Source organism: Mesoplodon mirus, assembly GCF_964341445.2.
Source record: "Mesoplodon mirus genome assembly, chromosome: 18".
NCBI lineage: Eukaryota > Metazoa > Chordata > Mammalia > Artiodactyla > Ziphiidae > Mesoplodon > Mesoplodon mirus.
In genome coordinates this window covers 47,256,485-47,397,897 of record NC_138994.1, presented here as the reverse complement: position 1 = coordinate 47,397,897, position 141,413 = coordinate 47,256,485, and the positions used below count along the sequence as shown (strand labels likewise).

Here is a 141,413-nt window from a genome sequence, read left to right as displayed (position 1 = left end):
CTCACATGGCGAAGTCCTCTCGATTGGATGCTTCAACCATCCCTCCCCCAAAAGAGAAAAACAATGAGGGGCAGAGGGTAGGTCTGAAGGTTACAGGAATCTGTCCAAAGAGAGTCAAAGCTAGGAAGGTAGGGGGTGAGTCTCTTACTTGGTATCAAATTCAATGAGGTTGGTGTCCACAGGGGCATCTGTTTCAGGAGCAGCTGAGGGGAGGAGGAGAGTGGGGGGGTGGGGGGTTGCTGAAAGGACCGGCTTTTTCCTCCACTGGCCTTGCTTCAGGCCTTCCCTTGCGGGGCTTGGGCGGGTGGCAAGCTCACCTGACTGGGGTCTGGGGAGGGTGATGTGGTCATGGGGTTTGGGGTGCATAAGAACAAAAGGCAGCTCCACGGAGACATCCCTGGGGGGAGAGAGGGAGAGAGGGAGAGAGAGAGAGAGAGGCACGGTGAAGAGATGACACTGCAGCGGTGAAGAGATGACACTGCAGCGCCAGAGGAAAGCCCTGTGCCACCGCCCCACCCCCAGGAATCCCCCACCCCAGCACTCACCCGCCTCGAGACACCACCAGCTTCACCTTGACCCTGTAGGACACCAGGATTCCCAGCACCTCCTTGTTGGCGCCCTCCTTAACGCTGCAAGTGGGAGGAGGAGTTGGACCAGAGCCCATTGCCCCGCACCCTAGGCTGGTCTCGTGTAAGGTACCCGGCTGCGTCCTTCCTCTCATCTTGTCAGTTCTCTCCAGTAAAAGCCCAAGTCCTTGTGACCCAGCAGCCCTGCACTGTCTTGCTCTCCATCAGCCCTCTGACCTCACTTCCTGCTCCCACGCTGGCCTCAAGGCCTGCTGTGTGTGGTCGTGTACAGAGGCGCCAGTGTGGGTGAAATCCAGCCCACACTTGGCGGAGCTGTTCCGAGAGGCACAGGGCCCCTAGAGGCCAGCAGTGGCTCTGCGGCGCCTCCAGCCGCCTCGGACACACGGGGCCATCTGCCTCCGCGTCTTTGCGCCTGTCGTACCCTCTGCCCTGAGTGCTCCTCCCTCTGGATTACGCCCCCCCCCGCCCCCGCCGTGGCTTTATATCTCCTTTCTCTGCCTTGCTTTTTCTCCTCAACACCGATGACTAAATATGCTATATATTTTGCCATTTATCTGATCTGTCTGGCCTCCATCTCCGAGAATGTAAGAGATGTTTTGGGTCTGTTCTGTTCACCGATAGAGCCTGGCACACACCTGGCGTGGAACAAGTGTCTGTCTCCTGTGCTGCAGGACTCCCCTCCCCCAGCCCCCCCTCACATGGTGCTGGATGCCAGGTTGGTGTCCTCGTGCTTGAGCTTCCCATCCAGGGCGAGACCACGCTTCTCACGGTTGTTGCTGAGCAGGGGGGTTATGGTGTACACCTTACAGAACGTGGAACTGGGTGACACCTGGTCACTGGGGGGTGGGGACAAGAGAACGAGACTCTGGGGGTGCAGATGGGGTGAGGGGGCAGCTCCCACCCCCAGCAGCTTCTCCCCGGTCACTAGCCCCTGCCCTCTTTGGGCACAGGTCACAGGGAGGAGGTTGTGGCTAGACCTGCTCAATAAAATGAGCAGCTCAGAGCCACTCAGCTGGAGCGAATGCCCTTGTAAGTGGAGACAGTTTGGGAAGAATTGCCCCCCAACCTCACGTTCCCTGGGCCTACCCTTCTCCCCTGAGGTTGGGACCCAGGGCTGTTGTGCTACTCACTCTTGCTCCATCTGAGCCACAGGACACTTGTACTGGGCGGTGCTGAAGAGGCAGATGTCGGCATACTGTCTCACTGTGGGGTGGGGTAGGGCCAAGCAGCTCCACATGGAGTGCCGGCAGCCGCCCCCCGCCGCCAACTCCAGACCCGGGCAGCGGCCCCGGCCCCAGCCCCAGCGCATCACCGCCCCTGCCCCTCTGATGACCTGCACCCTCCCCCTAGCAGTAAACCCCACCCCCATCTCATACTGGGACAGACAGCCTGAGTCCTTTGAGCCCCTCGGGTCTCCCCACTGGGCTATGTCCTGGGGCTGAGCTGATGCCTGAGGCCACATTTGCAGCAACTCCCTCCCCTAAGACACTTTTCCAACCCCCATGTCCTACCAGAGACTTTGATCTTCTTGACAGTCTTGGTGGAGTTGTTGGTGACGTGGACATTGACATTGAGGGGCTCCCCATGGTAGTACAGCTTTTGAGGGGGGTGGTCAGGTTAATCGGATCTTTTTTCACTGGTCCCATTATTAATGTGCCCCCTGACACACATACACACACACACACACACACGTACGTACGTACGTACGTACACACGTGTTGCTGGGCCTCCTCCCTCTAAACCCAAGCCCACCCCCAGCTAAGGCAGCCTCCTTTAAAAACACCATCCTGACATGTGGCTTCACCCCTCCCCCCCGGGTCTGCAGCAGCTGGGTCCCCACCCCACCTCCTTGTCCAGGGAAGCCTCAAGGTGGAGGGACCGGTCAGACATGAGGAAGTGGCGTGTGGTTTCAGCCGAAGGCTGTGGGCCGGGTTTCTCTGGGGCAAATTGCACCTTTCGGATCACCAGACGCACGGAGTTCCTGGGGGCAGAGATGAGGCGTGAGAGGGTCAGTCCTCAGATGCCCAGACACTGGCTCCCGCCTCCCACAGGGGCCTGGGGCTCCTGGGACCCAGAGGGAATGGTCAGACCTGAGGGGAGGTTGCTTCTCTCACCTTTTGTGGCTTTTCTCTTCTAGTGATTTGGCACAGAAGGCTCGAATCTCAAAGTCTACCCCACAGGCCTTGGGAGGGGGAGAAAAGGTCACATCTTACACAAGGCCTCTGCCACTGCCGCCACTCCCTTCCTTCCCACTTCCCTGTCTTGGGCATGGACTCTTGCCCCATCGTGGTCTGAGGAGTGTAGGGCCTGGGCCTTCCGCCTCTGCCTCCCCGAGGCCCGGCCCGGCAGAGGCTCGGTCCTCGCTAAACAAGGTGAGCCCCTCTACTCAGGGCCGTGCAGGTCAAGAGCAGGAGGTGTCGCAACTGAACAGTGACCATTCCATACACCCTCTGCCATCGGGGACATTTCCCTATCCTTAGTCCCACCCTGATGTCTCCTCCCGTACGCCCCCCCCCCCGGGTGGGTCCCCTGGCTCTTGCTGGACCCTGTTCCTCCCATACCTTCCCTGTGTCCTCTGGGCCTGGCTGCAGGGTGACGGAGCAGGGCAGGTTCTGGGGTATCTGTGGCAGAAGAAAAGAGTTCAGTTCTTCCAGAAAGCCCCGGAATCTTCCTCCCAATCTCAAGAGGTTGGAGGACTCCTGGAGAAGAGAAAGGAAAAAGGAAGGGGCCCCAGGGGGGAGGCAGAGAGGCAAGGGCTTCCTGAGTGCAGGGTGACCCTGAAGGGGGGTGGGTCTAGGGTCCCTCCTCACTGTTTCTCCCAGACCTGCCTGTAACAGGTGCCTCACCACCACCCCCAACACAGTCCCAGACGCCTTGGTCTGCAGAGGGTGGGGGTGTCCTCACTGTGAAAAAAAAGGGGTGGGCATGCTTGCCCAGTTTCCTCAGCAGCCGGTCCTGCAGGCGGGTGGGGGGCCGGGGCGGGTTGGGCGTTGGGGGGAAGGCCTGGTAGTTGGCGATGAACAGGTCCTTGCGGAAGGACAGGCCCAGCACATCCAGGTCTTCGCGGCCATAGCGGAAGGCACAGGTGAGGGTCACAAACACTGGCAAAGGTGGGCAAGGTAGGGTGGTCAGGAGCCCCCCTCCCGCAGTCCCCCCACTTCCTAGCAGCAGCTGCTCCTTCCTCAGCAGCATAAAACCTGCCTGAATCCTACTCCTGGCTTCCGCCTCGGCCCTCCGTCCCCCCAGGGCCCCTCTCAATGCCGGCCCATTTCATTTCCCCACCTCCCTCTTGCCCTCCCTCCCCTGGGGCCCCTGCACTCGGGGGCCAGTACCTTTGCGGTCCTTCAAGTAGTCAGGGTCCACTAGTACCACGCCATCTGGGAAGGGGACACACGAGCTCAGTCCCTGTCAGGGCCTCTCCTCCATTCCTGGTCCCAGGAACTTCCTCCCCTCTTGGGGCACATGACGCCACTTTCTGGGTACACTTACCCACGGGATCCACTTTGTCCAGGTGATCTACAAAGTCCCGCTTGCCCAGGTACACGGTGAGCTGAGGATGCAGAGGGGTCACAGGGAAGACTGGGTAGGCGGCTGGCAGGGCTTCAGAGCCCTCAGAGGCGGCTGCCCTGACCCTGGTCTTCCCAGGCTGGGGTATCTGATGGAGTTTCTCCTGGTTTCCTCCCAGTAGGGTTGGAAGAGGAGAGTGGAGGCCTTGCCGGACTAGCCAATCTCGAGGCGTTTTAACGGCTCCCTGATATCTTTTCGCACTTCTGAACACCAGTCGGGTGTGTATATGTGTGTGTGTGGGTCCAGAACCTGGCACTAGGCAGGCAGTTAGAGAGCTTCACCGCACGTCCTCAAGGACCTCTGGGATAAACAGGCCATAGCCTGGGGGGATGTTATCTGTTCCCAGCCCCAGGTACCGTGGGTTGGCTCCCAAGAGGGCTCCAGGCATGAGCTTCTGGCCCCTCCCCCTTGGTCTCAACTTAGGGACCCAAACTGAACTGAGCCTGTCCCCACCCAGCCCTGTTGCTGGCTCAGGCCTTTGCGGCAAAAGGGGCTTCAGGAGGGAAGGAAGTCAGCTCTTAGCTGTCACAGGAAGTGGGGAGCTTGGGGTTGGGGATCGTCTAGGGGCAGGCTGGGCCTTGTGAGGGCCCAGGGAGGGTTGGGAGAAGCACTGTGGGAGACTCACCTTGCAGTTGGGACTCGACTTCTTGAAGACCCTAACAAAACAGAAAGGGAAACCCCACTGCCTCCCTCAGCCTCAGCAGGGACCCCGGTGCCAGGACCTTGTCCCTCCCAGCCTGAGAAGCAGAGCTCACCCGAGATTCCTGCCTGGAGGCTTTGGGGCCTTACCTAGCCCTACCTGTTCCCACTTCTTCCCAGAAGGAAAGGTAACCAGAGGTCCTTAATACTCCCAGCATGGCAGCCCCTCAAAGCTTGTTGCCATGGCAATGCCCCCCCCCCGTAGTTCCCCTCCTCCCATGGCAATGGCCACTGGTTGCCAGAGGAACCACTCAGGCTCTTCCCAGAGGACCTCCCCCAGGGGAACCTGAATGGGCAGGTTGCAGTAGTGTCTGTGTAAGGCCTAACTCTCTTTCCATCTCTGGTCTCCACCTCCCACAAGAGCTGGAGTACTTGAAAGAGCAATGGCTGTAAAATGGTTTCTATTATGGGCAGCACCTAAGTGTGACCCTACTCTCCATTAACCTCCAACTGTCCCCATCTCTGATCTCAGCAGCTTAAAAGCTTATTTGTCTTTCAAGGCCCAGCTCAGATATCACCTCCTTTAGAAAGCAGATCCAGCCCAGACTCTGGTCACTCCCTTTTTTGGGATTCCTGTCACACATTGTTTATGCTTTACCTATGGTGTGATAGCGTGCAAGGGCAGTTAGCTGCGTATCATCTATCTCACCAGATAGACTGTGAACAGCAGAGGCCTTATTAATTTGGGTGTCCCCAGCACAGCACCAGCCGTGAGACAAACGTGATGATGCTGGCCAACATTTACTGGATGAATGGTCTATGCTCAGCACTGTTGCAAGTATTTCATGTGTGTTATCTCATTTAACACTCTTAGCAACCTAATGATGGAGGTCCTAATGTTCCTATTTTACAGGTGAGGAAACTGAGGCACAGGAGAGGTCAGTTATTTTACCTAAGGTCACAGAGAGTGTAAATGGTGGAATTTGGGTGTAAACAGGTATTCTGGCTCTTCATCACTAAACTATTGTACTATCCTGCCTCTGTTATTGGCATTAGGTTTGTTGGAGAGAAGGAGGTTCACTTTCCAGTTGCTGAAACAATCTAAGCCTCGACTCCACCCATTGCTGGGAGGGTAGGGAGGTGTCTGGCAACCCCTGTGTCCTGGCCACTGTGGGCCTATTCTTTGCTGCACCATCTTACTCCTCCCAATCCACTCTGCCTCTGTAGTGATATCTGTGAAGGGTCCCCAGGTAGTAGAAATTGAAATCGTGCCAACTGGCCCATCCCTCCTCCAACTCCACCACCCCAGTTTTTGCTATAACAACTTCACATGCCCCTTCTTCCCAGAAGGCCAAGCTGTCCAAAGACTATAAGGCATAGGGTATGGAGGCCCCCAGGTATCCCCATCTAATAAAGAAGAGCAAACATTGGTAAGGTGGCAGCTAGGATAAGCACCCTATCTCCTGTCCCCACTTGGGCGCTGACTGCTGTGGCATCCTCCAGCTCTCCCTCCCCTTTGCTTCTAGTTTTCCTCTTTGTCCTAGTGTTTCTTCCTATTAGGAGTACTGGCAGAGGGTTGGGACAGCCACAATCCGTTGGACAACTGGAGTGTGGCTCTGGGGTAATTGCCCTGAAGCAGCTGCAGGGCACCTGCCCTTTGGATCCTAACCCAGCCAGCCTCCTGCGAGCTAGGGAGGAGCAGTGTGTATACTGAGGTTGGTGTGACCAGAGAGGTACCCAGTGAGGGGGCGGGGGGCAGCAGAAGCAGATGCCCCTTCACACTTCCTGCTATTCTCTCCATTTCCTGTGGCCCAGAATTTGATGGGGGTGGGAGGAATTGTGCCAAGTCAGCAGTCCCCCTTTGGTCCATCCGTCCCCCTCCCTGAACCACATAACGGAAATCTGGGGCCTCCCTCAAGTCAGCAACTTCCCCTTTCTCTGTGTTTAACCCCTAATCCAGGACACCAATCCTCCCTCCGATCATCTCTCCAATATCAGTTGACTTGGTGCTCAGAAACCTATGCTTTCCTACTCTACGGGTGGGGAGTGGTAGGGCTGGTAAAATTTTTTTGCAGAACAAGTGACAGATCAGAACCAGGCCCCCATTCCTGATCCTCTCCAGAGAGAAGCAAATAGCCCCAATCTCTTTCCTCTTTTGCTCTTGCTCTCCAGGGACTCAGGCGTTCACCCACTGCCCCCTTGGCGGTGTTGGGTCACAACAGGAAGTGGATTTTGCTAGAGACCAAAAAAGAGAACTCGGGGTGTCAGTGGAAGGAAGGAGCCTCGATTGCACAGAAAACATCCGGGGAGTGGATGGCGTGCCCAGGGCAGATACAGCTTCCCCTCACCCCCGGGAAGAGGGGTAAGGCCCAGAATCGGGGAGGGTCGCCAAGCACTCTGCTCCACCAAGATGAAGCTGTTGCTCCTAGCAACCCGGGGAAAGGCAGAAGTTTGGAAGCGGAGCCACCCGGCCCTTGGGACAGGTTGGGGCAGCCCGACTGCCTGTGGGTTACTGGACAGGAAGCTTTCCAGTGGCTCGGAACGAGTCTAGGGGGGATCCCCTCCTGGCATCCAGCCTGCCCATCCCCGTCCCCTCGGGGCCGGCTACCTGCTCCGCCCTCCTCCGCCCCTGCATCGCAGCCTGTACCGGAGTCGTCCGGCCCCCACATCTCTGCGAGAACCCAGATGCAGGTTTACTGATCCCCTTCAGCCCTCGCTTTCTGCAGAGGCTGTGGCATGCGTTCCCCTCATCATCCCCGAGGACCTAGGCGTGCGGCCCCGGATGGCTGTCCCCTAGGGACCCAGGAGTCCGACCCCCGGATTCTCTCCCCCGGGTCCCTGTCTGGGGACCGTCCCGGCACCCTCCCCGAGCCACCGCCCACGTCCCGCCGCGTGGCCCCACCTCTCTTACCTGGTCCCGGGTTTCTCCCCCATGGTGCGCGCGCCCGCCGCCCGGTTCGCGGCTAGCTCGCAGCCTCCTAGCCCGCTGCCAGGTCCCTGCTCCTCCCCGCGCCACTGCGCACGCGCGCCCCCGCTCTTTCTCCACTCCCCCCTCCCCTCCTGTTCCCCCCCAGCCTCGGATCCTGGGGAACCGAGGCCAGATGCGTCAGCCCGGATCGCGCGCGCCACGGCGCTGCCCGCCCTCTCTTCACAGACACGCGCGGTGATTGGCTCCACCCGCTCCCCTCCGCGCTCCAGTCCCACCCTTCCCGAAGGATCCCTCGCTGGCGCGCGCTGTCCCTACACCCTGCTCTTCCCGCCCATCTCTCCGCCCCTGCGCACCCGCTTAGGAACTGATTGGGCCTCCTCAAGCGAAGGCGCCCGCCTTCCAAGAGATTAGAGCCCTCTGATTGGCTCCCTGCATCCAGAACCCTGCAGGCGTCCCCTCCCTTTTGTTTGCTTTCTCAGTGGCGGTGGAGGCGAAGGCGGTGGTGGGGGCGGTGCATGAGCTCAAGCACAATCTAGGAAGGAGGATGAGGGGAGACACACGTGGGTGAACGGTTCCAGTTGCGTGATGCTCGCCTATTGCGCGCCTCTCACCCGCTCGCCCCGGAGCTTGTAGACGTCTTTGGCCCGCCCTCCTGCTTCTTTATTGTGGTGTGTCAGCTCCCCCTGGTGTCTGTCTTTGATCTTTTCAGGGTTACTTTTCCTAATTTCTCTTAACCACCCTTCTCCATCCGTTCATCAAAGCTAACATCCATTCCTGCACGCCTGCATCCATCCATGCCTATTTTGTGCTAATCACTATGCTAGGCGTTGGGGACCCAGACATGAATTAACATGGCCCCTGCCTTCCTCGTATGGTTGAGGAGACATATAAAGAGGTATTATGATTCTAGGAATGCTATAATAGAGGTTATGACTCAGAAGACAAAGTGACTCTCAGCGCTTGACTGGGGGAGGGATGGAGGCAGTGCAGGCTGTCCAGAGGAGGGGACTTTGAGGACAATCTTTCTGAAGGGTGGGCAGAAGTTGAGAAAGGGTTTTCCAAAGAGAGAGAAAGGCAAGGGGCACATCCTGTTCTGAGGTGTTTGTGGGGTCAGAGGGCAGGAGAGAGAAGGCTGAGGAGGATGGCTGGAACAGGAGTGTGAAGGATATTGTATAGCAGGTAAAGGAGTGAGACAGGGGCCTCCCGTGGAGGAGGACACATGGATCCAGTAGTGGTTTTTTTAAGCCAAGAGGTGGCTTAAAATCTTCCTAAAGGATGAGATTTCTCCTTTAGGAAGATAATTCTGGGCAGTGTGGAGGGTGGAGGGAGTGGGGCATGGCTGTTGTAGATGAAAACTAGTCAAGGAGAGATGATGAACAATAGAGTGGAAGGGAGAAAGGGGGCCAGGCTGAAGAGTCATTTTTAGGGCAAAATTGAGCGGACTGGGGGAGGATGATGGATGATGGACATTTCTGGACTTAAGGAGCTAACGTATTCTCCTTCTTCCATCTCTTTCCCCATACTCCCCTGTCTCCCCCAAATGAACTAACTTCACCCTTCTCCCTCCGCTTTTCTGTGCAACAAAAAGTAATGTGCACAACAAGTTTCTGAAATCATCTCTAAGGTTCAAATACAGGCCTTACTAACCAGCTGCCACTTCCCCGCCCCCAGTTCTCCCACCACCTTCTAAGCTCACTCTTCACACCTTTCGAGCTTTAGCTCATGCATTTCTTTTAAACTCATGACTCACTTTTGTCAAAGGGTCATGACCAGAAGGTAATGAGATCTATATTGCTACATATCTAAAGTGATTTTGGAGCTGAAAGGTAGTGGTCTGCATGGCATTAAAGCTACTGTATTTAAAAAAATACTAATATAAAGACAACTTTAGAATATTAAAGAAGGCTGGAAAGAATGAAAGAGATACACCATATAATCATAGTGGGAAAAACCATCATTATAAAGACATCATTTCTCATATTGCCTATAAATTTAATGCTGTATCAAAATAACAGTGAGACTTTATTGGGGGGGGGAACCGGATTCTAAACATTATCAAAAGAATCAACTTTCACATATAGTCAGGAAAATTCTGAAAAATTGGAGTGAAGCAGGCATTTGTCTTACCAGATAATTTGTTATGTTTATGATCATTAAAATAGTGTTATTGGTGCAACCGTGCTAAACGTGGCAATGAAACAGAACAGACTGTCCAGATACACACCCACATGGTAGTATTTCAAGTCCATGGAGAAATAATGGCAGATTCACTAGATAGGGTTGGGACAATTGGCTATCCATTTGGGAAAAAAGTTATATGTCTCACACCTTAAACAAAATGAATTCTAAATGGTTTAAGATGTTAATGCACAGAATAAAACCATAAAAGTATTAGGAGAAAATACATGAGAATATTTTTATAACCTTGGAGGTTAGGGAAAGCCTCGCAAGATATCAGACCCCAGGGCTTGAAATAATAACAGCTTACACTTTATGTACAGTATCTACCATGTGCCAAACATTGTTCCAAGTATTTTACAAATATCAACTCATTCAATCCTCACAAGCCTATGAGTGAATGTTCTACAATATCCCCACTACATACATAAAGAAGGGGAGGCACAGTTAAGTAACTTGCAGAGTCACACAACTTGCAAGAAGCAAAGCTGGTGTTTAAACCCTGCAGTCTAGCTCCAGAGTCTGTGCCCTTAATCACAACACCTTACTTGAAAAAAGCTAAGAAATTTAAAAATAACAAAATAAAAAGGCAAATTGGAAAAAATCCCTTGCAACACAGATAACAGTCAAGAATACATTCCCTCATCTACAAAGAGTTCCTACAAATTAATAAGATGAACAACCCAATAGAAAAAGGGGTAAAAGTTATGGAAAGATAATTAATAAAGAAGGAACACAAATGTCTACTAAACATATGAAGTTACTCCATTTCGCTAACGATCAGGGAAAACAAATTGAAAGAAGGAGATATTCTTCTTCATTATTCAGTTGACAAAATTAAAAAATAAACCTAGTTTTGGGATGATGTATAACTATAGAACACTGTTCTACATGGTTGGCAGGGGTGTTAATCGATGTAAACTTTCTAGAGGGCATTTTGCTTAGTTCTTGTCAAAATTAAAAAAGGCATTTTCTTTCATCCAAAACTCATTCATTTATTCACTCAACAAATATTTATTGAGCACTTTTTATGTGCCAGGTACTACTGTTCTAGGGGATGAGGATAAAATAGTGAAGATGACAAGACCCTTCTCATGGGGTCTGTATTTTAGACAGAAGAAACAGTCAGTGAGGACACTGTGCCTGGAGGCACAGTGGTTAAGAATCCTCCTGCTAATGCAGGGGACATGGGTTCGAGCCCTGGTCCGGGAAGATCCCACAGGCCGCGGAGCAACTAGGCCCGTGCGCCACAACTACTGAGCCTGCTCTCTAGAGCCCGCGAGCCAAAACTACTGAAGCCTGTGGGCCTAGAGCCCGTGCTCTGCAACAAGAGAAGCCACCGTAGTGAGAAGCACACACACCGCAACGAAGAGTAGCCCCCGCTCACCGCAATTAGAGAAAGCCCACGCGCAGCGATGAAGACCCAACGCAGCCAAAAAAACAAAAACACAACAGTCGGTGAATAAGTAAGAAAATAAATTTTGGATAATGCGATGAGCTGTAAAAAAATTAAATAGGGTAATGTGATAGAGGGTGATGGGGGTGAGAGTGGGAACTTCTTAAAAAGGAGCCCTTTCTGAGGATGGCCAGATGGCGTCAGTCATACAGAGTCAAAGGAACGTTTCTCCAGGCAGAAGCAGCAGCATGTGCCAAGGCACTGAGGTGGGAATGGGCTTGCCAGAGGATAGAAAGCAGGCTAGTGTGGCTCAAGGATAGGGAAAGAGAGGGAGAGTGACTTATGTGGTATGCGTTGAGGTCACAGGTGGGTATGGGTCGGATCGTGGGGATTCTAGTAGGCCAAGGTGAAAAGATGGGATTTCATTCACATGATATTTGGAAGCCACTGAAGGGCTTTAAGCAGGGAGTGACAAGAACTGACTTCCATCTGAAAAGACCACCCTGGTTGCTGCGTGGAGAAGGGAGTACAAAGGGCCAAAAGGGAAGCAGGGAGAGCAATGAAAAGGCCACTGCAGGAGGCTAGCATAAGAGGCCAGGTGAGAGAGAATGGTTACGTGGCCCAGAGTGTCACTGGAGATGGAGAAACAGAGAAAAATGAACCCTACTGGGTAGTATATTTTGGAGGCAGAATGTCAGGACTTGAAGAAGGATTAGATAAAGTGCAATAAAAGAGGAAAAAAGATGACCCTTGCATTTGAATCTGGGATTTGAATTTTATTAGATTCAAATTATGAAGATTTTGTGTACAAAAAAATGCACAAAAGGATTAGGGTGTTCACTAAAGTGTTTGTATTAAAAAAAGTGTTTGTATTAGTGAAAAACTGGAGCAGCTGGAAGTAATCAGCAATGGAATTGCGAACTCGTGGTGCGCCCATTTCATTGTACCGCGCCGCTTAAAAAACGGCGTAAAGTTGCCACAATATATATCGAGTGACAAAAGCCAAGTGCAGACCCCGCTCTTGTAAAATATACTCTGTATTTATGTGTTTGTGCATAGACTAATATTAGGAAGGTATACACATTACTGGGGGAAGGGCTTGGGGGGAGGGAGTTTCTCTTTTTACTTTATGCCCCCTTTATTGTTTGAATTTGTATTTGCAAGGCACGTGTATTGTATCATTTCTGTCGTTGTAAATGCAGTTAACAATATCTATGATTTCAGACAACGAGGCCAGCTCCTTAGGTATCAGTGATGCCTAGATCGAAAGTGTCCTGAGATTACGCTACGTTGAAGGTTAGCTTTTGGACTCCGGCGCCTGTAGTCCTGACCACGTGTTCTTTAACCGCCACTGGTCCGCCCTCCCGCCCTCGACCCAGCCCACCGACCAAGCCTTGACACGCCGGGAACTAAACACCCACAGCTGGGGGGCCCCGGCCCTTCCACGCCGCGCATGCTCCCTTCCAGCCGGCGAGCGGACTGCAAAGCGCAGGACCAAGGCCCCCTCCTCACGCCCCCTCCCCTCGAGGCGTCCGTCGCGGGGTATTTACGTCATCGCGCCACGCCACTGCTAGAGCCCGGGTGAAGATGGCGGCAGCTGTTCTTAGCGGGCCGTCTGCGGGCTCCGCGGCTGGGGTTCCCGGCGGGACCGGGGGTCTCTCGGCGGTGAACTCGGGCCCGCGTCTCCGCCTGCTTCTGCTGGAGAGCGTGTCGGGGTTGCTACAGCCGCGAGCTGGGTCCACCGTTTCTCCTGTGCACCCCCCAGTCCGCTCGGTCCCACATTTGCCGGGGCTCATGTGCCTATTGCGGCTACATGGGACGGTGGGCGGGGCCCAGGTGAGTCTGTAGCCCGCAGGCCCGCGGCCCTGTTGGAAGGTTGGCGCAGCTTTTGTGCACCGGGGTCTTGGTGCACTGCAGTTGCAGTGGAGAGGTGGAGGGAAGGAAAGCTGGGGGCAGAAAGCTGATCCAGGTATCACTCTGGACGAGATTCACGCATTTCTCCTTTATCAGCCGTGAATCGAAGAAACTCGGAAGAGGAAGGGCCTCGTTTTCTCTGCTGCTAGGCTATCGGTAGACACGCATGAATGGGTTCGATCCCAGGCCCCGTCATTCACTAGATGTATGATCTTTAGCTTCTTTTTCATCTGGAAGTATCTGTTTTGGGGATTGTTTGGACTGAGTGAATGGATGTATTCAACAAATATTTACTGAGCTCTTACTGAGGGCTAAATCCTGGGCGCTCCAGTTATAGATGCGATAGCGATGAACAAAATGTTACAAAACACCATGAGAATTGTGTAGTAGGGATCTCTAACCTAATCTGGAAACTTGCAGAGATTTTCTTGAGGTACTGGAGTTTAAGTTGAGATCCCCAAAGATAATCATAGGACTTGGGTAGGGGAAGAAAATAGGAGCGGCGATTCAGTCAGCGGAAAGCTCATGTGGGAAGTTCCTCTGGTAGGAACTGAAAAGAAGGGCATTGTGCTTGAGGTTCAGAGATGGAGGGGAAGAGAGTGGGCGCTTTGAGGTGAGTAGGCAGTGAACAGATCATGCAGCGCTTTGTAGACTGGTTTAGAAGAGTCCTTTGGATTATACACAGAATAGAATCTAACTTCCATTCAGTCCTACAAGCTAGAAACCCAGATGTCATTCTGAACATTTTTGCTCACACACCTCCGTATACAGTCTGTTAAGTCCTTTTGATTTTATTCTCTAAGTAGCTTTCAGATCTGTCCACTTCTTTCCATGTCTTTCCCATTGCCCCCATCCTGGCTTTGACCCCCATTATCTTACTCAGATTCTAAGAAGACATAACTGTCTAACCTACGGTAGGTTCACCTTTAATATTATCTCCCGTGCTCCATCTTCTCCCGCTAACCCTCCCCCAATTCTATTCATCCTTCAAGACCCGTGTACATGAGTTCTTCCTTGTCCAACACTTGTTACCAGGATCTTCCCAGCTCTATGCTTCCTTCCAGGAAGAGGGTTATCACAACCTGCTGGGTGGTTCAATAATCTTAGCCCCAAATTTATTAGAGATGACCTCATTTATTTATTAGTCCTCATTGAGGGTGACAAAACTGTGCCTCTGGTATCTCAGCCCAGTTCCCCTCCTGTGATTCATGTGGTTCCTAAGTATTTCTGAAATATCTATTCTGTTTATAAATGTGTGATTTCCGTCATCATCTCTTTCAAGTCTTCCCCTCCCTCAGGGTGAGCTACATGAACTTAATGTCTTGCTTAATTTCTTTTGTGTCTAAAAGCATTTTTTTAAATTGAAGTATAAGTGATTTACAGTGTTGTGTTAATTTCTGCTGTACAGCAAAGCGACTGACTCAGTTATACACATATATACATTCTTTTTTATATTCTTTTCCATTATAGTTTATCCCAGGATATTCAATACAGTTCCCTGTGCTATACAGTAGGACCTTGTTTATCCATTCTATATGTTTTGATATAGTTTATATCTACTAACGCCAGACTCCCAGTTCATCCCTTGTGTTGTCCACCCTCCCTTCCCCTAGAAGAATTTTGAGTAAAGAATCTAAGGGTGATGTGGGAAACACCTTTAAATTGTCTGTACTATATTTTTGGGTATATCTTGCCTTGAATTTTTTTCTACTTGTCTGTGTTGTATTGAGTTCTCAGAACATGGAACTGTGTGGTGGGTTTCCTTCACTTCCTTGTAGATTTTCATTCAACAAAAGATTTTTTGAGTATCTCTTATGTGTTACCTACTATTCCTCATCTCTAGGTAGATAAGTAAGACATCATCCTTTTCCTCGGAGAATTTCTAGCTTAGCTGAGATGAGAAATGAAGGTAAGTAAATAGTCCTGGAGCTTGAGAGAAAAAGAGATCCATTGATGGGCCCATCCATCTACGCTTAATCACCAACTTTGTTTTCCCACAGGTACTGCAAACTCAGTAGTTCCAAAGTGGAACTACCTGAGCACAGTTCACAATTTCTGGCTTGCATTATGGTAGCTGGTCTCCTTGCTGTCAGTCTTGCTCTTCTTAATTCATTTCCCACACAACAGCTGATCCTGTTTGTAAAATCCTCAACCTGTTTGCTGCCTTTTAAAATCCTTAAGCACCTGAACTTTCCTGCCTCAGGGCCTTTGCACTTGTGCTTGGAATCTCTCCCTATGCTGCCTCTCCATACCCCCCCCCCACTCCCCCACCGCAATCCCCCAAATCTTTTCAACTCAGTGTTTGTTTGTCACTGCCTTTGGGAAACCTTTCCAAACCACATATGATTAGCTGTTCTTTATTACACCATATGGAAATGATTTATTCATTGTACATATACACTCAACCTCACTCCCGCATACCCACACAACTGGGCTTTGATTTGTTTTGTTTTTGTGTGTAGTTAAAAAAAAAAAACTTCTGGAAAATTTCAGATGACACAAAAGTAGAGAAAATAGTATTTTGAACCACCCCCACCCTGGCCCGTGCTGTCTCTATCACCCAGATTTAGCAGTGAACATTTTGCCAGTCTTGTTTCATTCCCACTTTCCCAACTTTGCCTCCAACCTCCCCTGCCCCCGGAGCACTTTATTTTTATTTATTTATTTACGGCTGCATCGGGTCATAGTTGCAGTGCAGGGGATCTTTCGTTGTGGTACGCAGGCTTCTCTCTAGTTGTGGCATGTGGGCTCAGTAGTTGCGGCACGTGGGCTCTCTGTTTGTGGTACGCGGGTTCCAGAGCGCATGGGCTCTGTAGTTGTGGCACGTGGGCTTAGTTGCCCCACGGCGTGTGGGATCTTAGTTCCCCTACCAGGGATCGAATCTGCGTCCCCTGCATTGGAAGGTGGATTCTTAACCACTCGACCCAGGGAAGTCCCCCCGCCCCCGGAGCATTTTAAAAGAAATCCTGTATCTCATTTCCCTTATAATTGCACATACTTTGAAGGACAGAGTGTCTTGTTCTGCCTTGTGTCCCTAGGGCTTTGTACTGTCCCATTCTCTAGCCAGTACCCAGTGATCTTAAAAATATCAGTAAGATCAGAGCATTGTCCTGCTTAAAACCGTACCCTAACTTATTGCACCAGGCCTTACATAGTGCGGCCTCTGCTGGCCTCTTGACCTCCCCTCACACGACTCCTGGCCTGTCTTCAGTGTGCTCCAGCCACCCAGGCTGATCTCATTTCTGCAGCAGCTGAGGCCACTGCTCATCAGTTCCTTCACTCTTTGCTGGGAAACTCCTGGGGAGGTGAGCTGCTTGTTTAGACCCCAGCTTCCATGCCACCATTTCAGAGGAGCCTTTCCTGAGCACGCTGTTTTAAAATACAGTGGTCCTTCCCATTTCATTCATTTTCTGTCAGATTATTCTGCTTTGGTTCTTTGCTAGCGTTTATCACTATTTGAAATAAATTAACTTATTTATTATCTGTCATGTTTTCTCTTCTCTTCTTACCTTGTTTAAACTCCATTATAATCACTTCCTCACCCTTCTGCCTTCATTGTACTTGCCTGGCAACACCCCGTGTGTGTTAAATCCAACTCTGTTTATTTGGTGCCTGTACCTGTACAGCTCAGTATGGCTGGAGATACATGTATCCTGGCTGGCTGGTCTCACTTTAAATTCATGGCTATCATCTTCTCAAGTGGACTCTTAGTGTTGCCTAGCAATCCTGTTACATTTCCACTTTCCTAGACAACCTCTGATTACTTCTCTCCATCCTCACTCTTAGCTGATGACGTCACTTCCCATTTCAGTGAGAAAATAGAAACAGGGGGATGGGAATTCCCATAGGCTGCCGCCACCACATCTGCCAGCTTACCTGTGTCTGTGCTCGTATGCTCTGCCTTCCCTCCCATTACTAGGGGTGAGCTGGTCCATGCCCCTCCTAAGGCCAGCCCTCTGCTTGTACATGACATCTGTCCCCTCTGCGTGTACACAAGTCCATTGCTTCTCCACCTGTTCATCATCAGCTTTTCCCGCTTTGTTAGGTCATTTTCATCAGCATTAGCTCAAAACTGCTTTAAAAAAAGTCCCCCTTCCAGCTCCTGCCCCATTTCTCTGCTTCTCTTTATGGCAAAACTCCTCAAAAGAGTTGTTTGCACTTGTACTTTCTCCCATTCTTCTTTTTAAAAAAATAATATTACTTTGAAATGATTTACAATTTATAGAAAATTTGAAAGAATATACCCTTCACCCAGATTCCCTGAATGTCAACATTTTAAATGCATATTTGTTCTATCATTCTCTGTGCATATTTTTTCTGGGTCCATGAAGGAGGAAGTTGCAGACATGATGCCCTTTTGCCTGTAAATTCTTCAGCATGCATTTCCTTAAAATTGACATTCTCTTACATAACTGCATTCCATCATCAAACTCAAAATCAATATCAGTACCATAAGTGATTTAACCTATAGATCTTATTCCAGTTTTGTCAGTTGTGCTAAAAGTGTCCTTGATAGCAAAAGAAAAATTTCTTACGATCTTGACATGTTTGAAGAGTACAGGATACTTATTTTATAGGATGTCCCTTAGCTTGGTTTGTCTGCTCTTTTCTGATGATTAGCTTCAGGTTGTGCAGTTTTGGCAGAATACTGCAGAAATGATGTGTGATGTTCTTGTCGCATCGTATCAGGAGGCACATAATGTTTCTTTGTCCCATTACTGGTGATGTTAACTTTGATCATGGGTTAAAGTGATGTCTGCCAGGTTTCTTCATTATAAAGTTATGTTTTTTTCCCGTGGGGAGATTATGTAATTTTGTGTCTTGTTACCCTTTCACCCGTTTTTTTTTAATGTCCATTAAAGATTCTTCCCTGAACGAATCATTACCCTGATGGTTGTCCATTAGAACTCATCCCATTTAGGCTTTTAGCCTAACTACTTCACCAAAATACTGCTTTACCAGGTAACTTGGTAAGTCTTGAGGGTCAACAATGACCACTGAAGATATCGAGTTCAAAGGTCAAATTTTGGCCCTCCTATTACTTGACTTGTCTGTAGTATTTGTTACAGCTGATGACTCCTTTCTTGCAAAATTTTCTTCACTTGGCTTCTGGGATACCACTGTCTCTTGATTCTCCTCTTACTGAACTGGTCACTCCTTTGTAGCCTTCTTTACTGGCTCCTCCTCTTCCTCTCTAACCACTCAGTGTTTGAGTGCCCAAGAACCCAGTCCTTCTACTGCTTTCTTCCTCTGTTTACACTCACTCCCACAGTGAGCTGATCCAGTCTGATGGCTGACAACTTCCCAAATCCATACTCTGACCAGGATTTCTCCTAACTCCGGACTTAGCTACCCAGTGCCTATTTGGCATTAAACAGACATCCCAGACTTAACACCTGAACCTGAACTCCTGATTCTCACCCCCAAACCTGCTCCTCCTGCGGTATTCTGCTGCCTAGTAAGTGACAACTCCATCTTTCTAGTTGCTCAGGCAAGAAACTTTGGAATTAGCTTTGCCTCTTTTCTTTATCTCCCACCCATATCCAGTGTGTTGTCACATCCTGTGGGCTCTACCTTCAGAGTATAACCACAGCTCGAGGCTTGAATCCCCACTGTTACCATGCTCTTACACTGCCTCATCTCTCTCCTGGATCCTTAAAATAGCCTCCTACTTCTGTCTGCTCCTGCCTTCTTGACAAGGCAACTCAGGTGTTGTGGATGTGTTTAAAAAAAAAAATTATGTCAAGTAATATCCCTTCTCTGCCTAATTCTCCTCTACCCCGTGGCTTTTATTCAGAGTGAAAGTCAACGGTTGCCTATATGACTCCAAAAGGTCCCACCCTGCTCCCGGGGCCTCATCTCTCCTGCTCAGTCTCCTCTAGTGACAGTTCACCTCCTTGCTGTTCCTCAGATACGCCTAGCGTGCTGTCATCGCACAACCTTTGCTCTTTTTCTCTGCTTTGCCTGGAACAACAAAAAGTTACCAGCATGCCTTTTTTTTTTTTTAAACAGTTTTATTGAGATGTAATTCACATACTTACAGTTCACCCATTTAAAGTGTACAGTTCCATGGTTTTTAGTATTTGCAGAGTTGTGCAACCATCACCATGATCAATTTTAGAACATTTTCATCATTCCCAAAGGAAACCCTATACCCATTGGTAGTCACTCCCCATTTCCCCCCAACCCCTCTCTGCTCTTCAGCCCGAGGCAACCACTAATCTACTTTTTGTCTCCATAGGTTTGCCTGCTCTGACGATTTCATAGAAGTGAATCATACAATATGTGGCTTTTGGGGTCTGGCTTCTTTCTCTTAGCATAATGTTTTTAAGGTTCATCCGTGTCTCAGAACTTCATTCCTTTTTATGGCCAAATAATACTCCATTGTGTAGCTATAGTACATTTTGTTTATCCATTCATGGTTGATGGACATCTGGGTTGTTTCCAGTTTCTGGCTGTTATGAGTAATGCTGCTATGAATGTTCGTATACGATTTCTTATGAGAACACGTGTTTTCATTTTTCTTGGACATATACTTAGGAGTGGGGTTGCTAGGTCATATGGTTAACTCTCACCTTTTGAGGAACTGCTGGGCTGTTTTCCAAAGCGGCTGCACCATTTTATATTCCTGTCAGTGCGTGTGAGCGCATCAGTACGCCTTGCTCTCACTTTCCTCTGCTCAACTAGCTTCTTAGAGGGGGCCCTGTGTCCACTCCACAGAAAGTGCTGTCTCCCTTCCCTACTCCAGCCTCTCCTTTCCTTCCTCAGTTTATTTTTCCCCTTAGCACCTAGCACCCTCCAACGTGCTATTTCTTATTTGGTCATTTGTTTATTTTCTGTCTCCTCTAACTAGAACATAAGCTCCCTAGCACCTCAATGTCTCACATAAAGTAGGTAAATAAGTGTTTATTAAGTGAATCAACATTTCCCTTCATGAGAACAGGGACCTTATTTATTTTATTCAGCTCTGTATTCCTTCATCTGATTCAGTGCATAAGATGTGTTTGTTGAACGAATGAATGATGAGTACAGTTAGGGAGATACAGGGGCCACCAGAGGAGTCTGGCCATTTAAGCATGTAGAGTTTACTTGTGGGAGGGCTGAGGAGGAGACCTCTTTCAGGGCTGCCAGAATGTGCAGGAAGGAAGCTCTGGTTGATTTGGTTTATGTTGGCATTAGCAGCTCGAAGGGAGCCAGGAACAGGAGGAGGGGGATTTGGGGTGAAGGAAGAAGGGATCAGATGAGTTTAGTGTCCAGTCAGCAAGCATTTAGGGATGTCCCTCCGCGCTAGGTGCTGTCTAGGGAAACGGGAAGGAGCCTGTCTTTGAAGTCTGGTAGCTGGGATGAGTCGGGCGGTCTAGCCTTCCGGGTAACACTAGTTCGTTGGGTGGGAAGTGGGGGAGGGACAGGTGAGATGTAACTTGAGGAAAGCCCACGGGACAGGACAGGCTGCTGTGTGTGTCACCTATTGAAAATAGGGAAAAGGTTGTCAGCCTCTAGAGGAATGGTCTTTTGGCCTCAAAGGAGGTGTTACTTCAGAAGAGGCTTCGGAAACACCGGGGCAGGGAAGCGCTTGGAGAAATCCTGTGTCTTTAGCATCCTATTCCCGACTCACTTCCTTGTCTTCTTTCCTCCAGAACCTTTCAGCTGTTGGCGCATTGGTGGGTCTCAGTAATGCACGTCTTGGTTCTATCAAAACTCGGTAAGTCTTTAACCCTGTTTTTTCTCCAGGGGGATGTTTCTTTAGGAAGAGGGCTGTATATCTGTCCATCCACTGTCACCACCCCACGGATTCCTGAGATTTCTCCATTCCCAAGAAGGTGGAGAGTTTGATTCTTTTCATGAGTTCACTTGGCTTTGAACCCCACCTATTCCATCTTCCAGGTTTCCTCTGTCCCACCTTCTGTTCCCTTCTTTCCTTGCTGCCCGCACCTCACTCCAAGTCCTCCAAGTATTTCAGGTGTTAGAAGTCGCCGTGGATCTGGAGGTGATGTGTTTCTCTAGCCAGTGAGCGTTAAAGGGCGATGAATTGCTTTCTCTGCAGTCTAGCCACCACCCACTTGTCACTCACCTTTCTTACAAGGTTTGAGGGCCTGTGTCTGCTGTCCCTGCTGGTGGGGGAGAGCCCCACAGAGATGTTCCAGCAGCACTGTGTGTCCTGGCTTCGGAGCATTCAGCAGGTCTTGCAGGTAAGGATTTAGCCGCCGCCCTGCCTCCCTCCATCCCCCAGCCATGCCGTATTCTCCATTCTGGATGTGGTACATCTTTGTGGCTTAGACATCTAGTTCTGAGGACAGAATAATTAGAAGCAGTTTTTTTCTAGCAGGGAGGATGAGCTTCAAATAGAAACATCCTTTTAAACGTTTTGATTTTTTTTTTTACATCTTTATTGGAGTATAATTGCTTTATAATGGTGTGTTCGTTTCTGCTTTATAACAAAGTGAATCAGTTATACATATACATATGTTTCCATATCTCTTCCCTCTTGCGTCTCCCTCCCTCCCACCCTCCCTATCCTACCCCACGTTTTGATATTTTTATCTACTGGGTTATTTTAATTCATCTGACCTTTCATACTCTGTAACTGCTGTTTCATATCCTTGTTAGCTTTTCTAATGAGTGACATCTCTAAAGCTGCTTTTCCCAGATGTTTGATTTTTTAAAATAATTAGCTTACTATTTTTTTTTTTTTTTTTTTTTGCTGCATTGGGTCTTGGTTGCTGTGCGTGGGCTTTTCTCTAGTTGCGGCGAGCGTGGGCTACTCTTAGTTGCGGTTCGCGTGCCTCTCACTGTGGTGGCTTCTCTTGTTGCGGAGCATGGGCTCCAGGGGCGTGGGTATCAGTAGTTGCAGCATGCAGGCTCAGTAGTTGTGGCTCTCAGGCTCAGTAGTTGTGGTGCACGGGCCTAGTCGCTTCATGGCATGTGGGATCTTTCCAGACCAGGGCTTGAACCTGTGTCCCCTGCATTGGCAGGCGGATTCTTAACCACTGCGTCACCAGGGAAGTCCCCCACAATTTTTTTTTTTTTTTTTGGCCACGCCGTTTGGCTTGTGGGATCTTAGTTCCCCAACGGGGGATTGAACCCGTGCCTTCAGCAGTGAAAGTGCAGGATACTAACCACTGGACTGCCAGGGAGTTCCCCAGGTTTTTTTTCCTGCTCCTCTCTTCCTCTTTTAACATTTAAATTTTTTTCTGCTTTTACATCCTTTGATGACATCCCCACTTAGTTCTTCCACAAGCATGTTCTGGGCACACATGGCAAGTTGTGTGCTAAGCTCTGGTGGAGAGATGTACTTGGACCCTGCTTTCAGGTGTTTAGAGTCTCTTGCAGGGGTTGGGAAACTTTCTAGGTGTCTATAGATAGTAAAATGTTTTAGGTTTTATGAACCACATATGGTTTCTGTTTTTTTTTGGCTGTGCCTCACACACATGGGATCTTAGTTCCCCCAGGGAAAAACTTGTGCCCCCTGCAGTGGAAGTGTGGAGTCCTAACCACTGGACCACAAGGGAATTCCCATGGTTTCTGTTGCGTAGTGTTTCTTTGTTGGTTTGTTTTCCCACCCTTTAAAAATTTAAAAACCATTCTTAGCTTGTGGGCTGTGCAAAAACAGGCACCAACAGACCATGGTTTGCTGATCTGTGTTCTAGTGGAAGAGAATAATATTTTTTTAAGTGCTTTTTATTTTATTTTAAAAATCTATTCATTTATTTTAAGTATTTGTTTATTTATTTATTTGGTTGCACCTGGTCTTAGTTGCAGCTTGCCAGCTCCTTCGTTGTGGCACATGGGCTCCTTAGTTGTGGCATGTGAACTCTTCATTGCGGCATGCACGTGGGATCTAGTTCCCTGACCAGGGATCGAACCCGGGCCCCCTGCATTGGGAGCGCAGAGTCTTAACCAAGGAAGTCCTGAAAGAGAATAATTATACAATGAGTGTGAAAAGATAAACTTCGGTAGGTGCTCTGGAGGTGATAAAGAATGTAGTTCCCTGAGAGCATGTAACGAGAGAATCTGACCCAGACTGGTGATCAGGGTCAGTGGTTCAGGGAGGGCTGTTCTGATGAGTAGGAGTGAACTGGACTGAGAGTTTTCTAAGTGTTCTAAGCCTGCAAAAGTCCTGAGAGAAAAGGAGTTTGACTCATTTGAAGAATTACAAGCAGGCTGGTGTGGCTGAGGTTAATGAGATGCGACCGGGGAGGTAGGTGCATGGGGACCAGGCTGTGTGTGGCGTTGTAGGCATATTAGGGAGTTTGGTTTTTATTCTCAGAACAGTGGGAATTCATGGAAGGTTTTTTTTTTTTTTTTTTTTTTTTTTTTTTTTTTTTTTTGCGGTATGTGGGCCTCTCACTGTTGTGGCCTCTCCCGTCGCGGAGCACAGGCTCCGGACGCGCAGGCCCAGCGGCCATGGCTCACGGGCCCAGCCGCTCCGCGGCATATGGGATCCTCCCAGACCGGGGCACGAACCCGTATCCCCTGCATCGGCAGGCGGACTCTCAACCACTGCGCCACCAGGGAGGCCCCTCATGGAAGGTTTTGAGTAGGGGGAAGGAGGTGGTGCTAGTGGTGACGTGATCAAACTTTCATTTGGAAATACCACTCTGGCTGCTGTGTGGAGACAGGATTAGAAAGGAGCCAGAATGGCAGCAGAAAGACCACGAGGAACGTACTAAGGAAACCTAGGAGAGCATTCACGGTAGCCTGGACTAGGGCGGCAGCTGTAGACATGATGAGAAGTAGGTGAGAGATTTAGAGGCAAAGAGGGATTTCAAGAGAGATTTAGAGGCAAAATAGACAACAGGCCCTGATGATGGAATAGCGTCAGGGAAAGGATGTGTCCAGGATGACTCCCGGGTATCAGAACATTGGAAGACAGCCAGGTTCCAAGGGGAGTGGTGAAAATAACATGAGTATGGTCTTGGGCATTCAGTAGAGGCCCCCAGGAAGCATACCCTTGACCTAGTGTGCGTGGAAGTGACCAGATATCTCAGAGGGTAACCCTGAGGGTTCAGTGGGTGGGGGCTTCAGTCAATATGTTTTACAAAGAGGAAGAGTCCTCAGCATTTAGATGGCAGCTGAAGCTGAGGACGAGGCTCAGATGATCAAGTTGAATACTTATACAGACTGGATCTTGAGGCGCTCCACAGTCAATGGTCAGGTAGAGGAGGATGAGCTTACAAAGCAGACAAGGCAGAGCAGCAGAAAGGAGATAACCAGGATGGTGGGTTGGATGGACTCCAAATACTTCAGGGAAGACGGAGGAGTCATTTCTCTTTATGCCCTTCTGAGCTGGAATAAGACGAGGACTGAAAATTTTTTATCAGATTTAGCAACTCAAGGGTAATGAGACTGTGAAAGTGTTTTTGGTGGAGCGGTGGTCACGGAAGCCAGGTTGCCCTGGGATGAGCAGTGAGTGGGAGAAGGAGTGGGAATGGAGAAGGTAGGCAGTCCTGTCAAGACGTCTGGCTCTGCTGGTAAGAGAGAGAAACTGGGCAACAGCTGAGATTGGGCAAGTGGAGTATGGGCTCAGGAGAAGGACTTGTAGGATGGCAGAGACTGGAGCATGCACAAATGTCAGTAGGAAGAATCCTTTTGAGAGGGATTGGAGAGAGGGGGCCAGTTAACAGTGTTAGGTTCTGAGAAGAAGGGAGGGGGGACTATCTAAAGCACCGAGGAGGGATTGTCCTTGGATGGGAGGAGCATCTCCTCTAGTGGGACAGGAGGAAGGAGAGCGGGGATGAGGATGAAGATGGAGTTTTCAGTTTGGTGGTGGGAAGCTGAGGGAGTGCCCATCTTTGGGCTTCAGCTTTCTCTGAAGTTGCAGGTTAGGTTATACAGAAGTGACGGTGGTGGGAGAGGGGCTGAGTAGCAGAGAGAGTTAACCAGCGAGAGGTGCAGGAGGATTGCTGGACAGTGTTGAGGCCTGCTTGCGGTTGGTAGGCCCACTGAGTCGGACTTTCTAACAAGCATTCTTGTTTGTTTCATTGACACGTGGCGTCTGGTCTAGCAGGGGGTAATGTGCTGAAGGCTTTTCCCTTAGATACATGTTAATTTTCTAGAGAAGTCCTTCTAAATTCAAGCCATTTTTCCTCCGTGAATTCCACAGTAGGTCTGAGACAGCCAGAAGCAAGCTTGGCGAGATGGGGCGGTTTTGTTTGGGCTGAGACTTGTTTTGTGGTCTGAGAAGTGCTCCTTTCCATTCCCAGCAGGGAAATGTAGCACAGGAGCAGCAAGGAACTCTTAGAGATGGTCTAGTCAGGAGATCTTTAAAGTATGGCTTTGTTACCTTTTTTCCCCCAAACTCCTCGGACCCCCAGACACGCATAGTACTAAAACGTGAACACATGTCCTGTCTGAATGTGTTACTTCGGATGCTCCATATCTCTAATACACTCTGTCCCTAGTGGATTTTTTTTTTAATAAATCTATTTATTTTTGGCTGCGTTGGATCTTTGTTGCTGAGTGTGGGCTTTCTCTTGTTGCGGAGCACGGGCTCTAGGCGCATGGGCTTCAGTAGTTGTGGTGCGCGGGCTCTAGAGCTCAGGCTCAGTAGTTGTGGCGCACGGGCTTAGTTGCTCCGCGGCATGTGGGATCTTCCCGGGCCAGGGCTCAAGCCTGTGTCCCCTGCATTGACAGGCGGATTCTTAACCACTGCGCCACGAGGGAGCCCCTGTCCCTAGTAGATTTGATGGTAATGTTGACGTTAACTGTGGTGTTTGTCGAAAGCCCCATGTTGTCATACCTCTCGTTCCTCCTTTCGGTGACTGTGAAGGTGAGGTTGGGAGCATGGGGTGTTGTTGCTCTTTAGTCCCAGGACCCGCCCCCCACAATGGAGCTGGCCGTGGCTGTGCTGGGGGACCTGCTCCGCTACGCGGCCCAGCTCCCCACACTCTTCCGGGACATCTCCATGAACCACCTCCCTGGCCTTCTCACCTCCCTGCTGGGCCTCAGACCGGAGGTGAGACGCCTGCCCGGGTCCCCCTCCCCTGGGCCCCTTGCATTGCTTGCCCTCACTGACACCCATTGGGTTAAAGAATGTGATGGGAAGTGATTGGGGAATAGGACTAAAGAAGTGAGAAGAGGTTGGGGCCAAGAAAAAGTATAAGGAGAAGGGACCCTGAGGGGCGCGTGGTGGGGTGGAGATGGGGTCTGGGGCATTGGGCCCTCGGCCTCTTCCTTACTTTCTGTTTCCCCACAGAGTGAGCTCTCAGCACTGGAAGGAATGAAGGCTTGTATGACCTATTTCCCTCGGGCGTGTGGGTCTCTCAAAGTAAGTGTTCATGGGAACTCCTCTTCCCACCAACATAAACCTTGATAGCCGTCTTACCTCAGAGTTCGGGGCTGAGATTTCTAAGCTCCTGTCTCCACAGCTAATTGTGCCACCTCGTAGCTTTAAATGTGTTCTCATTTAATCCTCACAGATAAAGAAATCGAAATTAAGTAACTTGCCTAAGAACTGATGCCAAAGCTCAGGCTCTTACCCCTGGACTCTCTCCTCTCTCTGCCTTTCCTCTCTTTTCCTTTCTCTGTACCTCTAGAATGCCCTGCCCATTTTTCTACCATCTTGTTTTACCTTGTTCCTAAAGCTCTTATGATTTCCTCTGGGAAGCCTTCCTGACTTATTACTTCCCTATATCAACGTCCCCAGTGCTTTTCTCTCCTTATTTTCCTGACTAATCTCCCACCCTGTCCCACGAACTGTCATGGCTGCACAGCAGAGCCTTATTAGGGCAAACAGGCAGGGTGGATGTGGGTCAGGTGAGGGAGGAAGGAGGTCAGTGAAAGAATTAGAGTTTTATTTTCAAGGAGATAAAATAACAAATATGAATGGTTATCAAATTCTGCCAAAGCAGTAACAGTTAAAGGGCCTTTGGAATTGGTACATTTATTGTTTGCAGAATAATTCGATGCCAAGAAGTACCTAAGAACAAATAGGTATTCTCCTGTCGATTAGATGTTCTCTCTTGTTTTGATACACTCATCATTGCTTGACAAACCATTGGGCACCCCCTTTCTCAGATGGAAGCACAAACCTATGGAGAGCTGGAATTAGCAGCAAATTAATAATTTTTTTTTGTATAACTCATGTGGTTAATCACAGTAATTGGTAATATTATACTCAGTATTACCAATTAAGGGGGAGTTTGCCATTCAAGTTATCTTGAAAGTAAGCTCACATGGTTCTATGACCAAGTTAAGAAAGTAAAAGGGAAAGGGAACTGGTACTTAGTAGAACTGCTACTCACCATGTGCCAGGCACTCTGCTGCATGTCTTCTCATTTTACAGTAATTCTGTAGAGCTGGTGTCACCGAATTAAACAGAAGGAAACGGGCCCAGAAGGGTTTGACTAACACCAGCCTGTGTATCGGTAGTTGTAGAACCAGGGTGCGAGGGAGAGCTATTTGTCCTTCATGCCCATGTTCTTTCCACCAAGCCAAACTCCCCAGGCACTTTTTTTTTTTTTTTGCGGTACGCGGGCCTCTCACTGTTGTGGCCTCTCCCGTTGTGGAGCACAGGCTCCGGACGCGCAGGCTCAGCGGCCATGGCTCACGGGCCCAGCCGCTCCGCGGCATGTGGGATCTTCCCGGACCGGGGCACGAACCCGTGTCCCCTGCATCGGCAGGCGGACTCTCAACCACTGCGCCACCAGGGAAGCCCCCCAGGCACTTTTAAGAACATAGACAGGATTGACAGACAGGCTTCCACACTGATGCCGGCTCTGATCAGTTGTTAGTGGCTTGGGAAGGATCGTGAGCCTGACGCGGAGCTCTGCGGGCACGTGCACTGTGGTCTGGGAGTGGTACTTACGGAGACTTTGGTAACTGGTTACTTGCAGTATTTGAAAAGCCCTGGAGCAGATGATATTTCTCAGTGAACGTGGGTCACGTCCTTGCTGATGCTTTGTTTTCATATGACTGCCACTAACGGCAGGTAGTAGAATCTTTGGGTGGCAGGGCAGGACTTTGTCAAGAAGGCATTTGGAGTAACTTGGGGATTTCATTGAAGTTTTTTTTTTTTCTTTTTAACTAAAGTTTTACTAAGTTTAGTTTACTAAATTAACTTTCTTCTAGAATGCTCTGTAAATTAACTTCTCAGATTACACAGGCTAGATCTTTGTCTCTGACCCCTCATTGGTAAAAGTATGTGAGGTTTCACTGCATATGCCTGCTTTGATTCAGCTTGGTTTGGGGTTATCTATACCTACCTGCATCCCCCCAGGAAAGTGCAGGGAGAATTGAGTGTTACCTGTGGGGTCAAGATGTGAGTAGTCAGACTAGCCTGCCCGTGAGTCCTCTGCTAGCGCCCCTTAATTTTCATTGTGAGTGGTTAGGAGAATTCATCTATAACTCACAGCCTTTTGTCAGACGTGTAGTTTTTGAAGTTATGGCCTGCATTTTAAGTACCCTCTCCAAACCAAACAACAAAACTTTCATATGTTGTTACGGGGTGCATATGCCTTTATTTCTCTAAGAATACAGTGTCATCTGGAGAACTTCCCTCTGTTGAGGAGTTTGGCTTTGTCTATTGCCAACATGGCAGATAAGAATCTGTCTTGTGTGGAGGCCCCAGGGGCAGTTTGTACTTGAAATGTCTTGCAGACCAGTACTTAGGAAACTGATAATTGGAGTGTTTATCTGTTCTCTATTCCATCCCCCAGAAGCTCCCAGGGCAATTGCAGGCTCCAAGCTCAGGATTACCCCTCCCAAATGAGGTATCTCAAGCATTCTGAGTCCATGAAGTCAGTCCTGTAGAGGCTTTACCTTTCCTCCTCGACAGATTATTTGTTCCCTGGAATGAGTGGGAAGACTCACCCCACTCTTAAGAGACACCCAAGACATACTGTGTGTGCACGCGTACTTGCGTTTCAAGTGAAATGTTCCAAGTGAGCCATTACTTTGGTTGGCCTTGCAGGTAGACCTGTGGTCAGAGCCATGTCCCTGTACTTTGCTTGACTGCAGTCACATAAGCAGACTTTTGGTGGCCTCAGCCCAGCTTTTTGACTCAGTCTCAGGGAAAGCGTGAGCAGTAAGTGGGCCAAAAGGGCTGAGTGCCACTGTAGATAAGGCTTTGGCGACTCTCTATCATCCTTGGAGAAGCCAGTGAATCAGGAGACCTGTGGACGGTTGCTGCTTTTGGTTTGAAGTGTTCAGAACCCTACCACACCGGACATGAAAATGCTTTCCAGGTCCCAAGGGAAATGGTTCTAGGCCTTCTCATGCCCTGGGATCAGCTGTAACAGTGCTTGTCTCATGGTGAGAATCCTGCAGTGGAACGTGGGAAACCAGATGTGGTTCCTGCCACAGGGCGATGGCAGGGAGCCCTTGGAGGGCTGCTTTCTGAACCACACACTGCCAGACCTCCGTGCCTGCTTCCTCCCATAAGTCCCCTGCTGCGTGCCTGGTGCCACTGTTGATTTGTCTTCCTTGTCTTCTGGAAGTTTACCTTTGTGCATGTGATGCCCCCATCCCCTGATGAAGTCCATACACACTAGCCTGGGATTTAAGGCTCGGCCTGCTTTTCCGTGGGCCTCTTGTGAGCCTGGAGCTCTCCTCATGGTGTCCCTCCCTCTGTCTCCTTATCCGGGTCCTCCCTTCTCTCCCAAACCCAGCTCAGTCCTGCCTCCCAGCATCAGTCCCTCCTGACCCTCCCTCTTTGGTTCCCGGTTATTGTTTTCCACACATTTGTCTTCCCGACTGTTACACCCACTGAAGGTGGAAATCCTGTTATACTTCAGTGTTCTCACCCTTTTTGTGCCATAGACCTCTTCTCCGAATGTTTTTAAATCCATAAAATACATGGAATTTGCAGGGGACACTGATTCTGTTGAAATGTATACTTTAAAAAATTGTGATAGAGTAGGATGTGCTTCTTTATTAACGTGTCAAATAACAGGATCCAGCAGCAGGTCTGATAACTACCTAAGTTTCAAATTAGTGATGCACGTGAATGATAATTCAAGATAATTGTTTACAGCTATATGTAATGTGAAATGAAAATAAGTGATTTCTGATGGTGACAGTCAGAGGTACTTCTAATACTACTGTGGCTTTTTGTCTATATTTACAGTAAAAAAAAAAATTATAGTTCATTTACAGGTTAGTGAAAATGATTTTAAAAATTTCCCTTCCATGTTCGCAGGCCCCTTTGATTCTACCTCCAGATAAATGGGGCCCCAGTTAAACACTCCTGTGCCAGCGCCTTCACATAGCAGGCGGAGTACTGTTGTTGGCTAACTGACAGGTCGCTGCTCTGAGATGTGCTACCTCAGTCCTGCTGGGCAGCCTTTCCTTCTCTCTCCACCTTGTCCTGCCCTCGCACCTCTGGTTAGTGCCGCAGCTCCCAGCTTGGACCCTTGCTTCTTGTCTGAGCTGGCAGGGAGTTGGGGCGTGGAGGTAGCTGCTTTTCAGTGCTGTGTCTTTGGCTTGAGGGAGATGACTGTCATTTTGCAAATATTGGCAGGAGGGGGCCCAGTCGTTTGTGGGACACAGGCCTCAAACAGGGAGGCTAAGGACAAGAGGCGACATTCAGGGTGTCTTTCTACCATGAGAGCATGTCTGCACCCAGGCATGATGCGCCTTAGAGTGTGGTGCTTCCTTGTCTGCAGGAAAGAACAAGGCCTTAGATCCTGGGCCTCGATTCTGCTGCTGGGAATGGGCGGGGTCTACGTCTCTGGCCCTTGGAGCTGACTCACCAGCCCCTCCCTTTCTTTCCCTCCAATCCAGGGCAAGCTGGCCTCATTTTTCCTGTCTCGGGTGGATGCCTTGAGCCCTCAGCTCCAGCAGGTAAAGGGAAAGGAGGGAGATGGAGAGCCTGGGGTCTGAGCTGGAGCTTCTTTTCTCTCTCTGTTTTTTTGTCTGTAACTGCATTTCGACCACGGTCTCACTCCCCTCCTTGTGAACATATGCAGTAAACACAAGTCATGACTTCTGCCTCCGTGTCTCCATCTGTGTCTTTCTGCCCCGTAGTCCCTTCCGTTTTCCCTCAGAGCTCTCTTTGATCTCCGTCTTCCTGGGCATTGGTGGGGTTGGGATTCCATGGCTGGGCTGGATTCCCACCTGACCAGGGTTCCAACCTGTCTTCTGCAGTTGGCCTGTGAGTGTTACTCCCGGCTGCCCTCTCTAGGGGCTGGCTTCTCCCAGGGCCTGAAGCACACGGACAGCTGGGAGCAGGAGCTGCACAGCCTGCTGGCCTCTCTGCACAGCCTGCTTGGGGCCCTGTATGCGGGGGCGGACACGGGTAAGGACTGTGGCTGCTGTGGTCGGTGGCACGGTGGTGAGGGGAGCAGGGGGCTGGTCTGGAGAGGCGGGGCCTTTGAGTTCTAGGCAAAAGGGAGTAGAATATGGGTGGGTCCTCCACCACAATGGAGGAGGAGATGGAAGACAGACCTGGCGTGTGAAGGTGGTTGTGTTTCTGTCCAGCTCCTGTGCAGTACGAAGGCCCTGGGGTGGAGACGCTGCTCTCCCCCTCAGAAGATGGCGACGCCCATGTCCTTCTCCGGCTTTGGCAGAGGTTTTCCGGGCTGGCCCGCTGCCTGGGGCTCATGCTCAGGTGTGTGAGTGTCGGGGGGAGCGAGGGCCTGGAGTAGGGGGGGCCGAGATGGGTGTCGTCTTCGTCATGAGGAGGGAGGTTGAGGGTGGGTGTGGAGTCCCCATGGGCCCCCGCGCTGAGGATCTCCCTGCTCTGATTCTCTTTAGCTCTGAGTTCGGGGCTCCCGTGTCCGTCCCCGTGCAGGAAATCCTGGATCTTATCTGCCGGACCCTCAGCGTCAGTGCCAAGAACATCGTAAGTGGAGTTTGTGCCCTGTTCACAGCACTTGCCCAGGATGCAGGGCAGCCAGGCAAGCAGTGTGGGCTGTGGCTCCCAAAGTGATGTTGCTTGAGGTTGCCCCGGCCAGCTCCTTACCTCTCCAGATGCCGTTATTCCCGTGCTCCCGGCACACGCACGTCAGTGCCGATTCGCTCCCGTGTTGCGGGAGCACTTGTAGCAGATGCTTCCTCAGGGGATGGTGAGCTGGGGGTCAGCTGCGTCACTGCCGCGAGGTTCAGCCATCCCTCCCTTGTCCTCCTTCCAGGGTCTGTTGAGGATGGCAGTTTGATCTTGGTGGGGGAGTTTGGGGTCGGGTGTGGGTTCCTTTCCTGTGTGCACACGTGTATTTAGTCACATGCGTGTATCCTGTCTCCATTTCTCTTTCTTTGCCTCACTTTCTTCCTCCACTCCTTACTCTGCTAATTTTTTCTGCAGAGTTTGCTGGGAGATGGTCCCCTGCGGTTGCTGCTGCTGCCCTCCCTCCACCTGGAAGCCTTGGACCTGCTCTCTGCACTCATCCTCGCGTGAGTGGGGTCGGGAGGATGCGGTGCAGGGGCTGGGATGTGCTGGGAGCGGGGGTCACTGTTCTGTCTTCGCCCCCAGGTGCGGAGGCCGGCTCTTGCGCTTTGGGGCCCTGATCAACCGCCTGCTTCCCCAGGTTCTCAATGCCTGGAGCATTGGGAGGGATAGCCTCTCTCCGGGCCAGGAGAGGCCTTACAGGTAGGTGACTATCTAGGAACAGAATGAAGAGGAGAGGGTGGGTGAGGGGGTGCCGGTGGACCAGGGGTGCCGGCGGCTGGGACGTCGACTCCCTTTCACAAGTTGCCCTCTGCTCCTCCCGCAGCACCATGCGGACCAAGGTGTACGCTGTCCTGGAGCTGTGGGTGCAGGTGTGTGGGGCCTCGGCAGGAGTGCTTCAGGGGGGAGCCTCGGGTGAGGCCCTGCTCACCCACCTGCTCAGTGACATCTCCCCGCCGGCTGATGCCCTCAAAGTGAGTGAGGCCTCTGCCCCTGTCCCGGGACCCCATCCTGCACCCCTTGTCCTCACCAGCCTTGTCACCGGACACTGCCTTCTGACTGTCCTGCCTTCCTGTTGGCCGGTGTGTGTGATTTATGTTCCCCTCCCCCACCAGCTGCGCAGTCCCCGGGGGAGCCCTGATGGGGGTTTGCAGACCGGGAAGCCCAGCGCCCCCAAGAAGCTAAAGCTGGATATGGGGGAGGCTATGGCCCCGCCCAGCCACCGGAAAGGGGACAGCAATGCCAACAGTGACGTGTGTGCAGCTGCGCTGAGAGGTGGGTAAGGCCTGTGCCCTGCACCTCGGCGCACTGGGATGGCCTGGGGTGATAGCCCCAAACCAGTCGTTGAGGTGGAGGGTGTAGAAAAAATGCAGACCCAGCTAAGAGCCTGTGGAGAAGCCATGCCACCCCCAGGGCTGCAGGTGGAATCTTGGGTCCTGCTGTTAGATGGAGTTCTGGTGTTGACACCGCCCCTCCAGGGTCTCAGCTATCTTTGTTTGTGCATCCCCTCTACATTTGTGCATCCCCTCTACATGCTAAGTGCTGTTCTAGTACAAGAGGGCGGGGCCGGGAAGAGGATGAAATCCCTGGGCTGTGGAGCTCACACTCCCCAGGCGGGCTGCTCAGTGGGGCTTCCTGCTTCTGACACAGTTGCTAATCTGGACGCAGAAGTGACTTTCTTTTGGGTCCTGTGTATTTCACTGCCCTCCAACCCCACCCCCGTGTGAAGGGAAGTGCCAGCTCTCCCCAAATATGTAAATGCATTTATAATGTTGTACCTCCATCACCTATCTCATTTACACAATGTCAGCAGCCTTAGGTAGTAGGCATATGTTTAGGATCCCCATTTTATAGTTGAGAAAACAAACTTAGAGGAGTTATGTGACTTGCCTGAAGTGGGCCGTGGCAGAGCGGGGTGCTCAGCTGGGGCCACGTGCTTCAGAAGCCCTGGCTCATCGTCATGTTAGCTGCCCGCCTCTGACATACTGGTCTCCTTCCCTAGGCCTCAGCCGGACTGTCCTCATGTGCGGACCTCTCATCAAGGAGGAGACTCACAGGGTGAGTGGAGCCTGGTCCCCACGGAGGTGGGGAGGGGCCGCTGCTCTGTACCTGTGGGGGGCTCATTCACACCAGGGAGTAGGCCCCGGAGAAGGGTTGGCTCATCTTGGTGTCATCTCAAGGTGTGCTCTCTGTCCTTTTCAGAGACTGCATGATCTGGTCCTCCCACTGGTCATGGGCGTCCAGCAGGGCGAGGTCCTAGGCAGCTCCCCGTATACCAGCTCGCGCTGCCGCCGGGAACTCTACCGCCTGCTGCTGGCTCTGCTGCTGGCGCCTTCTCCTCGCTGCCCGCCTCCTCTCGCCTGTGCCCTGCAGGCCTTCTCCCTGGGCCAGAGAGAAGACAGCCTTGAGGTAACTGCGGAGTGTGGCCAAATTCACCTCGTGGGTTCCTGGATTCTCGTTTCTGATGCTGGTCGGCATTCCCTCCCTGGTTTCGTGAAGGCCTGTATCCCTGATGCTCACTCTCGCCCTTCTTTCCCTCCTCAGGTCTCCACTTTCTGCTCAGAAGCACTAGTGACCTGTGCAGCTCTGACCCATCCCCGGGTTCCTCCCCTGCAGACCATGGGCCCTGCCTGCCCCACCCCTGCCCCAGTTCCCCCTCCTGAGGCTCCATCTCCATTCAGGGCTCCAGCTTTTCATCCCCCAGGCCCCATGCCCTCGGTGGGTCCCATGCCCTCGGCGGGCCCCATGCCTTCCCCAGGCCCTGTGCCCCCAGCGGGCCCCATGGCCTCAGTGGGCCCCATGCCCCCGGCACGTCCTGGACCTCCAGCCACAGCCAACCACTTAGGTCTCTCCGTCCCAGGCCTGGTGTCTGTATCCCCCCGGCTCCTTCCTGGCCCTGAGAACCACCGGGCAGGCTCAAATGAGGATGCCGTCCTTGCCCCTAGTGGCACTCCTCCACCTGCTATACCCCCAGATGAGACTTTCGGGGGAAGGGTGCCTAGACCAGCCTTTGTCCACTATGATAAGGAGGAGGCATCCGATGTGGAGATTTCCTTGGAAAGCGACTCTGATGACAGTGTGGTGATCGTGCCTGAGGGGCTGCCACCCCTGCCGCCCCCACCCCCCTCGGGTACCACACCCCCGCCTGCAGCCCCGGTCGGGCCCCAAACAGCCTCCCCTCCTGTGCCAGCCAAGGAGGAGCCAGAAGAGCTGCCTGCGGCCCCGGGGCCTCTCCCTCCGCCGCCTCCCCCTCCTGTTCCTGGCCCTGTGGCACTCCCACCACCCCAGCTGGTCCCTGAAGGGACTCCCAGTGGCGGAGGACCCCCAGCCCTGGAAGAAGACTTGACAGTTATTAACATCAACAGCAGTGAGGAGGAGGAGGAGGAGGAGGAGGAGGAGGAGGAAGAAGAGGAGGAGGAGGATTTTGAGGAGGAGGAGGAGGAGGAGGAGGAGTATTTTGAGGAGGAAGAAGAAGAAGAAGAGTTTGAGGAGGAGTTTGAGGAAGAGGAAGGTGAATTAGAGGAGGAAGAAGAGGACGAGGACGAGGAGGAAGAGGTGGAAGAGGTGGAGTTCGGCCCAGCGGGCGGGGAGGTGGAAGAAGGAGGGCCTGCACCCCCAAGCCTGCCTCCAGCTCTGCCCCCCACCGCGTCCCCCAAGGTGCAGCTGCAGCCAGAACCGGAACCCGGGCTGCTGCTGGAAGTGGAGGAGCCGGGGGCTGAGGAGGGGCCTGGGGCCGAGGCGGCCCCCACACTGGCCCCTGAGGTGCTCCCCTCCCAGGGGGAGGTGGAGAGGGAAGGGGGGAGCCCCCCTGCAGTGCCACCTCCTCAGGAGCTTGTTGAAGAGGAGCCCTCTGTGCCCCCAACCCTGCTGGAAGAGGGGGCTGAGGGTGGGGGTGACAAGGTACCACCCCCACCAGAGGCATCTTCAGCAGAAGAGATGGAGACAGAGGCGGAGGTGGCAGTCCTCCAGGAAAAGGTGAGCGGGCCGGGCGGGGAGAAGTGCTGGCCACTTGTGCAGCCTGACCCACTCTTCAGTGTATATGTGTGACTGTTTTGGATTTGATGTCTTTGTCCCTCAAAGGAGCAGGATGACACAGCTGCCATGCTGGCTGACTTCATTGATTGCCCCCCTGATGATGAGAAGCCACCACCTGTCACAGAGCCCGATTCCTAGCCCTCTCCCACACCTTCCACTCTTCGTTTCCAATAAAGTTATGTCCTTGGATAGCGACTGCTGCTTCTGCCTTTTGCCACCACAGTGTCCCCAGCCAGAAGCCCAAATGTCTGCTGGGCTTGTCCTGTACCCATAGTGTTTCCCAAACGTGTCCATGGCTGTCCTGTTAGCTCCACCGTCCAGAAGAGGAGCCATTGACTTACAGGGGGTAAGGGCCTGTCCTGTTGCTCAGCAAGTCAGTGTGACAAGTGTCGAATTTTTGCCTGGTGCTCTTGCTGATGCTAAGTGTGTGCTGGGTTGCCTGGAGAAGGAGAAGGAAGTAGCCCTGCTTCTGTTAGTAATCCAGGTGTGGGAGTATGTGGGAAATTTATGGGATTAAGTGTCCTAGTGAGTGAACCTGTGTAAACACACATACAGCCCCTTGGTCTCAAAGAGCAGGCTAAGTGACTGTGATGGAACTTTAGAAAATTACAATAAAGTACAGAGGAGTTTAACCATTGACTTCTGTGAACTGGGAACTTGGGTGTCCCAAATTATAGGGGCATCCATTGTGGATATGGGGGATGAGCCCTATTCTGGGACTGGTCCTTCCAGTGACAACATCCCCGCCCAACACCTCCATGGCAGGAATTTGACAAGCTCACCCCTAGCCTTCCTACTCACTCTTGAGATTTGGACATTTCCCAGCCAGTGCCTGATCCCTTTAAGCATTTATAGACTATATATATTCTAGGACTTTTTGGGGTGCATGTGTGAGCATCACCCAGAGTTGTGTATGTGAGAGGGTATTGAAGTTTATGGGCTTGAGGTAGATGCCTCATGGTTTTTTCAGTCAGTCTGTGAACAAGAGTAAAGTGCCTTGGAAATGCAGAAAGGGTGGTGACTTCCCAACTGCCTGTATCCTGAAGGGCCTCTTTGAGAAGTGACATTTGTGCTAATTTTTGGAAAATTAGTAGGGGTTTAAAAAATTTTCCCACCCCCTCGGAGGGAGGAGACAAGATGGCGGAGTAGGAACTTGAGTTCACCCCCTCACAGGAGAACACCAAAATCACAACTAACAGCTGAATAATCATCGACAAAAAAGACTGGAATCTACCAAAAAAGATAATCTACATCCAAAGACAAAGAAGAAGCCACAACAAGACGGTAGGAGGGGTGCTTTTGTGATACCAAATCCCATACCCACCAGGTGGGCGACCCACAAGCTGGAAAATAAGTATATCGAAGAGGTTCTCTCACAGGAGTGAGCATTCTGAGCCCCATGTCAGGCTCCCCAGCCTGGGGGTCTGGCCTCAGGAGGAGGAGCCACTAGAGCATTTATTTGGCTTTGAAGGCCAGTGGGCCTTGAGTGCAGGAGCTACACAGGACTGGGAGAAACAGAGACTCCATTCTTGGAGGGCGCACACAAAGTTTCGCATGCACTGGGACCCAGGGCAAGGCAGTGACCTCCTTAGGAGCCTGGGCCAGACCTACCTGAGGGTCTTGGAGGGTCTCCTGGGGAGGTGGGGGTTGGCTGTGGCTCACTGTGGGCAAGGACACTGGTGGCAGAGGCCCCAGGGGATATTCATTGATGTGAGCCCTCCCAGAGGTTGCCATTTTAGCATGGAGACCTGGCCCCACTCAACAGCCTGCAGGCTTCCAGGCCAAACAACCAACAGTGTCGGAAGCCAGCCCCAGCCATCAGCAGACAGGCTGCCTAAAGACGTCCTGAGCACACAGCTGCGTCTAAACACACCCCTTGCAATGGCCCTGTCCACCAGAGGGCCAATATCCAGCTCCACCCACCAGTGGGCAGGCACCAGTCCCTCCCACCAGGAAGCCCACACAAGCCCTTGGACCAACCTCGCCCATCAGGGGCAGACACCAGAAGGATAAGGAACTACAAGTCTGCAGCCTGAAACGGAGACCACAAACAAGAAAGTTAGACAAAATGAGACAGCAGAGAAATATGTTCCAGATGAAGGAACAAGATAAAACCCCAGAAGAACACCTAAGTGAAGTGGAGATAGGCAATCTGCCTGAAAAAGAATTCAGAGAATGAGAGTAAAGATGATGCAAGATCTCAGAAAAAGAATGGAAGCACAGACCAAGAAGATACAAGAAATGTTTAACAAGGAGGTAGAAGATTTAAAGAACAAGGAGCTAGAAGATTTAAAGAACAGATGAACAATACAATAACAAATGAAAAATACACTAGAGGGAATCAATAGCAGAATAAATGAGGCAGAAGAACAAGTGAGTTGGAAGACAGATTGGTGGAAATCACTGCTGCAGAACAGAATAAAGAAAAAAGAATGAAAAGAAACGAGGACAGTCTAAGAAGCCTGTGGGACAACATTAAACGCACCAACACTTACATTATAGGGGTCCCAGAAGGAGAAAAGAGAGAGAAAGGGCCTGAGAAAATATTTGAAGAGATAGCTTTCCTAACTTGGGAAAGGAAACACGTCCAGGAAGCACAGAGAGTCCCATACAGAATAAACCTAAGGAGGAACATGCCAAGACACACAATCAAACTGACGAAAATTAAAGACAAAATATTAAAGCAATAAAGAAAAAGCAGCAAATAACATACAAGGGAATCCCCATATGGTTATCAGCTGAATTTTCAACACAAACCCTGCAGGCCAGAAGGGAACAGCACAATATATTTAGCGATGAAAGGGAAAAACCTACAACCAGGAATACTTGACCCAGCAAGGCTCTCATTCAGATTCGACAGGGAAAAGCTTTACAGACAAGCAAACACTAAGAGAATTGGCACCACCAAACCAGCTTTACAACAAATGCTAAAGGAACTTCTCTAGGTGGAAAAGGAAAGGTCACAATCAGAAACAAGAAAATTACAAATCAGGCAAGAGTATAGTAAAGGTAGGAAATCATCCACACACAAATATGATATCAAAACCAGCAATTGTGAGAAGAGGAGAGCACAAATGCAGGATACTGGATATGCATTTGAAATTAAGAGACAGGTAACTTCAAACAATCCTGTATATATACAGACCGCTGTATCAAAACCTCATGTTAACTGCAAATAAAAAATCTACAATAGATAACACACACAAAAAAGAAAAAGCAATCCAAACACAACTCTAAAGATAGTCATCAAATCCCAAGAGAAGAGAATGAAAGAGGAAGGGAAGAAAAAAGACTCACAAACCAAATCCTAACAATTAACAAAATGGCAATAAGAACATACATATCGATAATTACCTCAAATGTAAATGGATTAAATGCTCCAACCAAAAGACATAGACTGGCTGAATGGATTAAGAAAAACAAGACCCGTATATACTGTCTACAAGAGATCCACTTCAGATCTAGGGACACATACATACAAACTGAAAGTGAGGGGATGGAAAAAGATATTTCATGCAAATGGAAATCAAAAGCTAGAGCAGCAATACTCATATCAGGCAAAATAGACTTTAAAATAAAGACTGTTACAAGAGACAAAGAAGGACACTATATAATGATCAAGGGATTAACCCAAGAAGAAGATATAACAATCATAAATATATATGCACCCAATATAGCAGCACCTCAATATATAAGGCAACTGCTAACATCCATAAAAGGAGAAATTGACAGTAACACAGTAATAGTGGGGGACTTTAACACCCCACTTACATCAATGGACAGACCATCCAGACAGAAAATCAATAAGGACACACAGGTCTTAAATGACACATTAGACCAGATGGACTTAATTGATACTTATAGAACATTCCATCTGAAAGCAGCAGAATACGTATACTTCACAACTGCACATGGAACACTCCAGGATTGATCACATGCTGGCCACAAAGCAAACCGCAGTACATTTAAGGAAGTTGAAATAGGACTTCCCTGGTAGCGTAGTGGTTAAGAATCCGCCTGCCAATGCAGGGGACGTGGGTTTGAGCCCTAGTCGGGGAAGATCGCACATGCCACAGAGCAACTAAGCCCGTGCACCACAACTACTGAGCCTGCGCTCTGGAGCCCACAAGCCACAACTACTGAAGCCCGCACGCCTAGAGCCTGTGTTCCGCAACAAGAGAAGCCACCGCAGTGAGAAGCCTGTGCACCACAACGAAGAGTAGCCCCCACTCGCCGCAACTAGAGAAAGCCCGCATGCAGCAACGAAGACCCAACGCAGCCAAAAATAAATAAATAAACTTATAAAAGAAAAAAGAAAATTGAAATCGTATCAAGCATCTTTTCCGACCACAACGCTATAAGATTAGAAATCAACTATAAGAAAAAAAACTGCAAAAAATACACAAACGTGTAGGCTGAACAATATGTTACTAAACAACCAGTGGATCACCACAGAAGTCAAAGAGGAAATAAAAAAGTACCCAGAGACAAATGAAAACGAAAATACAATGATCCAAGACCTTTGGGGCATGGCAAAAGCAGTTCTAAGAAGGAAGTTTATAGCAATACAATCTTACCTCAGGAAACAAGAAAAATCTTAAATAAACAAACTAACCTTACCCCTAAAGCAACTAGAGGAAGAAGAACAAACAAAACCCAAAGTTAGTAGAAGGAAAGAAATCATAAAGATCACAGAGGAAATAAATGAAATAGAGATGAAAAACACAATAGAAAAGATCAATGGAACTAAAGAATGTTCTTTGGAAAGATATACAAAATTGATAAACCTTCACCCAGACTCATCAAGAAAAAAAGGGAAAGGGCTCAAATTGGTAAAATTAGAAATGAAAAAGAAATTACAACTGACACCACAGAAATACAAAGGATCACGAGAGACTACTACAAGCAACTATATGCCACTAAAATGGACAACCTAGAAGAAATGGACAAATTCTTAGAAAGGTACAATCTTCCAAAACTGAACCAAGAAGAAATGGAAAATATGTATCACACGTACTGAAATTGAAACTGTGATTTAAAAACTTCCAACAAGGGCCTCCCTGGTGGCGCAGTGGTTGAGAGTCCGCCTGCCGATGCAGGGGATACGGGTTCGTGCCCCGGTCTGGGAGGATCCCATATGCCGCGGAGCGGCTGGGCCCGTGAGCCATGGCCGCTGGGCCTGCGCATCCGGAGCCTGTGCTCCGCAACGGGAGAGGCCACAACAGTGAGAGGCCCGCATACCGCAAAAAGAAAAAAAAACAAAACAAAACAAAAAAAAAACTTCCAACAAGCAAAAGTCCAGGACCAGATGACTTCACAGGCGAATTCTATCAGACATTTAGAGAAGAGTTAAAAGCTATCCTTCTGAAACTATTCCAAAAAGCTTCAGAGGAACACTCCCAAACACTCTCTGAGGCCACCATCGCCCTGATACCAAAACCAAAGATACCACAAAAAAAGAAAAGTACAGGCCAATAACACTGATGAACATAGACGCAAAAATTCTCAACAAAATACTGGCAAACCGAATCCAACAATACATTAAAAGGATCATACACCACAATCAAGTGGCATTTATTCCAGGGATGCAATGATTTTTCAGTATCCACAAATCAATCAGTGTGATACACCACATTAACAAATTGAAGAATAAAAACCATACGATCATCTCAGTAGATGCAGAAAGAGCTTTTGACAAAATTCAGCACACATTTATGATTAAAAAAATAAAAAAAAAACACTCTCCAGAAAGTGGACATAGAGGGAACCTACCTCAACATAAAGACCATATATGACAAACTCACAGCTAACATCATACTCGATGGTGAAAAGCTGAAAGCATTTCCTCTAAGATCAGGAACAAGACAAGGATGACCACTCTTGCCACTTTTATTCAGCATAGTTTTAGAAGTCCTAGCCATGGCAATCAGGGAGAAATAAAGAGATAAAAGGAATCCAAATTGGAAAAAAAAGAAGTAAAACTGTCACTGTTTGCAGATGACATGATACTATCCATAGAAAATCCTAAAGATGCTACCAGAAAACTACTAGAGCTCATCAATGAATTTGGTAAGGTTACAGGATACAAAATTAATACACAGAAATCTGTTGCATTTCTATATACTAACAATGAAAGATCAGAAAGAGAAATTAAGGAAACAATCCCATTTACTATCACACCCAAAAGAATAAAATACCTAGGAATAAACCTACCTAAGGAAGCAAAATACCTGTACTCTGAAAACTGTAAGATGCTGATGAAAGAAATCGAAGATGACACAGATGGAAGGATATACTATGTTCTTGGATTGGAAGATTCAATATTATCAAAATGACTATACCACCCAAGGCAATCTACAGATTCAATGCAATCCCTATCAAATTACCAATGGCATCTTCCACAGAACTAGAACAAAAAATTTTAAATTTGTATGGAAACACAAAAGACCCTGAATAGCCAAAGCAATTCTGAGAAAGAAAAACGGAGCTGGAGAAATCAGGGTCCCTGACTTCAAACTATACTACAAAACTACAGTAATCAAGATATTATGACGCTGGCACAAAAACAGAAATACAGATCAATGGAACAGGATACAGAGCCCAGAAATAAACCCACACACCTATGGTCAATTAATCTATGATATGACAAAGGAGGAAAGAATATACAATGGAGAAAAGATGGTCTCTTCAGTAAGTGGTGCTGGGAAAACTGGACAGGTACATGTAAAAGAATGAAATTAGAACATTCTCTAACACTACACACAAAAATAAACTCAAAATGGATTAAAGACCTAAATGTAACATGAGATACTGTAAAACCCTTAGAGGAAAACAGGCAGAACACTCTTTGACATGAATCACAGCAAGATCTTTTTGGATCTATCTCATAGAGTAATGAAAATAAAAACAAAAAGAAACAAATGGGACCTAATGAAACTTAAAAGCTTTTGCTCAGCAAAGGAAACCATAAACAAAATGAAAAGACAACCCACAGAATGGGAGAAAATATTTGCAAACAAAGCAACCAACAAAGGATTAATCTCCACAATATTCAAACAGCTCATGCAGCTCAATATCAGAAAAAATAAAAAAGAACAACAACAACAAAACAAACAACCCAATCAGAAAGTGAGCAGAGGATCTAAATAGACATTTCTCCAAAGAAGACATACAGGTGGCCAAGAGGCACATGAAAAGATGCTCAACATCACGAATTATTAGAGAAATGCAAACCAAAACTACAATGAGGTATCACCTCACACTGGTCAGAATGGCCATCATCAAAAAATCTACAAACAGGGACTTCCCTGGTGGTCCAGTGGTTAAGAGTCCATGCTCCCAATGCAGGGGGCCCGGGTATGGAACTAGATCCCACATGATGCAACTAAGAGCCCGTATGCCGCAACTAAGAGATCCCGCATGCCACAACTAAAGATCTCACATGTCACAACTAAAAAGATCCCACATGCCGCAATGAAGATCCTGTGTGCTGCAACTAAGACCTGGTGCAGCTGAATAAATAAATAAATTTTTAAAAATCTACAAACAATAAATGCTGGAGATGGTGCAGAGAAAAGGGAACCCTCCTTCACTGTTGGTGGGAATGTAAATTGGTACAACTACTATGGAGAACAGTATGGAGGTTCCTTAAAAAACTAAAAATAGAACTACAATATTATCCAGCAATCCCACTCTTGGGCATGTATCTGGAGAAAACCATAATTCAAAAAGATACATGTGGGACTTCCCTGGTGGTGCAGTGGCTAAGAATCTGCCTGCCAATTCAGGAGACACGGGTTCAATCCCTGGTCTGGGAAGATCCCACATGCCGCGGAACAACTAAACCCATGCACCACCACTGAGCCTGCGCTCTAGAGCCCGCAAGCCACAATTACTGAGCCCGCGTGCTGCAACTACTGGAGCCTGCGCGCCACAACAAGAGAAGCCACCACAATGAGAAGCCCACGCACCGCAACGAAGAGTAGCCCCAGCTTGCTACACCTAGAGAAAGCCCACGCACAACAACGAAGACCCAACGCTGCCAAAAAATTGAAGAAAAAAAAAAGATACATGCACTCCAATGTTCACTGCAGCACTATTTACAATAGCCAGACGTGGAAGCAACCTAAATGTCCATTGACAGAGGAATGGATAAAGAAGATGTGGTACATATACACAATGGAATATTACTCAGCCATAAAAAGAAATGAAATAATGCCATTTGCAGCAACATGGATGGACCTAGAGATTATCATTCTAAGTGAAGTCAACAGAGAAAGACAAATATCATATATCACTTACATGTGGAATTTAGGAAGATGATACAAATGAACTTATTTACAAAAGAGAAACAGACGCACAGACTTCAAAACCAAGACTTTGGTTACTAAAGGGGAAAGGTGGTGGCGGGGGTGGGAAGAATAAATTAGGACATTGGGATTAACATACACACACTATTATATATAAAATAGATAGCCAACAAGGACCTACTGTATAGCACAGGGAACTCTACTCAATATTCTGTAATAACCTATATGGGAAAAGAATCTGAAAAAGAATGGATATATGTATAACTAAACCACTCTGCTGTACACCTGAAACTAACACAACATTTTAAATCAAATACACCTCAATATAAAATAAAAATTTAATTTAAAAAGATAATTATTATGGATGGTTACACCATTTATGCAAAGATAAAATACAAATTTAAATTGTCAAAAAATTTTTTCCCTCAACTTATTTTGAAAAATTTTAAACCTGCAGAAAAGTTGAAAGAACAGTACAGTATATAACCCTTCCATGGATTGACCAATTAACCTTTGCCATGTGAGTTTTTATCTCTGTAACTACGTCTGTATCTACGTGTAGACGTGTATTTACACATGCACGTATGTCTCTATAATCAGTACATTTATATCTATACACATTTTTTTGTTGTTGGATCACATAAAAGTTGCAGACAGCATGGCCCCTCACCTCTAAACTCTTCAGCATTATCTCCTAAGATGAAGGACATTTTTCTACATAATCACAATACCACTAACAAACCTAAGAAAAGTAACAGTAATTCAATAGTACCAACTATATACAGTTGACCCTTGAACAACGTGGGGGGTTAGGGGTGCCAACCCTCTGAGCAGTCAAAACAGAGTTGGCCCTCTGCATCCGAGGTCCTGCATCTGAGGATTCAACCAACCTCAGATCACGTATTACTGTCGTATTTACAACTGGAAAAAAAAAGGTGTATAAGTGGACCCATGCAGTTGAAATCCTCATTGTTCAAGGGTCAGCTGCAGTGTGGTATTCAAATTTCCTTATTTAAAAAAAAAAAGTCTTTTATAGCTGTTTGTTTTTTAGGTGGAGGGGGCTTAAGGATCACCACAAGGACAAAGGTGCATAGGTGTGAAAACTCCTGCAATAGTGATTTTTCAAAAATGCAAAGAACCTGAATCCTGGAAGCTGTAGATAGGTAAAGTTGACATTGACCCTGAGGAAGATGCCAGAACAGAAAATTTTCTAATTTAAATTGTATTCTGAGTGGATAATATATTCACCTGGTTCAAAACTCAAGAGGTACAAAAGGTTTGTTGAAAAGTCTTCTTGCCCGTTCTCTAGTCACTCAGACTTTCTTTTTTTACCTGAGCAGCAAGTATTAGCAGTTTTATATTTTCTTCCAGAGATAATGTATGCATACACAAGCAAATATGAAAATCCTTCCTTTTTCACACAAGTAGTAGTGTTTTATCACTTAATATAAATCATATAATTTCACTAAGTCATGGGGTTGATTCGTTTGACAAATACTGAATACCAATTATGTACTAGGTACTGCTCTCTCGTTAATACATATATTTTGAAATAATTATAGATTCACAGGAGGTTGCAAAGTCTAGAGGGGAGAGGAGTCATGAAGCCCCCTTCCCCACTTTTCCCAGCCTTACATGTTTATAGTACAATATTAAAACCAGGAATTTAATGTTGGTATAGCAATAGGCACCTGTTTTACAAACGAGATGGAGCAGTGAACAGCCCTTAAGTGGGGTGGGGTAGATAAATATGTAAAATGTATGTTAGGTGGTGGTGACAAGTCCAGTGGGAAAACAAGGAAAGAGGAATAGGTGTGGGTGTTTTTCAACATTTTATTATGAAAATTTTCAGACATTAAGAAAAGTTGAAAGAATTATACTGAGAATACCCATGTATCTACACGTTACTGCATGTGTGAGAGTGTGTGTGTGTGTGTGTGTGTGTGTGTGTGTGTGTGTGTGCAGACGCATGCGAATTTTAAGTACGGTGGTCAAGGAAGGTCTTGCTGAGAATGTGATAGTGAAATAAAGACCCAAAGGAGTCCAGTGGTTAGGACTTGGCGCTTTCACTGCTGAGGGCATGGGTTTGATCCCTGGTTGGGGACCTAAGATCCCTCAAGTCTTGTGGCCAAAAAAAGAAAAGAAAAGACCCAAAGGAGTTGGTTGGGGGAGAAAGATCATGGGGTTCTGGGGGAAGAGTTTTCCAGGCCGAGGGCACAGCAATTAGAAGGCCTTTAAGTGGGAGCATTCTTGGGGTGTTGGAGGAAAGCAGGGAGGCCAGGGAGCTTGAAAAACAGGAGATGAGGTCAGAGGTAATAAGGTGGCTTTTGACTGCTTATAGTGGTTTTTGCCAGGTTGAACATTTTTATTTTTATTAATTGCATTTATCAATAAGTCTTTTAAAGCTCCTAGGTTTTGAGTCATACTTTTAAAAAGCCCTCACCATTCTGAGGTTGTTAGAAGATTCTCACTTCTTTTTCTAGTATTTTTAAGATCCCATCCTTTTATAATATTAATTCTTTTATGATTTTAGTTTTTATATTTAAATCTTTCATCCATTTGGTATTTATCATAGTGTAAGGCATGAGGTACAGATCTGGCTTTACTGTTTTGTCCAAATGTCATTTATTAAACAACCCACCTTTCCCTGATTTGAAATGCCACCTTTGCTACATTCTAAATTCCTGTACGTGTGTATTTGAGTCTATTTCTTGACCTTGTGTTCTACTCCATTGATCTGTGCACACTTATTGATTGTGGCTTTATGATATGTTCCAATATCTGGTAGGAAGAGTAGGTTACTAAAGTGTGTTTGAGCTTGACCAAAATAACTGGTAGGAACCAGAATGGGTTCACAATTCAGAACAGGGCCTATCAGACTCGCCCTTCTGGGTTTCTGGATTGATAGCCCAGAAAATGGGGAGAGTGCTTGACTTCAGCAAGCTCTTCATCAGTCTCCCAATATGCTTGTGGCCAGTGTAGAGAATGGTGGCCACATATTAGGAGAGTTAAATTATTCAAGCAGTTAATAATCATACCCAAAGGACAATAGATCAGGGTCATCCTGGAGATTTCTTGGGCTGTGTTCCAGACCTTGCTCAAAATTCCTCTAAGTAACGTGGATGGAGAGCTGTGTACTAAATTTTCGTGGGACACAAAGTCGGAAGGTTAGCATGTATTTGGAATTGTCTGACAAGGATTTTTTAAAAAGTTGCATGGTAGGATTTCATAGGGGTCAGAATATCGTTCTGTCTTTGGGCTTCTCAAGCAATTGCATAGTATAGGAAGTTGTGGCTTAGCAGAAAGAGGGGGATTCGGAGATGGTTGGGGGCTTAGGAGAGCCTGGAGCAGGTGATAAAAGGGGGTGTGGGGATATGGGTGGATGGGTTAGTGGGGGGCCTTGAAAGCTCTGCCCAGGAGTTTGGGCTTTTCTCTAGGTGGCAGGGATTCCTTTAACGTTTAACCTGGAGGAGGGAAGCGACAAGTTCTATTTTCCATCAGCTTTGGCAGCCCGTGGAGGAGAGCAGGAGCCTGAGGGGTCAGAGAGGAAATGAACACTGGTGTAGGTGGAGGACGTCGAAGCGTGACTTTGGGCAGTGGCCGTAGGCAGGGATGCGCAGGTCGGGCTCTCTGGCTGTCTAAGAGTGCCCTTTGGCCTGCTCTCTGGTATCCGTGAATGCTTCAGTTTAGGGGACTCTTGCCAAAGGCTGGCTGGGCCTTGCCTGGGGACAGTCTCAAAGTCTTTCCACTTTTTCCCAGGAAGCAGATTAGTCTCCTGCCATCTCTCAGTACCATGTGTCAGTGTCATTGCTTACAATCCCCCAGAGATGGGGCTTTGAGAGGATAGCTAGCTAGAAACTATAGATAATCCCCCAAATGGCAGGGCCTATGGCCAAGACTGAAGTAATTTTGGGTTTCTTGAGTGCTTATGGGGTACAAGCAGGGTAGCAGGCATTGCGGAAATAAAGAATACATTATTTGAGATCCTTCTCTAAAGGGATTCACAACCTGGCAATAATTAGAACACTTGGAGCAGTTCCTCTAGGATAGCAAGCAGCTGCATATGTGGGGTTTGGAGCTCAGGAGAGGGATCGGGGCTGCAGAGAGATTTGGGAGGGAGTAAGTCACCCAGGAATACTATTTGAGTGAAAAAAGTAGGCTGTGTATGGAACTCAGAAAACACTAACATTTTAAGGGCAAGAGGAGCCTTTACAGAAGAGGGAAGGGAACTTGGAGAGGGTGATGTCCCAGAAAATGAGAGAAGAGCTTCAAACGGGAGGGGGAAAGCATCAGTGCTGCTGAGAAATGTCCATGGGATTTGTCAGTGATCAGTGGGTTTGGGCAGAGCAGTCTCAGAGGGTGGGGGGGGGCAAAACTCAGTGGGGGAGTTGGAAGGCGAGAAAAGGGGGAGAGCAAGATTCTGCACAGGAAGGAGAGGGGAGAAGATGGGTAGTGAGGGCGTTGGCCACAGGCAGGCTCTGCTCCTGGCGCGTTCTCTGCACGTTTTCTGTCTGCTGCAGAGGGCCAGCTGCTCAGCCTCGCATATGGTTCCTGTCACAGCCTCCAGGGACAGGCAGAGCTCCCCAGGCAGGTCTCAGCCTCTGGTCACCCCTAACAGAGGCAGAGAGCTGACGTTTTCACAGGGGCTTTGGACATCCCATCTAAAATCACCTCTCCTGGGGCTTCCCTGGTGGCGCAGTGGTTGAGAGTCTGCCTGCCAATGCAGGGGACACGGGTCCGAGCCCTGGTCTGGGAAGATCCCACATGCCGCGGAGCAACTAGGCCCGTGAGCTACAACTACTGAGCCTGCGCGTCTGGAGCCTGTGCTCCGCAACAAAAGAGGCCCGCGCACCGCGATGAAGAGTGGCCCCCGCTTGCCACAACTAGAGAAAGCCCTCGCACAGAAACGAAGACCCAACACAGCCAAAAGTAAGTAAATAAATAAAATAAAATAAAATAAAATAAAATACAATCACCTCTCCTGGGACTTCTCTGGCGGTCCGGTGGGTACGACTATGCACTTCCACTGTAGGGGGCAAGGGTTCGATCTGTGGTTGGGGAACTAAGATCCCACATGCCGCGTGGCACGGCCAAAACATTAAAGAAAGTAAAATCACCCCCTCCTGTCCCCACCTGCCATCATCAAGCCCTTCCCCTGCTTCCCCCAACGCTCCGCTTTGTAGCACTTAGCACCACCTGACACATGCGGTTTAGTATGAGTTTATTCGGAGCTGTCACCTCCCAGCAGAATGTAAAGCACCATCAGAGCAGAGACTCTTTTGTTGTGGTCTGTCCACTGCAGTATTGCCGAGTCCCAAATTCCTGGTTTGAGGCGGGGGCTCAGTCACCACCAGATGAATGAACAAGTGAATGAGTCACTGAGGAGGAATCCCTGCAGGGACCTGGGAGGTGTCACAGGCACAGATAACCAAGGTTCCCCTCAGTCCCTTCCCGAGCTGAAAGTGTGAAACAAGCAAGACTCACCCACAACCTGATACGCTCTGCAAGAGCCAGCTCTCCAGCTGACGGGCGTGTTTGTAGAAGGGTCAGCAGAGTTTATCCTGTCAGGCTGAGGTCACCCAGCGCTCTTCTCACACAGCGCCTGTCCCAGCCCTCTCCCTCTGAAAAGGCTGAAGGCAACAACAAAGCACGGGCTGGGGCTGTAGGGCCCCTGGGGCTGCGCTGCCCCTGCCCCCTGCAAGCCAAGGAGGCCCTTCCAGGGGCGGCTCTCAGGGCACAGATCCTGGGGCGCCCACGGGGGCCACCTCCCGGGCCTCTGTCTCCCAGGGTCGCACTGATCTCCAGTCCACGTGCCTGGTTCACTCTCCCCGTTTCGGGTCTCTACCCGCCCCGGGCCCAGGAGGAGAGCTGCTTTCAGATGCTGCCACCTGCCCAGGGCACTTCCCTAAACACTCTCTCATCTGTAGCACCTCCTGCATAGGGCTTGGGTGCTATGTATTCTTTTCTCTCTGTGATTCCTGACAAACACTGGGCCTGGAGGAGTCATTAGTAAACGGTAAGTAAACGGATCCTGTGTGTGATCCAGAGTTCAAGAGGAAGCTGCCCGCTTTCAGTCCTTTGTGATTATACTGGTCTCCCTAATCTCATGCTGCTCTGATGTTTCCCAATTTGATAACTCAGTTTTGCCCCAGATTAGGTCACCTCTCTGACCCCTCTCAGTCTACCCTCTTCTTTGTTTCTCCGGCTCCCATGTGGTGGCACATCGCTTAAGCCACACTTTTTTTTTTTTTTTTGGCTGTACCCCGCGGTATGCAGGATCTTAGCTCCCCGACCAGGGATCGAACCTGTGCTCCCTGCAGTAGAAGCACAGAGTCTTAACCACTGGACCACCAGGGAAGTCCCTTAGGCCACACTTTTGAGTCTTAAACACCAAGAATCTGCACCCATTTACATGTTGATCATTTCAGTCCCTGTCAACCAGCCTGGAGGTTACTTGCTTTCATTTGTCACACTCCAGGAACCATCTCTGTTTCTCTCTGCTTCCAGCGAGCCATTCACTCACTCACTGCTTCCACAACACGCACTACACCTGTGATGTACCTCCTGTAGGCCACACATGATGCCGAATGCTAGAAGGAACACAAAGGAGAACTACCCAGTCACTGTCTCCAAGGACATCTCAGGCTCCTGGGGAAGAGGAAGCCAAATAGAAGAATGCCATGAAATGAATTTGTTCTGTAATTATAGAGCACAGTGGGAGCCCTGGAAGAGAGCTGTTGGGTCCATGAGGGGGTAGGGATAGTGGGGAGATATAAGGGCATAAGGGCTTTCAAGAGCTGTATCTGTTGTCTGGGGGACAGACATTCTGGATAGAAGGTTGGGAAACTCCACCAACCCCAAGTGACTGGGGCCAAGAAGAAGGACATTTCACATTAAAATCTTTTTTCATAGCCATAGAAAAGTTAACAGAATAGCAGTACAACAGACACCCACATACCTTTCACTTAATCAAATATTGGTATTTTGTCACATATGCTTTTTCTTTACCTTGAACCATTTGGGAGTAAGTTGTATCATCATACTTTACACTTCAATACTCCTACATGCCTAAATATTTACACAGTATTTCCGAAGATTAAGGACATTCTCTTACACAGTCATGATATGATTATCAGTCAAGAAATTTAACAATTGAGAGGCTACTATTACCTAATATGTTGCCCATATTTGCAATTCCTCAATTGTCCCACTAGCTTCCATTACAGCTGTTTGCAAATTTCACCTCTTTATGTCACTAAGTCATGGTACCTTAGACCCATCTGTGACCTGAACTCTATCCCTTGTCCCATTCCTGAGTTTCCTCCCTTCCCTGACCTATATCCATATACATATAGGTCACCTATATCCATTCACGGCCCTTAGTTGGATCTCTGCAGCATGGGCCACCTCTGCTAATTCCTGCTTTGTTGTTAAAGCATTAGATTCTAGAATCAGTATTTACTTCTTCCTTTCTCTTCGATCAAAAGCAAAAATAATCCCAACTAACAAGAGGTTCATAACTTTTTACTAAAAAGATGCCTGTCAAACAACAATGCCATATATTTCAGACAAAGATAAGGTTCAGGTTGTAGGGAGGGCTAATAGACTATCAAGCTTCCACCAAGCATCTCTCTCTTCTCATCTGTCCCACAGTCATGAAGGGTGGGGCCCTTGACCACTGGAATGAGACACACACACAAACACCTAACCTAGGTTCATCACTTGCATCACTTCTTCAGTTTTCCCAGAACACTGAGGTTGGCACTCAAAAAGACCTCTGAACTTATGTGTCAGGCTGATTAGGTGATACAACTGCTCTTGTAACAACACAGTAGGCATTCATATTTTTGTGGAATGAATGAAACATATAAAGGAATGGTTGGAGAAGCCAGGAATTGACCGGACAGCAGGCAGTGGGAAAAGGAAGTTTGGGATTGGTTTGAGCTATTCCATTATTTTTTTTCTTCCACTTTTATTGAGATAAAACTGACATATAGGACTGGATAAATTTAAGGTGGATAGCATAATGATTTGACTTACATACATCATGAAATGATTATCACAATAAGTTTAGTGAACATCCATCATCTTGTATAGTTACAAAATTAAAGAAATAAAAAGTATTTTTCCTTGTGATGAGAACTCAGGATTTACTTTCTTAACTTTCATATATAACTTACAGCAGTGTTACTTCTCATGTTGTACATTACATCCCTAGTACTTATTTACCTTATAACTGGAAGTTTGTACCCTTTGACTGCCTTCATCCAATTCCCACCTGCCCCAGTAACCACACATCTGATCTATTTTTCTATAAGTGAGTTTCTTTTTGAAGTACAGTTGACCCACAACATTATGCTAATTCCTGTTACACAACAACATACTTATTCGATATTTCTATACATTTCAAAATGATCACCATGATAAGACTAGTTATGATATCTCACCATACAAAGATATTACATAGATATTGGGACTTCCCTCGTGGCACACTGGTTAAGAATCTGCCTGCCAGTGCAGGGGACACGGGTTCGAGCCCTGGCCCAGGAGGATCTCACTTGCCACAGAGCAACTAAGCCCCCGCGCCTAGAGCCCATGCTCCGCAGCAAGAGAAGCCACTGCAATGAGAAGCACGTGCACCACAACAAAGAGTAGCTCCCGCTTGCTGCAACTAGAGAAAGCCTGCGTGCAGCAACGAAGACTCAATGCAGCCATTAAATAGATAAATAAATAAATGCCAAAACCAAACCAAAACAACAAAGAAAGAAGGCAGTGGGCATTCCAAGAAGACTGCCCAGATTGTCTACACTGCTAAACATGCCCAGCCCTAACCACCATATGGATGGGACATTAACCCAAGGGTGACCAGAAGGGACCATAAAAGAAGCCCAGTTTCTTTCCCCCTGGTACAGACCCTCTCTTGGTCTCACCTGCTGCTCCCTTGCAGTGTATCCAATAAATCTCACTTTCTACCCTCGCTTCTGACTCAATAAATTCTTTTACCACCCTCGTTGCCCGCCCCTTCACTGCACACTGTGGCATCTTGGTGGCCCCTACGGGGAGTGCCTCTCTCTCCTCTCTGTGCCTTTTCTGATCGTCTTCCAACACGCAGTGATCGGCCTACTGGGCCTACTGACTTGGGGCAATTGAAGGTCCCCGGCAGCGGCTACTCCTCAGTGAGACCGGAAGCCCTCCGGGTCGGGACTCTGACTCGCTGTCACCCTAAGGGGTACGGTCTCTTCTTCTCTTCAACACCGCGGATGGTCTGAGGTCCCTGGAGACCCGGGATGGCGCACCCTGGCCAAGGAGACTGTTCAGACGTAAAACCTGGCCCCATACAGATCGATAGTCCCTGTCCGATCAGGTGGCAGTGTCCTTTGGCCCCAGCCTTGGGACTCCTCACTTCCGATGCCTGGTGCAGTCGGCAGTGGCAGCTCGTCTGGGGTAAATCCAGGCACGCTGTGAGATCCCCTTTTCCTTTCCATTCTCCCTTGAGGACCACCCATCCTGATCCACCAACATCTCCAGGTACTTCAAACGAGTCGAGTCACCACAAAACCAGTGAGTTTCCCTTCTCGGCTGGCCCGAGACCACTTTCCACTCCCTCATTCTTGGGCTGTTCACCCAAGGCCCGACACATGTTGGCTGGGTGTCAGGAGGCCTCTGTCAGACAGAGCACGCCTCCAGAGGTCCTCTATTCTGTGTGTGTGGGGGGGGTGGCGCCCCAGTCTAGAGCACAACCTCAGGTCCCCTGCGGACACTACAGAGGCCCATCTCCCTCTAGGGACACCTTTTGGGCAGACGCTGTGCCTGGTTAAGATCCAATATGGGTCTCACACCTTCTATTCCTGCGGAGTCACCTTTGGGACGTATTCTTAAAAACTGGACTAAATTTGATCCCCAAACTCTCAAAAAGAAACAGCTAGTATTCATTGCTGGATCAGGAGGTCTGGCCCCTCAACTGATCCCTAAACTATACCACCATCCTGCAGCTCTATCTCTTTTGTCGTAAACTTGGGAAGGACTCTGAGGTCCCCTACATTCAGGCCTTCATGGCCCTGTCACAAAACCCCAAAATACGACAAAGTGGTCGCATGTGTCTCTCCAAATTCTGCTCTCTTAGGCCTGACACCGATATTGTCCACGACCCCTCCTTCAACCCCTCCTCTTCACTTGTTCCCCTCCCACCACTCCTCGTCCCTACATCCTCTCGCTTCCCCACACCCATTCAGGACCATGAAAGCCCAGAGGGACTAGCTATTCTGGCCATCACTTTATCAGCCAAGCTTCACCTGATATCAGACAAAAACTCCAAAACCTTGAACAGGGACCCCAAACTCCCTTTGCTGTCTTATTGGATACAGCCTTTAAGGTCTTTAATAACCAGGAAGAGGCCTTGAGAGCCCAGAGGGTTAAACAGGAAGATGAAAGATAAATGGCAGGCCCAATATATGCAGCCGCAATTGTTAGTTCCCTGTCCATTTCGGGCACTCCGGTGGCTCGCCCCAGCCAATCAAAGGGGACAGCCGCCCCGGCCCGTTCCTACTCCTGCTGCGGCCAACCAGAGCACTTCAGTCGGGAATGTTCTAAGCCTCAGGCCTACAAGCCCTAACTGCAAGCAACGTGGCCACTGGAAATGGACTGTCCCCCTCTCCCTCAAGGGGGAGGGCCATCCTCCACCCAAAGGCCCCATGCACCACTGGGAGGCCCCCGAGCTCCAAGAGCCCCTCCCCAGGGACAAATGCCCTTGATGCTTTTCCTGGACTACAAAGAGCCATATGAGGAACCTCTCCTCTTGCAGAACTGACAGGGTCCAGGGGTTATATAGGCTCCCATGTTTTCCATCTCTATGGAAGAGCCCTGGGTGACCCTTGATGTGGCAGGGACCAAAATTACTTTCCTCATTGATACAGGGGCCACATATTCCACCCTGACCACTTTTTCTGGTCCAACCTCTCCGTCCTTGATCCTCCTCACCAGCACTGACGGCAAACCACAAGCAGCCCATTCTACACCTCCCTTGACTCGCACGATAGACACACACCTTTTTACTCACTCCTTTCTGGTTTTGCCTCCCTGCCCCATCCCCCTTCTGGGCCAAGACATTATGTCTACACTACAGGCTCATTTGCGCTTTCTTGAGACCCACCAGCCCTCATGGCACTCTTCACACCAGATTCCTCTTCCCACATAAATCCCACCTTATCCTTCTCCTGGCAGGGCCACCTTTGTTTAATTTACTTGTTCATTTTGTCTCCAATAGACTTCATTCCATCAAGCTACAAATGGTGATAAGACAAGGATTCCAACCTTTACAATCAATACAGTTGACTACTCTTGAACAGGCCTCCCAAAATTTCTACTCACACACAATCCCATAGCCCCATGGCTGATCAGCAAAGCCAACCGGGATCCCAAGTCGCCCCTTCTCAGCATCAAGTGGCCCAGATATCAATGATTTGACTTTGCTGATCTGTCAGGGGGAAATGTGGAGCCTAACAATAGAACAGTCATCTTAGGCAGGGGAGGTCATTTCAAGATAAGGCAATTGCATCCTCCCCCAATGGAAAATTACCAGCAGCCACAAGGAGTGGGCATTCCAGGATGACTGAGTTACAACACACCCAGCCCTAATCACCATATGGGTGGAACATTAACCCAAGGTTGACCAGAAGGGACCATAAAAGCAGCCCAGTTTCTCTCCTCCCCATGCAGACCCTCTCTTGATCTTGCCTGCTGCTCCCTTGCAGTGTATCCAATAAATCTTGCTTCTTATCCTTTTTTTAAAAATTTAATTAATTTATTTATTTTTGGCTGTGTTGGGTCTTCGTTGCTGTGCATGGGCTTTCTCCAGTTGCGGCGAGTGGGGGGCTACTCTTCGTTGTGGTGCAGAGGCCTCTCATTGCAGTGGCTTCTCTTGTTGCAGAACATGAGCTCTAGGCGCGTGAGCTTCAGTAGTTGCGGCGTGGGCTCAGTAATTGTGGCTCAAGGGCTCTAGAGCGCAGCCTCAGTAGTTGTGGCGCATGGGCTTAGTTGCTCCGCGGCATGTGGGATCTTCCCGGACCAGGGATCGAACCCATGTCCCCTGCATTGCCAGGCGGATTCTTAACCACTGTGTGACCAGGGAAGTCCAACCCTCGCTTCTTTTACCACCCGTGTTGCTGGCCCCATCACTGCACTCCATGGCAACGTCTTCAGCATTCATCTACTGCACATACATATTAAAATTCAACAGTGACTTCTGGTAATAACAAAACAGCCTATCTTTCCCACTGATTACAACTAAGAACTCTGAATAAAATATAAGGTGCAACTAACTACCTGAGTCTGTAAAGTTAAGGCTGGCATGCAGATTGGGAGGAGAGCAAAAACTTGAAGAATCACATGTAACTGGGGTGAGTTACCCTGTTTCTTTTATTCTTTTATCTCCTGACTTTGACCTGAGAGTGACCTCAGTGGGGGATTGTACATCAGGGAGCAGCAGTGAAAACACAGAGAGAAACCCTATCTTTCTGGCCAGAGAACTAAGAGAAGGGGCTCCTACAGCTTGGTAGTCTGGTGGTGATTCCCTCTTTTTCTGGCTCAAGGGTAGCCCAAGTCACAGAGTGTACAGCAGTGGGGGCAGCATATACAACTGAGAGAAAACTCGCCTTTATGGCCAGAGGAACCAGAAAAAGGAGACCCTGTGGTCCAAGACTGTAGGGGTGAATCTCCATTATTTTTTCCTCTTTTTCTCTCACCACTTTGCACTGGGGGTAGCTCCAGCCATGAGGAATTGTGTGGCAGCACTGGTGACAAAAACTTGAAGAGAAACCCCTTCTTTCAAGCAGGAGGACTGGAAAAAATAGATCCCTGGAGGTCGGAGAGAGTAGGGAAAGTACTGGAGAGGCTATAGAAAGGAAATCCTAATTCTGTGTATGAATTTACACAAATTCTGGGTTAATCTCGGAGCTGTACATGCATGGAACAGACCTAAAGGAGCATAGCCAAGGCTGAGAACTGAGTTATGATATAAACTACCACCCAAGTCCCAGACGAAGAGACATTCATGTGTGGGACAGACCCAAAGTACCACAGCAAAGGTTTGGAAAACACTCAACATTGAAACCACAGCTCACAGAAGGTGAGACAGAGATGATGTCTGAATCTAACCAGGCCAATTATCTGATAAATCAGAACAAACAAACATCAACATTTTCCAAAGGATTTTGACAGGACTTAGAGTCTCACAACATAAAATTAAAAATGTCCAGGATTCAATCCAAACTTGCTTGACATAAAAAAGAATCTGGCAAATAGGACCAATTCTCAAGTGAAAGACAATCAACAGAAGCCAGCTCTAAGATGACTCAGATATTAGAATTATCAGACAAAGACTTGAGAGCAGCTGTTATAACCATGCTTTATGAGGTAAAGGTGCTGAATGGAGAGGTTCTCAGAAGAATAGAGATATAAATAAATAAATATTTCCATTTAGTTTGTTTATTGATTGATTGATTGATTGATTGCTGCACTGCATGGCATGTAGGGTCTTAGTTCCCCGACCAGGGATAGAACCCATGCTTCCTGCAGTGGAAGCACAGAGTCTTAATCACTGGACTGCCAGGGAAGTCCCCAAATGGAAATTTTAGAATGGAAAGATACAATATCTGAAATAAAAAATTCACTGGAGGAGCTCAACAGTGGAATGGAGGTGGCAGAAAAGAGTCAATCAACAGTCACACATTTTCCAATCTGATGAACATAAAGAAAAAAAGGTTTTTAAAAAACCCAATGAATAGAGCCTTAGTGAACTGTGGGACAATATCAGCAGTTCTAACATTCATGTCATTGAAGTCCCAGAGAGAGAGGAGAAAACATTTGATGCATAAAATATATTTCAAGAAATAATGGATGAAAACTCTCCAAATTTAGTGAAAGACATAAATTTACAGATTCAAAGAGTTCAGCAAACCCCAAACAGAATGAACTCAATAAAAGCATGCCCAGGCAACAGTCAAATTACTGAAAATCAAAGATTAAAAACCAAACCTTCTTTAAAGTAACCAGAGAACAAGGGCTCATTACATATAGAAGAGGAACAATATGCATGATTGTGAATTTCTCACTAGAAGCAAAGAAGCTAGAAGACAGCTGAATGACATCTTTAAAGTGTTTAAAGAAAAGAACTGTCTACCCAGAATTCTATTTTCAGTGAAAACATACATCAGGAATGATGACAAGGTGAAGACATTTAGATAGAGGAAAACTATGAGAATTTGTTGTCATCAGACCTGTTCTATAAGAAATGGTAAAGGAAGTTTTAGGCTGAAGGAAAATGATACCAGAGGGAAACCTGTAACTTCAAGAATAAAGGAAAAGCAACAGAAATTGTATATATCTGGGTAATATATTTTTCTATTTTTCTCCTAAGTTACTTAAAATACGTATTAACTGTTTATTTTTAAATTTTCATTTATTTTGGCTGTGCCAGGTCTTAGTTGCAGCACACGGGATCTTTTTGTTGCAGCATGTGGGATCTTTTAGTTGCGGTACACGGACTTCTTAGTTGCGGCATGCATGTGGGATCTAGTTCCCTGACTAGGGATTGAACCCGGGCCCCCCTGCATTGGGAGCATTGAGTCTTACCCACTGGACCAACAGGGAAGACCCTGTATTAACTGTGTAAAGCAAAAATTAGTACATTGTCTAGTGGGGTGTTCCATGTATGTAGATGTAATGTATATGAAAAGTATAACATAAAAGTGGATGAAGGGACCTAACCTATATGGTTGTAAGGCTTCTATATTTTACTTCGGGTGGTAACAATATTAACTCTGAGTCTACTGTGAGAGGTTAAGTATGTATATCATAATTCCCAGAGCACCTCCTGAAAAACAAAGTCATATAGCCCCAAAGCCAATAGGTAAATTAAGATGCAATAATAAATACTCAAATAACCCAAAAGTAAACAGAAAAGGGGGAAGAAAACATAAAACACAGAAAATAAAATGGTAGACTTGAATTCAACCATATTAATAATTATATCAGATGTAAATGGTTAGGGAATTCCCTGGCAGTCCAGTGGTTGAGACTTCATGCTCTCACTGTGGAGGGCCTGGGTTCAATCCCTGGTTGGGGAGCTAAGATCCCACAAGCTGTGTGGTGGGAAAAAAAAGTAAATGGTTAAACACTCCAATTGAAGACAGATGATCAGATTGGATGAATAAAGGTTCAAGTATATTCTGCTTATAACAAATCCATTTTAAATGTAATGATATAAATAGGTTAAAGATAAGAGTTGAAAAACATATGCAATGAAAATACTAGTAGAAGAAAGAATAGCAAAAGAAAAGAAACCAAAACACACACACACACCCCAAAAAAACTCAAACAAAAAATGGGCTGAAGACCTAAGCAGACATTTCTCCAAAGAAGAGATACAGATGGCCAACAGGCACATGAAAAGATGCTCAATATCACTAATGATTAGAGAAATGCAAATAAAAACCACAATGAGGTATCACCTCATACTGGTCAGAATGGCCATCATCAAAAAGTCTACAAATACTAAATGCTGGAGAGGATGTGGAGAAAAGGGAACCCTCCTACACTGTTGGTGGTAATTTAAATTGGTGCACCCACTATGGAGAACACTATGGAGGTTCCTTAAACTAAAAATAGAGCCACCATATGATCCAGCAATCCCATTCCTGGGTATATATCCAGAAAAGACAAAAACTCTTAATTCAAAAAGATACATGCACCTCAATGTTGTTGTACACCTGAAACTAACACAATACCGTAAATCAACTATACTTCAATTGAAAAAAGAATGGAATGGGTATATTAACATTAGACAAGCTAGACTTCACATCAAGCAGTGTTATCAGGAATAAAAGAGAGACATTACAGAATGAAAAAAAAAGGTCATCCTGACAAGAATTCGTAACAATCTTAAATGTATATGCACCTAAGAACAAGGATGCAAAATACAGTGAAGAGAAAACTGATACAACTGAAAGGAAAAATGGACAAATCGACATTATACTTGGAAATTTCACCTACTCCCCTCTCCATAATCAACAGAATACGTAAATCAGTAGAACACAGAAAGTCAGCAAGTATACAGAAGACCTGAACAACACCATTAACCAACTTGACCTAATTGACGTTTATAGAACATGCCACCAAAACAGCATCAGAACAACACTTTCCATGTACACACTGAAAATTCACCAAGACGGATTGTATTTTGGGCCATGCAAGAAACCTTAACAAATTTAAAATAATTGAAAATCATACAAAGCATGTCTCTGACCATAATGGAATTAAACTAGAAATCTGCAACAGAAAGATATCTGAAAAAATCCCCCAAATATTTGGAAATTAAAACACACTTGTAAATTGTTCATGAGTCGGGAAAACTATCTCAATGGAAATTAGAAAATAAAAGAAACAAAAATACAACATATCAAAACCTCTGTGAGGCATTAGAGCAGTGCTTAGCGGCATTGGTTGCTAGTAATTGTTTAATAATAGGTTCTCTGGAAGGGGGAAGACTGGCCCTAGTGCATAGTATTTCTGACTGCTGTGGTGTAAATACTCCCACTCCAGCTGATTTCAAGGTGACATTACTGAACAAAAGGTTGGGAAGAGGTGGGCACAATTGATTCTCATGGCTCCAGGTCACAAGTGCCTGAAGGGAAATTGTAGCATTAAATACTTATATTAGAAAAGATGAAAGCTCTCAAATTAAAAAAAAATCTAGCTTTGCATTTAGAAAATGAAAAAGAGCAAATTAAACCCAAACCAAGCAAAAGGAAAGAAATAATAAAGAGCAGAAATCAGTGAAATCAAAAATAGAAAAAAAAAATCGGTGAAACCAAGAGCTGGTTCTTTTCAAAGATCAATAAATCAACAAACCTCTAGTCATGACCAAGAAAAAGAGACAAGTGACAAACTGCCAATATCAGAAATGGAAATGGAGAGATCACTATAGACTCTACTCACATTAAAAGGATAATAAAGGAATATTATGAACAATTATACCATGTATTTGACAACTCAGATGAAATGGACTAACTGCTTGAAAGACTTGAACTACCAAAACTCAAGAAGAAATAGATAACTTGAATAGTTCTATATTAAAGAGGGTTCTGGACCCAATTCCAGCATAGGGGTGGGAGGGTTTTTCCATATCAACAGTTCTCCGACACTAGCTGGGTATCCTAAAATTCAGTACAATTCTGACACTATCTACCTGGAGATAGCATCAGATCCCACATGTTAAGAGTTCAGTCTTTTTTTTTTTTTTTTTGGCCACATCTGTGGGATCTTAGTTCCCTGACCAGGGATCAAACCCAGGCCTATGGCAGTGAAACTGTGGAGTCCAAACCACTGGACCACTAGGGAAGTACCGAAAGTTCAGTCTTACAAGACTGCCTCTCCCCACGTACCCCCCTGCCCCCACGCACCCCCACCCCTGCCCCCATGCACACATGTGTGCACACACCTACCCACCTAGCCCCCCACACACACTTCAGATGCCAGTTGCAAGTCCAGGTTATCAATTGTGCTCCTAACCAACTGGCTATAGGTGGGAGGTTCCAACGACCCCCCTCCTTGGATTCAATTAACTTGCTAGAGAGGCTCATAGAACTCAGAGAAACATTTTACTTACTAGACCACTAGTTTATTGTAAAAGGACATTACTCAGGAACAGCCAGCTAGAAGAGATGCGTAGGGGAAGGTATGGGGAAAGGGCTCAGAGCTTCCAGGCTCTCTCTGAAGGTACCACTCTCCCCAAATCTCTAGGTGTTCACGAACCCGGAAGCTCTCTCCATCCTTTTGGGTTTTTATGGAGGCTTCATTACATAGTCATGAAACTGAGTCCCCCTAAAACCAAGTTCCTCTGCCAAGTTTACGATTAACCTCTCTATCCAAAACTTTATTCCTTTTCTTGTCCCACACATGTTCTCCCTCAAGATTGAGGAGGATCAAAGAAAAGGGGGGACTGTGACTGAGTAGGACCCTATGGGGCCTCCCCAGGAAAGGTCCACCCCCAACCCCCATGTCCTCCACCTGCCTCTTGTTTGTAGAAAATCTTTAGCTGCCTAGGCCTTCCCTGAGTTCCAAAGAACAAATTTAATCAGAAGTGAGAAAATGCAGAGACAGAGGAAAACACTTAAGCAAGACAAAATAATAATAGTTTACCCATCAAACAAAGTCAAGGACCTTTAGTACCTCCTCAAGGGCTAGAAAGTATTCTGAGTCATATCCTTGAGCCATTTTGCAGATAGTGAAACCCCCACCAGGTGGAAGAAGTTAACTGCACACTGACCACAAGCACACAGACCTCAGACAGGTTGGAACCAGAAGCTTAATGATGTTAACTCCCAATTACCTCACCACCAACCAGTCAGAAGTGTGTCCACGAGTTGATCATGCATCTCACAACCCTCTCCTTTACCCTATCTTTAAAAAACCTTCCCTGAAATCCAACAGGGAGTTTGGGTCTTTTGAGCATTAGTGGCCCGGACTCTTTGTTTGGCCTTAACAATAAATGCTGCACTTTCCTTCACCACAACCTGGTGTCAGTGGACTGGCTTTACTGCACACAGGTGAGCAAAGTCTGGCTTGGTAACAGCCACAGTCGATTAAATCATTAGCCTTTGGTGATTGATCCAACCTCCAGCTCCTCTCCCCTCCCCAGAGGTCAGGTGGGTTGGATGGAAATTCCAACACTCTATAATTACATAGTCAGCTTCTCCAGCGACCAGCTCCCATCCTTAGGAGCTTTCCAAAAAAGTCACCTTATTAACATAACAAAAAACACCTTATTGCTCTCATCACTTAGGAAATTCCAAGCGTTTAGAAGCTCTGTGCCAGAAATGGGGATGAAGACCAAATACATATTTCTTATTAAAAATCACAATATTACATATATCAAAGAAACTGAATTTATAGTTAAAAACCTTCCAACAACAAAAACTCCAGGTACAGACAGTTTTGCTACCAAACATTTTGGGGGAGAAATAATACCAGTTCTACACAATATCTTTGGAAAACAGAAGAGGGGAGAACACTTCCCATTTCATTTGATGAGGCCAGCCTTACCGTATTACTGAAGCCAGGTAAAGATGTTGAAACAGGTTCATTCTCCGATGCACAGCAAGCCAAACACTGAGATGCCGAGGTTTGCAGCAGAGGAAGGACTTATTCACAGGGCAGCCAAACGGAGAGAACAAACCTCAAACCTACCTCCCTGAATGCAAGAGGCTCAGGGTATTTATAGGATAAAGCTGGTGGGTGGGGAGCATGGGGAGTATGGAGAAAGGTGATTGGAGGTCAGAAAAAGGTGAAACAATTGTTGTTCTGCACAGGTGCAATGAAACTATATGCTTCTTCATGGGACGCATATCCAGAAAGTGGCAGCGACAGCATGTTCTCAGGGTGGAGCTCCTGGCCCTCTGACTTCAAAAGGTTACCGGACACTCGCACATGCCCAGCTAGGGGATTCGTAGTTCCAACCAGTCTTAACTAGCTCAAGCTGGAAACGGACACAGCTGAGTCCAAGTTTCTGAAAAAACTACTTGGACAAACACCTTACTGTTTAGGCTACGTGATGCTTGGAGGACATGCAAATTTTTGCAAAAACAAAGTGAGACTGATCAGTGAAGTCAGTTTACAAGTTTAATGGATCTAACTGATGATTGCTCTCAGTTTCAAAGGCACAACGAGAAAGAAAAACTGCAAACCAATGTCCCCCATGAACACAGAGGGGAAAATCTATAACAATACGTTATCAAATCGAATTAAGCAGCATGTAAAAAATGTAATAATCACATCCAAGAGGAGTTCATCCTGTGAATGCAAGGCTAGTATATACGGGTTGAAAATCAATCAATGAAATTTACCATCTTAACAGAGTAAAGAAAAAAATTCATGTGATCATCTCAATACATGAAGAAAAGGCATGTGATGATATCCATTCATGATAACTATCAGCAAAATATGAATAGAAGGGAACTTCCTCAACCTGATGAAGCTGAAAACCTACAACTAACATCATATTTAATCATGAAATACTGAATGCTTTTCCCCAACATCAGGCACAAGGGAAAGTTGTCCATTCTCACAGCTCCTATTCAACATCATTGGAAGCTTTAGCCAGTGCAGTAATGCAAGAAAATAAATAAAAGATACACTGGGGCTTCCCTGGTGGCGCAGTGGTTGAGAGTCTGCCTGCCGATGCAGGGGACACGGGTTTGTGCCCCGATCTGGGAAGATCCGACATGCCGCGGAGCGGCTGGGCCCGTGAGCCATGGCCGCTGAGCCTGCGCATCCGGAGCCTGTGCTCTGCAATGGGAGAGGCCATAGCAGTGAGAGGCCCGCGTACCGAAAAAAAAAAAAAAAAAAGATACACTGATTGGAAAGGAAGAAATAAAATTGTCCTCATTTCCATTTGATATGATTATCTACATAGAAAATTCAAAGAATCTACAAAAAAGCTCCTGCAACTAATAAGTATGATTTTCAAGACTGCATGATGCATGATCAATATACAAAAGTTAATTGTATTTCTATATAGTAGCAATGAACAGTTGGAATGTGAAATAAGAAAGAACACCAGAAAAAAGAAATACTTAGTAGGTATAAATCTAACAAAACATGTACATGATCTCTATGCTGGAATCTATAGAATACTAATGAAAGAAATCAAAGCAGACCAAATAAATGGAAGACTCAATAATGTTAAATATCAATTCTCCTCAATATATCTATAGATTCATGTAATCCCAATTTAAAAAAACAGCAGAAATTTTTGTTAGTAATTTCTGTCAGTATCAATAAGCAGATTCTAAAATGTATAGCAAAAGGCAAAAGGAAATAGAATAGCTAAAACAGTTTTGGGAATGAAGAACAAAGTTTTAAGACTCATGCTACTTGATTTCAAGACTTTCTATTAAGCTGCAGTAATCAAGTCAGTGTGGTATTGGCTGAAAGATAAGATCATAGAATAAAATAAGTTGTCCAAAAATAGACACAAATATGGTTAGCTGAGTTTTGGCAAAGATGCAAAGGGAATTCAATTGAGAAAAAAGTACTTTTCAAGAAGAGGTGCTGGAACACCATTTCCATATGCAATCCACAGGCAAAAAAAAAAAAAATCAACCTTGGCCCATTCCTCACACTTCATACAAAAATTAACCTGGAATAGATCACAGACCTAAATATAAAATGTGAAAAAATGGGAATTCCCTGGTGGTCCAGCGGTTAGGACTTGGCACTTTCACTGCCATGGGCCCAGGTTCAATCCCTGGTCAGGGAACTAAGATCCTGCAAGCCACGTGGTGTGGCCAAAAAAAAAAAAAAAAAAAAAAAAAGGGAAAAAGTAAAACTTCTAGAAGAAAACATAGGAGAGAATCTTTATGATCTTTTGTTAGGCACAGGCAAACACAATCTGTAAAAGAGAAAAATATACTTTACCTCCTCATAGTTAAAAACTTCTCTGCTGAAAACACTGTTAAGAGATGAAAAGACTTCCTGAGACCTTGCTTCTTGGGAGAAAGTATTTGCAAATCACATACCTTATGAGGGTCTTATATCTAGAATATATACATTACTCCCAGAACAACAATGAGAACACAAGAAACTCAATAAAAAATGGGTAAAAGTTTGAAAAGATACTTCCCCAAAAAAGATATACAAGTGTCAAATAAGGACATGAACAGATGCTCATTATAATTAGTCATCAGCAAAATGTAAATTACAAGCACAATGGCATACTTCTATACACCTACTAGAATGGCCAACACTCCCCCACCACAAGTCACCCCGTCTCCCCTAAGCTGTACTGGTGAAGATGCACAGCAGCTGGAACTCTCATACACTGCTAGTGGGAGACTGAATCTACAAAAGGACAATGGCCAGAATCATATAAAGAAACAGAGCCATGACCACTGGAGCAACCAGCCAGAGACGTTAAACCACACCTCTGAAGCAACCAGTCTAGAAAGCCAACCCACAACCTCTGCAGTAATTGGCCCCAAATGGTCAGGACTTGGTCAATAACCACCAGCTTCCCTAATTTTTGCCCCTGCTTCCAATTTAGGACCAATCAGAGAAAGACATACAGGCTCCCCTAACCAATCACATAGGATGCCCCACTTCTAGTTAGCTCGGGCCTACAGCCTTTGCAAGGCCAACAGCCTCCAATCAGGAAATACCTGAAGCCATCCCTTTTTTCCATTGTAAAGCTTTTGAATTACCCTGCCTGCCAAACACAAGTGATAGTGGCTGACTCCCTTGCCATATAGTAAGCTCTGAGTAAACAGCCTCTATCTGCTCTCATTTGGGCGATCTTTGTTTATTTCCCCACTGGTGGGAATGCAAATTTTCATGGCCTAGAGAAATCCACAGGTTCCACAAATTTCTGTGGAAGTCTTCAGACTAGCAGTCTCACTATAACTCTGGCCTCTAATCCCAGCTCCCAACATGGGGTCTCTGAATGGTCATTGAATAAACTTAGATGCAAAATTCGGTTCACATCAGATCACGTCACATCAAGTATTTCATAACATTTATGAAAGGTCCAGAAGGTTTAATGGAGGAAACACATCATGCAGCACAGAGCATTCAGCAATCTCTTTGCCCTCCCATATCCTGCTACCTTTCTCCCACGACAGTTAGGAGAAATATTTATAATGAATTAAGTTACACAGCTGGGGGACTTCCCTGGTGGCTCAGTGGTTAAGAATCTGCCTGCCAATGCAGCGGCACAGGTTCGAGCCCTGGTCTGGGAAGATCGCACATGCCGCAGAGCAACTAAAACCCGTGCACCACAACTACTGAGCCTGCGCTCTAGAGCTCGCAAGCCACAACTACTGAAGCCCGTGCACCGATAGCCCATGCTCAGCAACAATAGAATCCCCCAAAATGAGAAGCCCGCGTGCCACAACGAAGAGTAGCCCCTGCTCGTCGCAACTAGAGAAAAGCCCGCATGCAGCAACAAAGACCCCATGCAGCCAAAAATAAATAAATAAATAATAAAATAAATAGATAAACAAAAACCTTGAGGATATATATATATATATATTTTTTTTGCGGTACGTGGGCCTCTCACTGTTGTGGCTCAGCGGCCATGGCTCACAGGCCCAGCCGCTCTGCGGCATGTGGGATCTTCCCGGACCGGGGCACGAATCCGTGTCCCCTGCATCGGCAGGCGGACTCTCAACCACTGCGCCACCAGGGAAGCCCTTGAGGATATTTTTTAAAAAATTACACAGCTGGGTCCCACTTTGATGGAATAATACTTGTAAAATACAATGTTAACATATGTTAAGGTCCTGATACTTCCTTCCACAATTTCAGCTGGCCCTACTATACTGGAGCCTCAGTTTTGGATTTTTGAGTTCCAAAAGCCTGGACATAAAGGGATTGGGAATGACTCCTGTGCATAGATGATGGCTGTGGGAAAAGACAAGCCATGCCTGTACTTTTGATTGCAGCCAACGGGTCACCTATTGACTGTTTGCCCTAAAACCCTGCTTAGCCCCTGTCTGAAATATCTCAGGTGGGTGGCCCTTCTTACTACATCAATGTTATTTGTTAATTGCTTTGCTGATTGATCAGTTTTCTAACAGCACTTCCATGGACTTGGTTCAGTCTTCTATCTTTTTCAACCCTTGGAGTTTCACTCTGCAGCCAATTAGATGGGCAAGGTTGGTAGCTGGTACCAATAAGGGAGGAATGTATATGAGTAAGGACTAATTTTGTAAGTGGTCAGTTCATCATGAATACTTCCTGGCTTTACATAAGCTTATGAGTTTGGGGATTCAGAAAATAAGTATGTGGACCATGTGAGTTATTTATTGCTACATTATCATTACCTCAGTGGCTTAGGGCAACAAATACTTATTACCTCATACAATTTCTGAGAGTCAGGTGGTTCTAGCTCAGGTCTCTCATGAGGTTTCAGTCAAGGTGTTGGCTGGGGCTGTAGTCATCTGAAGGCTTAACTGGGGCTGGAGGAACTCACTCACATGGCTCTTGTCTGGATATCTGTTTTTCACTGGCTTGTGGCAGGAGAGCTCAGTTTATTGCCATGTGGAGTGCTCCATAGAGTTTCTTTTCTTTTTTTAAAAAATAAATTTATTTATTTATTTATTTATGGCTGCGTTGGGTCTTCAGGCTTTCTCTAGTTGCGGTGAGTGGGAGCTACTCTTCATTGTGGTGCGTGGGCTTCTCATTGCAGTGGCTTCTCTTGCTGCGGAGCACGGGCTCTAGGTGTGCGGGCTTCAGTAGTTGTGGCTCACGGGCTCTAGAGCACAGGCTCAGCAGTTATGGTATACAGGCTTAGCTGTTCTGTGGCATGTGGGATCTTCCCGGACCAGGGCTCGAACCTGTGTGCCCTGCATTGGCAGGCGTATTCTTAACCACTGCGCCACCAGGGAAGTCCCATAGAGTTTCTTAATTGTCCTCATGACATAACAGCTGATTTCTCCCAGAAAAGCAGCTGAAGAGACACAGAGAGAAGGAGAGAAGGGGAGAGAGAGAGAGATGTCCTTTAGCTTCAGAAGTCATATACCATCACTTCTGCCATAGTCTATTGGTTACAAAGACCAACACTGATACAGTTTGGGGGGAGACTATGCAAGGGCATGAATACCATGAGCTGTGGGTCCCTGGGGACAGTTCTGGAGACTGGCTACCACTGTATGCCCTCTGGCCCCCAACAATTCATATTCCTTCCACATACCAAATACACTCATCCCCTGTCAAGGCACCCAAAAGTCTAATCCCATTATAGCATCAGCCTGAAGTCCAGAATTTCATCATCTAAATCAGGTCCAGGTATAGATGAGGCTTCTCAAGTATATATTCTTTTTTATTTTAAACAAATTTATGTGTTTATTTTTTAAATATTTTTTTGGCTCCGTTGGGTCTTCATTGCTGTGCATGGGCTTTCTCTAGTTGTGGCAAGTGGGGGCCTACTCTTCATTGTGGTGCATGGGTTTCTCATTTCGGGGGCTGCTCTTGTTGCAGAACACAGGCTTTAGGCGCGGGGGCTTCAGTAGTTGTGACACACAGGCTCAGTAGTTGTGGCACACGGGCTGTAGAGTGCAGGCTCAGTAGTTGTGGTGCACAGGCTTAGTTGCTCCGTGGTGTTTGGGATCTTCCTGGACCAGGGATTGAACCTGTGTCCCCTGCACTGGCAGGCAGATTCTTAACCACTGTGTCACCAGGGAAGTCCCTCAAGTATATATATATATATACATATACATATACATATACATATATATATATTTTTTTTTTTTGCTGTACGTGGGCCTCTCACTGTTGTGGCCTCTCCCATTGTGGAGCACAGGCTCTGGACACTCAGGCTCAGCGGCCATGGCTCATGGGCCCAGCTGCTCTGCGGCATGTGGGATCTTCCCGGACCAGGGCACAAACCCGTGTCCCCTGCATCGGCAGGCGGACTCTCAACCACTGCACCACCAGGGAAGCCCTAAATTGGTATGATTTAAATAAAAAATCTTTATAAACTAGTTCTTACAAGTCAGATAAAATTGAAAAATATGTGTAGCTATGAGTTATTCCACCATACTATCTGGGTAGAAAGTTTTAAGATGGCATATTTTTCTGACAAATGCTTATTTTCAATAATGATTATGTTTCATGGTATCAGTTTAAATGTATTTTCTAAAATTCTTAATTGCTTATGAGACCTTAATCTAAATCAAAGTTGAGGTAATTGAGTAATTTTACTTTATATGGAGGCTACTATTGAAATTAAAAATCACAGAGCAGAGTAAATAAAGCACATGGTCATTGTACAGCCTCCAGATGTCTTATTGAGTAACATATTTTTTTTTTTTTGGAGAGCCAGTAAAACTCACTTAAAAGAACTAATGCTTCCCATACTGATGTGTTTCTCAATTTCAGGGAGGGGAGAAAATTTTGGGTCCTATAAAGGGACATGGCGTGTGAACGAATGGGATATATATAATGGAACTAATTCAGCATTGTTATGTCTCCAGGTCTTAAGTTTCTTCCTGTGCAAAAGGCCAAGGGTTTTATAGCATCTAAGCTTCCTTTATATCATCCAGAACTGTATCTGGCAATTTACTGCCCAATGTAGCAAGCTGCTAGAATCATACCCAGATGTGCCAAAAAACATACCGAACTCAGAATCTCTGTTAAATCCATCTATATCAACAGTTCCAGCCTGATGTAAAATAATGCTCCTCGGGCTTCCCTGGTGGCGCAGTGGTTGAGAGTCCACCTGCCAATGCAGGGCACACGGGTTCGTGCCCCGGTCCAGGAAGATCCCACATGCTGCAGAGCAGCTGGGCCCGTGAGCCATGGCCGCTGAGCCTGCACGTCCGGAGCCTGTGCTCCGCAGCGGTAGAGGCCACAACAGTGAGAGGCCCGCGTACAGCAAAAAATAATAATAATAATAATAATGCTCCTCTTCCCTTGGCTGGTCGTCCTCAAAATCCACTTCCCAAAAAAGTCCTTGGATTTGTGTTGACATTAACAAACAAAATATCTCTAATCTTCTTAATATGCAAACTTTCTCTTTCAGAATCTGCTATCACATGTACATGTGTTTTACATTTACATGTCGCTGAATGCTGGGATCCCATTCTGATTACTGGCTCTTGTTGAGGAGTATAGGTCCTGAGGGGAGTTATTGTTTGCTTTCTTGCATGGGGTCTTCCTCTAGTGAGGCAGTTACATCGTGTCTAAGCCAGGGAAGAGCAGCTTCTTCAGGAAAGGAGGGAAAGGGAGGTTCATCTCTATTGGGATGGATACCAGGCACGTGACTCCCTTTCTTGGATATCCACTCAACTACATTCAACTACAGAATTTCACCTAATGGGGAGAGTCAGAAGATAAAGTTCCTCTGAACTCTCTTTCCAGGCAACAACCCAACTGTCTAAATAACTTAAGATACATGCAATGATACATAACTGTTTTTGATACAAATAACCATTCTATTACGTAAGAGTCTTTGAAGCAAAGCATTTGGAGCTTGGCTTAGCAGCTTTTTAAATGCAATATTAGGCAGTAGTCAACTCTAACTCTAAAACAGCAGAATGACAGTAGTGACTCTCCACATTCAGTGAGACTCCCTGATTCCTAGCCTACCATGTGATGGGGAGTGGGTCTGAGGGAGAATTATTATCTTTTTGCCTGGGGTCTTCTCTAGTGAGGGGGTAACACCATGTCTAAGCCAGGGAGAGGGAGCTTCTTCAGGAAAAGGGGGGCAAGGGAGGTTTATCTCTAATGAGATGGATGCCAGGAGCATGGCTCCCTTTCTCGGATGCCCACTTAACTGTGGAATTTCACCTAATGGAGATAATCAGAAGTGAAGATACTCAGTGAGATGTTCAGTGAGACCCACCTGTAGAGTCTACTCAGTAAGTTCACTACTGAATGCCTTTGCTAACATTCCATTGGTCACTTCATTGTCAAAACAATAAATCTCTATATTTCTATCATTTGGTAAATATTTATCCTCCCTCCCTTCCTTCCTCCCTCCCTTCCTTTCTTTCTTCTGCTAGTCCCATTATACATGCACAGTATTGACAGGTTGTATGATTCTTTAAGTACACATGATGTTTCATCAATAAGTTTTGTGTATACCATGCTCCAATTTTCTCACTTGTTTATTGACATGAAAGGAAAGAGAGATTGGAAGAGGAAGAGAGAAAGCAATTCAGCTGTTCAACTGTCAGTATCTCCAACTCATGTCGTTGGTACCTTTCTTAGTCTTTCGCGAGGGAAACAAATATTTTCCTTTTCCTCAGTTCTTAGTCATTCTTATTCCTCTAATAAAATGAGTGGATTTTTTTGCATTTTATTAGAACTTATTTTGTTGTTTCTAAGATTAAGGTTTATTCTATATAATTTAAAATGTGTTCCCCTCCCCCCTTATTATTAGGACTGTAAGCTTCTGATCACTGGGACTTCTAATCACAAAGATGTCCTTTAGATATGAAAATACTTAATTCTTTCAGCATCTTCATTCAGTCTGCCTCAGGAACACAACTGATGTTGGTTTTGGAAATGAAAATGTCTTGGTCTGTTCAGGCTGCTGTAACAAATAACACCAGTAGTATTAGCTGACACCACCACGTCACGTCGTTATCATTTCTTTTACGTGGTGAGAACATTTAAGACCTGCTCATTTAGCAGCTTTCACGTATATATAGTACAGTATGATTATCTATAATCACAGTGCTGTGCATTACGTCCCCAGAACCTATTCATCTTCTAACTAGAAGTTTGTACATTTGACCAACATCTCCCCATCCCCCACCACCCTCGGTAACCACCATTCTACTCTTTGTTTCTACAAGTTCAGCTTTTTTAGATTTCACATATAAGTGAAATCATACAGCATTTGTCTTTCTCTGACTTATTTCACTTAGCATAACACCCTCTAGGACCATCCATGTTGTCACAAATGGCAGAATTTCATTCCTTCTCATGGCTGAATAATATTCCAGTATGTGTGTGTGTGTGTGTGTGTGTGTGTGTATACTCTTCTTATATTTTTGTGTTCCTATTTGGAACCATTCCTTACTGCCTAAAAAACTCCTTTTAGTATTTGCTTTTGAGCAGATATGATAGTGATGAATTCTCTGTTTTTTGTTTGTCTAAAAATATCTTTACTTTGTATTTTTGAAGGATATTTTCACTGAGTATAGACTTACAGGTGGAAGTTATTTTCTCCTAGCACTTTAAAAATATCATTCTGGGGGGCTTCCCTGGTGGCGCAGTGGTTGAGAGTCTGCCTGCCAATGCAGGGGACACGGGTCCGAGCCCTGGTCTGGGAAGATCCCACATGCCGCGGAGCGTCTGGGCCCATGAGCCACAATGACTGACCCTGTGCGTCTGGAGCCTGTGCTCCGCAGCAAGAGAGGCCGCGATAGTGAGAGGCCCGCGCACCGCGATGAAGAGTGGCCCCAGCTTGCCTCAGCTGGAGAAAGCCCTCGCACAGAAACGAAGACCCAACACAGCCATAAATACATAAATAAATAAATTTTTAAAAAATATCATTCTGTTGTCTTCTGGTTCCCTCATTTTTGTTGGGAAATGGAGATGACACCTCAGCTATGTTCCTTTAGTTATCTTTTTTCCCCCCCTCTGCCTGCATTTATAGTTTTCTATTTTTTGTTGTTGTTGTTTGTTTGTTTTAGCACTTTTGCTATTATAAGCCTGGCAGTAGTTTTCTTTGTATTTATTCTGCTTGGGGGCTTGGGGTTCACAGAGATTCTTGAATCTCTGGGTTGATATCTTTACTCAGTTTTGAGAAATTTTTGGCCATTATCTCTTCAAATTGCTTTTGCCTAATTCTCTTTTCTTCTAGAATTCCACGTTAGAACATGTGTTCTAATTGTGTTCAACATACCTATGCTCTTTATTTTCTATTTTTCCTTCTTTCTCTACTATGTTATTTTCTATTGACCTGTTTTCTGGTTTATTAATCCAATTTTTTTAACATCTTTACTGGAGTATAATTGCTTTACATATCAATCCAATTTTATGCTCGGTTTATTTGCTATAAATCTACCTAATTGAAATCGTTATCTCAGCTGTGGCATCATTCAGCTCTAGAGTTGCCATTGGATTCATTTTTATTGATTACAGTTCTCTGGTGAAATTTTTTATCATTTCACCTATTTTCTTCAACACATGAATCCATTATTTTAGTCTTTGTTTTGCTAACTCTAATGTCTGTGATTCTCTTTCTTTGACTTTTTTCCTCTTGTACTTTTGAATCTAGTCCCGTCTCTTGGCTTGACTAGTACTTTAAAAAAAAATTATTTAGTTTTGGCTGCATTGGGTCTTTGTTGCTGCACGCGGGCTTTCTCTAGTTGCGGCGAGTGGGGTCTACTTTTTGTTGCGATATGCGGGCTTCTCATTGCGGTGGCTTCCCTTGTTGTGGAGCATGGGCTCTAGGTGCACGGGCTTCAGTAGTTGTGGCATGCGGGCTCAGTAGTTGTGGCGCACGGGTTTAGTTGCTCCACGGCACGTGGGATCTTCCCGGACCAGGGATCGAACCCGTGCCCCTTGCATTGGCAGGCGGATTCTTAACCACTGCACCACCAGGGAGGTCCCACCCTGGGAGTCTTATCTGTTGCTCTGACAAGCATTTGGTCGACCCTGGATGTTGAATTGTCACCTGTTTGCTATGACTTATTTAAATTTTAGTGTTTTATAGTTTGTGTGTTTGTGTTAATAAAGCAATTCTTTGTTTAAAAAAAAACAAAAACAAAAAACAAACCCAAGCCTCCTACATTTTAATCTAAGGAGGAATACGATCTAAAATTATAAGTGTTTCTTTTAAGAATGTTGCAAAACTTGTATCTTGCTTCCTGGCAAGATTACATATTAAAGAAAAAAAATTAATTTCAAAGCAAATATATTTCTTAGTTCCTCGGTATAAAAAGCACTTTTTTTTCTTTTAGGAAGAGAATACTTTTTGTAATATCAGAATAATATTAAAAAAGTAATAGTTCACTCTTTTCTTCATGGACATTAAGGAGCCTCTGTTAGTTGTTTCAGATTAATGACATTTAAAGATGTGTATCAATTAATGGAAAAACACCCAACAGTAAGCTTATTCAGTTTTTCTTAACAGGGCCTTGTTTGTTTTCAAATCTCATAACAGCCCAGTTTGTCTTGAAGGTTTAAGATGAACAATTTAAGATTCAGCTTCCTCTTTCAGTAGAAATAAAAAGTGATTCTGATGGTGTTGAAAATATTAAATACAGTGCATAAGCTTGTTTGCTTAGTTGATAACTCTGCCAGAGATATCCCTCCACCCTTTTCCCTTTCCCAGTCCCAGTGTATCCTTAGGGTTTTCCCTTCAGGCTGGGAGTGGAGCTCCCTGGGCAGTGCTCAGCCTCTCAATGCTTCCCTGGCACTGGGCAGGCTTCACTTACCGTTAGCATCAGGGACTGCTAAAGGCTACGCCTGGGGGAATTGGAGCAATGGCTATAGCACACCTGGATCAGCACACTTGGGTTCCCTGGCTATACTTTAATCCACTTCCTCTTGGCAATTCAGAGGAGGAGGCGGAGAGTCACTCAAAATTCGCAGCATTCACTGGGGAAGCAGGGTGCTTAGAGATAAAGCTGGACCCTTATGAAACACCAGTGCTTCCATGAGGGTGAGAATTAGTCCAGGCTGGTGGAAAGCATTCAGGCATTCCTTCTTCCATCCAGGATCTGACCTCCTGACCTAAACTGTTAGAACCTATGTCAAAGAACCAAGCCAAGATACTCATGACACTAGCCATGGTGGTCCAATTCCAGCTGTGGCCCCAGAATAAGATGCTGGTGCTCTGGGCACCCAGCTTGGCTCTGGTAGACATGACCTCCTGGTAACAGTGGTAGAAACACAGCTCTCTGGGGACGACGCTCAGAGCAAAGCCAAGAAGCAGAGGCTGGGAGCCATAGAAATATGGCGCTGCTCCAGCGCCAGGATCTGAGAAGGAGAGAGGAAGCCATTGGACATCGCTGATCAAGACACGTCATCCAAGTGTACAATGCTGGTCTCTGCAGAGGAGGATCCAACCTTAACTAGTGAGCTGAAGAGAGGCATTTGTGACTGGGGAGGAATAATAAAGGCAAGAAAAAGGGCAAAGACCTCTCTACCCAATCTATCCTGCTCACCCTGACCTTGGGCCATAGACACACACACTCCTGATGCCTGAATTTCCACCATTACCTGGACTCGAGCTGCTTTCTTCTCAGTTAAGAAACAATTCCTCTGAGACCGACGGACATTGTGCCTCATCAAGGAGTGAATCGCTTGAGTAGGGCACTTAACCATCCTGGAATTATTTGCCCTGTATCATCCCATCCCCACCTCCCACCCTCCAGCAAACATTCTCACACTTCTTTGTCTTTGTACTTGCTGTTCCCTCCGTCCCTGGGAACAAAACCAGGTTGTGGGTCTCCTCCATGTGCAACACTCCCCGGACGTGACAAACAGAAGCAACCTGAGTATTCCATAGCTCGAGCCCTCCTATGTCAGTACCTGAGGTTGACTTTTCCCCACACATGACAGTTCAGAAGGCATGTCTTAATTCCCTTTTTTTGCTCCCTCCCCATTCCCCCACCCCCATCACGTAAGGCTTAGAGAAGGGCCAGGCATGTGATTGGTACTCAGTAAATTTTTTAAAAAATATTTATTTATTTATTTGGCTGCGCCGAGCCTTAGTTGCAGCACGCGGGATCTTCATTGCCCTGTGCAGGATCTTTAGCTGCGGCATGCATGTGGGATCTAGTTCCCTGACCAGGGATCAAACCCAGGCCCCCTGCATTGGGAGTGCGGAGTCTTAACCGCTGGACCACCACGGAAGTCCCGGTACTCAGTAGATATTAAATGGGTGAGGTAAGGAAGGAAAAGATGTCTTTTTCTCTGGGCATCTGGATGACCTCCAGCCAGCCCCTTAACTCTGCTCCCCAGGCCTCTGGGCAGGCATCTGTAGGCTGCAGCCCACACACAGGGAAAGGCCCCTCTGAGTCTAGGCTCTCTAGGGAGCAAAGGGCCTGACAAACTCTGGGCAGAATGTGAGAGGAAGGGAGGGATGCCAGGTGTCGCTGGGAGCTTCTTACCTGGGCTGTGGTCGCTGCCCTAGCAGGGTTCATTTATAACCCAGCTGCTGGCCCTGCCCTCCAAACAGTCCTGCTCCTGGCTGCACCTTTCCTCTTTCCCTTCTCCCCCCACCCCTCTGAGTCCACCCTCTATCCTGCTTGCCCACCCAGGGCGGCTGGCAGCACTTAGAATGGACAGAAGGAGAGTGCGGGCTACAAGGGCACAGGCATTTAGGGCTCGATGGGGCTTTAGTAGAGCACCCTCTCTGGGTGTATTCTGGCCTTGGACACTGGAGGCCACCCTAAAGGCACCCTCTTCATCTCCCTGCAGCCTTGGGATGGGCTCTGGGGTCAGCAGTCCTGACACTGGGGCAAGGCTTGCCTCAGCCTAACCTATTTACATAGTAGCAATTTTTTCATCAGCTCAAAAGTATTTGTACTCCAAGATTCCAACTCAATGGCCTGGTTATATTTACACGGACTGACCCTCTGTACCTAGCAATGGGGGTTGGGGAAGGGGAGGGAGATGGAATGGGGAGGGGCAGGAATGGAACCGACCTCTTCTTGGTTATTTGTTCTGTATCTTCATAAGATAACTGGCAAATCCAGGAAGGCTCTTTAGCCTACTTTGAGCTTTGAGCGCCACCTGCTGGCTACCAAGCAGTACTAGATGGAGGAGCCTCCCGGTACTCATAAAGCCAAGAGAAACAGGCAAGCTGTGGAAACCTCAGAGCTGGCGGAAGAACTCTGGAACACTTTGTCTGCCTGTGAATAAAACGAGAGTGTCCAAAAGGGACTGTATTTTCCTTCTGCTGGTTATAAATGGGCTGAACATGGTGTCTTACGTATGATGAGAGGTCCATGAATACTTAATATCTCTTTTTCCCAGATCCAGCCTCCCAGCCCCAGCTCCCAGACCCCACGACTGTTCCTGCCCTCAGATCCTCCACTTGCCTGGCTCCTGGCAAAGTCCTGGGTCCAAAATTCAGATTTCCAACTGCACCAGCTCCGATGTCATCTGACAAACACCCATCTGCTGGCTGAGGTCACCGCTGGGGCCACCATGAGGTGCTTCCCAGGGCTGCATCCTGTCTTCAAGGTACAACCTCTACCCTCCACTTCCACCTTCACTCAGACCCCAGAGAAAGGAAACAGCCCAACAGTTGTTTAGGATTTTAAAAGCCTAAGCCATCTGGCTGGAACGATGTAAACAAAGATGCTTCAAATTCAACAAGCATTCGTACGTTATTGTAGCAAAGAATCTTTACAGCAATTTGTGAATGGAGGAGAGGAAGTGTGACGGATGATTGTATCAAAATCTTGAGCCTTGCGTTTTTATTTTCAATGTTAAACTCTTTATGTTGAGCTAATTACAGATTCACATGCAGCTTTAAGAAATAAGACAGAGAGGTCCCATCTGTCCTATTAAGTCAAGTTACTTAGCATTTATTCAGTACATATTGCAGGGCAGCTCTCTGGAATTCTCTAGCAATCAGTATGAAGTAGAGTAGGAATATAATTTGTTAAACAAAAGTGTTGGTTCTGCTTTTGGAGAGTTACCATTTTGCTGGGAAGAAATGTGGTACATATCGGGGTGGGGGGGGGAAGAAAACAACCAACAACAGCAACCAGAGAACAATATCTGGAAATAGAGTTGAAATCAAGAGAGATCACCATAAACACTATAGGATCGCTGGAGAATGTTCCACAACAACTGAGAAATCTTTAATAAAGTAGATCAAAGGGCAAAGAGAACAGCCCAGATTATTCGTGCCTGCCCAAGGAGAGAGGTGGCTAAAGTCCTGCATGAGGGTGACAGGAGTGGAAGAAAGAAATCAAAAGTCTGGTGATGGAAGAAGATCACTGCAGCATGCCTGAGTGCAAGAATGAGAAAGCTAGAACAGAGGTCTAAGCTTCTGCAACATACAGGAGCACACAGGAATGGGTACTGTTGTACTGACATAGAAATACTAAAATTTTATAAAAGTGAGTCCAGTATGTATTGCTAGGTGGAAGGTAGCAAAATAAAACTTACTCTTGCCTAGAAAATATTCTCAAAATCTTGAGACTTTAGATATAGAAGAGAAGGGGGAAAGAAGGATACAAGCTGATGAACTGGAACAACTGTCAGCAACAGTAACGTCAGGAGAAGAAGCCAGTTTGGGAACAAAGATGAGGTGTTCAGTTTTAGATACAAGGAGGTTAAAGTGTTGGTAGGACGTGCAAGTTAGTGTTTGGCAGGCAGAAGAACTGAGTTGTATTTCTTCTGCCGGTCCCCAACTCCACTCCCGAACCTGGCCATGAAGAGCAGTGGCCCCTCTGGGGCCATAATTCCGTAGCTCCTACATGGTTGCAAAACGTTCCATAGTACCTCAGAGTTTCAAGATTCATTCCGTGTCGACAAACATTCAAATACCCGCTATGAATGAGCCACATAATCCAAAGGCCAGGACCCCCAGGACTCCATTCCCTCTGTGTATATACACATTTCTGGTCTTTCTATCCCTTTTACTGTCTAACCTCTGGTCTCTCAGCCTCTAAGTCTTCTGATTTCCCCATATCCTTAGAGGGCCCTAGCTCAGCCATGTTGCCTCCATGTACATCTTGATATGCACTAGTCAGTGTGTTTCTGCCAACCTGGGCCAGGTAACCTGTAATAGGGCATCCCTCGGAACACAGAATAGGAGGATCACATGCAAAGGTCAGCAGCCTGAATCCTTAAGTGGGTGCAGATGGACTAGCACTCCTGGAACCCATGTACCATGTGGAAGCTCCCATTTTTCTCCAAGAACACAACAAAAAGGGATATTGTAGATTCACTGTTGTTTCCACCAGGCCCATGTGCTTAAAAGGGTTAAAAAAAAAAAAAGCATGACATATAATCAAATCTAACAAGATCAAGGGCCAGTTGAGAGGAAGAATCAAAGCTAGGATTAAGAGTATGAGCAAGGGCTTCCCTGGTGGCGCAGTGGTTGAGAGTCTGCCTGCCGATGCAGGGGACACGGGTTCGTGCCCTGGTCCGGGAGGATCCCACATGCCGCGGAGCGGCTGGGCCCGTGAGCCATGGCCGCTGAGCCCGCGCGTCCGGAGCCTGTGCTCCGCAACGGGAGAGGCCACAACAGTGAGAGGCCCGCGTACCACAAAAAAAAAAAAAAAAAAAAAAGATAACTCTTAAAATGTAGAGACCAAAGGCCCAATCTGGAAATTACTGGTGTCATCTCAATATGAGGAGCCTACCCTGGCCTGGGGTAAGGGCTGTGGGATGGCAAGGACATGACAGATACAGAGAGTCTGAATCCTTGAAACATCTTACACATTCAGTTTATCTATGCCCCACAGCTTTCCACAAAGATTTGAGGAAATTTAAATAAGGTTAACATAATACAGTTAATAAGGCAGAAACAGACACGTATGATCCATTAAAAATCACCTCCTGCCGTCAACCTTTCAGCAACCCACTCACTACCTCACCAAGCAAGAGGTGGAGTTTTAGCTTAGAACTTGCTTTCTCAGATGGGTAATAAAAGACAGTCTCAAGAAATCATAAACTCTCAGAATTTTTGCATTGGCCACTTCGAAGTTTTTCTGGAGAAACTTTGTGAGGTACAGATTGAAAGAACCTGAAGACTGACTGAGTTTCAGAAGAGGAGTGAATGAGGGAGATTAAAAGATTGAGTCTGAGGTTATGAGTATTGGCATGATTGGGCTAGAGAGAAGAAAAATTGTTTAAGTTAGAGTAACAGTGGGACACTTGTGGGAAGCAATTAAGCAGACAATTGGAAAAGGGGTCACTGACATCCAAATTAAACTATCAAGACTGAATGTGGGGGACTTCCCTGGTGGCGCAGTGGTTAAGAATCTGCCTGCCAATGCAGGGGACATGGGTTCCAGCCCTGGTCCGGGAAGATCCCACATGCCGTGGAGCAACTAAGCCCGTGCACCACAACGACTGAGCCTGTGCTCTAGAGCCCGTGCTCAGCAATAAGCGAAGGCCCCACGATGAGAAGCCTGTGCGCCGCAACGAAGAGTAGCCCCCACTCACTGCAACTAGAGAAAGCCCGTGCGCAGCAACGAAGACCCAATGCAGCCAAAAATAATCAATAAATAATAAATTAAAAAAAAAAGACTGAATGTGGGTGGGCCAAGGCCTCACTCCAGTCTTCAAATCATTCCACCATAATAAACAACAAGGTCCCACTGTATACCACAGAGAACTATATTCAGTATCCTATTATAAACCATAATGAAAAAGAATATATTAAAAAAAAGAATATATATATGTATAACTGAAGCACTTTGTTGTACAGTGGAAATTAACACAACATTATAAATCAACTATACTTCAATAAAACAAAAAATCCACCCTAATCTACCAGGAGAGTCTGGTGCAACGAGTCTTCTTTTACTGGGACAATCTGCCCAGGAATCACTGCATATAAGAGGCTTACTATTGTCTCTAAATCTTTGTTAATGGTGATTCCCATTTGGACTACACACCCCTAATTTCCCCCTCAATCCTCTCTCTCCCTTCTTTTTACACCAGGCTCAAAACACCTTTGGGAATCTCAGTCACATTCCTTTGATCTGACTTTGATCACTTCTTACCTCTCACTCCATCTGTACTCCTGTAGGGCTGCACTGCTGCACAACTCCAGGTGGGCACTCACATTGGATCCTCTGTGAATGGTTTCCACTGCAGTGTGTGACATGGTGGCCATCTGTAAACAGTAAGAGAAAGGATCAAGAGTTCTAATGCCAAGTCTTCTCTTTTACCTAGAAGCTCTGGTCTAGAGGTCACCATTTTGTCTCTCCCTCTTCTCCACAATATCCAAACAGCAGCTCCTGTCATTCCACTGCTGCCCCCTAGAGGGCTCTCTATTTAAACCATGAGGAATAAACTGAGGAATTAAAATGTGTGGTTTTAGTGTCTCATCTTCAGACCAGGTGGGTTATATTTTCTACTTTGTGGACTAGTTGAAATCAAAGCAACAATAACTACTTAAAAAGAGGACCGTTGACACTTTTAACTGAATAAAATGTTACAGCATGGAGAATTCCCTGGTGGTCCAGTGTTTAGGACTTGGCACTTTCACTGCAGGGGCCTGGGTTCGATCCCTGGTCACAGAACTAAGGTCCTGCAAGCCACGGCATGGCCAAGAAAACCAAACCAAAACAAACAAACAAAAAAACCCCTAGATGTGTCAAGTAATGATGAGGTTCAAACAACAGGCTTTGTAAATTACCAGGGAATCCTAGAGCACTCCCTCCTGTCTATCCCTGCTGCAGAGTTACTACTTTTTTTTTTTAAGCCTATACTGTATAAGTAGTGTTTCTTTCATTCCTTCTCATGGTTTATTCCTACTCTCTCACTTCGTGAAAAAAATAAAGCTCGCTTGAGATTTGCTTATTTTACTGGTTTATTTTTAAATGTTTTATGTGTATTCTTGTTTCTCCACTTCCTACATTACACCGCTGTGGCCTCTCCCACTGCGGAGCACAGGCTCCGGACGCGCAGGCTCAGCAGCCATGGCTCACGGGCCCAGCCGCTCCACGGCATGCAGGACCACCCCCCGGACCGGGGCACGAACCCGTGTCCCCTGAATCGGCAGGCGGACTCTCAATCACTGCACCACCAGGGAAGCCCCAGCAAGATCTTTTTTGATCCATCTCCTAGAGTAATGGAAATAAAAACAAAATAAACAAATGGGACCTAATGAAACTTAAAAGCTTCTGCAAAGCAAAGGAAACTACAAACAAGACAAAAAGACAACCCTCAGAATGGGAGAAAATATTTGCAAATGAATCAATGGACAAAGGATTAATCTCCAAAATATATAAATAGCTCATGCAGCTCAATATTTAAAAAAAAACAACCCAATGAAAAATGGGCAGAAGACCTAAATAGACATTTCTCCAAAGAAGACATACAGATGGCCAAGAAGCACATGAAAAGCGCTCAACATCACTAATTATTAGAGAAATGCAAATCAAAACTACAGTGAGGTATCACTGCACACTGGTCAGAATGGGCATCATCAGAAAATCTACAAACAACAAATGCTGGAGAGGGTGTGGAGAAAAGGAAACCCTCTTGCACTGTTGGTGGGAATGCAAATTGATACAGCCACTACGCAGAACAGTATGGAAGTTCCTTAAAAAACTAAAAATCGAATTACCATATGACCCAGCAATCCCACTACTGGGCATATACCCTGAGAAAACCATAATTCAAAAAGACACATGCACCCCAATGTTCACTGCAGCACTATTTGCAATAGCCAGGTCATGGAAGCAACCTAAATGCCCATCAACAGACAAATGGATAAAGAAGATGTGGCACATATATACAGTGGAATATTACTCAGCCATAAAAAGGAATGAAATTGGGTTATTTGTAGGGACGTGGATGGACCTAGAGACTGTCATACAGAGTGAAGTAAGTCAGAAAGAGAAAAACAAATACCATATACTAACGCATATATATGGAATAAAAATGGTACTGATGAACCTAGTGTCAGGGCAGGAATAAAGGTGCAGACATGGAGAATGGACTTGAGGACACGGCAGGGAGGGGAAAGCTGGGGCAAAGTGAGAGTGGCATTGACATATATACACTACCAAATAAAATAGTTAGCTAGTGGGAAGCAGCAGCATAGCACAGGGAGATCAGCTCGGTGCTCTGTGACGACCTAGAGGGGTGGGATAAGTAGGGTGGGAGGGAGGCTCAAGAGGGAGGGGATATGGGGATATATGTATGCATATGGCTGAGTCACTTTGTAGTACAACAGAAACTAACACAGTATTGTGAAGCAATTATACTCCAATAAAGATCTATAAAAAAAGGGTACAATTGGCAATGAAAATGTAACAATTATGATTATCAATGTATCAAACAACATAAAAGTAACCTTCACAAAGCAGAAATTACAAAATAAGCAAGAAGAAGGAAACAGAAACATGCTAATAAAAAAGAGGCTTTAATTTACTTGTTTCATCCAATCAAAAACAAATAATAATTTTTTAAAAAACTAAAAATAGGGAAATTCCCTGGCGGTCTAGTGGTTAGGACTCAGCGCTTTCACTGATGGGGCCCAGGTTCAATGCCTGGTTGGGTAACTAAGATCCTGCAAGCTGTGCAGTGAGGCCAAAAAAAAAAAAAACAAAGTTAAAATAAAAACCCTAAAAATAGAGTTGACCTAAACAATATAATTAACAAAGTAGACCTTACTGATATATATCAAACTTTGCATCCTGAAAGTAGAGGCTACTTCATCCTTTCAAGTGTCCAATAATATTTATGAAAATTAATCATATTTAAGTCTTTAAGAAATATTTCAAACCCCCCCAAAACAGAAATAATGCAGAAAATATCCTACAATCATATTGCAACAAATGAATTTAATAAGAAAATCAAAGAGTCCTCTCTGTTCTGGAAGTTAAAAATAAAGCTCTCTTTCATATAATTGGGTCAAAATGGAAACATAACCCAAAACAAAAGAATTAATGGAAATAATAATAATAATGTAAAGAATATATACAAGAATCTATGAAATGTGGCTCAAGTAGTACTCAGAGGAATACTTAATCACCTTAAATACATATTTCAAAACAAAATGGAGAAATAAACATCTTTTTTAAAAGATAGAAAATAATAACAAAATAAACCAAAGGAAAGCTGCAGAAAGGAGCAAACGAAGAAAACCAAATTATAATAAATTAGAAAACAAGAAAAACAGAACTACTATATAAATCTAAAATACTTTTTTTAAAAGGTAAATAACTCATTAGCCCAATCAAAAATGAGGAGGTGAGGAAGTGCAAATATACAAAAGAACAAATAATGGAAGGAAATAAAGAGACTCTGAAAAGTGGTACTAGCATGTGGATTGAGGAGAAAGACCAGAGTGCAAACTGGCAGTGAGTTTACTATTTTTTTCCCCCTCCAGTAACCCCTAAACTGACTTCAAGGCAGCCTAAAAACTGGAAGTGTAAATCAGCATGGACAGAGAGAGCTTCAGGGGAAGCTCTCAGGTCCGGCTTAGATCGTGGGAAAGGGATCACCTGGAAATGACAACGGTAGCAGCAAGGACCTATAGGTACTCACAACTCTGAAGAGGTGGAACTTTCCTCTCCAATTAGAAGAGGTGTGGTCCTAAGAGGATGGGAAAAAACCCACGGATTTTTTTTCCTCTCTGTCCTCTTGCTGCTTGAACCCAGACGAGGGCACAATTGTAATAAATGTACAGCAAAGTGGGGTAAATTAAGCCCTAATTTTCTGGCTGGAGGACCGAAAAGGGAAATCCCAGGGAACTTGAAAGCACTGAGGTTACCACAGAGAGGGAAGATCTTAGGAAAGGAACCCCAAAATGTTGTCTATGAACTCCTGGGCTCACTCCTGAACTGCACAAGTAAGCATCAGATCACAGACAGGAGAACTGAACAAGGTCAACAGACTTTGAGAACTGAATTAAATGACAGGCTACCACTGGCCACTGGGTGGCACAAACGTGGGACAGATCCAAATAGCATCGCAAAGGCCTGGAAAATAGAACTGGCATTGAAACCACAACCACAGAACACTGATTGGAATTTGTGACCTGAATCCAACCAGCTCAATTGCCTGAGAAAACAAAAATACCAGCATGCTCTATAGGACTTAAACAAGATGAGTCACATAACATAATATTCAAAATATCCAGATTACACTCAAAATTACTCGTACCAGGAATATCTCAACTCACATGAGAAGAGACAACAGATATCAATGTGAAGATATTGGGACAGATGTTGGGATTATTTAACAAAGACTTTGAAGGAATGATTATAAAATACTCCAACAAGTAAGGGCAAACACTGTTGAAATGAATGAAGAGATGGAAAATCTCAGGAAATAAATAGAAAATATAAAGAAGAATCAAATGAATATTCTAGAACTGAAAATTACAATAAGTAAAATTTATTTTAAAAATTCATTGAATGAACTCAATGACAGAAAGGAACTGATGAAAGAAAGATTCAGTGAACTTGAATACAGATAATAGGGACTTCCCTAGTAATCCAGCGGTTGAGAATCTGCCTTCCAATGCAGGGTACTTGGGTTTGATCCCTGATCAGGGAACTAAGATCCCACATGCTGCAGGGCAACTAGGTTGAGCCTGTGCACCACAACTAAAGAGCTTGAGTGCCACAACTACTGAGCCCACATGCTCACACAACTACTGAGCCTGCATGCCACAACTAGAGAGAAGCCCACACACTGCAGCTAAGACCCGATGCAGCCAAAAATAAATAAATAAAATAAAAAGTATACATATATTTATAGAAACTATGCAATTTGAATAACATAGAGAAGAGATTGAGAAAAGTAAACAGTACCTCAAGGACATGTAGGACAAAACCAAAAGGCCTAACATTCATGTCATCAGAGTCAAAGAAGCACAGGAAAGAGAGTGTGGTATAGGAAAAAACTTCTTAAAAAGAAATAATGGCTTAACAAAGCTTCTCAAATTTTATAAAAGACATAGACCTATAGATTCAAAAAGCTCACCAAATTACCAACAGGATAAAAAACCAACCGAACAAAAAATCGTCACCCAGGCATATCACAATCAAACCACTGAAAACTAAAAACAAAGAAAAAATCTTGAAAGCAGTTAGAGAAAAGAAACACACTTCTATAGAGAAACAATGATTCAAATGAGTGTGGAGTTCTCATTAGAAACAATGGAGGCCAGAATAAAGTAGAATAATATTTTTTAAGTGCTGAGAGGAAAAAAAACTGTTAACTCAGAATTCTATATCCAGCAAAAATATCCTGGAGAAATGATGATGAAATAAAGACATTCTCAGATGAAGAAAAACTAAGAGAATCCATTGCCAGCAGACCTGCTCCAAAAGAATTGCTAAAAGAAGTTATTCAAACAGAAATGATATAAGCAGGAAACTTGGGTCACTGGGAATAAAGGAAGAACAACAGAAATTTCAAATATCCTCTCCTAATGAATTATTAAATGTTTGATGGTAGGCAGCAAGTATACTAACATTACTAATGGGTTTTAATATATGTAGACAGTGATCGAACTGGATGACCTCTGATTCCATCTGCTTCTTACTCTGAAAACAACTGCTGCTTCTCCCTCTGCTCAGCATGTCTTTTTTCTGCCATGTGGCGTCTACTTTTTTTGTAACTTCTGTTTCCTATGGCCAGCTTGGCCTCTCTGGCTTCTCTCCATCTTTGATACTATGGCTAACTTCCCGATTCTCTCTGGTTTTCCATACCACCGCCATCACCACCACCACACACAGAGACATACTCACATCACAGGGAGCAGAATGGCCCTGCTCCTTCTGGTTTTGACAGTGGTTCCGCTCAAGTATACCTCTTAGGCTGCTAGACAGCTTATGATTTGTCTGTTTTGGGGTGAGTGGCCAGCTGTGGCTGAACAGCAGTTTCATTTTGTGTAAAGCAAGAACACTCAAAGCTTTCCCTCAGCAAGGGATGTGGATGGGGAATATTTCCTTATAAGGGGATGGCAGGCATGATGATTGCCATGTGGAGTACAGCTGCACTAAACTGTTAGTCTGAGAACCATGTCAGACACTTTCACCCTTCTAGGCCTTTATATGGTCTGTTCCTTCCTCCTGGAATGTCTTTTCCTCTTCTCTGACTAGAAAACTGTAAAACCCAGCACAAGGACTGAGTAAGTCACTCCCTCTCTCCTGAGTCCTTATTGCCCTTACATCCAACTTCTATTCAAGCATTAATATGCTGTTTGACACTGTTTGTGCATGCATTTGTCTCCCCAACCAGACAGTAAGTTCCGAAGGGAGGGATTCAGGAGCCATTCATTGCTGTATTCTCATTACCAAACATGTTCATTCATACATTCAGTTATTCATTCAACAAATATTAATTAAATGTCCACTGTGTACCAGTCACTGTACCAGGCACTGGGATGCAAATGTGAACAAGGCAGATAGAGTCCCCTTGGAGATTAGTGTGTGTTGCACAGTGTGGTACATAGTAAATGTTCAAGAACTTATTTTGAATTGGATTGCACTTGCTTATAGTCACTCTACCAAGGATTCTTTTGACCTTTCTCAGACATCAAAGCTTTATATATACAAAGCAGTGGACAGTGAAGTGGGCCATGGGGTACTCTCCTACAACTCCAAGAGGTGCTTCAAACTTGATTTGCCAAAAGCCAAGTTTATTGTATTTCCCAATCCTTCCACTCCTTATGTGTCCCACATCTCAGTAAATGATACCATCATATACCTACTTGCCTCAGCCAGGAACCAGGAAGTTTTACTGGATCAACCTCTCTTGCCTTCTCTCCCCCTTTTCCACACTCTCTCTCACATTCTTCTCTCCATTCTCTCCCTACCATCACCAATGGAATACGTCTTGACAATTCCACTTCCTTAGCATCTCTTTCACCCTCCCCCACCTCTACTCCTGCTAACCCCACCTTGTTGCTGGCCCTTATCATCTCTCACCAGCACTCCAAAGAACTCTTCTCATGAGTCTCCTGTTTCCTTACCAACCACATCACTTATCTCTTCCTGACCCCAACCTCATGAATTTCCCTGAAATTTCACCAGCTCCCTGGAACTCTTGCTACCTATTTGCCCAGAATGCCTCCCCTCTCCCCAACTCTCCTCTGTTCCCACCAACCTGGCAGATGCCTACTAAGATTTCAAGGCTCAGTTCAAGTTGCTCCCCTGAGAAGTCTTTTCTGTCTCCCCAAGGTAAACTGACCCATCCCTGCTTTGTGCTCCACACCCTATATAGAATTCATTCTTATAGTAACATACGGTTGCATTTTTTTAAAATCATTTTGTTTCCCCCACCAGACTAGGAACTCCTTGAGGAAAAAAATCTCTGTATTCTTGGTGCCTGGTATATAATAGGTGCTCAACAGGCATTCTGTGAATGAATCCAGTAAACAAAATACTTTCCTATCTTTACCCTTCCTTTTCTGTGAAACAAGCAACCAGGCCTTCTAGCAGGTGCTTCTTTGAGTCTCTGTAAGAGTTAAATTAAATAATTCATTGTCTGCCTGCCACAGTAGAGCTGAGAGAGCCAACTCCACCTAATTCTCCCTAGCCCGAAGCCCGTCACACAACCACCTCATGACCACATCTTGATAGGGCCTCTATTCCTGGGCCCTACCAAAGACAGGTTGGAGCATGATCTTCACTTAATCTCATGTTTATATCCTTCATTCCCAAACACCCATTTCCGCCCCTCCTTCGACCTTTTCTCTTTGTCCTCTGCCACAATTTTATTCCTCAACTCTTCCCATAATATCCCTCTTCTTTATCCCCCAAACTTTATCTCCTTGGTCTCTACACCATCGACATTCTATCCCCAAGCATAATCATTTCATAAAAGCCATTGAACATCTGTGATGCCCAGGCCCTGTGCCAGGCACTGAAGGTAAACAGAGGAATGAAGTATAGTCGCTATACATGGGAAACTCAAAGAGGCCAAACAAGTATCTAAAGAGATAATATAGAAAGACCAATCTAGTCTATCAATAATCAGTGTCCTCAGGTTCTGGAAGGGACAGTACCACTGACAGTGGAGATGGTCAGAAAATTCTTCTTGGAGGAGACAAGGCTTGACTTGGTTTTGAACTAGTGTTCTTGGACAAGTTCAGAAAAATGGAATCAGAATTTAAGCTGAGTTAGCAGTTTGAACAAAGATGCAGGAGTCCACAGGTAAAAGGTGTTTTCAGAGAACAATTATTAAATTATTTGGGCTGGAATGGAAAGGAGGTATAGAAAAGTCATGGTGATGAGATTGGAAAGATAATTTGGTGCTAGACTGTGAGAGGTATCATCGCCAGGTTGAGGAATTGGGACAGTGGCAGCTAAGCAAGAAGGTGAGGAACTCTATGTTGAGGAGGAATAGAAGATTAAGATGTAAATAGTGTTTTATAGGTTGGTGTGACAGCTATGAGGACATGGATAAGGGCAGGGAGAGATCTGTGGCAGGATGATTGTCATGGTGTAGGTGGTGAAAAGAGGGAATAAAAAGATGATATGGGGACTTCCCTGGTGGCACAGTGGTTAAGAATCTGCCTGCCAATGCAGAGGACATGGGTTCGAGCCCTGGTCAGGGAAGATCCCACATGCTGCAGAGCAACTAAGCCCGTGAGCCACAACTACTGAGCCTTCTCTCCAGAGCCCGCGAGTCACAACTACTGAAGCCCGTGTACCACAACTACTGAAGCCTGTGCGCCTAGAGCCTGTGCTCCGCAACAAGAGAAGCCACCGCAACGAGAAGCCCTCGGCAACTAGAGAAAGCCCGTGCACAGCGATGGAAAACCCAACACAGCCAATAAATAAATAAATAAATAAATAAAATCTATTTTAAAAAAAGATGATATGAGGAGAAAGACATTGAGAGAAGAAACAATTGGACCAAAGCCAGGGTTCTGAGCACATGAATTTAGGGAAATATAAATGACAAAAACAGGAAATCTGGAAGAAGGAGCCCTTTTGAGACAAATGGCTGACCTTGGTTGTAGACAAGGTCCAAGTGAGAGGGGTGGGTAAGAGATCAAGGAAGACATGTCCAGCAGGTTGTAGGAGATACAGACTCGAAACTCTTGAGATGAGTCAGGTATTGAAGAGGAAACTGGGGAGTCATCTGCTTGGAAGTGATCTTCAAGAGCAAAGAATGTAGAGGGAAGAGCGGGAAGCCAAGGACTGAGCCTTGAGGTTCATTTCCTGTTAGGGGTGAGGAAGAAAAAGCAAGAAAGCTGATGTGGGGGTTAGGAAGAGAATTAGCACAGGGACTAAGAAGGCAATGGCAGAGAAGGGTTCTAGGTTTAGGGAGGTAACTGTTGTTTGGTGTGAATTTAAGTTTGTATTGTATGTGTTATGTATGCATTGGGAAAAGTGTGAAAGGACATACACCAAATTATTAGGATCAGTCATCTCTCCAAAGTGAAAAAGAGTTGAGGGCTTTCCCTTCTGTTATGCATGAATTTCTACAATTAGTTGACATTACTTTTATAATCACCATTCACTCCCACTCCAGCCAAAGAATAGTGAGAAAACCACTTTTCTCTCCCACATCTTTCTATCTCTCTTTCCAGCCATCCCTCTTAGCTTCCTCTCAGCCAGTGTCCTCGCCTCTCCCCCAGCACACCCCTAAAATCCCCACTCCAGCCTTTAAACTCTCCACTCTAATTTCCTCAAAGTGTTGATCACCTATTCTTTGCAGGGGGAGGGTAAACTGTCCCAGGTGGTAACATAAGCTTGTTTCTGCCTCTGAAGTTTTGTTTATGGTGGTTCCCATGCCAGTTCCTTCCCACCTAGCTATTGTTTCTATCTTTAATGACACCTTCTACAGGAAGCACTCCAGGATTACAACTATCTGGCTTTGACTGAAGCTTTACTCTGATCTTCCACATCTTGATACTTACTAGGCAAAACAGTAACAATCATACAGTGATATCTTACCTGTGGATGATGTAAGTGATTGAAAAGGACTCTCACTTGCATTATTTCATTTGAGCCTCACCTGGGAGGTAAGAATGACATGTTTTTCCCATGGAACAAACAAAGAAACTAAGGCTCAGATGACTACAGGCTACAGAGCCTGTAAATGATAGAATGGGAACTAAAATGCAGAATTTCTCACAGTTTAGTGTTTTTATTTTTTATTTATTTATTTTTTGCGGTACGCGGGCCTCTCACTGTTGCGTCCTCTCTCGTTGTGGAGCACAGGCTCCGGACGCGCAGGCTCAGCGGCCATGGCTCACGGGCCCAGCCGCTCCACGGCATGTGGGATCCTCCCAGACCGGGGCACAAACCCGTGTCCCCTGCATCGGCAGGCGGACTCTCAACCACTGCGCCACCAGGGAAGCCCTAGTGCTTTTTATATAACATCTCATTGTTTATATAGTGTGACTTTTTTAATATCGTCATGTCTTCTTTGGATACGTACCTTCATCTTCCTACTCAAGTTGCAAAAAATAATAATAATAAGTGACATTACCTCAGGATGAGGACCTCTTCTCATTTGACTGAAGCTTTATTTTCAGACTGAAGCAATACCATTTTTAGTATAACTTTAGGTCATCTTTAATGTCTTGCTATTTTTACACACCACACCCCCACGTGTAATGACCAGATTCTAACACTTCCTGTTACAGTATCTCTTAAATTCACTCTTCCATCCACACTACTAAACCCACCTCTTCTTTCTTTGAAAGAGGGTTTATTCAAAGGTGGGTTTATTATATTTCTAAGAGGATAATTATTTTCTCAGATTTGTATAATAGAAAGAATCACAAAGAAAATAATATGTAAAAAGCTGAGAACTTGGTAACTACTATGGGACTTGCCCTCCTGACATTAAAAAAAAATGGAATTTATGCAAAAACAAACATTTTCAAACGTAGAAAAACAGGTAGTTGGGACTGTGAAGGGAAACTAATGAGATGGAACCTACAATTGCCCAGGCTTTCTGCCTGCAGGAAATTTTTGGACTGCAACATAGGAGGGGAATCTCAAAAGAGCTTCACTGAACTGAGGAAACAGAGATCAGAGTTCAGGGAGGTCCAGGCAGAATTAGGGGGCAGAACACCAGAGAGGAGGAATATACACAGAGAAAGAGCTTCAGAAATCTGCACGGGGGTCTCCTTGAGTGCTGGGCTCAAAACCAATCTGACCAAGGGTGCAATTCCATGAGGCTAGGCAAACAATTGCCAGAAAGAGAACAATTACTTGCAGATTTGTAAGTCAAAATTCCTGTGGGCTCACACAGGCTGGAAATTCTTCAACCACCCACCAGCCAGCATGGAGAGACCTCATTACATTAAATACATGGGGCCCAGGTGAGTCTCCTACAGTAGTGGGGCTAAATTAGCCTTGAGTACAGGCTACTCTAGATTCTCAAGTAAATTAACCATCTGACAACCATCTGACAAAATAAAGTCCAACACTCTTTAAAGGGATACAACTGTTAAAAATAAGACGACAGGCCCCAAATGGAGTTGCTTATGCTAAGTCCCATGTCAAACCGAGACTTGATCATAGTTTCGGCTTCCTCAGAAGTGGAATTAAAGCAGTCAATCTAAGATCACTTGATCAGCATTAGTTAGATAACCTGCCTGATAGACCCCTGCCATCCCTTAAAGGAAAGTAACTGCAATAACCAACCCGATTTTTTGCCTAGTCTAGTTTCCTTGTTCCCACTCCTTTCTGCCTACAAACGTCCTTCATTTTGTACAGCTCCTCAGAGCGCCTTTCTTTCTGCTAGATTGGATGCTACCTGATTTGAATAGATTTTTGCCCAAACAAACTTTACAAAATTTAATATGTGTCAGTTTATCTTTTAACACAACAAAATCAAGTATTCAACAGCATAAAATTCACAATATCTGGAATCCAGTCAAAAATTACTAGCAATGCATGGGACTTCCCTGGTGGTCCAGTGGGTAAGACTCTGCACTACCAATGTAGGGGACCCGGGTTTGATCCCTGGTCAGGGAACTAGATCCTGCATGCTGCAACTAAGAAACCACATGCCGCAAATAAGAAGTCTGCATGCCGCAACAAAGTTCCTGCGTGCCACAACTAAGACCTGGCACAGCCTAAATAAATAAATAAGTAAATATTAAAAAAAAAAGTAAGAGACAACCTAATAATAACTAGGCAAAACACTTGGACAGGCAATTCACAAAAGAAGAGATCCAGGGACTTCCCTGGTGGCACAGTGGTTAAGAATCCGCCTACCAATGCGGGGGACACAGGTTTGATCCCTGGTCCAGGAAGATCCCACATGCCGCAGAGCAACTAAGCCCGTGCACCACAACTACTGAGCCTGCACACTAGAGACTGCGAGCCACAACTACTGAGCCTGTGTGTCACAACTACTGAAACCCATGCGTCCTAGAGCCCACGCGCCACAACTACTGAGCCCACATGCTCTAGGGCCTGTGTGCTGCAACAAGAGAATCCACCGAAAAGAGAAGCCCGCACACTGCAACGAAGAGTAGCCCCTGCTCGCTACAACTAGAGAAAGCCCGCGTGCAGCAACGAAGACCCAATGCAGCCAAAAATAAATAATAATAAAAAAAGAAGAGATCCAAATAGTAATAAGTATATTTTTAAGTTCCCAACCTCATTAATAATCAGAAAAAATACAAATTAAAACTTCAATGAGATACACTACATGCTTCTGGGATAGCTAAAATAAAAACACTCGTAACACCAACGATTACTGAGGATGTGGAACAATTCCCATTCACTGCTCATGAGAACTTAAATTCCTAGAGCCACTTTGGAAAATAATTGGCATTTTCTAAATAAAGTTGAATTTGCTCATATCCTACAAACTAGCAATTCCAATTCTAGGTACACACCCATGAGAAACTCTTGCCCATACACACCAAATACATGAAAAAGATGACATTATTCTTTCTTTTCGTTTAAATGAATTTATTTTTTATTTATTTATTTTTGGCTGCCTCGGGTCTTTGTTGCTGCGTGCGGGCTTTCTCTAGTTGCGGCAAGCGGGGGCTACTCTTCTTTGCGACGCACATGCTTCTCATCGCGGTGGCTTCTCTTGTTGCAGAGCACGGGCTCTAGGTGCGCAGGCTTCAGTAGTTGTGGCATGCTGGCTCTAGAGTGCAGGCTCAGTAGTTGTGGTGCACGGGCTTAGCTGCTCCACAGCATGTGGGATCTTCCCGGACCAGGGATCGAACCTGTGTCCACTGCACTGGCAGGCAGACTCTTAACCACTGTGCCACCAGGGAAGTCCCAGATGACGTTATTCTTAACAGCTATTGATAGATAACCATCCACTGTCCATCAACAGTGAAATAGATATATTAATTGTGGTATATTCATACGAAAGACACTGCAAAGCAATAAAAATGAATGAACTACAGCTATATGCAGCAACATGAATTAATATTACAAATACTGAGCTAAGAAAGCAAGATAAAAATAATTCAGTATGATTCCATTTATATAAAGTTCAAAAACAGTCAAAACTAAATAATGTGTATCTACATGGAAAAGCTATAAAGATAGGCAAGGAAATGGTTATCACAAGATTAGAAGAGTGGTTATTTCTGGGAGAGGTTTTCTTTGGGGGGAGGGTGGTATAGATAATAGGATACTGGCAATATTATAATTCTTGAACTGGGTTATGGTGACCTGGTGCTTTTTTAAAATTTTTATTTATTTATTTTTGGCTGCATTGGGTCTTTGTTGCTGTGCGCGGACTTTCTCTAGTTGCAGTGAGCGGGGGCTACTCTTCATTGCTGTGCGCAGGCTTCTCATCGTGGTGGCTTCTCTTGTTGTGGGGCATGGGCTCTAGGTGCGCGGGCTTCAGTAGCTGTGGCTTGCGGGCTCTAGAGTGCACGCTCAGTAGTTGTGGCCCACGGGCTTTGTTGCTCTGCAGCATGTGGGATCTTCCTGGACCAGGGCTCAAACCTGTGTCCCCTGTATTGGCAGGCAGATTCCCAGCCACTGCGCCACCAGGGAAGTCCCCCCCTGGTGCTTTTTAATTGCTTTAATTTTCTTCTTTAAATTTCACATGTGCTCTTCTGGATTTTTTTTTAATTATTTATTTATTTATTTATTTTGGCTGCACAGGTCTTAGTTGCAGCATGTAAGATCTTTGTTGCGGCATGCGGGCTTCTTAGTTGCAACATGCATGTGGGACCTAGTTCCCTGACCAGGGATCAAACCAGGCCCCCTGCATTGGGAGCATAGAGTCTTACCCACTGGACCACCAGGGAAGTCCCTCTTTTGGATGTTTATACAGTCCATACTAAAATAGTTTAAGAAAAGAAAAAGTCATGACATATTTAAGGATCACCAACGTAAGTTAAATCATTGAGGAACTTAAAGCTCACAAGAAAGATTTAAAAGAATACCCAGAAATTGGTTGTCCAACCAGAAAAATGTGTAATCAAAAAGAACAAAAGTAAGACAGAGAGACACAGAATGGTAGGAAATGTTAAGGACTTGGCAAAATCAATTCATACTCTACTGGTTAGAAATACAAACAAGGAACTGTGCGTATCAAGTCAAATCAAGGTCAGAGACAGGACAGACCAGTGGCTCTTAGCCTTTTAGGGACACCCATTTCTGAAGAATCTGATGAAAGTTAAGAACCCTTTCTCCAGAAAAATCACATTTACAGAAATTTATTTGCAATTTCAAGGGATTCACAGACACACTAAAACTCAACCATGAACAAGAGGGTGTTTGGACCCCACGTTAAAAACCTTTGCTGTAAAGGATTAATCTCCAAAATTTACAAGCAGCTCATGCAGCTCAATATCAAAAAACAAACAAACCAATCCAAAAATGGGCAGAAGACCTAAATAGACATTTCTTGAAAGAAGATAAACAGATTGCCAACAAACACATGAAAGAATGCTCAGCATCATTAATCATTAGAGAAATGCAAATCAAAACTACAATGAGATATCACCTCACACTGGTCAGAATGGCCATCATCAAAAAATCTACAAACAATAAATGCTGGAAAGGGTGTGGAGAAAAGGGAACCCTCTTGCACTGTTGGTGGGAATGTAAATTGATACAGCCACTATGGAGAACAGTATGGAGGTTCCTTAAAAAACTAAAAATAGAACTATCATACGACCCAGCAATCCCACTACTGGGCATATACCCTGAGAAAACCATAATTCAAAAAGAGTCTACCAAAATGTTCATTGCAGCTCTATTTACAACAGCCAGGACATGGAAGCAACCTAAGTGTCCATCAACAGATGAATGGATAAAGAAGATGTGGCACATATATACAATGGAATATTACTCAGCCATAAAAAGAAACGAAATTGAGTTATTTGTAGTGAGGTGGATGGACCTAGAGTCTGTCATACAGAGTGAAGTAAGTCAGAAAGAGAAAAATAAATACCGTATGCTAACACATATATTTGGAATCTAAAAAAAAAAAGGTCATGAAGAACCTAGGGGCAAGAAGGCAATAAAGACACAGACCTACTAGAGAATGGACTTGAGGACATGGGGAGGGGGAAGGGTAAGCTGGGACAAAGTGAGAGAGTGGCACGGACATATATTCACTACCAAACGTAAAATAGAGAGCTAGTGGGAAGCAGCCACATAGCACAGGGAGATGAGCTCGGTGCTTTGTGACTACCTAGAGGGGTGGGATAGGGAGGGTGGGAGGGAGGGAGATGCAAGAGGGAAGAGATATGGGGACATATGTATATGTATAACTGATTCACTTTGTTATAAAGCAGAAACTAACACACCATTGTAAAGCAATTATACTCTAATAAAGATGTTTAAAAAATAAATTAAATAAATAAATAAAATGATATCATGGAGATAAGTAATAAAAAAAAAACCTTTGCTGTAGAATCTAAGTTTAAAGTCCCCATTCTAAGGGAACACTTCACAAGAACATGGACCTGGAAACCAACAGTTTCTCTCAGGTCCACAGTGGTAATATAGTAGCCTCCTGGGCCACAGAATAAGTCATTTGGATCAGCCCACGTTCGTGAGGGACAAAGTCACCCAAAACCAGTCTTCTGAAACCAGAAATAGGATAGAAAAGACTAGGGACTACCTCAGAAACCTTCCTGTAAGTGATGGACTGACAGGTGCTCACATACCATTTTAGGGAAACTTGGTAGTAAAGAAATCCTGCTTGTGAATTTGGAAAGAATGAAATCCTTTGGTCAGGCCCTGAGGATGGCTGCCAAGCCATTCAGTAGCTCATCAATGAAATCCAAGGGGCTGTCAAGCCCTGCTGATTTCGAAGGGCACTGATTGTGTCACTTTGGTTTGCAGTGTCTTTAAAGAGAAAAAGTGATGGTGAGCTCAGTGTGAACAGTTCCTAAGTCATGCTTTAAGGATGCCAAAAGTAATACGGACATTTTTAGAGATACTGTATTGAAAACAACAGCAACTGTGGGTGGAAATGGCAGAGTAAAAGATACAGGTATATAAAACCTGTAATTTACAGCCTTATGATTTAAAGCAAAATATATCACTCATGGACTTTTGATGGATACTAATTTACACTTGGTTATAGGCTACTGGCTTATTGGTTATATTGAACTTATTACCACAAGTTCATTGGAACAGGAGCCCAACTACCGTGAAGCCCTGGAACTTCGTGAGCTCTTAAGAATTTCTGTTCAAAAAACAGATTCCTACTTTCCACTCAATGTGGAAATCTACAGATTTAATGCAATCCCTATCAAACTACCCACAACATTTTTCACAGAACTAGAACAAATAATCCTAACATTTATATGGAACCACAAAAGGCCCAGAATTGCCAAAGCAAATCCTGAGGGTAAAGAACAAAGCTGGAAGCATAGCCCTTTCAGACTTCAGACAAAACTACAAAGCTACACTAATCAAAACAGTGTGGTATTGGCACAAACACAGACATATAGGTCAATGGAACAGAACAGAGAACCCAGAAATAAACTCAAACACCTGTGGTCAATTAATCTCTGACAAAGAAGTTAAGAATATACAATGGAGAAAAGACAGTTTCTTCAACAGGTGGTGTTGGGAAAGCTGGAGAGCCATGTGTAAATCAATGAAATTAGAATACTTCCTCACACCATATACAAAAATAAACTCAAAATGGTTTATTTTGACCTAAATATAAGACATGACACCACAAAACTTCTAAAAGAGAACACAGACAAAACATTCTTGGATATAACTCATAGCAATATTTTCTTAGCTCAGTCTCCTAAGGCAGAAGAAGTAAAACCAAAAATGAACAAATGGGATTGAAACAAACTTAAAAGCTTTTGCACAGCAAAGGAAATCATCAACAAAATGAAAAGACAACCTACAGAATGGGAGAAAATATTTGCAAATCATGTGACCAGCAAGGGGTTAATATCCAAAATATACAAACAGCTCATACAACTCAATACCAAAAAACCGAATAACCCAATCAGAAAGTGGGCAGAGGACCTAAACAGACATTTTTCCAAGGAAGAACTACAGATGGCCAACAGGCACATGAAAAGATGCTCAACATTGCTAATTATTAGAGAAATGCAATCAAAACCACTATGAGGTATCGCCTCACACAGGTCAGAATGGCTATCTTCAGAAAGTCTACAAATTATAAATGCTGGAGAAGGTGTGGACAAAAGGAACCCTCCTACACTGTTGGTAGGAATGCAAATTGGTGTAGCCACTATGGAAAAAGGTATAGAAATTCCTTAAAAAACTAAAAATAGAGCTACAATATGATCCAGCAATCCTACTCCTGGGTATATACCCAGAAAAAACAAAATCTCTAATTCAAAAATATAGATGTGGGCTTCTCTAGTGGCACAGTGGTTGAGAATCCGCCTGCCAGTGCAGGGGACACGGGTTTGAGCCCTGGTCCGAGAAGATCCGACATGCCGCGGAGAAACTAAGCCCATGTGCCACAACTACTGAGCCTGCTCTCTGGAGCCTGCGAGCCACAACTACTGAGCCCGCGAGCCACAACTGCTGAAGCCCGTGCGCCTAGAGCCTGTGCTCCACAACAAGAGAAGCCATCGCAATGAGAGGCCCGTGCACCGCAATGAGGAGTAGCCCCCGCTCGAGGGAACTAGAGAAAGTCCGCATGCAGCAACGAAGACCCAACACAGCCAAAAATACATAAATAAATATATAAAACTTCTAAAAAAAAACAAACAAAAATATAGATGCAACCCAATGTTCATAGCAGCACTATTTACAATAGCCAAGACATGGAAACAACCCAAGTGCCCAACGACAGATGATGGGCTTAAGAAGATGTAGTATACACATACAATGCAATACTATTCAGCCATAAAAAGGAATGAAATATTGCCATTTGCAGGAACACGGATGGACCTAGAGAATATTTTACTTAGTGAAATAAGTCAGAAAGAGAAAGACAAATACTATATGATATCACTCATATGTGGAATCTAAAAAAATAATACAAATGAATCCCTATACACAACAGAAACAGACCTATGGATACAGAAAACAAACTGATGGTTACCAAAGGGGAGAGGGAGGGAAGGAGGGACAAATTAGGAGCATGGGATTAACAGATACAAACTATTATACATAAAATAGATAAGCAACAGGGATTTACTGTATAGCATAGGGAATAATATTCAATATCTTGTAATATTCTATAATGGAATAGAACCCTTAAAAATAGATATAGATATATATCTGAGTCACTTTGCTGTATACCTAAAACTAACACAATATTGTAAATCAACTATACTTCAATTTAAAAAAAAAGTTGAACTCACAGAAACAAAGAATAGAATGGTGTTTGCTAGGGGCTGGGGGTTGCAACAAAAGGGGAGAGGTTAGTAAAAGGGTGCACACTTTCAGTTATACGGTGAATAAGGTCTGAAGATCTAATGTATAACATGGTGACTATAGTTGATAATGCTGCACTGTATAATTGAAATTTACTAAGAGAATAGAACTTAAGTGCTTGTACCAAAATAAATAAATAAATGGTAAATATGTAAGATGATGGAAGTGTTAACTCAATTGTGGGAATCATTTCACAATGTACATGCATAGTCAAATCATCACAGAGTACACTTTAAATCTATTACAACTTTATTTATCAATTACACTTCAATAAAGCTGAAAAAAATATTTTGGAGCCAAAGTACTCTTATGGGGGTTAGCCACTTCCATATCCTCTGATATATCTTATTGAGCACAACATCCTCTCATTTGTTTACTAAATACGGCATGCTAGATTTTTTTCTTCATGCCAAAACAATCCATGTCCGTTGCAGAAAACATAAGTAATGTGGATAAACAAAAAAGAAGAAAAAATAATATGAAAATCTCCCAAAATTCTACCACCCAGAGATGTTACCTTTTTGTACATTTCCTTTCCATGTAACCAGGGAGGAGACCTACAGTGCATACTCCTCCTTCTAAAGGAATTTCCCCTCTTATAGCCCCTGTTGCTAATGCTGCCTTAGTTTATACCATGTAACCCCATCCCATAGGTCACTGGGATTAGACACCCTGCCTGTATTAGTCAGGGTTTAGTCAGGAAAGCAGAGGCCAGCCTGGGTTTTTCAAACCAAATAAAGGAAATTGGTTCCACAGGAAATGGAAAAGCTGAGAAGCCAAACACAGGATGGTAAGGCAACTGGAGGTTAGCGACAGCCAGAAGTTAAGTGCTGCCCTAGGGCTGAAGGGATGGCAGGAGAAGGAGGTTTTATCAGAGCACAGAGGTTGGGGCCAGTCAGAAGGAGCCAGAACCAAGGAAGGGGATTTCCAGGGAGCTGGAACCACAGAGGCAGGGTCTGTTTGTTGGGGGAGAATAGGAGACTTCATAGGAGAGAAGGAAAAGAGAAAGAGAGGGAAATATCCCAGCCTTTCCACTTCTCCTATTCTCCAATCATCTGTCACTGTCTCCCCTTGGCCAAACTTACACAGAAGGTTCTGGGCTAAGGAGACTGGGGAATGATGGGGGACAGGATAAGAGAAGGGGGATGGGAGCGAGCACAAATAGGCAACTGGCCAGCAATTGTCTAAGAGCAACCAATCAACTGGCTAGCCACACTACATCACCTATGTAGTATTCTCACCAAAAAGGTTTAAGCTGAATCTGATCATGAGGAAATAATCAGGCAAATCCAAATTGAAAGACACTGTGCAAAACAACTGGCCTAGGCTCTCCAAAAAGTCAATGTCATAAAGATGAAATACAGGGACTTCCCTGGTGGTCCAGTGGGTAAGAATTCATGCTCCCAATGCAGGAGGCCGGGGTTCGATCCCTAGCTGGGGAACTAGATCTCGCATGCCACAACTAAGAGTTCACATGCCACAACTAAGAATCTGCATACTGCAACTAAAAGATCCCGCGTGCTGCAACGAAGAGCCAGCGCAGCAAAAATAAATAAATAAATATTTTTAAAAAATATATGAAAAACAGCCAGAGAACTTGTCTAAATTAAAGGGCACTAGGGAGACATGACAACTAATTTCTGTGTGTGATCATAATTTGAAAATTGGATCAAAAAAATCATATATAAAGGACAATATTGGGGCAATTGTGGAAATATTAATATGGACAGTACATTAGATTATAGCTGTATATAATTGTTCAATTTCTTGAGTATGCTCATTTGATTGTGGTTATGTAAGAGAATGTCCTTGTTCTCAGAAGATATATACCAAAGTATTTAAAGACAAAATGCTATGATGTCTTCAACTAACTGCATACGTTCATTCATAGAGAAAGTGTGATCCAGCAAATGTTAAAATTGGTGACTCTAAGTGAAGGGTATATAGGCATTCAGTGTATTAGTCATGCAACTATTCTGAAACCTTAATGTTTTTCAAACTAAAAACTTGAGAAAAAAAATAGGCTTGGACCACTGGCATGAGGTGAAAAGATGAACTGAACCGAACAGTTCTTATGAATTTGAACTTAAAAACACAAAACGAGTCTGCTAGTTGTCAATAAAGTTGTAGGTGACAGAAAAACATGGGTGGAGTTAAGGCAACAACAAACTAAAATTATATGCAAATCAAAATTATGTGGTGGGAGGAAAGCTATTGTTTGCAAAAATAGCTGCCAAGTATTCTTCCCACCTCTGTAAGCACGCCACTTCCCCCATCAGGAGGTGAAGCCTATTTCTCCTCCCCATGATATGAACTTTCTTTGACCAACAAAATGTAGCAGAAATGACATGGTGCCAATTCTGGACCTAGGGCTTAAGGGGCCTGACAGCTTCTGCTTTACTTCTCTTGGAGCCTTAAGTCACCATGTAAAGAAGCCCTGCTGGAGAGATTGGTCCAGCCAGCCCCTCGCTGTTCTGGACACCTTAGCTGAGAAGCCACACATGTGAGTGAAGCCATCAGCACCCTCCAGCCCCAGCCAAGCTGACCCAGCCAACACTTGATGGAGCAAGGATGAGCTGTTCCTGCCAATCCCTTCCCAAATCACAGCATCATGAGCCAATAAATAAATGGCGATTGTGGTTTTAAGCCCAAGAATTTGGGGGAGGTTTACTATATAGCCAAGAGGGAGCAGAGCAGACAGACAGGGACCCAGAGATGCCTGTAGAGAGAGTGACAAACTACCTGAGTTTTGTCATTCCAGTTCATTCCACACTAGACTCAAAACAATCCCAACTCCTTTCTTGAGTTAAATTAAGCAGGGTGGGGGAGAGATGGATTGGGAGTTTGGGGTTAGCAGATGCAAACTGTTATATAGAGAATGGGCCCACTGTATAGCACAGGGAACTATATTCAACATCCTGTGATAAACCATAATGAAAAAGAAGGCATATATACATATAACTGAATCATTTTGCTGTACAGCAGAAATTAACACAACAATAGAAATCAACTGTACTTCAATAGATTTTTTTAAATGAATAAATTAAGCAGGTCTCTGTTCCCTGTAACAGAAAGAGCCAGACACAAGTGTCCCCTCCTGTTTTTTCTCTTTGCAGGTGTTTTTATTTTTCAAAGATTCTGGAAGAACATTTCTTAGTTCTGCTTGTCCTCATTCATTTCCTTATTTATTGAGTAACAGCACCTGATTTTTTTCAATGGTTTGCTGTGAAATGCATCATACAAACAAAAAGGGGAATAAAATCATTCGTGCAACTTAAATGTAATAATAGGGTAAACCATCATCCACTGTACCATTTTTCTAGATTCCACATATATGCGTTAGTATACGATATTTGTTTTTCTCTTTCTGACTTAACTTCACTCTGTACAGATGAACCGGTTTGCAAGGCAGAAAAAGACATAGATGTAGAGAACAAATGTATGGACACCAAGGGGGGAAGGGGGGTGGTGGGATGAATTGGGAGATTGGGATTGACATACATACACTAATATGTACAAAATAGATAACTAATAAGAACCTGCTGTATAAAAAAATAATACAATAAAATTCAAAAACAAAAAAAGCAATCATCCACCCACTAATTTTGATATATAAAACATAGCCAGTCCTTCCAAGGTCTCTGTTTACTCCTCACTTGCAGTCTATTCTCTACCCCCCAGCGCTAACCACTGTGATGACTTTCGTGTTGATCATTCTCACTTTTCCTTTTTAGTTTTCCACCTAGATATGCCTCCCTAAATATTACTGAGTTTTGAAAATCTGTGTAGTAAGCACCAAACAAGGAGGGTAAGGAAAGGGTGACCCTGGCACTGCAGAAGGAGAAGATAAGCTGAACTGTCTCTGGGTCACTGCCTGGCTTCAGCTTCCCTGAGCATTTATAAGAGCCTTTTATGGGAAAATCACTGAGTAACATGATGAGCAACACTGGGCATCGGGCTCAGCACAGTTGAGACATGTGGCGGCACCACAGCATGGGCCAGGTTTTAGGTGTTTGCCCAGGATACAGTCAGAGGGAGAGGCTGTTCTGTATTTTCTGTTCACCAGGACTTGCCCTCCAGCTCCTAGAAGAGGTCTAAGCAGAGCATTTCGAGACACTATCCACAGCAGATCAGGCAGCAGGGCATGCAGGAGTGATCAGCATATTGACGAAGTTCAGAGGAAAATGTGGGTCAGACTCTCTGGACATTTTATCCTTGATTTAAAAGTCTGCATGATGGTGGTGGGGCGAATGGTGGTGTCAGCCCTCAATTCATCTCTCTTTCAGGTCGCATTGCTTCAATCTGAATTTGTTTCCTTCTGCATCCAGTGCACGGCTGTCATCCTGGAATCTCCCATTACCCTCGCCCTGAGGATTCCCTTCACCTTTCTCCTGTGTCAGATTCCTATTTATTGTATGTCATGCCTTCCTCTTGGTTTATTCTCCTGTTCAGAAAGCACAGTAAGGGGCTTCCCTGGTGGCGCAGTGGTTAAGAATCCGCCTGCCAATGCAGGAGACACGGGTTCGAGCCCTGGTCCGGGAAGATCCCACATGCCGCGGAGCAACTAAGCCTGTGCACCACAGCTATGGAGCCTGCACTCTAGAGCCCGCGAGCCACAACTACTGAGCCCACGCGCCACAACTACTGAAGCCAGTGCACCTAGAGCCCATGCTCCACAACAAGAGAAGCCACCGCAATGAGAAGCCCATGCACTGCAACAAAGAGTAGCCCCCGCTCGCCGCAACTAGAGAAAGCCCGTGCGCAGCAACAAAGACCCAATGCAGCCAAAAATTAATTAATTATTTTTTTAAAAAAAGGTACAGTAAGGACTTCCCTGGTGGTGCGGTGGTTAAGAATCCGCCTGCCAATGCAGAGGACACAGGTTTGATCCCTGGTCCGGGAAGATCCCACGTGCCGCAGAGCAACTAAGCCCGTGAGCCACAACTACTGAGCCTGTGCTCTAGAGCCCATGAGCCACAACTACTGAGCCCACATGCCATAACTACTGAAGCCCGTACGTCTAGAGACCATGCTCCACAACAAGAAAAGCCACCACAATGAGAAGCCCACGCACCGCAACGAAAAGTAGCCCCCGCTCGCCACGACTAGAGGAAACCCACGGGCAGCAACGAAGACCCAACGTAGCCCAAAAATAATTAATTAATTAATTTTTAAAAAAAGCACAGCCTTCAGTAGCTTTTTCAGAAAGGATGCATAGGAGGGAAATGCTATGAAATGTTGCATACTTGAAAATGTCTTTATTTACCCTCATAGTTGATTGATAATTTAGCTGGGTGCAGAATTCTAGGTTGGAAATCATTCTGTTTCAGAATTTTGAGGGCATTGCTCTGTTCTCTTCTTGCTTCCAGTGTTATTCACTGAAGAATGAAAAGTCAAACCTGATTCCTAATCTCCATCTCTCTTTTTCTCTCTCAAAGATTTTTTAAATCTCTTTGCCCTCATGTTCTGAAATTTCATGATGATGTATCTTGGTGGGTCTCTTTTCATCCTTTTTTCTGGGCATTTGAAGGACCCCTCAATCTGGAAACTCATGTCCTTGAGCTTGGTAAATTTTTCTGTATTGTTTTACTGATGACTGCTTCCCCTAAATCTTCTCTCTTCTCTCTGTCTGTAACTCCTATTATTTAGATACTGAACCTCTCAGACTTATTGTTTTAATCTTCTCATCTTTTCTCTCCTATTTTCTATCTCTTCATCTTCTTCAGGATTTCCTCAAGTTTACCTTCCAACTCTTCTATTACATTTTTTGGGCCTGCTATCCTGCTTTAACTTTTAAGGGCTTTTTTTTTCTCTTAATATTTGTAATTATATCAGCCTGTTCTTATAACACAAGTGCAATATATTCTCTTACCTTTATGAGTATATTAGTGATAGATTTTTAAAGTCTTCACATCCCTGTATCCTGAGTGGTTGTTTGTTTTGTTTCATTTTGTTTTTCTTTTGTTTTGGGCTCTATCTTCAATGTCAGAAGCAGCATCTGATTCTTTTGGGAGGAAACTGCCTCCACCCATATTTTCAATCCATGCAAGTGGACTCACCATTTGCTAATTCTTTTGTCATGCATAATATACTTAACCTGCCTGGGCTTTAGTTTCATCATCAGTTAAATGAGGATGATGATAGAATCTATTTTATTGGAATTGTCAAGAGGATTAAGTGAAATAACACAGAGGACACTGATTTTGAGTCCTTTTCAGGCTTGGGGAGGCTAAATTGCCCAAGGTTACACATCTAATCACAGAAAATTTAGACTCAGATTCATGATTTACACATAATTAGTACTCAATGAATTTTAGCTATCTAAACTACTATTAAGGTGGCACTCACACCACCTCTCAGCTGACGAAGAGGAGTACGTGACCAAAGCCTGGCCAAAGAGATTCAGCATTGGGATTTTCGCTGGAATGATTTGAAAGGAAAGACTCTATTTTTGTTAGACTTTCACATTGGTAAAACATCATCCCAGAGTTGCTACTAGCCCTCTGTGATGGTTAATTTTACATGTCAACTTGACTGGGCCACAGGATGCCCAGATAGCTGGTTGACCCTTATTTCTGGGTAGTCTGTGAAAGTGTTTCCAGAAGAGACTAGCATTTGAATCAGTGGGCTGAGTAAAGCAGATGGCCCTCCCCACTGTGGGTGGGCCTTATCCAATCCGTTGAGGGCTGAATAGAACAAAACGGTGCAAAGAGGTTGAATTTGCTCTCTGCCTATTTAAAGTCCTGTCCTCAAGCACTCCTAGTTCTCAAGCCTTCAGACTCAGACTAGAATCTACACCATCTGCTCTCCAGCTCTCAGGCCTCTGATACACCATCAGTTCTCTTTGGTCTCCAGCTTACAGATGGCAGATCATGGGACTTCTCAGCCTCAATAATCATAGGAGCCAATACCTTATAACAAATCTCTTTTTAGTATTTATATTCATATATAATTTACAACAATATATAACTTAAGGTTTCCTAATTTACACAGACAGAGATCTGGGGAACGTGGAGGAATGGACACTAAGGGTATGGGATAATGGTGGAAGGAACATAAAATTGGATCAGGCCAAATTTACTGATATGGGCTCACTAGGCAGAGATTCTATATTTAGTTTGCAGCTTGGGAAGTTAGAACAGTTTGGTTGCTTGGTTGGCTGAAACATGGGCCAAAAGGTGGCCCACAGTGAGTGAACTGGAAATGATGAACCTGCCTTGGTTTAATGTCGAGGAAAGGATTCAAAGGATTAGGGAGATTGGAATGTTACAGGGTATTTGTCATTTAAGGCCTACTCACCTCACCCACTCTGGGAGGGTCTGGAAGACAGTGAGAAGGGAATTTGTGAGGGGAGCCCCAGCAGCCTGGAGGAGCTCTGAGATTGCTCTTCTCTGTAGGCCAGACCTCCCAGTGGGAACTGCAGCCACTGAATTGGAAACCCTAAATGTGATGGGAGTAACCGGATCCCAGGATGGTGGAGGCCAAGTGGTAGCACTCAACCACTCAAAGGCGAGATGGGCTTGGTTACCATAATGGATAGCAGAGTCAAAGTATTAATAGAAAAGTCTGACTCTCATAGACCTAGCTGGCTAGTTGATGGTGGTGTTCCAGAAGTGAAATAGATAGGAAGCCTACTAAATGCTTACTTGATCTATATGAGCAAAAAAATTCCAGGTCTGGTGAACAAAAGTCTAACTGGAATAAGGGTCCCACAGTCAATTCCCAGACTTGAGCCAGTTTACAGACCCAGAACCCGTTGAATGAAGGGGAGGCCAGTCCCCTTGAGGAAGGACCCTCGTATGCTACCCAAAATTTATGCTGTTGGTCTTTCTCTCAGCCTTCCCCCAAAGGGACCTTCAGCCTTTGCCAGAGTAATTGTGCATTGGTGGAAAGGAAATAATCAGACCTTTCAGGGACTTCTGGACACTGGCTCTGAACTGAAATTAATGCCAGGAGACCCAAAATGTCACTGTGATCCACCAGTCAGAGGAGAGCCTGATGTAAGTCAGGAGATCAATGGAGTTTTAGCTCAGGTCTGTCTCATAGAGGGCCCAGTGGGTCCTTGAACCCACCTTGTAGCTATTTCCTCAGTTCCAGAATGTGTAATTGGAATAAATATACTCAGCAGCTAGCAAAATCCCCCCATTAGTTCCCTGACTTGTGGAGTGAGAGCTATTAGGGTGGGAAAGGCCAAGTGGAAGGCACTAGAGCTGCCTCTACGTAGGAAAATAGTAAACCAAAAGCAGTACTGCATTCCTGGAGGTATCGCAGAGATTAGTGCCACCATCAAGGACATAAAGGATAAAGGGGTGTTAATTCCCACCATATTGCCGTTCAACTTGCCTTTCTCGTCTGTACAGAAGATAGATGGGTCTTAAAGAATAATAATGGATTATCACAAGCTTAACCAGGTGGTGTTTCCAACAGCAGTTATTGTACCAGCTGTGGTTTCATTGCTTGAGCAAAGTACAGTGTTGGCCAAAAAGTTCCTTCGGTTTTAAAGTAAGAATAAAAGACATTTTTGATTTTCACCAAGAACTGTATTGAACAATGTATTCACCGTTTTGTTACAATACCTTCTGCCATTTTTCAGGCAACTTTATAATTCCATCTTCCTAAAACTTTTTATTTCTTTGAGCAAAGAACTGTCCAGGTGCCTTTTATAGTCTTCCAGGGAATTGAAATTTTTTCTATGACGAGAATTTTGTAAAGACCAAAATAAATGGAAATCCGAAGGTGCAATGTCTGGTGAATATGGCAGATGAATCAGAACTTACCGGCCAAGCTGTAACAGCTTTTGTCTGGTTATCAAAGAAATATGTGGTCTTGCGTCATCCTGATGGAAGATTACACGTTTTCTGTTGAATAATTCCGGACGCTTTTCATCAAGTGCTGCTTTCAGTCAGTCTAATTGGGAGCAGTACTTGTTGGAATTAATCGTTTCGCTTTCTGGAAGGAGCTCATGATAGAGGACTCCCTTCCAATCCCACCATATACACAACATCACCTTCTTTGGATGAAGACCAGCCTTTGGTGTGGTTAGTGGTGGTTCATTTCTCTTGCCCCATAATCTTTCCTTTCCACATTATTGTACAGTATCCACTTTTCATCACCCATCACAATTTGTTTTCACTATGTGTAAGGAGAGAATCACATGCAGAAATACGGTCAAGGAGGTATTTTTGGCTTAACTTATGTGGAACCCGAACATCAAAGCAATAAACATAACCAAGCTGGTGCGAGTGATTTTCAGTGCTTGATTTGGATATTTTGAGTATGTCGGCTATCTTTCGTGCGGTATAACATTGATTATTCTCAATTAACGTCTCAATTTGATTGCTATCAACTTCAACTGGTCTACCCGACCACGGAGCACTGCCCAGCGAGAAATCTCCAGCACGAAACTTAGCAAACCACTTTTGACAAGTTCGATCAGTCCCAGCACCCTCCCCATACACTGCACAAATCTTTTTTTGCGTTTCAGTTGCGTTTTTACCTTCCTTGAAATAATAAAGCATAATATGCCGAAAATGTTGCTTTTTCTCTTCCATCTTCAATATTAAAATGGCTACACAAAAATTCACCAATTTTAATAGGTTTTTTTAAAAAAATGCATGCTGATATGATAACTGTCATAATACAATCTAACAACATTGTTTCCAATGAAGTTAAAGACAACTAAGTGCTACTAGAGCCATCTTACGGAAAAGACCGAATGAACCTTTTGGCCAACCCAATAACACATCTCCTGGCACCTCGCATGCAGCTACTGATCTGGCAAATGCCTTTTTCTCCACCCTGTCAAGCAGTCTACTTTCAGCTGTCAAAGCCAACAACGGACCTTTACGATGCTACCTCAGGGATACACCAACTCTTCAGCCCAATGTCATAATTTAGTTCTCAGGAATCTTGATCACCTTTCTCTCCCACAAAGCTATCACTATGGTCCACTGCATTGATGACACTAATCTAATCAGACCTAGTGGGCAAGAAGTAGCAACTACTCTAGATTTGGTAAGACATTTGCATGCCAGAAGGTGGGAAATAAATCCAACAAAAATTCAGGGACCTTCCACCTCAGTGAAATTTCGAGGGGTCCAGGGGTAAGGGGCACGTCAAGATATTCCTTCTAGACATGCGATGCTGTTTGGAGCATTTGACAGCCCCCTATAGGTGAACTGCAGTGCAGGCCCTTAGGATTTTGGAGCAAAGCCCTACCATCCCCTCCAGATAACTACTCTCTTTTTGAGAAACAGCTCTTGGCCTGCTACTGGGCCTTAGCAGAGACTGAACGCTTGACCATGGACTCCCAAGTTACCATGTGACCTGAACTGCCCACCGTGAACTGGGCGTTACCTGACCCACCAAGGCACACAGTGCACAGCAGCGCTCCATCATCAAATGGAGGTGACATATACATGATGAGGCCTGAGCAGGCCCTGAAAGCACAAGTAAATTACATGAAGACGTGGCCCAAAGGTCCATGGGCCCCACTCCTGCTGCCCCTTCTCTCTCCCATCCTGCACCTATGGCCTCATGGGGAGCTCTCCATGGCAGCTGACAGAGAAAGAGAAGACTCTGGTCTGGTTTACAGATGGTTCTGCACAATATGCAGGCACCACCCAAAACTGGACAGCTGGAGCACCACAGGCCCTTTGGGGACATCCCTGAGGGACAGTGGTGTGGGCAGAACTTCAGACAGTGCACCTGGTTGTTCACTTCGCTTGGAAGGAGAAATGGCCAGACACGTGATTATATACTGATTTATGTGTCCAGTGGTTTGGCTGGATGGTTACGGACTCAGAAGGAACATGATTGGAAAATTGGTGATGAGGAAATGTGGTGAAGAGATACATGGGCAAAAAACCATGAAGGTATTTGTGTCCCACGTGAATGCTCACCGAAGGGTAAGCTCAGCAGAGGAAGATTTTAATAATGAAGCGGAAAGGATGACCCATCCTGTGGATGCCAGTCTCTTTCCACAGCCAGCCCAGTCATCACCCACTTGGCTCATGAATGAAGCAGCCATGGTGGCAGGGGTGAAGGCAATGCACAGGCTCAGCAACACGCACTTCCACTGCCCAAGGCCAACCTGGCTGTGGCCACTGCTGAGTGCCCAACCTGCCAGCAGCAGAGACCAACACCTAGTCGTCGATATAGCACCATCCCCGAGGTGATCTGCTAGCTACTTTGTGGCAATGTTGACTATACTGGACAACTTCCATCACGGAAGGAGTAGCATTTTGTTCTTCCTAGAATAGACGCTTACTCTGGATACAGATTTGCCTTCCCTGCACACAGTGCTTCTCCAAGAACTACCATCTGTGGACTTGCAGAATGCCTTATCCACTCCCATGGTATTCCACACTGAAATGCTTGACCAAGAACTCACTTCACACATTAAAAAAAAAAAAAAAAAAGAACTTCACAGCAAAAGAAGTGCAACAATGAGCCCACACTCATGGAATGTTCTAGTCTTAACATGCTCCCCACCATCCTGAGGCAGCTGGTTGGACAGAACAGTGGAACGGCCCTGTGAAGACTCAAGTTACAGTGCCAGCTAGGTGGCAATACCTCTCAGGGCTGCGGCCAGGTTCTCCAGGAGGCTGTATATGCTCTGAATCAGTGTCCAATATACAGTGCTGTTTCTCCCATAGCCAGGACTCACGGATCCAGGAATTGGGGTGGAAAGGGGAGTGGTACCACTCACTCTAACCCCTCGTGACCCACTAGCAAGGTTTTAGCTTCCTGTTCCTGTGACCTCATGCTCTGCTGGCCTACAGGTCTTAGTTCCAGAAGGAGGAATGCTTCCACTAAGAGACATAACAATGATTCCAATGAGCTGGAAGTTAAGACAGCCACCCGGCCACTTCGGGCATCTCATGACTGAATCAACAGGCAAAGAAGGGAGTTACTATGCTGGCTGGGGTGACTGATCCTGGCTGCCAAGAGGAAATTGGACTATCCACGATGGAGGTAAGGAAGAATATGTGTGGAATACAGGAGATCCCTTAGACATCTCTTAGTATTACTGTGTCCTATGATTAAGGTCAATGGAAAAGTACAATCCAACCCAGGCATGACTACTAATGGTGCAGATCCTTCAGGAATGAAGGTTTGGTCATCCTACAAGTAAAGAATGATGATGACCATCTCAGGTTCTTGTTGAAGGCAAAGGGAATACAGAATGGGTAGCAGGAGAAAGTAGTTATAAATACCAGCCACGTGGCCAGTTAGAGAAATGTAACTGTCATAGAGGATTTCCTCCTCATTTTGTTATGATTGTATGGGAGTGTCTTTGTTTTCTTTCCTCTCTTATTTCCTTATCATGCAACATAAGATGTACTGACTTTAAATCATAATATTTAAGTATTGTTAATTCTACATCATACTGTTTAAGTTAGAGGATAACAAGGAGAGTAAACATCACTCAAGGACTTTACCTCCTCTTCTGAGGAAGGGGTTAGTGCATTTTCAGTTGTATGGACAATTGTATTGTATCAGGTGGAATTAAGCCTTTGTTATTCTTTACTTGGAGATTAGTATGGTTTAAGGAGATATGTATGAGTGTCAACTTGACAGGGGGTGGACTTGTGATGGTTAATTTTATGTGGGCCACAAGGGTGCCCAGATAACTGGCTAAAAATTATTTCTGGGTGTGCCTGAAGGTGTTCCAAGAAGAGATTAGCATTTGAATTAGTGGACTGAGTAAAGAAGACAGCCCTCCCCAGCGTGGGTGGGCCTATCAAATCCATTGAGAGCTGAATAGAACAAAAAGGTGGAGGAAGGCTGAGTCCACTCTCTACCTGACAACTTGAGTTGGGACATCAATCTTTTACTCTCAGCACTCCTGGTTCTCAGGCCTTCAGACTCAGCCTAGAATCTACACCATCAGCTTTCCGGGTCCCCTTGGCTCTGTTTCTCTGGAAGACACTGACTAATACACCCTCTTTAACAGCTCTCATGGAGAGTCTATGTGAAAGTAAAACCAACACAAAATACAAATTAAGAGATGGAAATAGATTTCTCATGATAATCCATGAGTGCCTGGATCCAACTTGCCTGAGGTATTACGTGCCCTGACTTTCTAGTACTATGAATCAGTACATTCCTTTTCTTTCTCTTAAGCCACTTTTAGTTCAGTTTTCATCACTTGCACAGACAAATTGCAATACAATGAGAACATACCATTCTGAACCTATGTATTTCACTTAATGTATCGTTATCATATTTTCATATTATTAAAACTATTCTCCAACATTATTTTGCTTGGTATTATAGTTTATTTTTATCAAGCCCATAGTGGTGAACAGATAAATTGTTATTAATTTTTCATTATTATAGATAACATTGATATTAATATCCTCATAGCTAAATGTTTGTGCCTATCATGATTGTTTCCTGAAAATAAATTCCTAGAACTGGAACTTCTGGGCCAAAAGTTATGGAGGATATTAAGACTTTGTTACATATAGTAAAAGTGACCCCTTGAAAGGTGATGCCAATTTATTCTCACACCAAAAACATATGGGAATGCCTGTTTTCTCCATCCACTGCCTACAATGGGTAGGATCTTTCTTAAAATCTCTGCTAAGTTAATCACATACACACAAAAGTGATATCTCATTTTACTCTGCATTTCTTTACTGAGTTGCCTGCCTTGTATAGATTTTTCAGTATTGTGCTAGATTCAGTTTGTTAACATTTAGGAATCCTGCATCTATATTCTGAAATTGGTTTCTTCTGGTATTCTATTTTCTCAGGATTATCAGGCTTTTTTCTAGCTTTATAAAGTAAGAAATACAGAGGTGTGAAGACGGACAAACCTGAGGTGGAGTCTAAATTCCATGGTTAGATGTATAACTTTGGGCAATTTAATCTTCCTAACCCTGAATAGGGGTGCCCACTGGGAAAGGGGCCAATTAAACCTCACAGAACCTGGAAAGGCTCAGCCCTTGGAGATTCTAGGTACCACAAAAACCGCAGGTGAGACATGAGGCTAAAATGAGGAGGTGCTTGGACATGTGTTACTGAGGGATCAGACCACTACCTTCCCTCATGTTCCATATTTGCAGGCTGGCACCTTCTGTACAAGAGACGGGAAGTTTATCTTATGAAGAAATGAGATGCTCCGGACTTGGGGAGACCAGGTAGAGTAGAGGAAGTGGGGTGAGGGATGGGACTGAACACAGGGAGATTAAGTGAAACTTAACACTGAACGGTGGGGACCCCAGTCCTTCCCCAACCAGCTCCTAGAATTGTGAGCAGCTCATAACAAAGCAGGAGACGGGGCAGTTCTTTTCTGCAGAATGAAACTGCTCCAGGGGAAAGCCCTCCCTGCTCTAACACTTGAGGGTATTCCCAATAACAGAGCCCTTTCACTTACCGGTTTCCCTGTGTGAGGTCCGTGTGTCCACAACCCTGCCCAGGTACTCAGAGCTTCCAGTCAGAGTTATAATGCTGCACACTTGTGTGAAGAGATAGCCAAGGAACATAAGACATTTGAAGAGAAAACAAATAAGAGAATTTTTATTTTTTATTATAACATTTTTATTATAACTTCTTAATTATATATATTGTATATAATTATATAACATAAATGTATTATAACTCATTCTTTTAACTTTACTATAATTTATATTATGACACTATAACAAAAAGAAATAAAGAGTCAACTGAAATAATTTAGGGGGAGAGAAGATGCAGAATAAACCCTTTAAAACACCCTTCTTTTTTTTTAATTAATTAATTTTGCGTTGGGTCTTTGTTGCTGCGCGCGGGCTTCCTCTAGTTGCGGCAAGCGGGGGCCACTCTTCATCGCGGTGCGCGGGCCTCTCACCATCGCGGCCTCTCTTGTTGCGGAGCACAGGCTCCAGACGCGCAGGCTCAGCAGTTGTGGTGCACGGGCTTAGCTGCTCCGCAGCATGTGGGATCTTCCAGGACCAGGGCTCGAACCCGTGTCCCCTGCATTGGCAGGCAGATTCTCAACCACTGCGCCACCAGGGAAGCCCCTAAAACACCCTTCTTGACAGAGGTGAACACTTGTCCCCTTCTCCTGATATTTCTTTGCGGAAGAAGCTTAATCCATGCAAAAATAACATATCTCATTGGTAATTATGGGAAGATTAAAAGGGAACCCTTAGCTCAGCTCCACCAATTTTTTCTTCTTGGGAGCCAGTGGGCCTACAGGGACCATGAGTTCTCCATCACTGCCCTCCAAACTTTTAGTTGTACAGAGAAGGGTGGAAGACTCAGTTTAGGACTGTGTTCTGATTACTATTGCTTTATAACAAGTTAACCCAAGGGAACTATACTCAGTTTTGGGTTTTTTTGTTTTTTGGCCACACCATGTGGCTTGTGAGATCTTTGACCAGGGATCGAACCTGGGCCCTTGGCAGTGAGAGCACAGGGTCCTAAACACTGGACCACCAGGGAGTTCCCTATACTCAGTATCTTATAAAAACTTACAATGAAAAAGAACCTGAAAAAGAATATATATATAACTGAATCACTTTGCTGTATACTTGAAACTAACCCAAAATTGTAAATTTACTATACTTCAATAAAAATAAATAAATCTAATAAATATGAATATAAACATGTGTATATGTATGTATGTATATACATAACAAGTTAACCCAAAACGTAAAGGCTTAAAACAAACATTTTCTTTTGCTCCCAGATTCTGTGGGTCAGAGATCCAGACAGGGCCAGCAGAAAAGGCCCGTTTCCGCTGCATGACCCCTGGGGCCTCAGCTGGGAAGGCTCCAGGGCTGGAAGGCCTGACTGCTGGAGGCTGGATTCACATGGAGGCGCCTTCACTTCCATGTCTGGTGTTTAAGGCCGACTGCCTGCTGAGACCTCTGCTTGGAGCTATTGATCGTAGCACCTACACGTGACCTCTCCCTACGGCCTGGGCTCAGACTTCTTACCTTACAGCTCAGGGCTCCAAAAAGTGTTTGGCAAACAAGGTAGAAGCTGCAAGCATTTATTTCTGGCCTCAGGATTCACACATCCATCATTTCCATCACACTCTATTGATTACAAGGGAGTTACAAACCCGCCCAGGTTTGGGGTGAGGGAAAGACATAGACCTGCACCTTTCAAAGGATAGTCTCACAGAATTTCTGGGTATCTTCTAAAACTGCCTCAGGGCATAATCTTAAAGACCCTAACATCTGATGCAAGGGACAAAAACACTGAAGAAATAAATGAGGAGGGGCTTCCCTGGTGGTGCAGTGGTTAAGAATCCGCCTGCCAATACAGGGGACACGGGTTTGAGCCCTGGTCTGGGAAGATCTCACTTGCCATGGAGCAACTAAGCCCGTGCACCACAACTACTGAGCCTGCGCTCTAGAGCCCGAGAGCCACAACTACTGAGCCCGCATGCCACAACTACTGAAGCCCGTGCGCCTAGAGCCCGTGCTCCGCAACAAGAGAAGCCACCACAATGAAAAGCCCACGCACCACAACAAAGACCCAACGCAGCCAAAAATAAGTAAATAAATATTTTTAAAAAAGAAAGAGGGATCCCCTGGTGGCACAGTGGTTGAGAGTCCGCCTGCCGACGCAGGGGACACGGGTTCGTGCCCCGGTCTGGGAAGATTCCACATGCCGCGGAGCGGCTGGGCCTGTGAGCCATGGCTGCTGAGCCTGCGCGTCTGGGGCCTGTGTTCCGCAACGGGAGAGGCCACAACAGTGAGAGGCCCGCGTACCGCAAAAACAAACAAACAAACAAACATGCCCTCTGTAGCATGCATCATATGTCAGAAAAAGTGGAAACTGAATGATCATCAGCAGAGGAGTGGTTAAAACCACAGTGGAGCACCATGCAGCTGTTAAAAGAACGAGTCCAAGGAATTCCCTCCCTGGCGGCCCAGTAGTTAGGACTCCGAGCTTCCACTGCAGGGGGCACAGGTTTGATCCCTGGTCGGGGAACTAAGATCCCACGTGCTGCACAACACAGCAAAAAAAAAAAAAAAAGAATGAGTCCAAGGTATAACTACTGAATTACAGAAATGTCCATGAAACAGATCTCTTAAGTGAGAAATGCAAGCTGCATTTGGCAAAGTGTACAGTATGGCACAGATTTTTTTAAACAACCAGAGCCAGCCACTCCTAGAAGTGTATTCATGATTGAAGATGATTCCATGAACCGACAGAAACTTGAGCAGACTCTTTGGACTTCACTTGGGATCGGGGCAGCAGAGGTGGGAGGGAGAGGGGGACAGGCAGCAAGGGGGCAAGGATCTGCCAGTTTTCTTCTCTCTGTAGGTACATAGCTCCCTGGGAGCAAACCTTCTTTGACTCTCCTCTGAGCCTTAAGTGTCCCCTCTCCAGCACCCTTTGAGGTCCCACAAAGGCGCTCTCCTTCCCATCACACCCTCCCCATCTCCCACCCCTACTCCAATACTCCCTTGGTCGGCAAAGCTGGTGGATGAGGAGGAGGGGGCAAATGGACCTCAAGGGCCCAAGACACTACCTGGTAGGAAAGAGACTGAGACTGGAATTCTTTTTCACACTGTTTAATATTAACTAAGTTCTCTCTGAAAGACTGAGAAGGTTCTAAAAGAGATCCAACAGGAGGAAAGAACCCTAAAGTTCCCGAAAGGGAAGCCTCTGTGAGCAAAGTCATCTGGTCAAATGACCAGCCTCAATACCAGTGCCTAAATGTTTAAGGGGTTGAGGCTGGACATGGCCCTGACCCAGGCCCCTGGCCCCTGGCCCCACAGTCACACTGGAGGACCTTGCCCAAACCTGTATGAACTAAGACACGGGTCCCCAACTCCCGGGCCATGGATCGGTACCTGTCCGTGGCCTGTTAGGAACCAGGCTGCACAGCAGGAGGTGAGCGGCGGCCGGGCGAGCGAAGCTTCATCTGTATTTACAGCCGCTCCCCATCGCTCACATTATCGGCTGAGCTCCGTCTCCTGTCAGATCAGCAGCGGCATTAGATTCTCATAGGAGAGCAAACCCTACTGTGAACTGCGCACGCGAGGGATCTAGGTTGTGCGCTCCTTATGAGAATGTAATGCCTGATGATCTGAGGTGGAGCTGAGGTGGAGCTGAGGCGGTGATACTGGCACTGGGGAGCGGCTGCAAATACAGATTATCCTTAGCAGAGAGGTCTGACTGCACAGAGACCGTAATAAATCAATTGCTTGCAGACTCATTTCAAAACCCTATCAGTAGGGACTTCCCTGGTGGCACAGTGGTTAAGAATCCACCTGCCAATGCAAGGGACATGGGTTCGAGCCCTGGTCTGGGAAGATCCCACATGCCACGGAGCAACTAAGCCTGTGTGCCACAACTACTGAGCCTGCGCTCTAGAGCTCGTGAGCCACAACTACTGAAGCCTGCATGCCACAGCTACTGAGCCTGTGCTCTGGAGCCTGCAAGCCACAACTACTGAAGCCCACACACTGCAATGAAGGGTAGCCCCCCCTCACCACAACTAGAGAAAGCCCGTGTGCAGCAACGAAGACCCAATGCAGCCAAAAATAAAAAAATAATAAAATAAAATTAAAAAACCCTATCAGTGAGTAGCAAGTGAAAACAAGCTCAGGGCTCCCACTGATTCTGCATTATGGTGAGTTGTATAATTATTTCATTATATATTACAATGTAATAATAATAGAAATATAGTGCACAATAAATGTAACGTGCTTGAATCATCCCGAAACCATCTCCCCACCCCGCCACCCCGGTCCGTGGAAAAATTGTCTTCCACAAAACTGGTCCCTGGTGCCAAAAAGGTTGGGGACCGCTGAACTAAGAGTTGGGAAGCCCGAGTGTGCATCACTGTTGTGGCCTAGGCAGTGGTCCCCGTGGCACTAGAAAATGACCCATCAGATTGTGTAGGAACAATGTTTCCCTAGTTCCACCAGTGAACAAGAACAGAAGCAAGTAACAGCACTCAGAGCGGGGTCAGGGTGGGGAGTGCTGGGCTTCCTGCACATAGGGGCAGGGGGTACTCAAATTACTAAGTGGAAAAACATGTGATATGTCTACCCTGAAATCAGAGCCTATGTTTAGTTTAAAGTTACACAGTTTATAATGCCGTGTTTGTATGTCCAATTTGTCCTCAAGGAACGAACACAAATTTCTCTAGCCCCGTGCCAAATATGGGCTCCAAACACTCATATAGCGGGGACAGTGGAGTTATCCTCGAGCCGACCGAAGTCTGAGCCGCACTGACACAGGAGAAAGGAAGGGGGTGAAATTATTCTTGTGTTTAGAAGAACACTTTAACAAGACTTTTCGGCTATGAAATGCAAGGTCCATCCCCCTCACCCACAGCCCCTGGGGTATAACCTAGTGAGAGAAGCTTTTTTTTTTTTTTTTTTTGCGGTACATGGGCCTCTCACTGTTGTGGCCTCTCCCGTTGCGGAGCACGGGCTCTGGACGTGCAGGCTCAGCGGCCATGGCTCACGGGCCCAGCCACTCCGCGGCATGTGGGATCTTCCCGGACCGGGGCACGAACCCATGTCCCCTGCATCGGCAGGCGGACTCTCAACCACTGCGCCACCAGGGAAGCCCAACCTAGTGAGAGAAGCTTTGATCAAGAAGTTGAATCTGGGACTTCCCTGGTGGTCCAGTGGTTAAGACTCCATGCTTCCACTGTAGGGGACACGGGTTCGATCCCTGGTTGGGGAACTAAGATCCTGCATACTGCAGGGCACGGCCAAAAAAAAAAAAAAGATATTAAATCGTTCTGCAAAGAGAGGTCATGGGAATGTGGGATGAAAAACAGGGCCCTGGAAGTCTAGAAGAAGAGGAGAGTCTAGCTTTGGGGTGCACACATGGGCTTCCCTACTGCAAAGGGCCCAGCAAACCCCAGCCCCTGGTCCTTCCTGTGGTAAACAGAAGAACAAAATGGTAATTGTACAGACCAATAAACATTTTAAAATAAGAGGCTTAATTCTCCCTGTTGAAAATAAGAGACTTCTCCACTCACACCTTTCTTAGAGCACTAACTTTAGAAAACTTGTAAGCTCTTTCTCTGCCTCTTTGAAATGTGTGTAGGTCTTTTAAGAAGCCAAACCAGCCTCTTGCAGCTTTAGGACCCAGGGATGTCTCTCCTAAGGCCCTGGGAGCCATCTCTTCGAAATGGAAATATCAGGAGAGAGAGCACCCCTATCTCCCAATCCTACGGGAGGGCAGGACCCTAACTGAGGTGGGCTCCTTGCTCCAAGTTGCAAAACTACCTCCTGTCATAAAGATGCTTTGTTTTTCCTGCAATTAAGCCTATTAATAACACAAAGGATCCCCAATTACCGTAAAGTTAGGATGAATGGTGTGTGAAAAATAGTGCTCTCAAGCCTCCTACTTGAGAACTAGTTACTGTTTATCTTGAGAACATGTGTGTAATGGCTGTATCCGTTTGGCTCTATAACAGGGTGGGATACTTTATCTTTACAATCTCTTAGCAGATAGCCTGTGACGCACATCACATTCTGGTAATGCTTATTCAAATATAAAACTGTTTTCTTTCCTCCACTACCTTTGTGGAGAGGTTTTCCTGGGTTGGGAAATTTTGTTTTTAATTATATTCCCCAACATAATGCATGTGCTTAAAAAGGAAAAAAAAAAAAAGTGGGAAGGTCTTGAGATGTAAGACCCCTAAATGGGATGGACGTGGAAAAACAGTGGGGAGAGACAGAGGAATTTCTAAGAGTGACGCTGACATTCAACTGAAAATTGTTTCCAAAATGTAAATAATAGCATAATAGCAGCAAATACATACAGAGACTACAGTCAGGCATCGTTCTAAGTGTTTTACACATTAACTTAATTAGTTATGTAGTAGTTTGGATTATTGTTCTTAATTATTCACCCCCCACCCTACCTCTGAGAACTCTCCAGTGGGCAGAAAAGGTTATCACGGACCAGCAGAGAAGCAGGCTGAAGTTTGGACTGGTTTTGGAAGTAGGTATGATGCAAACTCTCTTTTCTAGCTAAAAGTGACCCTTGAAGGGCGTGTGTGGAAAGGCCAGATTCAGCTACTACATAAGATGGGAATGTGAGCCACTCTATTTGGATATTACAGAATATCCCAAACTGGAGGAAATTGGGGGCCAGCATATGGCAGACACCAGCCCTGAGCACTGAGGATGTAGTAAGCAGGAGTGGGCCCAGAAGATAAGAAGGGGAAGGGCACTCAGTAAGGATCAGACACTTCCGTAAGGTTTGGAAGTGCCCCAGCCTAGCCCAACTGCCAAACACATCCACTGTGAGCCCGATGCTTAGAATGACTTGGGTCAAGAAGACCTGGAGAGGGACCTGCAAGAGGCTTCCTGGGTGGGTGGTGAAGCCTGAGTCCTGAATCATCCTTCTGACATTTACAAAGTCCTTAACCAGCACTGGCCCCACCGCTGCTCCCTGGTTTCCTGCCCTGAGTGCCACAAAGGACCAGGAAATAGTGGAGGGGAGGGCGGGCAGTGAGCAGTACAAAGACAAAAGGGAAGATGAAAGAAGTAGAACTTCATGACTAATAAAATCTTTACACCTAATTTTTTAGAAGGAAATTGAATTCTGGTGGGGAAAGCAGGCACCACGGTCAGTGAGGCCAGAATAAAAATTTACCTGGAACCTACAGAAGGGAAAGAGGCTGAATTCATTTGGAAGGGACAAAGTCCATGGGAATTGCCCACAGATGCTGGGTCCCCTAAGTGACTCCATACTGCGGCCTAACACCTGGTCCCTAACATTCTCAGCAGCCACTATGAAGGTTGGACAAAAGGAGGCTCTCACTGCCCTGCCTCAGTTAGGCCTCCCTCAGTATCGGGTGTGCCCAGGGTCCTAATCCAGCTATGTTTGCTATGAGGTTGGGGGTGGAGGTGAGGGGGCAAGTCTTTCAGCTGTTACTTTTCCAGGTTTTAGGCAGCCTGGGGTACCTCTGGTCATTTATTGAAGGACTGGGCTCAAATGAGGTATAAATCAGGAACTGAAGACTTACTGGGATGCACTGGGTCCAGAGCAGGACATTCCGCATGGGCCCAGCACAGCCTAGCAGGCCGGCCTTCCAGGGCTCAGCCCACGGTCTTTCCCGGGTCCCAGCCCAGAAAAGCGGAGGCTTTCTCCTGAGTTTGGAAGACTGACTCACCCCCTCTTCCTCCTAGCTCTCCAAAAGGCCGGGAGACCACAGGAAGTGTCCTCATCCTGCTGCCTTCAACCCCGAGGCGCCTGGCCCCAGGCCTCCCCGGGAGGTCCAGGGAAACCCCGGCGCCTCCATGCTCTCGGCCTAACCCAGGCGGGGGCCCCTTCATCGCCCCACAGCTCCACTCGGCCTGGGAGGGACGGCCCTTCCCCACTACCGGCTCTGCGGCTCGCAAGTTCAGGCTAGTCTGGGGCGGGGACTGGGAGCGTCTGAAAGTGGTGAGGAGGGCGGGGACGCGGGCCCTTCTTTAAAGGCCCGGGACCTGAGGCGCCTCGATACCTGCCGGCGACCCCGAGAAGCGCGCCCCATCCGGCTCCCTTCGCCTAAGCCTCCGGGGCTGCCATGGGCCGCTACCGCATCCGCGTGGCCACCGGGGCCGCACTCTTCGCCGGGTCGCACGACCGCGTGCAGCTGTGGCTAGTCGGGGCGCGCGGGGAGACGGAGCTGGAGCTGCAGCTGTTTCCGGCGCGGGGCCAGGTCAGCGGGCGGAGCGGGGACAGACCCCGGCCGGGACGCGGGAGGCCGGCGAGGGGCGGGATGCGAGGGCGAAACGACTGCGGAACCGTGCGTGCTGGGACTTCCAGGTGTTGGGTCGCCCGGGCGGCTGGGCCAGGAGAGGATCGGGGGCCAGGACCCGGGCTGAGCGCATACCCCTTCTCCCTTCCCGCCGGCCCTGGTCCTTGCAGCCTCCAACTCCTTCTCCAAATGACCCCAGGCCAGTGTCAACATAGAATCAGAAGTCAAGTGGGACGCTCCTAGGAATGAGGGAGCGGGGAGAGCTCAGTTAAAGGACCGATGCAGGTGCTGATACTCAGACATCAATTCAAGACATTGAGGGCCACGCGCCACGCTCCCTCTTCTTCCCGGTGCGATGGGGCGTCAGACACACCGCGCAGATGTCCGGAGGAGGGAACGAGGGAGGCTGTCTTTGGAGGCCTTGTCAACGGAGGCTCCACAAAGGTCCCCTCCTCTCCTGTCCCCACCGCACCTCTGACCCCCAACCCCACCCCCCGCAGGCAAAACGGCCTCTCCTGGGACCCTGCTACTAAGTCTCCGGGTTCTGGTCCCACAGGAGGAGGAGTTTGAGCATGACATTCCAGAGGACTTGGGGCCACTGCAGTTCGTGAAGCTGCGCAAACACCACTCCCTGGTGGACAACGCGTGGTTCTGCGACCACATCACGGTGCAGGGCCCTGTAGCCTTCGAGGAGGCCACCTTCCCGTGCTACCGCTGGGTGCAGGCTGACAGCGTGCTGTGCCTGCCCGAGGGCACCGGTGAGGGGCAGTGTCGGGAGAGGGGATGCAGGGCCTGAGGAACTGCTGGGGAAGGGGCGGGGGGGGGCTGCGGAGGGTTAGAGGGCCTTGATGAAAGTGAGTGTTCAGCAGGTTAAGTGTGGAGAAGACAGGACATGGGAAAAAAAGTTATAAAGTACCAAATTTATACACAGAATAAAAAAGGCGGGTTCCCCTGGTGGCGCAGTGGTTGAGAGTCCGCCTGCCGATGCAGGGGACACGGGTTTGTGCCCCGGTCCGGGAGGATTCCACATGCCGCGGAGCGGCTGGGCCCGTGAGCCATGGCCGCTGGGCCTGCGCGTCTGGAGTCTGTGCTCCGCAACAGGAGAGGCCACAACAGTGAGAGGCCCGCGTACCGCAAAAAAAAAAAAAAAAAAAGGCTGCAAGTGGGGCTGGACAGGGACATAAGTGATGTGCAGATCCCACCCTCCAAGAAGATGAGGACACGGGATGGGAGCCGCAGCAATGATGGGAAACAGAAGTATGGGATGAGGAACAAGTTAGGGCAGGGCAGGTGAGGGTAGCACATGGAGTAGGGGATGGGGGTGACCCCTAAGAGGAGGCAGCTAAGGGAAACAATAAGCAATATGACTTGGAGAGCTGATTTGGTTGGGAAAACATGGAAGAAAACCACGAGGGAGAGGGTGCACACTGACAGGTGGGTGGGGATGAATGAGGACAGCAAATACAGAATTTGTTACCGTGGGAAATAAGTAAGAAAGATGATTACAGAGGCAAATGAGGGCAAGGGCAAGTAAGGATGGAAACATGAAATATATCACTTTGAGACAGGTGAGTACAAATGCGGATAAGAACAGGAACAAGTTGATAATATAGACTCTGATGGTAAATCTCAGAAGAGTAAAGTCAGGGAAAGAAAGCAAACAGCTGTTCCTAAAGCCTTTCGAGGACGGTTGAGGTGTGGTAGGTGAGGTTCAGGAGATGTAAAATTAACCAAAGCAATATATAGTAGAAAACAGGTATGGTCATATGAGTGATTGAGATTTTATCACCTTTTTTTTTTTTTTGGGCCATGCCACACGGCTCACGGGATCTTAGTTCCCTGATCAGGGATTGAACCCATGCCCCCCGGCACAGTGGAAGCACAGAGTCTTAACCACTGGACCACCAGGGAATTCCCAAGATTTTATCACCTTACTTAAGGTGATTTTTTCCAACCATAGATACTGATGAAATAGGATCAAGTGGGGAAAGACAAGTTAAGGGACAAGAAAGGGTGTCAAACATGAGATTGTTGTCTCAAGACAAGAGACGAGGGTTGAGATTAGCAAAACCCAGAGTGCAAAGTTGGCAATGATAAGATAAATGTGTCTCAGGAATCAATGGAGTGAGGCAAGGCCAGAGGTAAAAGCAACAGAGCGTGACTGAACACATGGCCTATGATGGCAAAAAGGAAGATGAGGACAAGCAGAGGAGAGCACAGGACCACACAAACCGTGGCCAATTGTCTTACTGTCTCCCCAGCCTGCCTGGCAGGAAACAACGCATTGGACGTGTTCCAGAAACATCGAGAGAAGGAACTGAAAGAAAGACGTCAGATATACTGGTGACCACCCACCTACAGGGCCTCTCAGTGGTACCCCCCATCACTGACCTGGACACCCTCCCTGAAGCCTTGTCCCCATCTCCTAGCTGGGCCACATGGAAGGAAGGGTTACCCCTGACAATAGCTGCGGGCTGTGAGGACGATCTACCTGCAAATATGAGATTCCACGAGGAAAAGAGGCTGGACTTTGAGTGGACACTGAAGGAAGTGTGAGAACAGGCCTGGAGCGCAGAGTGGGGAAATGGCTGGGAGATCCAAAAATGGTGGTCAATGGTGAGTGGCTGAGGGATTGGCAAATGGGTTCATGGCTCGATTCCTGTCCTAGGATGCTGGAGACGCTCCTCAAACGCGTTTGCACCCTCCCGAGCTCCTGGAACCGCTTGGAGGATTTTGATCACATCTTCTGGGGTCAGAAGAGTACCCTGGCTGGTCAGTGGTTCCCCAGGTCTCCATAACCCCTTGATGGCCCCTTTTGATGACCTGACCTTCACACTCCACAGCCCCTCACGAGACTTCCCAGATGAGAATATATCATGCTGGGTCATTTCTCAGAGGCCCCAGATGAAAAGGCAGGGGCTGGATATGGGATGGTCACGTGCCTGGATCGCTGGGGTAGGGCCTGGAGGAGGGACATCCCGGCTGTGTAAACATCCTCCTCTTACACTCCACCCCGACCCCACAGAGAAGGTTTGCCAGCACTGGCAGGACGATGAATTGTTTGGCTACCAGTTCCTCAATGGTGCCAATCCCATGCTGCTGAGACGCTGCACCTCTCTGCCCTCCCGGCTAGTGCTGCCCTCGGGGATGGAGGAGCTACGGGTCCAGCTGGAGAAAGAACTCCAGGTACCCCTCCCACCCTGTGTTGTTCTCTCCTTGGCGGTGTGGCCAGAAGTAGTGAAGGGCAGGGACCAAAGGTGAGTCAAGGAAGGGAGGCTGTGGTAACCTACAGCCCCTTGGTCCAGACTCCAGTGCTAGAAAAACCCAGAGGTGATAAACTACGTAGGGAAAACTATGAGAGGCTCCCGGTGTAGAGGGGAAACAGGGTGGATTCCCAGGGTGCAGATGGGGCCAGAGGCGTCAGCAGGGACAATGACGTTCCCTGGCTGATGTCAGTGCTCTGGACAGCAGTGTTCACGGGCAGGGAGAAGGGTAGAAAGTGTGCCATCAGGTGGGGAGAACTGCGGGGGTTACTTGGGTTTGGAAGAGGTGAGCTGCATGTGAGGAGGACGAGCAAGGCAGGATGTGAGCGTGCCGTGTGCATGTGTGCGCTGGATTCTGCGGCAGGGCTGGGCAGGGGAACCTCTGTGGATTACTTGGCAGAGAAGGTGAGTTTTAGGGAGTGAAAGAGTGTTTGCTGAGCTGGTGACAGCTAAACACAAGGTGTTCAGATCATCGAGGGATAGTGGGGAAGGGGCCTGGCCATCTCGACAAGGGGACAGCTTGCACACTGGACTGAGCAGGCCTGGTTCTAAAATCGGATCTGCCACCACACATCCCTGGGCAAGATGTCTACCCTCACTAGGCTGTTTCTTCACTTAAAATGAGAGGAACCAGGCCAGATGCTCTGGTTCTGCCAATAGGACTCTGCAACCGACATAGGATGATGGCAAGAATTCAGATAAAGGTCTTGAATGTCTTCTCCCTTTGCCCTGGCCCTCTCGGGTTAGACTTCGAACTCCAACGATGGATACATTCCTCCTTTCCCCAGAACAGTTCCCTGTTTGAGGCTGATTTCATTCTCCTGGATGGAATTCCAGCCAATGTGATCCGAGGAGAGAAGCAGTACCTGGCTGCCCCCCTCGTCATGCTGAAGATGGACACCAGTGGGAAGCTGCTACCCATGGCCATCCAGGTGGGGCGCCCTCGGCATCCGCCTCCCAACACTGCTTTCTGTTCACCTCCGCCTCTGCTCCCGAGGAACCAGCCCCCCGTTTCTTGACTCCCAAACTCCATCCTCACACAGTGAGACCTGTTCTCGTGTCACTCTGCTTACAGCCTGGTTTCTCCTGACTCACCCAACTGGCAGGACTTGTTCAAGAGTCATAATGGCCTTTTGGAGTTCTCATCCTACACCCGATGGTTCTCGAACTTTAGTGTGTATCAGAATCACCTTGACAGCTTGTTAAAACACAGCTTGCTGCGTCCCAGCATGAGACTTTCCAATTCAGTAGGTCTGGGATGGCGACTGAGAATTTGCAGTTCTAACAAGTTCCAAAGTGATGCGGATGCCGCTAGCTTGGGAACACACTCTGAGAATCACTATTTAATCTCTCAGTCCCCTCTCTTTTCTCCCACTGGTCTCAATAGTTAACGAATACTGTCAATTATCTCACACACCCAGCTTCCCCTTCCACCCCCCACCATAACTCAGACCCCCATCACGTTTCTCCCAGAACACTGTCAGGATCTCCTCCCTGGACTCCCTGCTTCAGACTCCCCTGCATTCAACCCGAGGACCATGCCACAGCTAGTGAGAGGCAGGGTGGGAGGGGCCTCATTCCTCCTCCTAGATTATACCTCCTGGACGCGATAATCATACTTACTCATCTGTTTCCCCAAGATTGCTGGCCATAATGTCACACATAAAGTGGGAGTTCAATGAAGGCTTAATTTCTCTTTTTCCCAGATCCAGCCTCCCAGCCCCAGCTCCCCGACCCCACCACTGTTCCTGCCCTCAGATCCTCCACTTGCCTGGCTCCTGGCAAAGTCCTGGGTCCGAAATTCAGATTTCCAACTGCACCAGCTCCAATATCATCTGCTGAACACCCACCTGCTGGCTGAGGTCATTGCTGTGGCCACCATGAGGTGCCTCCCGGGGCTGCACCCGGTCTTCAAGGTACAACCTCTACCCTCCATGTCCCCCCTCACTCAGACCCTAGAGGAAGGAAACAGCCCAGTATCAAATGATACTGCAGCAGCAAGAAAAATTTTTTATCACTCTGTGAAAGAAAGAGGTGAGAACAGAAGGAAGACTGCATCAGTATTTTGCGACTTGTGTTTTAATTAAGTCAAGTCACTTAAGGTTTCTTCAGGACATATTACTAAAGAAACCCTCTGAAATTCTCAGAGATCTGACAATCTAGCAATGGGCCTAGAGTACAGCCAGAATATTGCTAGTAAAACAAAAGCTTTGTTCCTGCCTTAGGAGATTTACAATTTAGCCAGAATGACAAGTGGTGCCCATAAGAACTACCCAGAGAACAACAGCTGGATCTAGAATCTGAAACCACAAGAGACAGCCGATAAACACTAGAGTATTGATGGAGTATGTTCCACCCCAACTGAGTTTGCTAAGGAGGAGCAGGTCAAGAGGCAAGGAGAGTGGCACAGCAGAATCAGAATTGGGGAAGGGAGGGAACAGTAGCTGCGGCAAGCCTGGATATCAGACCGGAGACAGAAAGGTCAGAGGTCTAAGCTCCTGCAACACCCAGAAGCCCAAGGGTGGGTATTGCAGACTGACCTAGAAATCCTGTAATTTTATGAGTGAGCTCAGCATCTATTGCTCGGCAGAAGGCAGCGACATAAGGCTTGTGCTTGAGTAAAAATGTCCTCAAAATCTTGATGACACTTTAGATATAGGGAACAAGACAGAGAAGGGATGAAACTGACACAAGCTTATGAACCAGAGCAATTGTCAGAAACAGGGAAGCCAGGAGAGAAGCCAGCTGGGAAGCAAAAATGAGGTTCAGTTTGAGGTACAGGGAGTCGTAAATGTTGGTAGGACATGCAGGTGAGCACCCGGCAAGGAGAACGACTGAGCCGTGTTTCAGCCAGGGGCCCCGCCTGACCCCCAAGCCTGGCCAACAGTAGCTGTGGCCTCTCCGAGTCTGGGGTGACACAGACAAGATGGAGACCAGTGTGATGAGCAGAATCTTAGATTTTACTGATCTCATGGTGCTCCTGCACCACCGTCTCCTGCTCACCTTGAAGAGGCTAAGCCTCTAGGCACACTGAAAATCTCCCTTTATGAGTTCAGCCCTCTGCCCAGCTATCTCCATTCCCACAGCGACGTCACGGCAAACAGCTGCATCGTTATCCATACACGCAGGAGAGCTAGGCCAGCAATGTCCCAGAGGTGACCTGCACAGGCTCTGGATTCGGACTGCCGGGGTCTGAATCCTGAATCCTAACCTCTGTACTTCCCAGATGTGAGCTCAGTGTCCTCAGGTCTAAATGGGGATGACGGGAGTCCCATCATGGGGTTGCTGAAGGCTGAAACGACCTAATGGTGCGACACAGGCTAAAAGCTAGAAAAAATTAGTTCTTGCAATGATTCATTAAGAGTTGTTTGTCCCAAGGTATCTCTGCTCCTCATGTGGACTTTGGGCTTTCTATGACACTCAGCACCTTTCATGAACTTTGTGAAAAGTTTCAGTCCAATGTGAGCTGCTTTGACCTCCTGGCACCAGAGTTATCTCTGCCTCACGCCCTGTGTCCAGCAACAACTCAGATAAATACCAATGCTACGTGAAACCTGTATATAAACTGGGTGGAAATGAAGACAAAATAGTCTGAGATAAAAAGAAATGCATGTGAGGATGAGATGGCCATTTTTAATAGCTAAGGAAAAGCTATTTCTTGAAAAGCTATAAAAAATAGAGGGGACCTAACTGCCTAATTGGGGGTGGGGGGAGATTTGACGACAGCCCCTCTGCTGCTTACGTACGTGGCTCAGTATGGCTCCTCTATCTCCCTAAGGGAACCCAACCCCCAAAAAACCAACAGTGAGGCGACCAGGGGATGGAGGCGTGGCTTTGGTAATGAGTAGAGAGGCTAATTTAAGCTGTGAGGTTGTAAATGACAGAGTATAAAAGCAAATCAAAAGGGGCTGATTCTCAAAGGCTACCTACACCCCAGGTGGAAATCATAAAGATAAGCGATAACAGCTAGTATTCACGGACTTCTGTGTGGACTAAAAACTCTTCATACATCACTCACATAAACATCACCGCAGCCTCCTGAGTCAAAAGACCCTATTATCACCCGCTGTTGACAGAGGAGGGGCTAGACAGGAGATAGACAGGTCAACACTTAGAAGGTCTGGTACCTTGGATGAGTATCAAAGTGAGTGCTGAAGTGTAGAGTGAAACCCAGGTCAGTCTGGCTCCAGAGCCTGACTCACAGGGGCGAAAAGATCACGAGAGTGAGTGATCACAGAAGCAGGAAGAGACCAGCCTGTCAAGGGAGGAAAGCATCAAGAGTAGGCACCATGCTGCCTACAAGGAAGGACCCAAGCATGTCCTCCATAAACCACCCCCCTTAATCTCCCCCATCCCAGCTCTTGATCCCACACATCCGCTACACAATGGAAATCAACACCCGGGCACGGACCCAACTCATCTCAGACGGAGGTATATTTGATAAGGTAAGGAGGGGATGCGGCATGGGGCTGCCTCACCATCTGACTCTCTACGATTTCCTGCCACTTTCAAGATCCCAGACCAACCTGGATGAATGTCCTGACCCTTAAACCCATGAGCCTGTCCCTTTATATCTATGTCTCTAAATGTGAAAATGCCACATCTGAACCCCTTATATACTGTGTGCTGGCTTCCTCCTCAAGGCCTCGCATCTCTCTTGTCCCAGGCAGTAAGCACCGGTGGAGGGGGCCATGTGCACTTGCTCCGCCGGGCCCTGGCTCAGCTGACCTACTGCTCCCTCTGTCCTCCCAACGATCTGGCTGACCGCGGCCTGCTGGGAACCCCGGGGGCTCTCTATGCCTGCGATGCTTTACGGCTCTGGGAGATCACTGCCCGGTGGGTGAGATGGGGAGCCGAGAAATGCGGCAGGGGAGAGGGCGAGTGGGGCTCTGGCCTGAGGTCAGCATGGGGCAAAAGGAACCTGAAAACAAGAAGGTCCAGACAAGAGGAGCAAAGGACTGGATCCTGGGGAGAGATGAGGAAGCGTGAGTCAGTGCGTACGGCCTGAGAAGGAGAAGGCTGGGGACAGAGAACCTACGCTGGGAAAGCTGTGGACTGGGAGGCTGAGGGATCTGGAAAAATCAGGGGTTTTGTCAGGGAGAATGGCTGTCAGCCATGTATGGGGATTCCTAGAACTAATGACCCCCGTGTTCTTCGTCTCTAGACTAGTTTGTAGAAAAGAGTTGGGAATGACCCAAAAGGCAGGTCTTGAAGAATCTATACTCAGATACATTGAGAGTCAGCTGGGCAGAGACCATGGAAAAGTACAGGGGTCAAAGGCTGAAGCTTTCTCCTCTCAAGGAGCTCACCTCCCTTCTCCCCTGGGCAGGTACGTGGAGGGGATCATCCACCTTTTCTACTGCGGGGATGACGTCGTGAGAGGGGACCCTGAGCTGCAGGTCTGGTGTCGGGAGATCACTGAGGTGGGGCTGTGCCAGGCCCAGAACCGAGGTGAGAGCCCTCCCCAGGGACAGGAGCTCCTTGGACACTCTGCCAAGCAGAGTGTGGGTTCAGGACCCCAACCCCTCATCCCACCCCCTCTCCCTCCACACATCAAACATCTGAATCCCATTCCCACCTCCTAAGACTCAGGACAATTCTAGATACCCCAGGATCATCCTCCTCAGAGACCCTGGCCATGAACCTTTACTTCCACCCCATCCCCTAACCTGCCACAGCATGCGACGCCACAGGGCCAGAACCCCAGCCAGCAAGGGATCTGCCCAGGCCCTGCTGGGGCTCACGTTCTCTCCTCATGGGTGTCTGTTCCTACTTGAGGATATAAATGGGAAGATTCTTCCACCAAAGCCCGTAATGACCCCCTCTGTTCTCCCTCTTCTCCTCCTGCCTGCTACTGTCCAGCACACGCACAGAAAGTCCAGGTCTACTGCACACTGACCACAGTGCAAGGTCATTTCTAGATGCAAACACAATGCTCTGCGTGCTTTGGCTCAGCCCTGAACTCGGTGCCCTGCCCCTTGGGGCTCACATTTCTTTGGCCAATCCAGCCTCTCCCCACCGCCGCTAGGATCCAGCCACCGTCTTTAGCACCCGACCCGCATTCTAACCTCTGGGGAAGAAATAGCCTTTCCTGAGCTCTTCCTAGATTCCGCTCCTCCTCTTTCTCTCACACATGGGCCAGCCTGGACTCTGCTCCAAATTGTCCTTCTGTCCCCGCCCCTCATACTTTGCACCAACATCTCTGCCTCTGTGGGACAACTACAAACATTTACTGGGGAGCCGCTATAGCCGGCCTCTGAGGGTGCCGTGAGCAGTAACACAACACCCGCCCTCTGGAGGGAGCGTCTCCCTAGGGAATCTGTGGCTGCAGCACCCCCCCCTTTCAGGACCAAACTTTCTCTAGTACATCTCGGTATGTCCCTTGGGCTCCACGTGCTCCCAGGAGACCCCTCCTCTCCCTGGCCATCTTTTCCCCAACCAGTATCTACATTTGGAAAATGAAAATAAACATCCACATGTGAACTTTAACCTCCACTAAGTGCCTCTCATTCTCTCTTCCTCCACTGTCCTTCAGTTCTCATAGCTCACCTTTGCCTCACTTTCCCAACAGACTCTTTGGAGAAAGTGTGCTAAAATAAAAAACGGCCTGAGATTAGCAGTCAGGAACCCGAGTTCAAGATCAGCCTCTGCCTTTTCCCAATTATGCAGTCCTGACAAGCAGTTTAATCTCTCTGGTCTTCGGTGTTTTTTTTTTTTTTAATCTACAAAAGGGAAGTGATTATATTTGTTCCACTTAACTGACAGGATTGCTGGGTCTCTGAACCCCCCACCTCCACTGTGAATTGAGTGGCTTGACATAATCTTTGTGGAAAGCCTCTCTTGGCTATGACCCTATAAATCTATGACTTCTCTTATCCTTCACATTATAATTCAGACACTTGTAATTCCCTACCTGGGAATAGGAGGAAGCATCCCTAAATTCTCAACCACTTTTTGAGGCAGAGGATTTCTGATCACTCAGAACTTTTCAGTCCCCAACCCTTCCAAAATAACAATACTTATTATTTATTGAGAACTTGTTCCACACCAGGTGATTATCTCATTTATAAAATAGGTATCATCTACACTTTACAGGTCAAGGGGTTGAGGTTCAGAGAGTTTAAGTAATTGGCCTAAGGTAACCCAACTATATTACTTGAATCTGAATTGAAATCCATGTCTGATGCAAATATATTTGAATAAATGAACTAAACAAACAACCATCAATTCCAAAATGTAGACATCCCAAGTCTTCGGCCTTTATTTCTCTCCTCTCAGACTGTAGCCTCTAAGTCCTGTTTCCTTCCTGCCCAGGTTTCCCCATCTCCTTCCAGTCCCAGAATCAACTCTGCCATTTCCTTACCATGTGTGTCTTCACGTGCACTGCTCAGCATGGGGCCATCAACCAAGGCCAGGTATGGAGAGCTGAAAGCCCAGGTCCCTGAAGGCAAGTGTCTGGACCTTGGGATGCCCAAGGGAGAGATGGGGGTTCAAGCCCTAAGTACCAGGATCCTAGGGTTGCAGTTTCTTCCCCCAGCTGGACTGGTATGCCTGGGTCCCTAATGCCCCATGCACAATGCGGATGCCCCCACCTACCACCAAGGAAGATGTGACAATGGCCACGGTGATGGGCTCACTACCTGATGTCCAACAGGCTGGTCTTCAAATGGTCATCACATGGCATCTGGGGCGCCGCCAGCCAGACATGGTAAGAGAGGACCCTGGGGAAAGGGAAGTGACAGTTGGAAGGGAAACATAAGAGTAGAGGGCTAGGCTCTAGGTGTGTCTGACTCAAAACTGACTGATCCTTTGTTCTTTCTTAGGTGCCTCTGGGGCATCACAAAGAAAAGTATTTCTCAGACCCCAAGGCCAAGTCTGTACTAAACCAATTCCAAACAGACCTGGAAAACTTGGAAAGGGAGATTACAGCCCGGAATGAACAACTTGACCTGCCCTATGAATACCTAAAGCCCAGCTTCATAGAGAACAGCATCACTATCTGAGCTCTGGGACACCCCCACCAGGAAGACTGTAGATCAGCTCTGGGACTGACAGTTCCATATTGAGTTTCATGGTTTCCTAGTCTCTGCTGCAGAGGCTCTATTTCCTCCCCCAATTAAACCCCCTACATCTGCATCCCATGAGCCCAAGGGCCTTTACTTTTCTGTAAAGGGCCTGATAATATGTTAGGCTTTGTAGGCCACACAGTCTGTCACAGCTACTCAACTCTCCTGTTGTAGCACAGAAGCAGCCACAGGCAACATGTAAGTGAATGCTGTGTTCCAATAAAACTTTATTTACGGAGAGTGAAATATGAACTTCCTGTGTCACAAAATATCCTCCTTTTGGTTTAGTCAACCATTTTAAAATGCAAAAATACACAACAAAACCCTGTGCTTCGCTACAGGGATGTGCACAGGCTGCAGGCTGGATCTGGCCCTGGATTTGGGGCAGTACCTGCACAACGGTACCCTGCGGTACCCTGAGGCACTGACCTTACTTGCAAAACATCCAGAGAACGGTGGGGTAGGTGGAGAGGGTGAGGAAGATTTCTTGGAGAAATCGACTACCTCAACTAATTCTCCTTTCCCAGGAGCTTGACTTCATGCTTGGCCAACTTAAAAATTCCTGACTCTTCTTTGGCAACTTTCCCTCCACCCCTGTGTCTCCTATTCACACACCTACCCTAAAAGTCTCTGAATGAGAATGGTGCTCCTAAGGCAAAATAAAAACTTTCACCCCCAAATGGCTTCCTTCCAGACAGTCTCAAACAAAAGAGACACGAAATAATGTCTCAAGGCCACTATCCCAGGCTCTTCAGTACCCTGGAGTCTCTAAGTGTTTCCCAGGTTCCAAGTTCTCTTTCACGACCCTTTTAAGAACAATCTGCACAAAATAAATGGAAAAATACCACAAAGTTATGCTAACCACTGACAGTATTTGTCTGGTTCTGGGGTCTTGGGATCAAAGTGACCCCTCTCAATTATGCTATGACCACTGTCCTCACTAGAATGGGTACAACATACTCAGTGAAAGATTGTGTTCTTCAAACACCACTATTTCCCTGAATAATTACTACAAATCTGTTTTTCACCAGTGAGGTAAACAAACTTTTTCTTTGGAGGGTATGATCCATTCATATTTTTAAAATCTTGTACTCTACCTTGTTCAAAGGACCTAAGATCAGTTTCCTTGGTTTACAGTAGGGAATAAAAGTGACATTTGTGTGTACTTATTCCTTTCTCCAGCACATTTGGCAGGGCCACTCACCTTAACAGCTTGTTCACTGAATCTGCTTTCCCTGGACTTTTCCTAAAACTCATATTTTTCCTGGATTTGGCAACCACAACTCTTCAGTATTCCGTGTTTGGTAACAAAACGTTACTTAAGTATTTCCAATGCCAAGAACCCTCAGCAATTTTAAAGCGTTCTAGCCAGAACAGCACGCTTGGGCTCAGGAAGGGGCTCCATGTCTTCTTTTACTGTGTCAGAGTGTCTATTTTAAAGGGTAGGGATGAGTAGAGAGGAGATAGAGGCGTTCTCTCTCGGTGTAAATCTCTATGTCTCACTTACCACATCTCCATCACAGGATACCACCCGAGACTAAGGTATCTGAGAGAAAAATGACATAATTTCAACCCTCCGCTGCTGAGAGCGCATCGCCAAGGTTACGAGGAGCTCCGCCAGAGATAAAAGCTTTCCTGCGGCCCGGCTACAGTTTCTTCCTCGTCACGTGACTTGCCAGACTTGGTCACATGATATGCTGGTTCCTCCCATTCCAAACTGGAGAGGGGGGAAATCCAAGAAACCGGAGAACTTTGCTCCTGCAATACTCGCACCCCAGCTATATATGGGTCAATAAGGGATTCCCGAGGGGCTGCTACGATTTCAGAAACACGGCCCTTTCCCGCCGAAGTCCGAGAGGACCCGGAGGCGCCAGCGTTCTCCGCCTGGCGCCCCCCAGCCCGATGGTTGGGCCCGGAAGCCACGCCCCCCTCAGTCGCTCTCCCTGCTCTCGGTCCTCCGCCGAGCCCCCAAGTCCAGCTCTCTTTCTCCCCCCACCCCCAGCTCATCGGGGCTTCCTCTCACCGCCTTCCTATCTGGTCCACATCTAGGCGATCCCCAACTCCCTTCTTCATGGCGTCGCTTCTGTGCTGTGGGCCCAAGCTGGCCGCCTGCGGCATCGTCCTCAGCGCCTGGGGAGTGATCATGTTGGTGAGGGGACTGCCCGGCGACAACCGGAGAGGAGAGGGCCTGAGGGGCCCGGGTGTTGGAGGGCTAGAAGGCTAGGAGACACCAGGCGTTTGAAAGCAGCAGACAGGCCGGAGGGGGTGGTTGATTAGCCGCTGGAGAACGAGACAGAACTGAATTGAGAAATGGGGAATTGGAAGGGAGAGGGGGAGCTGAAGCTTGGAATGGGCCCCGGGGCTGGTCAATTTGGAGTACCCTCAAGGTAAGAGGAAGAAGAGCTACGTTCTTGAAAGATCCTTGAGCTGAATGGAGGGCAGTGGGGAAAGGGAGAGCTTGTTCCCGAAATGGATAGCTGGGCCTTGTTTCCCGAGGACTCTACCCGACCCATTTCAGGAGGAAGTAATATGGAGAAGTGCCGATTCCCTCTGACGCCCTCCTCCCTGTCCCGTGACAATGACGCCTCCGGAGAGGATGATAATCTGGTGCCCGGTTGCTCATTATTCCTAACCCTTGCCCCAGCCAAGTCTTCTCTATGTCACCATTCATGCCCTGTTCCGGGTGACTGGAGTCCAAATCCGGCAACAGCCATCCCTAATCCCAGCTCATTCTGGTAACTCCCATACCCAGATGTTGTGGCAACATTCGAAGTGGGAGGAGTTCAGGCAGTGTGACCAGGTCAGGTGCCTGAGTTCAACAACCTATCTTTTCCCTTTTTGCAGATAATGCTCGGAATCTTTTTCAATGTCCATTCCGCTGTGCTAATTGAAGACGTTCCCTTAACGGAGAAAGATTTTGAGTAAGTGGAGAGGCGGGGGAAGTGGTCAGAATCATGAGCGGGGAATTGCAGGAGGCTGGATGCTTGGGGCCCAGAGGCTAGGGAACTGGCTGCTCTGTTTAGCACACAGGAGCAGTCTTGGGAGTCAGACCTCAGCGGCCATCCTAAACCCACCGCTTTAGGTGTGGCTTCTTTAGGTATTTCCCTTGATTTCTCTGTGCCTCCTCCACCTATGCAAAGTGGATGCTATAACAGAACTCACCCCATAGGGTTATGAAGATTAAGATAATACATGTAAAAGCGTTTAGAACGGTACCCGGCACATAGTAAGTGCTCTGTAAATGTTGGCTGCTGTTAATAATGTTTCCGATATTTCTCTGCCTAATCCCCACCCCTAGGAATGGCCCCCAGAACATATACAACCTTTACGAGCAAGTCAGCTACAACTGTTTCATCGCCGCGGGCCTTTACCTCCTCCTCGGAGGCTTCTCGTTCTGCCAAGTTCGGCTCAATAAGCGCAAGGAATACATGGTGCGCTAGAGCACCGTCGCGTTCCCCCTCTCCAGCCCCCTCCTCTATTTAAAGACTCTCCCCACCCAGTCACACCCACCCCACCCCCAGTCTGGCGCCCTCTGCGGAATGGGTTTCGATGGCGAGAGACTGAATCCCTTGTTCTTCAACCTCTGGCGCCCGGCTCCAGTGGAGGGAGGTCGAGGCTGGCCGTTCCCTGTCCCTCCGGCCCCCTCGCCTTGTACCGTTCCACAATAAAGAGAAACTGCTCTCTTAAGCCTCGTGTGTGTGCATGGGTTGCGAGGCTGGCATCCGGGCTGGAGCTCGGACGCCAAACAGGGAGTCCCGACCCCTCGACGGAAGTGGAGTGAAGCCGGGCCGGAAGCGAGGCGGTGTCTTCCACTCTCCTTCCCGCGCGCCGAGGCGGTGAGGCGGTGAGCGGCCGAGCTGGAGCCAATCAGCTGAGGGAAGGGGCGGGACTTCCTGCGCGGGGGCCGGAGCCGTTCGATCACCCTGCTCTCCGTGGTCCCGGCTCCGGGGTAGCGGCGGCGGCAACGTCTCCGTGAGGAGGCGTGCGGGGCCATGACGTCAGCGTCTACAAAGGTTCGACCTCCCTCGCGGACAGCGCTCCCTGGCGGCCACGGGAGGGCGGGCCCCCCAAGTTGGTTCCCGGCTCTTCCATCCCGGGCGAGGGGCGGGCGGGAGTCCAGCCTGGGGTGGGGCTAGGGGCTCCGGGCGGTCCGGCGCGGCACTGTGCGCCGGCCCCCCGTAATGCTGCCCCGCCCCCCCAGGTCGGAGAGATCTTCTCCGCGGCGGGCGCCGCCTTCACGAAGCTCGGGGAGCTGACCATGCAGCTGCATCCCGTGGCCGACTCTTCCCCCGCGGGGTACGTGAGCCCGGGCTGGGAGATGGACGCTGAGAGCGGACGCTGGGTCTCGATCACAGACACCGACACTCTCTAGGGCAGGGACAGATGTTAGTTTCCCTTTGTGCCTGGCACAGCGCAGAGTAGGTGTTAATAAATGATTGTTGAATGAATGAATGACAGATAAACCACAGACCGAGGCTCATAATCCGGACTCATTTCACAGCTCTACCCTGCTGCGAACTGGTAGACCATAGACCGCCACCACTACCCACACCACCCCACCCCCCAAATCATGTGGAATTCTGTCAGACTGCAGCAGACTGTGTTTAGAGGCTCTGTCTGTAAGACCCCCACTTGTTGTATGGGTTTCAGTGGGCTGTTTACAGCAGCTGTTTCACGTTGATGGGGGAGAAGTTTTCTTCTAAGGTGGCGGTTGTTACAATATTGTGTGGTTGGGGGTCCTCAGGGTTCCCACGGCGCCTTAAGAATTTTGTTTTTTGCTTTTGTTTTTGTTTTTTTAAGGAGGACCTCTTTATGGAAGGGGCCCCAGGCATTGCGGGGAAGAGGCTGGTTGCTGTGGAATGCGTAGCCTGTGGGCTGGCTCCACACCCCTCTTCCTCCCACTTTCGCTATTCCCTTCTCCCCTTCTGACAGTGCCAAGTGGACGGAGACGGAGATAGAGATGCTGAGGGCTGCTGTGAAGCGATTTGGGGACGATCTTAATCACATCAGCTGTGTCATCAAGGAACGGACAGTGTGAGGGAGGGTTGGCTGGCAGAGAAAGGGCGGGCGGGCAGCTTTCTTCCTCCATACCCATTGTTCCATCTTCCTCAAACTCCCTTCCAGCTCAACATCTTTCCTACTTTGTTGCTAGTTTTGTTAGCAACAAAGTCCCTGGAGAACTGAAAGAATAAAAGAATTGTCACAATTGGTCAGAAGTTACTAAACTGCTGTGGTAATCAGGACCTTACAAGAATTTGATTTTAGGTTGCCAAAGACACCCAATAATTGAATTTGGTAACAGGAAGTCCCTGGTTATTTATACAGATCTTTTGAGACTCTACTGTGGTGTTTCCAGGGATATTATGATTCTGAGCTAATGGATCAGGATCTATTAATAAGTCTCAATCTCCCAGTAGGTCACCCAGGCTTACCTCGTAGCCTTCCACATTCATACATCTCTCCCAGAAGAGAAGTAAAAGACGGGCCTTTCCCACTCTCAGTTGGACTCCACTCTTCAGCCTCCATTTGCCCTAAGTGGCTGCAACGCTTCAGGAAAACGAGAACCCTAGCAAAGAGTCGGGGCCCTCGCCTGGATTCTTATGAAGGGGCTCCCCAGTGTTCTTTCAGAGTGGCCCATTGCCCCTGCCCTCCCCTCCCTTCTTCCCTTAGCCTCTCTGATGACTCCCTTCCTAGCTTGCTCTCTCTTCTCTTCAGGGCTCAGATAAAGGCCACCGTGAAACGCAAGGTATATGAAGACTCCGGCATCCCCCTTCCAGCTGATTCACCCAAGAAAGGGCCCAAGAAGGTGGCATCTGGTGTCTTGTCGCCTCCTCCAGCTGCCCCTCCACCAAGCAGCTCCAGTGCCCCTGAGGCCGGCGGTCCCCCCATAAAGAAACAGAAGGCTGGTAAGGGCTGTGGAGTTGCTGCCTGGGGATTAAAGTTCCCATCTGAGGTTCAGGGAGAGAGTTGGGCTTGGATCAAAGGACAGATCTCCTTTCCTCTCCCAGTGAAGGTTCCCAGAGAGTGGCTGGGGTAGGGGAGGGAGGGAGAGCTTGAAACTTGGGGAAGTGGGCGGGGTGGGGGTGGGGACCATCAGGGAACCTAGAACCTAGGTTGTGCCCCCCTCCCAGATGTGACACTCAGTGCTCTGAACGACTCGGACGCCAACAGTGACCTGGTGGATATCGAAGGGCTAGGAGAAACTCCTCCAGCCAAGAAACTCAACTTCGACCAGGGTAGGAGTCCTCCTCCTCCCACAACAGCTGAAGGGGTGGGGGAGGGTCTCAGCAGGATTCCCCTCCCAGGGGCTGTGGAAGAGAAGGTTCCCTCCTGTGCATGCAGGGGACTGGTTCTGAAAAGAGCTGGTGCTCTAGGGAGGTGGGAGTCATACTTGGGGCTCGCCCCATCTCGGCCCATTTTACTTCCTGTTCCAGACAGCCTGACCCTGGATTCTGGCCTTCTCTTGACCTCCGCTGATCCTCCTCTGCTCTCTTGCTGAGCCTTCCACCTCTCACCCCTCTCACTGTTCACCCTGGACCTGTGGACCGGTTGGGACTCTGAGCAAGGCCTGCATGAGAGAGGGTGGAAAGGCTGCCGGGTGGCCCACCTTGCTGTTGCTGTATGAGCATCTTCCTCCAACCCCTTTGACCCCCAACTGATGGACATTTTTATACCGAAAACAGTAAAGATCTCCCTCTCAGCTTGGTGCCTTCAGCCTGACATTACTGGAGTGCAAGGGACTCCTCCCTCTCTCCTTAGACCCCGGGGCTCAGCCCCTCCTCAGCGGCTCTCACCACCCTGCCTGGAGCAGCACAGCCAATATTGGCAGGCTTTCTTCCCAGTGCCAATATTTCTGTGCTGCTAGAGCCAGGGGAGCTGGGCGTGGGCAACAAAGGCTCCACTTTGCTCTCTGGAGGCAGCACTTACTCCGGGGTCTCTGGCAGGCAGTACTCCTGAGACTACCATGGGGATATCAGAAGGGCAGCTTCCAGTGATTTCACACCTCCATTTCCACCCTCACCCCCAACCCCCGCCACCTCACCAGAAGGCCCCAGATGTTTTTCG

The 141,413-nt window shown here is 46.6% G+C and overlaps 5 protein-coding genes and 1 long non-coding RNA gene across 16 annotated transcripts in view; 4 read left to right on the top strand and 2 right to left on the bottom strand.

Annotated features, from left to right (window-relative positions):
* The window catches only part of ARRB2 (arrestin beta 2), an 8,552-nt gene extending 752 nt beyond the window's left edge, over positions 1–7,800 (bottom strand). Inside the window, exons 1-14 of one of the 2 annotated variants that reach the window (XM_082602836.1) lie at positions 7,705–7,800; positions 4,780–4,810; positions 4,077–4,137; positions 3,920–3,964; positions 3,492–3,688; positions 3,149–3,208; positions 2,702–2,769; positions 2,433–2,568; positions 2,099–2,183; positions 1,718–1,790; positions 1,286–1,423; positions 546–629; positions 318–397; positions 149–239 (exon numbers count right to left, since the gene is read on the bottom strand). In XM_082602836.1, the coding sequence (XP_082458962.1) occupies positions 149–239; positions 318–397; positions 546–629; positions 1,286–1,423; positions 1,718–1,790; positions 2,099–2,183; positions 2,433–2,568; positions 2,702–2,769; positions 3,149–3,208; positions 3,492–3,688; positions 3,920–3,964; positions 4,077–4,137; positions 4,780–4,810; positions 7,705–7,727 (1,172 nt within the window). In that variant the 5' untranslated portion in view covers positions 7,728–7,800. The remainder of the gene's footprint in view (positions 1–148; positions 240–317; positions 398–545; positions 630–1,285; positions 1,424–1,717; positions 1,791–2,098; positions 2,184–2,432; positions 2,569–2,701; positions 2,770–3,148; positions 3,209–3,491; positions 3,689–3,919; positions 3,965–4,076; positions 4,138–4,779; positions 4,811–7,704) is intronic. The other variant, XM_082602837.1, reaches the window with a different exon arrangement.
* Positions 7,801–12,656: 4,856 nt separating this feature from the next.
* On the top strand, positions 12,657–36,263 carry PELP1 (proline, glutamate and leucine rich protein 1). Of its 2 annotated transcripts, XM_082602834.1 has the most exons (17): positions 12,659–13,132; positions 20,848–20,912; positions 21,294–21,399; positions 26,016–26,165; positions 26,406–26,477; positions 30,932–30,991; positions 31,295–31,445; positions 31,628–31,757; positions 31,904–31,991; positions 32,451–32,539; positions 32,619–32,735; positions 32,860–33,007; positions 33,149–33,308; positions 34,036–34,091; positions 34,236–34,442; positions 34,578–36,008; positions 36,114–36,263. In XM_082602834.1, the coding sequence occupies exons 1-17, from the start codon at positions 12,884–12,886 to the stop codon at positions 36,204–36,206; spliced, it is 3,372 nt and encodes a 1,123-aa protein (XP_082458960.1). In that variant the 5' UTR covers positions 12,659–12,883; the 3' UTR covers positions 36,207–36,263. The 2 variants fall into 2 exon arrangements, with proteins under 2 accessions (XP_082458961.1, XP_082458960.1); XM_082602835.1 differs by lacking the exon at positions 26,016–26,165 and having other exon boundaries at positions 12,657–13,132.
* A 29,585-nt stretch (positions 36,264–65,848) lies between these two features.
* LOC309792878 lies at positions 65,849–114,815 on the bottom strand. 2 transcript variants are annotated; one of them, XR_014291822.1, is made up of 4 exons: positions 114,731–114,815; positions 81,586–81,698; positions 68,283–68,876; positions 65,849–65,882 (listed from the first exon to the last, which is right to left on the bottom strand). It is a non-coding gene; the product is annotated as an uncharacterized lncRNA (long non-coding RNA). The 2 variants fall into 2 exon arrangements; XR_014291823.1 differs by lacking the exon at positions 114,731–114,815 and adding an exon at positions 87,298–87,429.
* Positions 114,816–122,444: 7,629 nt separating this feature from the next.
* LOC309793096 (polyunsaturated fatty acid lipoxygenase ALOX12) lies at positions 122,445–134,594 on the top strand. Of its 6 annotated transcripts, none has more exons than XM_082603338.1 (15): positions 122,562–122,980; positions 123,305–123,463; positions 123,576–123,777; positions 125,281–125,362; positions 125,449–125,571; positions 125,688–125,791; positions 126,045–126,205; positions 127,071–127,214; positions 127,989–128,198; positions 130,641–130,727; positions 130,949–131,118; positions 131,612–131,733; positions 133,597–133,697; positions 133,937–133,990; positions 134,106–134,594. In XM_082603338.1, exons 1-15 carry the CDS (start codon positions 122,846–122,848, stop codon positions 134,283–134,285), a joined length of 2,034 nt encoding a protein of 677 aa, XP_082459464.1. In that variant the 5' UTR covers positions 122,562–122,845; the 3' UTR covers positions 134,286–134,594. The 6 variants fall into 6 exon arrangements, with proteins under 6 accessions (XP_082459466.1, XP_082459464.1, XP_082459463.1 ...); XM_082603337.1 differs by having other exon boundaries at positions 133,820–133,990; XM_082603341.1 differs by having other exon boundaries at positions 122,664–122,678; positions 133,820–133,990.
* A 1,696-nt stretch (positions 134,595–136,290) lies between these two features.
* On the top strand, positions 136,291–138,035 carry RNASEK (ribonuclease K). Its single transcript, XM_082603346.1, has 3 exons — positions 136,291–136,497; positions 137,193–137,269; positions 137,647–138,035. Exons 1-3 carry the CDS (start codon positions 136,420–136,422, stop codon positions 137,786–137,788), a joined length of 297 nt encoding a protein of 98 aa, XP_082459472.1. The 5' UTR covers positions 136,291–136,419; the 3' UTR covers positions 137,789–138,035.
* Positions 138,036–138,213: 178 nt separating this feature from the next.
* On the top strand, positions 138,214–141,048 carry BACC1 (BPTF associated chromatin complex component 1). Of its 3 annotated transcripts, none has more exons than XM_082603343.1 (6): positions 138,224–138,361; positions 138,550–138,644; positions 139,281–139,382; positions 140,064–140,254; positions 140,480–140,584; positions 140,783–141,048. In XM_082603343.1, exons 1-6 carry the CDS (start codon positions 138,341–138,343, stop codon positions 140,845–140,847), a joined length of 579 nt encoding a protein of 192 aa, XP_082459469.1. In that variant the 5' UTR covers positions 138,224–138,340; the 3' UTR covers positions 140,848–141,048. The 3 variants fall into 3 exon arrangements, with proteins under 3 accessions (XP_082459471.1, XP_082459469.1, XP_082459470.1); XM_082603344.1 differs by having other exon boundaries at positions 138,225–138,361; positions 140,787–141,048; XM_082603345.1 differs by lacking the exon at positions 139,281–139,382 and having other exon boundaries at positions 138,214–138,361.
* The last annotated feature ends 365 nt before the right edge of the window (positions 141,049–141,413 follow it).

Bases quoted from the DNA above. Each gene is read 5' to 3' on its own strand.
- PELP1 (XM_082602834.1), top strand. From the start codon at position 12,884: ATGGCGGCAGCTGTTCTTAGCGGGCCGTCTGCGGGCTCCGCGGCTGGG. The intron at 26,478-30,931 runs GTAAGTGTTCAT...CCTCCAATCCAG, and splicing joins GGGCGTGTGGGTCTCTCAAA to GGCAAGCTGGCCTCATTTTT. The intron at 30,992-31,294 runs GTAAAGGGAAAG...TGTCTTCTGCAG, and splicing joins TGAGCCCTCAGCTCCAGCAG to TTGGCCTGTGAGTGTTACTC.
- LOC309793096 (XM_082603337.1), top strand. From the start codon at position 122,846: ATGGGCCGCTACCGCATCCGCGTGGCCACCGGGGCCGCACTCTTCGCC. The intron at 125,363-125,448 runs GTGACCACCCAC...CCCATCTCCTAG, and splicing joins GAAAGACGTCAGATATACTG to CTGGGCCACATGGAAGGAAG. The intron at 127,215-127,988 runs GTGGGGCGCCCT...TCTTTTTCCCAG, and splicing joins TGCTACCCATGGCCATCCAG to ATCCAGCCTCCCAGCCCCAG.
- RNASEK (XM_082603346.1), top strand. From the start codon at position 136,420: ATGGCGTCGCTTCTGTGCTGTGGGCCCAAGCTGGCCGCCTGCGGCATC. The intron at 136,498-137,192 runs GTGAGGGGACTG...CCCTTTTTGCAG, and splicing joins CCTGGGGAGTGATCATGTTG to ATAATGCTCGGAATCTTTTT. The intron at 137,270-137,646 runs GTAAGTGGAGAG...CCCCACCCCTAG, and splicing joins TTAACGGAGAAAGATTTTGA to GAATGGCCCCCAGAACATAT.
- BACC1 (XM_082603343.1), top strand. From the start codon at position 138,341: ATGACGTCAGCGTCTACAAAG. The intron at 140,255-140,479 runs GTAAGGGCTGTG...CCCCCCTCCCAG, and splicing joins CATAAAGAAACAGAAGGCTG to ATGTGACACTCAGTGCTCTG. The intron at 140,585-140,782 runs GTAGGAGTCCTC...TTCCTGTTCCAG, and splicing joins GAAACTCAACTTCGACCAGG to ACAGCCTGACCCTGGATTCT.